The sequence below is a fragment of the Leptodactylus fuscus genome, chromosome 6, assembly GCF_031893055.1.
Source record: "Leptodactylus fuscus isolate aLepFus1 chromosome 6, aLepFus1.hap2, whole genome shotgun sequence".
Taxonomy (NCBI): domain Eukaryota; kingdom Metazoa; phylum Chordata; class Amphibia; order Anura; family Leptodactylidae; genus Leptodactylus; species Leptodactylus fuscus.
In genome coordinates, this window is record NC_134270.1 from 166,060,099 (window position 1) to 166,204,277 (window position 144,179).

A 144,179-nucleotide genomic window follows, 5' to 3' on the forward strand; every position below is an offset into this window, starting at 1 on the left:
GTCCCTTGCACACAGTATGTCACATAGTGGCCCCTGCACACAGTATTATGCCCCATAGTGGTCCCTGCACACAGTATTATGCCCCATAGTGGCCCCTGCACACAGTATTATGCCTCATAGTGGCCCCTGCACACAGTATGTCACATAGTGGCCCCTGCACATAGTATAATGCCCCATAGGGTCCCTTGCACACAGTATGTCACATAGTGGCCCCTGCACACAGTATTATGTCCTATAGAGTCCTTACTATGAGATCCAGGGCCTACTACCCAGTATCTCCACAAGACTTGTCTCTTCTACTTTACCTTTTGTAAGTCTCGTGGCATCACATCAGTCACACCTTATTCTGAGAATATTCATCTTGATTCATTCCATGATGGCATTTGCTTTGCCAGGAGCTGCCTGGCACTGGTTGTGAAACTTACTGTCCTCCAATATCCCCAGGTCATTCTCTTCAGTATTCTTACCCCGTGTTCTATTATTTAATCCATTGTTGTGACACTTGTTTCCACTGTTCAGGTGCAGAACATTAAAACTTCCATTAAAAGTCTTTCCTGATGTGTCATATTGATTTTTCTCAAGGGAGATCTAATCCCGGACTTCCACTGAAAGAATTCCTAACTCACAACCCATACCAGGCACTGACTTAGTATATACCCGGGGTATAGGCACTGAATCACGTGCCTAAATATATACGCAAAATGAATCTCGCAAGGTTCGCCCATCTCTACCCACTAGAAATTTGGGCAATGTCCCCATAGGTAATAATGGCTGCTCTAGTTTCCTGTCTTGATTAGAATATTTTTTTCTTTGTTTTTGTATATTAATGAAATTTTTTCAATAAATCCAATTTTTTGACCCGGAATATTTCATCACTGACTGTTAGAGGTCTGAACTCAGGCCAGAAACCCTTCTTGGTCAGAAAGGACATAAAAGTCGACAACGGTGACGTCACGCTGCTCCAACTCAATTTCTTGCAAAAGATTTAGTCTAGGTTTATAGAGGGGTTGTCCAGGGCCCAGACATTATCTAATTACTGCTCCAATGACATATAAGTACGGGCCAGCTGAAACAAATGTGTAATATATTGCAAATAGCCAATATATTCGATAATGGTCCCCTTTGTCCCGTTCCCAATGTCATGTGATCACCGGCAGTGGTTTCGTGTAGACCTTCTCACATCCTGGCATGGCTTCAATGTTTCCTACTTTGGGTTGTCCTAGCTGTGCTTTCCCTTACCAGTCTTCTGTAAGCTCCATTGTGCATTGTGCATGTACCCAATCTCTGTTCTCCATATAAGGGTGTTCAGTGACGTAACTAGGAATGGCGGGGCCCCAAGGCGAACATTTGACATCCCCCCATTCTGCACGCACGGATGCACAAACCACATACCTGCAAAAAGTATTGAGCTCCATAGTAGCCCCTACAGACACTATTATGCCCCATAGTGGCCCCTGCACACAGTATTATCCCCCATAGTGGCCCCTGCACACAGTATAATGTCCCATAGTGGCCCCTGCACACAGTATTATGTCCCATAGTGGCCCCTGCACACAGTATTATGTCCCATAGTGGCCCCTGCACACAGTATAATGTCCCATAGTGGCCCCTGCACACAGTATTATGTCCCATAGTGGCCCCTGCACACAGTATTATGCCCCATAGTGGCCCCTGCACACAGTATTATGCCCCATAGTGGCCCCTGCACACAGTATTATCCCCCATAGTGGCCCCTGCACACAGTATAATGTCCCATAGTGGCCCCTGCACACAGTATTATCCCCCATAGTGGCCCCTGAACACAGTATAATGTACCATAGTGGCTCCTGCACACAGTATTATGCCCCATAGTGGCCCCTGTACACAGTATTATCCCCCATAGTGGCCCCTGCACACAGTATTATGCCCCATAGTGGTCCCTACAGACACTATTATACCCCATAGTGTCCCCTGCACACAGTATTATCCCCCATAGTGGCCCCTGCACACAGTATTATACCCTATAGTGGCCCCAGCACACAGTATTATGCCCCATAGTGGCCCCTCCACACCGTATTATCCCCCATAGTGGCCCTTACACACAGTATTATCCCCCATAGTGGCCCCTGCACACAGTATTATGTCCCATAGTGGCCCCTGCACACAGTATTATGCCCCATAGTGGCCCCAGCACACAGTATTGTACCCCATAGTGGCCCCAGTACACAGTATTATCCCCCATAGTGGCCCCTGCACACAGTATTATGCCCCATAGTGGTCCCTACAGACACTATTATGCCCCATAGTGGCCCCTGTACACAGTATTATCCCCCATAGTGGCCACTGCACACAGTATTATGCCCCATAGTGGCCCCTGCACAAAGTTTTATGCCCCATAATGGCCCCTGCATACAGTATTATGTCCCATTGTGGACCACCCTTGAACAATTATTATACTCTGGGGTCTTTTCAGGGGAGGATTCAAACATAAAAAAGAATGTTACTTACCTCTCCTGGGCTCTGGCACACTTCCCGCTGATGTTGTCCATCTTCAATTATGGACCAGATGTCTCCTGACCCAGGCTGGCGTCGCGACACATAAGGACGCAAGCCCAGCCCACATGACGTCTGGAACGTCACAAAATAGGCCCGAAGCCTTCTGGAGCCAGGAGAGGTAAGTAACAGTGTTTTTTATGTTCCTTTACCTCTCCTAACCCTCCGATCATTATATTCCTGAGCATAATGATAGCAGTGTTTGTAGGGTTCACGGGCCCGCGGCCTTACTTACCGATCCTGGTAAGTAAGTGCTGGCGGCCACGAGCAGGAGCATGGATTGGTAAGTAAATAGGGCCCATTACCTGCTGGGGTATTAAAAAACAAACAAACCCATTAGAAGCCCGCTGAGCCCCCTAATGTCCTGGGCCCTGTGGCAACTACTGCCCCAACAGTTACACCCCTGAAGGTGTTCTTACAGTCCTATGAAAAAGTTTGGGCACCCCTATTAATCTTAATCATTTTTAGTTCTAAATATTTTGGTGTTTGTAACAGCCATTTCAGTTTGATATATCTAATAACTGATGGACACAGTAATATTTCAGGATTGAAATGAGGTTTATTGTACTAACAGAAAATGTGCAATATGCATTAAACCAAAATTTGACCGGTGCAAAAGTATGGGCACCTCAACAGAAAAGTGACATTAATATTTAGTACATCCTCCTTTTGCAAAGATAACAGCCTCTAGTCGCTTCCTGTAGCTTTTAATCAGTTCCTGGATCCTGGATGAAGGTATTTTGGACCATTTCTTTCTACAAAACAATTCAAGTTCAGTTCAGTTTGATGGTCGCCGAGCATGGACAGCCCGCTCTCAAATGATCTGAAAACAAAGATTGTTCAACATAGTTGATCAGGGGAAGGATACAAAACGTTGTCTCAGAGATTTAACCTGTCAGTTTCCACTGTGAGGAACATAGTAAGGAAATGGAAGACCACAGGGACAGTTCTTGTTAAGCCCAGAAGTGGCAGGCCAAGAAAAATATCAGAAAGGCAGAGAAGAAGAATGGTGAGAAGAGTCAAGGACAATCCACAGACACCTCCAAAGAGCTGCAGCATCATCTTGCTGCAGATGGTGTCACTGTGCATCAGTCAGCTATACAGCGCACTTTGCACAAATAGAAGCTGTATGGGAGAGTGATGAGAAAGAAGCTGTTTCTGCACGTACGCCACAAATAGAATTGCCTGAGGTATGAAAAAGCACATTTGGACAAGGCAGCTTCATTTTGGAAACAAAAATTGAGTTGTTTGGTTATAAAAAAAGGCGTTATGCATGGCGTCCAAAAAGAAACAGCATTCCAAGAAAAACACATGCTACCCACTGTAAAATTTGGTGGAGGTTCCATCATGCTTTGAGGCTGTGTGGCCAATGCCGGCACCGGGAATCTTGTTAAAGTTGAGAGTCGCATGGATTCCACTCAGTATCAGCAGATTCTTGAGAATAATGTTCAAGAATCAGTGACGAAGTTGAAGTTACGCCGGGGATGGAGACAATGATCCAAAACACCGCTCCAAATCCTCAGGCATTCATGCAGAGGAACAATTACAATGTTCTGGAATGGCCATCCCAGTCCCCAGACCTGAATATCATTGAACATCTGTGGGATGATTTGAAGCGGGCTGTCCATGCTCGGCAACCATCTAACTTAACTGAACTTGAATTGTTTGTCCAAAATACCTTCATCCAGGATCCAGGAACTGATTAAAAGCTACAGGAAGCGACTAGAGGCTGTTATCTTTGCAAAAGGAGGATGTACTAAATATTAATGTCACTTTTCTGTTGAGGTACCCATACTTTTGCACCGGTCAAATTTTGGTTTAATGCATATTGCACATTTTCTGTTAGTACAATAAACCTCATTTCAATCCTGAAATATTACTGTGTCCATCAGTTATTAGATATATCAAACTGAAATGGCTGTTATAAACACCAAAATATTTAGAACTAAAAATGATTAAGATTAATAGGGGTGCCCAAACTTTTTCATAGGACTGTAGATTCCAAATGTATCCTAATAGTAGCTGCAGTGCCTGCAAACCACAAACAGAATACAGGCACAGGTGTGAACCAAGCCTAACATAAAACACGGTCAGATCATGCCGCAGTTGTGGTCTCCTCGGATCCAGACTAGCCCATATAAACAGGATATGGAAAACGTATCAGGACATCCTTTAATGTGAAATATCAAGAGCAAGTCTTTGTTCTGCAAATAAGATCACAATTAAGGACACTTGTAAGAGGATTATGAAGAAAAATGACCCTGGCCATCTGTAGAGAAATGTCTGGTTTCCCTGAAACTAAACGCCAGGATCTGGGATTAAAGCCAAACCAATTACTTGCATATACTTACAGGTCTGGCTTAGAAAATGTGTAAGAAATCCGACAGATCCGTTTTAGACAGATTTGCAGGTCACTTGGTTAGAAATGAAGTCGCTGATCTCCAATAATCTAGTCATAAAGATATGCTAAAGCCCAAATGTATGCAATAAAGTAAATCTAATCCGAAGCGATCGAATGCAAAAGGTAAAAAAGGCAAAGCCATATAGATAAGTTATATAATTATACTAGCTGCTACCCGCGACTTCATCTGTGGTGATTGTAGAAGTGTGTAAATGCGCACCGTAAATAACGCGCCGTAACGCACCAAGTGAGCGCCGTGTTACGGCGTGTGAATGGACCCTTACACGTGTATTTGTAGATGTGTATTTTCAGCAAATACATGGGCGTTTAGTGGGTGTGAAGGAGAGCATTGGGTGAGCTGAATAATGCATTGCCTAATAGTGTGAGTGTATGTAGGCGTAATGTTTAGTTCAGTTAGTAGAGTGGGGGATTTCGGAGGCGGGGATAGGTAATGAGTGCGTTTCACAGTATTGTTTTTTTATTTTTTTATTTTATTTTTATTTTTTATTTTAATGCTAATGAGGTTGGCAGGCTGCATCCAGCAGCTTGCAAAACAATACCGTTGTACACCAGCAGGGGGTGTCGTGAACAATGCAATTCATTGCAATCGTAATGTATTGCTATGTATTGCATAATCGCGTGCCAATGCTATTGCAGGCTACGTAGCATAGCCTGCAGCAGCCTGGACACACTGAGCTGTGTGGGAGGCATGGGAGATCTAGCGGCTGCTGTAGCAACCCTCGCGGCGGCAGCCTAGCCCAGTGTAGGCGGCGGAGATGAGCAGGAGGATGCCTCCGCACAGCGAGGGACAGACGGGAGCCAAGGGACAGGTAAGAGAAGGCGGCGGAGGATGCAAAGTTGGCAGGAACCGGAGACATGAAGGGGGTAGCGCAGTGTATGAGCGATTGTGTACGGGAAGGGCTATGGCGTGCGTACGGCTACCGGCCACCTGGCAGATGGAAAGTTCCGGCATGCGCCGTAGTACAAGGGGGTATGGCGGCCGAGAGCAGAGGCAGTGTGAGCGGTGGTGTGCAAGGAAGCGTCGGCTATGGCGGCCGGTTGCAATAGGAATATCAGTGGCATGGACTGTAGCAAGGGGGGGTGAAGTGAGGTGCAAGTGACTGTGAGGTGTGTTTGGGGAGGAGAAGTGGAAGGACAGGGCACTGAGGGAGAGGGGTAAGGTTATTATGGAGCGTAAGGCGTTGGCACAGCGGAATAGAGAGGGCAGAGGTCCTGGCAGTGTTAGAGTGGTACGTGAACTTACCAGTGTCGGGCTGGTGGATGGATCGTGCAGAGGAAACAGCAGGGAGGTGATAGCGGCGTCGGGTACTGTTGCGGGCTGGAGGCAGGGTTTCGTGTGCTGCGGCCTAAGGTGGAGGCGCAAAATGGTGGCGTGCTAGTAACACATTGTTTATGTGTGCAAAGTGCGCATGCTCCTGTGAAGCTAGTGGAGTAGTGTGGTGGGCGGTGGCGCGGATCCTCCCAGCGGTGGGGGTCGGCAAACATGGCTGATCCGGAAAGTGACAGAGGTCGGCTCCTGCAGTATGGTGACGGTGAGGGTGAAAGTAGTAAAGTATATGTGAGTGTGATTGTGTGTGGGGTTAGGGGCTAGGCTGTAGGGGGTAATGTAAAGTTTAGGGGCTTGCTATGGTCCAAAGTGTGTGAGATTGCAGAGATGGTGGTGTCAGTTTGTTTTTTGTGGGGTTCGTGTGGAAAACATATGTGGGTTATTGTGTTCAAAAGTAGCCTATTGCGCAATCGGGTGTATTAACTATGTTTGTGGAAAATTTCAGCCAAATCGGTGGAGCGGGTTTTGCGTGATTGACCGCCAAACATCCGAACATCCAAAGTCACAAACCCACAAACATTTCACATTTATAATATTAATAGGAAGGAGGGGATATCATTTACGATCTTTAATAACTAGTATCACAAATCATAAAACTTGTAGGACAACGCACATACTGTTCAACCAGAACCAGATTCCATAGATGCATTGCTAGAAACAACGGGACAGGTTTATTAAGACTGGTGTTTTGTATGCCAGTGTTATTGAAGACCCCAGTTGGTGCATGGTACGCCTGACTTATCAAGAGTCTCCGACCTCAGGTGCGTGACCATGTGGCAAAATGGAAATCTACGGCAGGTGGGAACTGGCATAGAACTCCTGTATAACTCCAAAATATAACAAAAAACTGAAAAAAAAAAACATGCAGGGTTGAGGCATCCCCGTCCCGTCCCACTCCACCTACCTTCATAGAAAGTGGTGAGTGAGGCACAGAATGGGGGCATGTGACGCATCTTTGAAAAGGTTTTGCACCAAATATATGGGGCTGAGGTCAATGATTAAGAGCTGGGACCGGTACTATCTGTACATGAGTATTAGGGGACGCTGGATTTATAGATTTATTGTACTGGTGACATGTCATGGCGCTGATATGAGGAGGTAGCAATGCCGCAAGCCGAGAGGATTTATAGTAACAGATACAATCCACTGCTCCGTGAGCGTTTACTGTATCTCATGGCTGAGCTGGTCTACAACACATCGTGCAAGGCAATTATCTGGAGCAATTGATCCTGGGAATGTTTGCTCTCGATGTTTGCCCTAATTCTCAGATCACCTGCAAGTTGTCTTAGCATCTGCTGTTTATTACAATACTCTGGGTTGAACTCATCACTAGAGATGAGCGAACACTAAAATGTCCGAAGTTCGAAATCCGATTCGAACAGCCGCTCACTGTTCGACTGTTCGAACGGATTTCGAACCCCATTATAGTCTATGGGGGGAAATGCTCGTTTCAGGGGTACGCAAAATTCGATAGAATTATACTTACTAAGTCCATGAGTGACAGTCGGTCTGGATTCTCCTTGAAGTCTTCTCCCGGCGCAGCGCCCCCGTGGCGTCTTCCGGCTGGAATTCACTCTGCCTAGGCATTGGGGCCTAGGCAGAGCCGATTGCGCATGCGAGGGCATGCCCGCGCATGCGCAGTCGGCTCTGCCTAGGCCGGATGCCTAGGCCGAGTGAATTCCAGGTGGAAGACGCCACGGGGACGCTGCACGGAGAAGACTTCTAAAGGTAAGAGAAGAACCAGCGCTGATTGGCAGAATGTATAGCATTCTGCCAATCAACGCTGGTTCTGCATCAAACCTTAAACTTCGAACAGCTAGTAGTATTTGATCGAGTACGAGTATCTCGAATACCGTAGTATTCGATCGAACACCTACTCGATCGAACACTACTCACTTATCTCTACTCATCACACCTAAGGGAGCCTTCACACGGAGTAAACGCGTGTGTATTTTTGCAAAATACACGTGTAAAAATACGCCTGTACAATGTCATTGAAGTCAATGGAAGTCTTATTTTTACGCATGTATTTTGCAAAAATACATGCGCGTTTACTCCATGTGAAGGCTCCCTAATTCTCTGGTGGGAAACCTTCTCTTAACCGAATCATTCCCAACCACAAATCTGTCACCCATGTCCAACCTCCCCATAACGTGTATCACTCCTATCGATGACTGGTGTCTAGCACCCTTGCGCCCCCATGCTAGTGTGAATAAGGAATCCAGTCTCCTCTGGCCCTTGACCTTCTATCGCTTTGTCCACCTGAACATTGGCCCATATTTTAGCACCTTCCAAGTCTCAGGGCTGCAGATGTGAGTAGCAGAGAATTAAATAGGTGGAGACCAGATCACCAGATTTACGGCTCTACCTCCTGTCAGGGTTACTGTCGGGCACACACCCAAACGAAAAAAAAAGAGAAATATTGCGGAGGAAGTATGAGATCAGCCAGTGCTTCCGTGCGAGAGTCTTTGACTTCTCTACACATCTGCAGCTTTACATGATGTGATGAAGATGATGATGATTTTTTTTACAGTCTTACATTACTCACGTCTTTATTGAGCGCACACGTGGCATTGACATGTAAATAGAAATAATTTAAGTTTTTGTATGAGTAACAACAAGAAAATGGGGGGGGGGGGGCTGCAAGAAAGTGCAATAGTTCATATGTGGTCTGGGGAAAGTGTGCACAGAAAATACAAGGTAGCTTGCTGATTGTTATAGTTATTACGAATCACCAAGGAGGTGGCAGGATGTGGTTGAGAGGATTGGAGGTAGAACAAGTGATCGGGCTGAGATCTTTATCTAGGGGGAATTTCTATTAGATTCTTCTAGTCTGTTGCAAAATGTCCAAACCCTGGATTCCAGATATGTGTGAATGTGAGTGCGAGCATCCTGATGGGTTAACCTGAGCACTGGGGCGTAACTAGTGAGGTAGCAGCTGCCACAGGGCCCGGGACATTAGGGGGCCCTGCAGCAGCCGCTACCGCTGCAGACTTTCTTTTTTTTTTTAATAGGCCGTTACCTTCTGGCCCTATTTACTTACCGATCCTGGCTGCCGGTGCTTCCCTTCCTGCACAGGCTGTGAGCAGGAGCTCTGATCGGTAAGTGAGACCGCGGGCCCATGAACCCCACAAATACCATTATTATACTTGAGTGTAAAGATTGGAGGCCCAGGGGAGGTGAGGGAACATAAAAACACTGTTACTTACCTCTCCTTGCTCAAGGAGGATTCAGGACTACTTGTGTGATATCCCAAACATCTCGTGAGCTGGGGCTCTTTATGCATCGCGATGCAAGCCCCGGCTCAAGTGACGTCTCTTTCATCATTAAAGATGGCCAACATCAGCAGGGAGTGAGCCAGAGCCAGGGAGAGGTAAGTAACAGTGTTTTTTATGTTTGTATCCTCCCCTGGGTCTCCGATTATTAAACGCTGGGGCCTGAAAAGTAGAATATAATAATTGTTCATGGGTGCTCCACTATGGGGCATAATACTGTGTGCAGGGGCCACTATGGGGCATAATACTGAGCGCAGGGTTCACAATGGGGCATATTAGTGTGTGCAGGGGCCACTATGGGGCATAATACTGAGCGCAGGGTTCACAATGGGGCATATTAGTGTGTGCAGGGGCCACTATGGGGCATAATACTGAGCGCAGGGTTCACAATGGGGCATATTAGTGTGTGCAGGGGCCACTATGGGGCATAATACTGTGTGCAGGGGCCACTATGGGGCATAATACTGTGTCCAGGGACCACTATGGGGCATAATACTGAGCGCAGGGTTCACAATGGGGCATATTAGTGTGTGCAGGGGCCACTATGGGGCATAATACTGTGTCCAGGGACCACTATGGGGCATAATACTGAGCGCAGGGTTCACAATGGGGCATATTAGTGTGTGCAGGGGCCACTATGGGACATAATACTGTTTGCAGGGGCCACTATGGGGGATAATACTGTGTGCAGGGGCCACTATGGGGGATAATACTGTGTGCAGGGGCCACTATGGGACATAATACTGTGCGCAGGGTTTACAATGGGGCATATTAGTGTGTGCAGGGGCCACTATGGGGGATAATACTGTATACAGGGGAAACATACTGTGTGCAGGAGCTTCTATGGGGCATAATAATGCATGCAGGAATGCGGGGGGAGAGGCGGAATTGATCAGTCAGTCAGGGTTCTTAGAGGGGTGAAGCGGTCGGGGTGGGCAATGTCAAAAGTTGGCCACAGGGCCCCGCCATTCCTAGTTACACTTGCACTTGTTAGCAACAGAGGGGAACAGAAATGAGAGAATCAATTCAGAACAAACTGAGTTTGGTCCAAATCTGCCAAAAATTTGATACTTTTGTGACTGCACAGATTCTGTGCATGGGGAAGCCCGTCTGGCCATTGGCCCATTTGATTTCAGTATCCAGCACCAAAATGCTGATTGGCTGCTGTGTTTTTGCCTAACCTACCTCTATTGAACTCAATGACCAAGAGGTCTTCTACACGTTTAGAAGAGGCACAATGTGGCTTTGGCATCAAACCTTCACCTTGTAGTTGTGTAAGTAATGGAACAATTTTCACTGCTTTTCGAAGCATCAGGGAGTCTCTGACAGAATGTAAGCCTATCCTCGATTTGAGCAAATGTCACCAAAATGAATTTCGGGAGAGTCAATCATAGGGAACCTTAGAGGAAAGAGTTGTCTAGTAGATGGGGATCAAGGGTGTAACTATCAGTGTAGCAGGCATAATGGCTGATATGGGGCCCAGCACGGCAGATTAAGGTCAAAGATCCATTTTCCCCAATCAGCTATAAAGAGCAGAGGTTTGGTATATTGGTGAAGATACGGAGCCATCTGATTTTGTCTATAACTCTTCAATAAGGTGGTAAGGGAAACTTTTGTTGATCTCATCAGAAGTTCCCTGACTTGAGAAGATCTGGGGGGGAATTCCACCTCTCCTGCAGGATCTTACAAGAATCATCCACAGGCAAGAGAAGTTGAAGTTGAGTGAAAGAGGAACCAGACAATGAGATATGGAGAGTCTGTAGGTCACATGATATTTTTGGAAGGATTATTGATTTAAGTAGGGTCCTCCAAACAAAACCAAGAAGCCAATGGGTCTCCCATTCCAGGAGAGTTTTAATGGATTCAGGGAAATGGAGCCTTCAACTAGAAACGCTGAGTCTTGGCTCCAGATCATGAGCAGAAGATCACTGGCAAAGGCTTAAAGGGGATGAGGTTTCGGTAATGCCTTCCAATTTGATGTTCTATCACAGGGCGTGGACGAGTGTTTTAGATTTCAAGATAAGTAGTAATGCCTTGTTTTCCCAATTTCCTGGGACAAGGTGCTGACTAAAGCAAATTGTTTTTGTCTGTAAGCCAATATTCATGCAAATAAGTTTAATAAATTCTTATTTAGCAGGGAGATTGGGCAATAACTTCAAGCTTTGCCTTTGTTAGGAATGAAGGTAATTGTGACAGGTAGAGACAGACTGCAGCCGTGATGTAAAATCATCCAGCACCTGTGGAGTTAAAGCTCTAACAAAAGACACAGGAAGTGGTCACTGACACAGCAGGGTGTGCTGGGAGGGAGACAGTGATCCAGGAGAGTAAAAGGAAAAGGGAAGAGACACCATGTTGGTCCTGAAGCAAAGCTAGAAACCTGGGACTGTAGAACAGAACAGTGAGAACAGAAGGGAGTTTAGCTGAGCAGCTGAAAGCCAGAACTGATTGAGACATCCATCTTTTCCCAGTGATAAGTACAACTGCCAGTATACAGTGATATCTGTTATGTAAGACTCATGTACTGTATGTGATAGCTGTGGAGACTGTGTGAAGAAAAGCGGGAGAAGTAAAACCTTAACAACAACTGCTGTCTGTGATTGTCCCTTCGTCTAAGCTCTCTAATATCCAAGAACTCATATACACTATGTCCTACCTCGCCCCGCTGTGAGACGGACATACGACATTGGTGGCCCGTACGGGGATATTTAGAGACAAGATCAGACTGCCAGTGGTGGGATTCTGGGTAAAGACTGCCACAACAATTAAAGACACAGTAACAGACAGCTATGGATGTTGAGACACGGCTGAACCGCATCAGTACGTTGCTCCTTCAATTGACTTATGAGGAACTGGGTGCTGTAGCTGCACATGTGAAGGTGTCAGAAGAACAGGTCTCTAAGACATGCAACCACAGACAGCTCTTAACAGCCATCAACAAGCAGATGGATGAGCTAGGGGATAGTGAGGAGGAGGAGGATGTCTTGTGCACATTCCTTAATGATTTAATGAAGTTCATCACCAGTTTGAGACCGGGGAGTAAAGAGACAGTGCGAGACACTGAGAGGGAGAAATCCCTTCCACAGACTGAGCTGCAGGAATTGAAAGAGCAATTGGTAGCATTGAAGAGAGCTGTGCAAGAATCGACAAAAACCCCTGAACAAGCAGCAGAACCCAGGTTAGGGAAGTCAAGACAACAGACCTCTCTAGCATCACAAATCACCATCAGGAAAGATTTCAAGATCCTGGGACAGATTGGAGAACGTGAACAAAAAGAGAAACTGTCTTACACAAACCTGATGCACCAGATAGAGGCAGGATTGCAGAAAGGCTATCTGCCGGAAGAAATTATCGAGGCAGTGGTAAAAGCTATCAGCCCAGGACTGAATCTGCGGAACATGCTAGAAATGAAAAGTCACTTGACCTTACCACAACTAAAGATGATCTTAAAGGGGCACTACAAAGAAGAAAACACCTCAGAGCTGTTCCATAGACTCATCAACATCTCTCAAGATACCAAGGAATCTCCTCAAAGCTTCTTGTTCAGAGCCATAGAACTCAAAGACAAACTGTTGTTTGCATCCAGCGAAGTAGATGCAGAAGAAAGGTTTGATGCAGGACTAGTACAGAAGAAGTTTTTGAGATCTTTAGGAACCGGGTTAATAAGTAAAGACATAAAGTTGCAAATGAAGCAGTACCTGGAAGATCCTAACATTCCAGATGAAACCTTAATTGAGAAGATGAACGAGGCAGCTAGATTGGAGTCTGAGAGTGAACAAAAATTAAAGAAGGGCTCCATAACTAAAATGACCAAGCTGGGCCAGCTGAAAATGAATATGCCTAACGATCAGCTGGAAGGTAGGCGAGAAGATTCTCCTACACATGCGGTGCACACCAAATCATCTTTGACAGAGAGAACAGCCGACACTAATTGGGAGAAAGCATTTGGGGAACTCCGAGCTGAATTAGCGGAAGTGAAAAAGTTGATTCGCGCTAAACCAGAGCCAAGACCAATCAGATCTGGAGGTGGTTTTCAGAACAGAAGACGACCTACTTGTGAAGCATGTCGAGTGTCAAATCGAAGTGCCACCTGTGTCCGTTGTTGGGGGTGTGGTGAAGAAGGGCATTATGCCAGTGGATGTCCAAAGTCACGATCTCAGAGTTTAAAAGACAAAAGGTTGCTGGTGCGGGGCGGCTGGTAACCTCTAAGCAGATGAAGTCCCAAACACAAACACCACCCCTCCCCAGAACAGCTTCAGATATACAGAAGTTGTATCAGTCTTAACCCCAGGTGTGTGATCGTCTTCAACAGTTACAGCAAGGCGGACAGGGACATCAACCACTCGGCGATCAGTGTGATAGTCTGATCAGGCATACCCAGGACCAAGGACAGTTCTCAGGTAGTGAAGACAGACTCATTAGCCTAATTGGTGAGAAGTGCTTGATTCAATGTAAGCTAAATGGACTCCTAGTGAAAGCTTTGTGGGACACAGGAGCTCAAGCCAGCATTATAAATGAAGATTGGAGAAGGAGTCATTTGCCGCAAACTTGTCTTCATCCAGTTGCAGAACTCATGGGTCCGGTAGAACTCTGTGGTCGAGCCATGAACCAAACTGAAATCCCTTTTCTAGGTTGGGTGGAAGTGATGTTTCAGCTGAAAGCTCAGAGGAACAACGCTATTGAGTTACTCGTACCCTTTCTAGTCACAAGTGATCCAAAGGTGGCTGAAGAACCGATCCTTGGGTACAATGTGATCAATGAGGTCATTCAGCGAACTAATTCCTTGACACCGTTAATAGATGCTATAGCCACCTCATTTACCATATCTAGCAGAGAAGCGGAGAAGGTGGTCAGCAGGATAAAGGAAGCACAGAACACAGTGAGGTTGAAGGAAGTCAAACTCGGCTCGCGTCCAACCATCATTCCTGCAAATAGAACGGTGAGAGTGAAGTGTGGTGTACGAATGGAACCAGGAAGAAAACCACAAGAGAGACTGTTCGTACCGAAAGACTCTTCAGATCTTCCTGAGGGCATTATCCAAGGTGAGACCATATTGACTATACCTACTGGTGGTTTTGCTCGGGTGGCTGTGTTAGTGAGAAATGCGACAAAGCATGAAGTGAGGCTGAACCCCAAGACTGTGTTAGGTCATCTAGAAACCATTAAGACTGTGTATCCTGCCAATGTGAGACCAGCGCAGTTCTCTTCCATGAATTCGGTGGTACAACCCAGTAACAATGGTTGTCCAGTCGAAAGACCCGTACAAACTACACCAGAACTGTGGGATCCCCCAGTACCTCTGGAACAGCTGAGTGCTGAAGAACTGCCGGTAGTGAAACAGATGCTGAGGGAAGAATGCCATGCATTCTCTAAAGATGACTCTGACATAGGCTGTATACCCTCATTGAACCTGAAGATCAATTTGAGAGACACTACCCCAGTAACTAAAAGTTATATGTCTGTACCTAAACCATTACACCAAGAAGTGAAAGAATACCTGCAGGATCTAATCAACGGGGATGGATCCAAAAGTCTAAATCATCGTATTCCTCCCCGATCGTATGTGTCAGGAAGAAAGATGGTACATTGAGACTCTGTTGTGACTACAGGGAACTTAATAGGAAGTCAATCCCTGACCAGCACCCAATCCCTAAAATTCAAGACATGCTGGATAACTTGTCAGGAAGTACCTGGTTCTCTGTTCTTGACCAAGGGAAGGCCTATCACCAAGGTTTTGTGGAAGAGTCCAGCCGACATTTAACAGCCTTCATCACACCATGGGGACTGTACGAGTGGATCCGTATACCGTTTGGACTTAGTTCTGCTCCTGCAGTGATCCAGGGGAGTAATAGGAAAAGGGAAGAGACACCATGTTGGTCCTGAAGCAAAGCTAGAAACTCTGGACTGTAGAGCAGAACAGTGATAACAGAAGGGAGTTTAGCTGAGCAGCTGAAGGCCAGAACTGATTGAGACATCCATCTTTCCCAGTGATAAGTACAACTGCCAGTATACAGTGATATCTGTTATGTAAGACTCATGTACTGTATGTGATAGCTGTGGAGACTGTGTGAAGAGAAGAAGTAAAACCTTAACAACTGCTGTCTGGGATTGTCCCTTCGTCTAAGCTCTCTAATATCCAAGAACTCATATACACTATGTCCTACCTTGCCCCGCTGTGAGACGGACATACGACATAATTCTTTCTTCTAACAATTGTTTTGCGAATAGGGTTTAGCGATCGGGATCGGATTCTGATCGGCGATCAAGCAAATTTCATGATTGCGATCAGGATCGGGATCGGCTGGAAAATGATTGAAAATCGGAGTTTAAAAACGATCCTGGAATCTCAAGATCGGCTCAACCCTATTTACGAAGCTATGGCGTTGCAGCATCTAGTTACAAATGTCGTAGTAGTAATAGTAGTAGTAGTGCAACATCCTGAAGCTAACGTGGAAATGGGGCAGGTAGAGGAGTCCCAGATGGTGCCTACTCATTTCTTCTCAGGTGTCTGTGTCCTTCCCTTGGGTGGGAATACTTGATTATAGTTTATTGACTTTGGCCTACTTTTTGACTATGTTTCTGTTGTGCTTACTACTAGAGATGAGCGAACAGTAAAATGTTCGAGGTTCAATATTCGTTTCGAGTAGCCCCACAATATTCGACTACTCGAATCGAATATTGAACCCTATTATAGTCTATGGGGGAAAATGCTCGTTTCAGGGGTAGGCAACGTTCAATCAAATTATACTTACCAAGTCCACGAGTGAGGGTCGACTGGATCCTCCGTGCAGTCTTCTCCTTGCAGCGTCCCCGCGGCGTCTTCCGGCTCTGAATTCACTCTGCCAGGCATCGGGCCTGGGCAGAGCCGACTGCGCATTCCCGTACTACAAGCCGACATGCGCAGTCGGCTCTGCCCAGGCCCGATGCCTGGCAGAGTGAATTCAGAGCCGGAAGACGCCGCGGGGAAGCTGCACGGAGAAGACTTCTAAAGGTAGGAGAAGAACCAGCGTTGATTGGCCGACTGTATAGCATTCGGCCAATCAATGCTGGTTCTGCATTGAACTTTTCCATTCGAATAGCGAGTGGTACTCGATCGAGTATTTCGAATACCAAAGTATTCGAAATACTCGTACTCAATCGAATACTACTCGCTCATCTCTACTTACTACCCGTGTATGACCTCTTCCTGCCCTGACCTCGTGTGATGTCTTGGACCTTTCTTACCTGCTGTCTTCCACTGACCCTTGGCTTGTATCTGACTATCCTTTGCCTGTATCCCATGGTACTTTGCTCTAGTGTATGGCCAGCAGCCACCTATACCATTACCACTCTGAGACGTAGCTGTGACAGTCACATAGAGACCCAATTAAATTACAATAAGTTCTATCAACATTTTTGGGTCCTCTACAAAAATGGACAGAATAGCAGAGGGCATCTGCTCTTCACTCCATCCACTAGTCCCCTGACCCTTTCCACCATGGTAAATCTGTTGCAATCCCTGGGACATAACTGGGTCTGTTCAATGTGTCACTAACTGGCCCTACAACACCAAGTGGTTTTGAAGCAATATTGGTGGTGATAAACCCCCTTTAATGTTGGTGGTGCACCCTACATGTACACGTGTCTGATCAGCGCATCACTAGAAGAAACTCAAGTAGGAGCTGCTTGGCAGGAATGGGCACAAAAATAATGTGGGCCGTATATGCTGTATTAGGTGTTTTAGATCTCTGGCAACAGAAAGACATTTCAAGGGGTTGTCTAAGACTTGATAAGACAGTGATAGCATATCCTTAGGACAGGTCAGTAGTGTAAGATCTTGTGGGTCTGGTCAATCAGATGGGGGCCGAGTGAAGCAGGGCATAGTCTAGATTCGGAGGACGGAGGGCACCATCTTGCAAAGCCCATTGAGTTGAAATAAAGGCAGAAAAAAAGCAGAACAAGAGTGGGTGTGCACATACCCTTAGTGTAGCAGGCAGACATAGAGATTAATCATTTGTAACAGCACCGGGCTCCTGCAACCTAATCTGATAAAAATAACACTCTGGTTTTGGGAGCGTGTACCATGTGTGCACCAATCTGACTTCACTCCAGTGATCTTTGCCCTTGTAAACGCTTTACATCCATTCTCTTGCACTTGCAGCTTCCTCTTCACTCCTTTGAGACCTTCTCTCTGTATGAATTACTGTAGATTTTTGCTAAATTTTCAGTTTCTCTGATTTTTTCTCTTAATTGGTATATTTTTGAGTAAAATGCACATTGTTCTTTTATTCTATAAACTACTGACAATGTCTCCGAAATGCAAAGCAAAAAATTTTGCATTTATTTGCAGCAAATGAGAAATCGTAAAATTAATAATAAAGAAGCCGCGCTGTCAGACCTCAAATAATACAAAGAAAACAAGATCATAGTCATTTAGAAACAACAATACTAAGGTTTTATCTCAGGAAGATCAGAAATCAGGGGAATAACCAGGATTTGTAATCCCAGTTTACATGCGTCTTGGCTTTCCACCAGTCGTTCACACTGCTTTTGGGTGACCTTATGCCCCTCCTGGCACAGAAATGTAAGCAGTTCTTCTTAGTTTGATGGCTTGTGACTATCCATCTTCCTCTTCATTCCATTCCAGAGGTTTTCAATGGGGTTCAGGTCTGGAAATTGGGCCGACCATGACAGGGTCTTCTGCTGCTTCATCCATACATCGATTGACCTAGCTGTGTGGCATGGCGCATTGTCCTGCTGGAAAAAAAACAGTCCTCAGAGTTGGGAAACATCTCGGCAGCTCTCAAGTTGGCCTGCTGCTAAACTTGTTCCTTGTGCCGTGCCCGTGATTGTTCCGGCATCTCAGCAGCTCACTGGGACGCCATATAATGAGCATGTTGTTGGTGTCGATGATCCATTTGCTCCAGTATTTTAGCTGCTCTAAGAGACACTTGGCGCCTAGTTTTCTGAATCCTCCACAGCTCTGCTTGAGCAGAAGTCTGTTGACTTCTGGCTACTTTCATAGCTGTGTTTTTTTTGGGGGAAATTTCCATCAAATTCGATTTTTGTTGGAAAGGTCCTCTTCAAAGTCTTAGTGACAACTATGTCATCTAAGTATTGGGTAAAGTTTGGGGGTGATGATGGAGGTGTGATAGTTGGGACTCAAGTAGTCGAGGGCATGGGTTATACTTGCCATAAGGGAAGCAAATTGGGGGTGACCAATAACAATAAAGATGCCCATATCAAAAGGCGATCCATTATATCAACAAAGGATGGGAAAGAACATGGCAACCAGAATTGCAAATAGCCAAGAAAATTATATACTGGAGGGTAATAAGAAAAATCACTTGGATGAATAGTAATATATCAGACCAAGCTAAGGTCATGTGAAGTTGAAGGTCAAATAGAAGTTGAAGGTCAATTTTTCCAGTTGAAGTCATGAATCCACCCTTTTCATTACATGGGGTGGAGGGCTGGAAAAAAGAAGGACAAAGAACAAGAGGGAATAGAAGATGGCAACAACAAAAAAACCATATTGTATAGCTAATAATATGAAGAACAGATAAGACGTCTTCCTTTCGAAGCACTTTTAGGAGGAATTTTATGAAGCCAATGTCATGCTCTCTTAGCTTTAGGAATGTGCACAATTTTCCTTGGCAGGGGTCAAGGAGGGGACTGTCAGTAAAGATTGGCAAATCCCAGAAGAATTATTTAGTCCTGTGTTTGTACTTGTATGGATAGAACCAGATGGGAAATTATTATATTCTCTTCATACTCCAGAGTATAATAGGTGGAGGACCACCAGTGGAGGTGACAAAAACAAAAACATTTATACTCACTTTCCTTTATCTCTTCTGGTCCTCCTTGAAGCATGCGGCGTTCTGTTTCTCTCCTTGCGGAGTAATTGTATAACGTTCTAAGGTCCATAAAGGAAAAACATAAACTGTTGTAATAATCTTACCCACAAGTTCCTTACAAATTGGAGAAGCCATCTCCGTGAACAAGACAAAAATGCGAAGGAAAAAAATTGACGTAGGAGGCTCTTCAGCATCATCTATCCTCCCTGCTATGGTGACATCTTCTATCTCTGTGATTTGAGAAGTACTTGCTGGTGTCTAGGGTGATATCTCACGTAAAAGAGCAATTTTTTGGATTAATTGGGCTTGGTTCCAACTTGAGCCTTCAAGATTATCTATTCCTAATCCATGTCGTACGGTCATCATGTGCTCAGATGGTTAGACATTGCCCTGTGGAATTTATTGGTCATCCAAATGTGCAAATCCAACTGTAAGTGATGTGTTCTTAGGACATCTAGTAGTGGCTTTAAGAATTATCAGGGATAAATCTTGGAACATGGATTTACTTGCTTCTTCCTACGTGTGGGATGTAGAGACGCTTAAGTCTTAAGAGCTGTTCTTTGGTTTGGAAGGTTCCCAGTCTACTTACTACGATTTGCAGTGATTTGTTGGTTTTAGGTGAAAGTCGGAGTGAAAGAGTAAGGTTGTGTTACATCTGGGCTCAACGGGGCAGCAAAAATTACTTTATTTCCACTGACCCGGGGAAGCCTTTATGGTGTAATTGTCTCATCTTGTTCTTGTGCTGTTGACCTTCAATGAATAAGTAAAAGAGGTTGACACGAGCTTGAGTGTGGTCCAGCTTGTAAGTTATCAGCCAAGAGCACTTGATAATATTCAAGGCATTCAACGCTGACTCACATCTTTCTTTTATTTCTTATAAGTTGTGTAACAAGGGTTTTTGTACTTCAGTCAATATTTGTTTAAAAAAAACTTGGAAACTAGCCGATCCTATCACAGTGATCTTTCTTCAAAGTTTATTTTCTTTCAATTATAGTTGTTAGGACATAGAGCAAGCTGTTTTTTTGATACTCCTTTTATGTCCATCATGGCTAAGAGTTGGTTAAGATAAGATAAGATAATCCTTTAATAATCCCACAGTGGGGTAATTTCAGTATGTTACAGCAGCATAGTAATACAGATACGGGATAATACACAGTAATATATTACAGGACACACATATGCTGAGAAGAGAAGATGTACTAGGAGTCCATAGCAGCTAAGGAATAGAAGAAAGAAAGAAGGAAAACTTCAGGATCACTTAGTTTTCTGTGAGGAGTGTCTTCGCTTGATCTGATGTAGATTATACAGACTGGTCGCGGTTGGAAGGAAGGACTTGCGATAGCTCCTTCTCACACTTGGGGTGAAGCAGACGGTCACTTACAGTGCTGCCAAGTCCCATCAAGGTCCCATACATGGGGTAGGATTTGTTCTCCCGCATGGAGGTCACCACAGACAGTATCCTTCTGTCACCCACCACCTGTACTGGGTCCAGGGGGCTCCCCAGGACAGAGCTGGCTCTTCTGATCAGCCTGTCAAATCTATTTCTGTCCCTGGTTGATATACTGCTCCCCCAGCAGGCCAATCTGAATAAGATGGCTGAAGCAACCACAGAGTTGAAAAAGGCCCTAAGAAGTGTCCCCTGGACTCCAAAGGCCCTTCCCAATGACTTTAGCTCTCTCCCCTTGATATTCATAGGGTGTATCTTGGCAGTTTTGACCATTTTCTCCTTCACAGTTCTAGTAGAGTTCCTGCTACGGGTTGGGTATAGGCATCACGACTAACCAGACATCCTGTCCTACCAAGGGGTTTCAAAATTGAGTGAAACTTTTTGGGCTGGTAGTTGAGGCCGTGTCTTAAGTAGACTTGATGCAGGCAGTGCAATACAGTGACATCATCGTGTCCGTTCACATCCTCTGCATGCTCCTTGGTAGGCCAAAGCTCTAAAACAGTAGATGAAGACAAAGTCTACAGAATTGAGTGGCTGTTTTTTCCCGATCCCGATTGCTCAACCCTAGCGGTTGCACATACCATCTATTTTCATGGTTCCATCAATGGGTATCCATGAAAAAAACTCTCTGTTTGTGTCTGTTTTTGGCAGATCCTTTGGCTTTTCCCTTTTATCTTAATTCTGAGCATGGGCAGAGAAGAACCAAGAGGGAAAACGGATCGAAAAATGGATAGAAATAACAAGTGCTATAAATCTGACTTTTGTCTCCATCCAAAAGAGCAGATACGTGATGGAAATGCTCCAAACACACACCAGTGGATGGTCTTATAAATCCATTAAAATAGTTTTATTGTTATTCTAAGCAGTTTTTATGATCTTTCGACAGATCACTGAAACTGATTAGATATAGAGATTCCAACGCTGATGTGAACCGAGGCTAAGGACATGTTGTTTTAAGTGTAGATCATTTGGACAGAGGCTCGAAGCAAATGCTGAGGAGGAAGAACAATCTAAAACAACACGGATATAGAACAGTGAACATGAAGATTGTATAGATGGTGAGGGGAGAGACAACAACCGTGTTTTCAATTCTCTAGAATTTGACCAAAGAGGTTGGGATAGAGTTGGATGTCGGAGTAGACCATGGGAAGAATATACAAATCTGTCTTCCATGATGTAATTAAGACGTCAGGTGCCTCAGTGTTGCAAACCAATAGAGGGCGCTCACTGGAATGTGCAAGCCTGTCTTCCCTGATGTAATTAGGAAGACAGAATCTCAGTGATATAGCCCAATAAAGGCTGCTCCCTTTAACATCATGCTCAACCTTCCAAGAGGCCTTTGTTTTGCAATGATGCTGTGATTATTACCAGGTATAGTCTCTCAACCGAGGACGGCCGTTTCGATGTTATTGCATCTCATCAGCCCGGTGTAGAGAAGATTAAACTGGTAGAGGTGAGAGGCTTAGACAGGGTTAGGTGGATATCGTCACTCCTTAGTGCTTAGGGAGAGACCACCATATAGGTATGAGTAGACCATGGTGAGGGTATCCTGGCAATAAGGGAAAGATAGTTTGCAGATGTGCAGAATCATTGTCAAGGTTTCCAAAATGCTTGGAATTTGTGGGGTAATCTGGTAGCTATGGCTGCTGTTTCCTCTATCAAGTATAGTTCATCTATTTTGCTTATTTATTATCCCATGGGTGACCTATTGGGGGTACCACCCATTGAGAAAGTTTTGCTGCTATAAACAATAGCATTTTTATGGGTCTGGGTATATCATCTAATGAGATTAAGGATGTCCCTTATTGGAATTACATCTCCAGAATCAGCACAAAGTCAAGTTTGCCAACATGATCCCCAATAGCAGAGATACTGGTGATGTTATTTTCCGTACCAATATCACCGCCACCAGCTTATTGGCTGGACTGTGATTGATGTCCAACTGGACAGTATAAGGCTATGGGAGGATACTGTGAGCTGTAAGGCTGAATCCTGATACATGTGCCCATCTGTAGTGCCATTGTGTGGGTGACAATCTTCTTCATCAAGGCTCTCATGATTGGGAGAGTTCCAGAGTCCTCACCTCCACTGTGATTGTCCCAGTGAGAATCTCTACTTGGTGGTAGACTGCTTTGGGTTGGTTTTAATTAGTTGTTTCTTCACGTATTTGCCCAGATCAGGTTGCACACTTTGACCAGCCTGTTGCATTGTGTTGCTATATTTTCCGACCTTGACCATTGCTGTGTGTGGTTGTGGTTGAAATCCAGGGTGACCTTAATCTCGCCTCCAAAAATTGTGACCTCCTTCTGTAAAAAGCGGGTTTTCAAAGACAGGTCAACCATTGAGCTTTTCCTTTTTTAGGGGCATATACAATACTAAATGTCTCTGTCTTCTTAAAGAACAGAAGCCTCCTTTAGTGGATCGATATGTTGGCTACTCTTGTAGCAGAACGAGAATTCAGGGATAGGTTGGGATCTCAGGGATGGATCTTGGAAGAGAACTACTAGCGCCGTCATATGTGTGGGATGTAGACAGCCTGAGGAATCTTAAGAACTTTTCTTAGGTTTGGAAGTTTGCCAGTCTTCATATTACATTTCATAGTGGTTTGTTGGTTTGTAGCGAGAGTCTGATGGACCTCTGATCTCTATCTAAGTTGAGGTCATGATGTAAGTGGACTCAGCACGGTAGTAACAATTCTTTAACCACAGTTACTAAAACTACCAAAACCAATGACCCGGGGAAGCAATCTGTAGTCTATCATCGAGCTGCTCACACAGGCCGACATGATGAATCTAGTATCGATACATTTGCTTGGTTGTGAATATTGGTCTCATCAGATTTATTGTATAGACTGATCTTCTGTTCTGCTTTACTTTCAGAGCTGGGGAAAATATGGACAAGGAAAAACTGAGCTTTCCAGTGCAAGAAACCGGGTAAAGAGACCTCTGTGATACAATAGAGTCATAGATGATAGAAAGTTCCATCTGTAATAGCTCTGCAGCTTTGTTGGGGCCCCTAGATAACAATAGGTATGCATTAGCATTTGCTTGAGTGGAAGGTTAGATAGTCGAGATTTGGGTTCCCTGATGGCGCCATCTTGGCCTCTTCAGACCCCAGAGTATTATAAGCGGAGGCCCACCCAGAGGAGGTTCAAAAACATACTAAACACTTATACTCATCTTGCCTCGCGTCTCTTATGTTCCCCAGGGTGTTCTTTGGTAGTGGTCCAGCCCCCCGGGTGACGTCATGGGTGTCCCAATCACAGGACAGTGGCCATTTGTGGCACAATAAAGTCATGATGCTTACAACTAAACATTATGATGTCAGGGCTCCCCCCACCCGTGATTGGGCCTCAGTGGTCTCCTAGTCCATGACATCAACCAGATAAGAAGAAGAGGTAAGAAGACCACCAAAAAGGAGCCCAGAAGAGGAGTGTTTATTATGTCTGCACTTCCCATGGGTCTCTGTTTATTATACTCTTTGATCTAAAGAGACCACGGAGTAAATTGTTGGTGAGGAACCACAAAAATTTCAGGTTTTTCATCTCAGGTCCCATCATATTAGGACCATTCGTGTTGACAATGGGTGCAGCAATGTCATTGCCCTTCCTAATGTTTTTGCATAGACCATGCCAACCACAAGGCAGATGGTCCCTGTGACCTGCCTGTCTTGCACCGAGAAACGAGCAAGAGGGGCAAGGACAGGTAAGTAAAATGGATAACTCTGGCGCACTGTGACATCTATATGGACACCATTTGGCACTATTTATCTTGGCATGCCACTACTTGTAGTGATACTATGTGCACCCACATTTAAGACCTTCGAACACAGTGCAAACTTAACCTAAACACACAAAACACTCAAATTGCACCACTTTTATCACAGAGTCTAATGCTGAATAATAAATCTTGGAGTGTCTCATCTAACTCTGCACAACCTATTGTTTCCAAACAAGGCACACCCCTTTTACAAAAAGCTCCACCCCCTCCAATAGTAGATCTGCAACAATGTTTCAGTAATTTATGTAATGTTTCTATTCACTTTGATATTCGACTTAGGATGCATTTTATGTGTAAGAATGATGGAGCCCTGCAGATAGATAGGTTACTGTCACCAGAACCAGCATATCACCCCAGCCCTGCAGATAGATAGGTTAGTGTCACCAGAACCAGCATATCACCCCAGCCCTGCAGATAGACAGGTTAGTGTCACCAGAACCAGCATATCACCCCAGCCCCGCAGATAGACAGGTTAGTGTCACCAGAACCAGCATATCACCCCAGCCCCGCAGATAGACAGGTTAGTGTCACCAGAACCAGCATATCACCCCAGCCCTGCAGATAGATAGGTTAGTGTCACCAGAACCAGCATATCACCCCAGCCCTGCAGATAAATAGGTTAGTGTCACCAGAACCAGCATATCACCCCAGTCCTGCAGATAGATAGGTTAGTGTCACCAGAACCAGCATATCACCCAGCCCTGCAGATAGATAGGTTACTGTCACCAGAACCAGCATATCACCCCAGCCCTGCAGATGGATAGGTTACTGTCACCAGAACCAGCATATCACCCCAGCCCTGCAGATAGACAGGTTAGTGTCACCAGAACCAGCATATCACCCCAGCCCTGCAGATAGACAGGTTAGTGTCACCAGAACCAGCATATCACCCCAGCCCTGCAGATAGATAGGTTACTGTCACCAGAACCAGCATATCACCCCAGCCCTGCAGATAGATAGGTTAGTGTCACCAGAACCAGCATATCACCCCAGCCCTGCAGATAGATAGGTTAGTGTCACCAGAACCAGCATATCACCCCAGTCCTGCAGATAGATAGGTTAGTGTCACCAGAACCAGCATATCACCCAGCCCTGCAGATAGATAGGTTACTGTCACCAGAACCAGCATATCACCCCAGCCCTGCAGATAGATAGGTTACTGTCACCAGAACCAGCATATCACCCCAGCCCTGCAGATAGATAGGTTAGTGTCACCAGAACCAGCATATCACCCCAGCCCTGCAGATAGATAGGTTAGTGTCACCAGAACCAGCATATCACCCCAGTCCTGCAGATAGATAGGTTAGTGTCACCAGAACCAGCATATCACCCAGCCCTGCAGATAGATAGGTTACTGTCACCAGAACCAGCATATCAACCCAGCCCTGCAGATAGATAGGTTAGTGTCACCAGACCCAGCATATAAGCTCAGCCCTGCAGATAGATAGGTTACTGTCACCAGAACCAGCATATCACCCCAGCCCTGCAGATAGATAGGTTACTGTCACCAGAACCAGCATATCACCCCAGCCCTGCAGATAGATAGGTTACTGTCACCAGAACCAGAATATCACCCCAGCCCTGCAGATAGATAGGTTACTGTCACCAGACCCCAGCATATCACCCCAGCCCTGCAGATAGATAGGTTAGTGTCACCAAAACCAGCATATCAACCGAGTCCACAGATAAATAGATTATGGTCACCAGAACCAGCATATCACCCCAGCCCTGCAGATAGATAGGTTACTGTCACCAGACCCAGAATATCACCCCAGCCCTGCAGATAGATAGGTTAGTGTCACCAAAACCAGCATATCAACCGAGTCCACAGATAAATAGATTATGGTCACCAGAACCAGCATATCACCCCAGCCCTGCAGATAGATAGGTTAGTGTCACCAGAACCAGCATATCACCCCAGTCCTGCAGATAGATAGGTTAGAGTTATCAGTACTCAGTATATCACCCCAGTTCCACAGTTACACAGTTTAAGATCACCAAAACTCAGCATATGAACTCAGCCAGCAGATAGATAGGTTATGGTCACCAGAATCCAACAGTATTTTATCCTTGTGATTTGTTGCCTCCCAGCTGTTCTGTCAATATGCAAATGAGCTGTTTGGAGGAACAAGGGGACTGCCATGGCTTCAAAGAGGTAACGGCCAACAGCCTCATTGATCCAAAGAGCTCATTTGTCACATACTGCCCGGGGTCAGGCTCCCTTTAAGGAAATGAAATGGATAGGAATGATGTTGCTTCTGTCCAGCAGGCATGGTGTGTCCAGTGTGAGGCAGTAGGTGAGTGTCCATGGCATGCGTTCTTGGGTGACCAGGATGTTTGTTTAGGGGTGGACGTTACCTACAGATGGACATTAGTGGCTAGATGTTCCAGGTAATATATTTTGGAGTGTTCTATGGTATTTTAAGCTGCAGCATGAAGTTCACATGACACTACTGTTTATGATAATGACCTTTGTGGTTATTTTCTGGCCCTATTATCACTAAATTAGGTACCGCTGAGGTCAGAGGGATCCACCTACTAACTTTAGGGATGAAATACATGGTGCAGCTTGAATCTGATCTGGTCCATTTAACTCAACCTCAAGGCCAGTCAAGTTCCTCCTTTGTCATATTACTTATAAGTCCCTTATGGCACCGCCCGGGGCCTGTGAAACAGTAAAATTCATCATTTCTTCAGCTCTAGTGCTGGGGATACCTCTGTTCCAGGTAAGTCGACCTATCTGCATTCATATAACATAGAATAACATTATGTTATATGGACAAACAATAACAATCTAAGTCTTTCCGCCTGGGGCGATGAGTCAGTTTCATTGCTGCTTTTGGACTTCCAGCAATGACAGCTGCTCATTGGCACCCCCTTCGAACCTAGGGCTATGCCTATAGCCAAATTCTCCCCCTAGCTTCGCCCCTGTAATGTAGATCTTGATTTCTGTTGTCACTAAATCCATTAATATTGTAAATCGACAAATTTTCTGTTTTATTAGTTAACTAAATTAATCAAAGGGTTAATATCAGCAATAAAATATGTTAAAAAAAAAAGTAATATTCTCCTTTTTCCACTTGTTATCGATAAATTAACCCTTTTCTTTTCTCCTTCATTTTAATGGCATCACTACAAAATTTGATCTTCTCCAACTTGGTCATATGGACATTTCGGGGGATTTACTATTGGATCTATGCCAGAAATTCGGCGTAGATTGGAGTAAAAGTGGCCCATCTTTATCGCATGAGCATTTTTTGCACCGAAGATGAGCCAGTTTGGTCTGTCTGCACCCTGCCCACCACTTTTTTGGAAGAGGATGGAGCAGGGTAGAGACAATGAGAGGTCCAGGCATGGACTTCTTGGCCCAAGAAATTTATTATAATTCGAAATTACAGTCTTAAAAGATTCCCTCGATTGTGCTGATTCAATCAACGAACCCCTTGATGGAGATAAATACTTTGTGACAAGGTTGGACAAGGTCAGGGCACTTGAAGGGATTGGGCTTTTACATTTTAATGGGCGACCGATTCTTTTCTCTGGTTTCTCATTCCAGAGGTGAACCTTGGGCGGCTGACAAAGAGACGCAGACTGATGATGACGATAATATTGTAGAAGTAAATGTGCGGGTATGGCAAAATAATGTGGAAGAAAAAACCTCTGATCCTCCAATAGATGACTGGGAAGATTTACAACGTTCAGTACGTCTAGGTAAGTGTCCAACCATCAATGGATGTCTTTGACCTGGACACTGTAACTTTCCTTATTTTTGTACATATTCACCACCATTGGAAGATCAATGAAGTCCACACTTGTCCAGTCCAAATCGGTCAATGTCAGATCTTGAGATGTTTACATTTTTCATTTCTTAAACCCAGTACCTGACAATTGGTAATAAGAAAGTTTTTGGCTCCAAAACTGAGAGATAACGTGGTCTACATGTAGACCACTGGTGGTGATCTAGGTTTGATCTTTTACTTAACAGATTACTCCAATGGAAGGGAAAACGCAACACCTTCAACCATGGAAACTCCAAACTCGCCATCCATTACCAATATGTAAGTAATCTTATCCTAATATTTAGAAGCTTAAATGTCAGAGAGACCTACAAGGAGCCATTATACATGTGGAGCCTTACTTAGGTCAGCTCAGTCAATGACCCGTATTCACAGATACCATGTTCTTACAGTGACTGTACACATTTGAGAAGTATCACCTGAGTTTGGTAGGACTGGACAGCTATCAAGCAAGTATGTGGTTGTCCCATCTCTTCCTTCATAGATGTCGGGGGAAAAGGATTGGACATGCTACATTATTTCAACATGACCAATCTACGGGGAACATATCAGTTGGCAGTTGCTTTTCTCTACCTAACCATTGAAAAATGGCGTTAGGTCTACTGTCAGCAGAGTATGGCTCAATTCAAGCAAACCAAAGGAATGAGAAACTGGTATCAGGGTCACAACACCACTCTATCCTCATACACAAAACGGTTGGTGCTCTGCCATCTTTGTTGCTGATTGCAAAAATGTCTTGTTTTTTCACAGGACTCCTCAAAATCTTGAAGTTCAAGCAACTGGTCACTCTTCCAATCCTTGCCACGGTGCTACCGATAATGTGAATGTCTCCAGGGTGATGGAATACCGAGGAGACCCCTTCTGGTTGCTTGTTCAGGACAGAATGAATCGCCTTCCTCAAGAGAGAAGAACAGCATGCGAGAAGGAAATTTTAGATGTTGTCTTTAAGCATGCCGCAGATGAAGTGCCAACTCCTCCTAGGAACAACCCTTAAATCCACTAAAAAAATACTTGAATTGCACTATTAGTAGGTGGAAAGCACATGGTTCCTGTCCCAACTGGCAACTTATCTTTGGATGGACACTTCTTTCAATTTAGTAGTACCCATAAAGGTCACTGGTAGGGTTGAGCGATCGAGATTAGAAAAGATCGGATCCCGATCATCGAGTAAATTTCACGATCGAGATCGGGTTTTTAAAATCCGATTTTTGATCATTAAAAAATCCAATTGACTTGCATTAGGATCGGAAATGGGATCGGGTTTGGATGGAAAATGATCAGAAATCGGATTTTAAAAACAATCCTCAAATCTCAAGATCGGCTCAACCCTAGTCACTAGAGATGAGCGAACACTAAAATGTTCGAGGTTCGAAATCCGATTCGAACAGCCGCACACTGTTCGACTGTTCGAACGGGTTTCGAACCCCATTATCGTCTATGGGGGAAATCTTTGTTTCAGGGGTACGCAACATTCGATCAAATTTTACTTACCAAGTCCATGAGTGACGGTCAGGCTGGATTCTTCTCCCTGGTTCTTCTCTTACCTTTAGAAGTCTTTTCCCTGTGCAGCGTCCCCGCGTCCTCTTCCAGCCTTGAATTCACTCTGCTAGGCATCGGGCCTAGGCAGAGCCGACTGCGCATGCCCGCGGACATGCGCAGTCGGCTCTACCCAGGCCCAATGCCTAAGCAGAGTGAATTCAAGGCTGGAAGAGGACGCAGGGACGCTGCATGGAGAAGACTTCTAAAGGTAAGAGGTTCTGCATCGAATCTTAACTTCGAACAGCTAGTAGTGTTCGATCGAGTATGAGTATTTCGAATACCGTAGTATTTGATCGAACACTCGAGTACTACTCGCTCATCTCTACTAGTCACTGGTTAGCAGTGGGCGATGTTATATTGCGCCAACATATTCAGCATTCAAGGTTATATTCAGCTTCAAGTACAGTCAAAAAGATACAATGCAGAGTAAAAGCCAATTCACACAATGGGATTGATAGCTATATATATATATATATATATATATATATATACAGTCCTATGAAAAAGTTTGGGCACCCCTATTAATCTTAATCATTTTTAGTTCTAAATATTTTGGTATTTGCAACAGCCATTTCAGTTTGATATATCTAATAACTGATGGACACAGTAATATTTCAGGATTGAAATGAGGTTTATTGTACTAACAGAAAATGTGCAATATGCATTAAACCAAAATTTGACCGGTGCAAAAGTATGGGCACCTCAACAGAAAAGTGACATTAATATTTAGTAGATCCTCCTTTTGCAAAGATAACAGCCTCTAGTCGCTTCCTGTAGCTTTTAATCAGTTCCTGGATCCTGGATAAAGGTATTTTGGACAAACAATTCAAGTTCAGTTAAGTTAGATGGTCGCCGAGCATGGACAGCCCGCTTCAAATCATCCCACAGATGTTCAATGATATTCAGGTCTGGGGACTGGGATGGCCATTCCAGAACATTGTAATTGTTCCTCTGCATGAAGGCCTGAGGATTTGGAGCAGTGTTTTGGATCATTGTCTTGCTGAAATATCCATCCCCGGCGTAACTTCAACTTCGTCACTGATTCTTGAACATTATTCTCAAGAATCTGCTGATACTGAGTGGAATCCATGCGACCCTCAACTTTAACAAGATTCCCGATGCCGGCATTGGCCACACAGCCCCAAAGCATGATGGAACCTCCACCAAATTTTACAGTGGGTAGCAAGTGTTTTTCTTGGAATGCTGTTTCTTTTTGGACGCCATGCATAACACCTTTTTTTATAACCAAACAACTCAATCTTTGTTTCCAAAATGAAGTTGGCTTGTCCAAATGTGCTTTTGCATACCTCAGGCAACTCTATTTGTGGCGTACGTGCAGAAACGGCTTCTTTCTCATCACTCTCCCATACAGCTTCTCCTTGTGCAAAGTGCGCTGTATAGTTGACCGATGCACAGTGACACCATCTGCAGCAAGATGATGCTGCAGCTCTTTGGAGGTGGTCTGTGGATTGTCCTTGACTGTTCTCACCATTCTTCTTCTCTGCCTTTCTGATATTTTTCTTGGCCTGCCACTTCTGGGCTTAACAAGAACTGTCCCTGTGGTCTTCCATTTCCTTACTATGTTCCTCACAGTGGAAACTGACAGGTTAAATCTCTGAGACAACTTTTTGTATCCTTCGACTGAACAACTATGTTGAACAATCTTTGTTTTCAGATCATTTGAGAGTTGTTTTGAGTAGCCCATGATGCCACTCTTCAGAGGAGATTCAAATAGGAGATCAACTTGCAATTGGCCACCTTAAATACCTTTTCTTATGATTGGATACATCTGGCTATGAAGTTCAAAGCTCACTGAGGTTACAAAACCAATTTTGTGCTTCAGTAAGTCAGTAAAAAGTAGTTAGGGGAATTCAAATCAATAAAATGATAAGGGTGCCCATACTTTTGCACCGGTCAAATTTTGGTTTAATGCATATTGCACATTTTCTGTTAGTACAATAAACCTCATTTCAATCCTGAAATATTACTGTGTCCATCAGTTATTAGATATATCAAACTGAAATGGCTGTTGCAAACACCAAAATATTTAGAACAAAAAATGATTAAGATTAATAGGGGTGCCCAAACTTTTTCATAGGACTGTATATATATATATATATATGTATAATATGTGCCTTCCAAATTAAGTTGTACAGTATGTATTTGTATCATTTTACATAAATTTATCTATGTAGTTCCCTGCAATCCACAATGTGATAAGGATCGCGGTCACCGATGGTGGTTTAGATAACCATAACCTCATTCATTTCCTTCCTTCTCACATTCCAATATTATGTCTGCAGGCAAGTGTAATATACAAGGTCTGGCCTTGGCTCCATCTATACAGTGCTTATACAAAATATTTATAACCCCGTTAGTGTAGCCACATGAGGGCTTATTTTTTGCAGGACCAGTTGTTTTTAGAGAATTTATTATTTAGCTTTTAATTTTTATTCATTCGTTTATGCTTTTTTGCATGACGTTAACACAATAATATCAGTGATTTTATTGTTGTTGTTTAGTTTTTTTTGTTGTTGTTGTTGTGCACCGTTCACTTTAAGTTGGGGTTTTTTTTCGATCCCAGCAATAAGAATCGTTTACAGATTTTTTTCCATTTTCTTGCACAACAAAAAGTGTTTTATAGGAAAAAAAAAGGGTCCATTCACTTTTCCTTTGAAGTAGATATACAAAGGTAGAGGTACGAAGGTAGATGTATGAAGATGGATGTGTGAAGGTAGATGTATGAAGGTAGATGTATGAAGGTAGATGTATGAAGATAGATGTATGAAGGTAGATGTACGAAGATAGATGTATGAACATAGATGTATGAAGATAGATGTATGAAGATGGATGTACGAAACTAGATGTACGAAGATAGATGTATGAACATAGATGTATGAAGGTGGATGTATGAAGATGGATGTATGAAGGTAGATGTATGAAGATGTATGAAGGTAGATATATTAAGATGTATGAAAGTAGATGTATGAAGGTAGATGTATGAAGATAGATGTATGAAGATAGATGTACGAAGGTAGATGTATGAACCTAGTTGTATGAAGGTAGATGTATGAAGGTAGATGTATGAAGGTAGATGTTTGAAGGTAGTTGTATAAAGGTAGCTGTATGAAGGTAGCTGTATGAAGGTAGATGTATGAACGTAGATGTATGAAGGTAGATGTATGAAGGTAGATGTATGAAGGTAGATGTTTGAAGGTAGTTGTATAAAGGTAGTTGTATGAAGGTAGCTGTATGAAGGTAGATGTATGAACGTGGATGTATGAACGTAGATGTATGAAGGTAGATGTATGAAGGTAGATGTATGAACGTAGATGTATGAAGGTAGATGTATAAAGGTAGCTGTATGAAGGTAGATGTATGAACGTAGATGTATGAAGGTAGATGTATGAAGGTAGATGTATGAAGATGTATGAAGGTAGATGTATGAAGATGTATATATTTAAAATAATTTTACCTTATTATTTGTATGTGTTGGTGTGTGTTTCATTTGGGGATTTGATCTGGGCTCCTGTGTTCTGCTAGTGGTTGCTTTGCCACTGGACCATCTGGTTTGGTATTGGTGCCAGTCCCCTTAGCATACTTGAGGTTCCAGGAATCGAACCTCAGGTGTTTATTTTTGCCATCAACCTATGGGGAGGATTCTGGGGCCTTTATAAGGAAGAGGGCTGGCTCCACTAATTGCTGGTTTTTGTGGTCCCAACCTAAAATTCGTGGCCCTGGGAGGTGGAGTGTTTTGCTTGTGCTGCAACTGTCTAGGAAGGAGTTTGAGTGTTGTTTGTGTGTGAGTTTGGTTTGTCCCTCCACACTTCTACTCTGCCCTGTCCTTCACTTCGGTTTGCTTGGCACTATCTGGTTGTTTGAGGTGGGTTCCAGTTTATTTTTGCCTCAGTCCTGTGTTTACCCTTTCCTCACCTCTCCATTGTCCCTCTCCTCATTCCGTTGTCCAACACATCCCATCCTGTTTGTTTGTTAGCCTGCAGCTGCACCTTGGTTTCTGTAGGGGTCACCACTTTAGAAACCCCAATCCCTAGCTCTCCTATAGCTCTCGCCCTATCTGTCGCCTAGGTCTTCGTGCTAGAGAGCCAGGAGTTGTCGGGGCCAAGGCTAGCTTGGGGGCAGCTGACCACCACCCGTAGGCAGGGCCTAGCTAGCCACCGTAGTGTCAGGGATAGTCTCCTTCCCCTGTTTCCTTAGTGGTGCAATCTGCGGTCCGGAATCTGGGTCAGGACTCAGACTCGAACATGAAGGTAGATGTATGAAGGTAGATGTACAAAGGTAGCTGTATGAAGGTAGATGTATGAAGATGTATATATTTCAAATAATTTATTAAATTGAAGGTAGGAGTATGAAGGTAGATGTATGAAGATGTATGAAGATAGATGTACGAAGGTAGATGTATGAACCTAGTTGTATGAAGGTAGATGTTCGAAGGTAGATGTATGAAGGGAGCTGTATGAAGATGTATATATTTAAAATAATTTATTAAATTGAAGGTGGATGTATGAAGGTGGATGTATGAAGGTGGATGTATGAAGGTGGATGTATTAAGATGTAGGAAGGTACTGTAGATGTATGAAGATGTATAAAGGTAGCTGTATAAAGGTAGCTGTACGAAGGGAGCTGTACGAAGGTAGATGTATAAAGATGTATATACTTAAAATAATTTATTAAATTATAACTGACCAGTGGCAGATCTGGAAGTCTTTATTGGGGCCCTGCAAATTTATAACACTATATCAGTGGCCAAACAGAGGGAGCCTCTACCTTGCAGTTAAACACTTTAGGTTGTGCGGTGATAAACTGCAGCATCTAAGGGGTTAAACTGCCACGATCAAATTTCCGATCTGAGAATTTGCTGCTATGTAGCACAGCCACGTCCTGCCAGAATCTCTTTGATACGCTGGGCATTACAAACAAGATTATCTGTACGGGTATATCCATCTCAATGTGGATTAGCAGCCACTCATGATAGATTTAGCAACGGGTTAAGGTTCTTCGTGAACTAACGTGAAAGGTTGAATATTTTTTGTAACCACTGTACTTAAGGGGCCTTGTGGGTTATTGTGATAATATCCAGTGATGAAGTCACTGGCCTGAACAAAGTGACATGTGACCACGGAGGCCAGGAATTGGGTGTAGCAGTCATGCGAATGGTTATTGTGACATCATCGGTGCAGGATGAGTTATGTCTTTTATACTATTCCCACTTGTATGTAAATTTCAGAAAATTTGAGACTAATCTTTTATAATTCCGTTAGCCTAGAATACCATCAGTAATATTTCAGGTGACACTCCTACATTCCCGCAAGCTTGGTGGTCATAAGCCCCCACTGACAATGGTGGAGCATCAGATGACCATGGTATGACTGTATAGACTGGCCCTATCTTCAGATTATTGGTTCACAAATGTTGTCAGTATTTTACTGTAATCGGTGACCTTTTCGATACAGAATGCCAAATCTCAAGCCTTGTCCGAGAATGTCTTTTGATACGTCAAACAAACAATAAACTGGTGGCTTTCTATACTTGGTGTCACTCATGGTTTATTTAGACTGGACAATGATGGGGGCAACGTGACTATATTCTAATGCCGGTGTCCAGGAGCAGAGCTATAGGGGATGCAGAGGTAACAATGGAGTCAGCGGGGACCCAATGGATTCTTTACAATAAAAGTGGACAACAGTGTTATATAATGCACATGGTAAGTGAAGGCTCCATTACAGATTTTGCACTGGGGCCCAGGAGCTTTGGGTTATGCCTCTGTCTATATCAGCCCTGCCATTAAATAATGCACCCCTTCACAGATATTCCTTGTTACTCTTTAAATCCTTATAGTACGGTCGCTATAACGCAGTGCATCAGGTTCATTGTCCTTTAAAAGCTAAAAATATTGATGATCTATTCTAAATATAAGTCAGTAATATCAGATCAGTGTGGGTAAGACACCCGGCACCCCTATCAATTATACAGGGATCACAGCAGGAAGCAGACAGCTCCGTTCTCAGTGCAGTGGCTGAACCATGTCATTGCAGCTTAGCTCCGGCTCAAGTGAATGGTACATGATGTGCAGTACCAGGTCTGGCCACTACACAGAGAACAGCGCTGTCTGTTTCCTGCTCTATTCTCTAACTGATGGGGGTCCTGGGTCTTAGACCCCCATGGGTTCTAATATTAGTGGCCTATTCTTAGGACAGAGCAACAACATTTTTATCCTAAAAAATTCCTTTAAATTAATATTTTCCTTTTTTTTCTTAATTTTGTCTATCCGACATATATACCATGCACAGAAATGTCTCCTATAGTGTCTCACATGGGAATATATATATTTTATGTTACGTGTAGCCTATGGGCACAGTACAGTTTGACCTAGTGGCCCTCTAGAAAAAGTTGTGTACCCTGAACATACTTCCCATGCTGCTGCCCCTCCATACAGTGTGATTTTGTGCCCGACGCTGGCACGGACATAGCTGAATCACTCCGTAGAGTCAGTATTTGGCAGGCACGTTCTGACTTATGACCCATAAAGGAAGATTATATAACTGTAACAAAGATATGATCAAGGATCCTGCCAGCTGGATAAACCTGAGGTTCAGCTTTTGTCAATGTAATCTAGAAACAATACACAGCCGTGCACATAAACACTACTGTATGAACTCTCCCATTGTTTTGCAATGTATTTATAGGCCTCGCAATTTTTGGAAACGTTCCTTCTTGTCAGCGGATGAAACATTTTATTTGCATTCATAGGCTGAAAAAGTTTTATTTTTTAATTCAACGTTTTTATTGAGTCATTTTACAAATTTTTTCACATAATACAAAGGAGGGGTGGGGGGTGGGTTAAGGGACAAGGGGAGGGTACATACAGGAAAGGAGTGGGGGGAAGGGGGGGAGAACAACAAATATACGGGACATGCATCCAACAAACAGTAAACAGCGTTGTATATGGAACATAAGTCGATATAATATTAATGATAAGTCGAACAACTAATCAACATCCTAAAACAATAACAAATACCTGTGGGTACGCCGCCCTCACTCAGGATGGGAGGGAAGTAAGTAAGAAAGAGAAAGGGGGTAAAGGAGTCAGAAGTGGGGGGGGGGGGTGGATAAGAAATGGATAAGAGACAATGTCGGATACCCCAAGAACAAAGCGATACAGATGTCATTTACATGGGATGTGTCCTCCTCCAGTACGCATGCCATGGGCCCCAGATCTTGTCATACTTTTCGTGTGTTCGGGAGGTCCAACTTAGAAGTTCTTCCAGTCTGGCTATCTCGTGGACTGTGTTTTCCCATAGGGCTATGGGGGGGGGGGGTGGAGGTTTGTAGCCAATACCGCGGCACCAATAGCTTGGCAGCTGCCAGAAGGTGAGTGATCAGCAAATTCTTCTTCGGATCATAGGTCGGGTTTGGTTGAGACAGGAATAACACTTCTGGCATCAAGTGAATGGAGAAGCCCGAGATCCTTTCAATTTTCTCCGTAATGCTTTCCCAAAATTTTGTTATTAATGGACAGGTCCACCAGATGTGAAGATAGGAGCCCAAGTGTGTCAAGCATCTCCAGCACATCGGATTGTTACTGAGGCCTCTCCTGACCAATCCCTCCGGGGATCTGTACCATCTTGATAAGATTTTGTAGTTGTTTTCCCTCAGCCGAATGCAGGTAGAAAAACCTTGAGAATACCTTAGGGCTCGGTCCTCTTCCTCCTGAGTCATTGTAATGTTCAGGTCTTTCTCCCAGGTGGATATGTAAGCCGGTTTGTAGCTTGAAGGAGGAGAGACAAATCTGTGTAAGAGAGAGGATATCTTCCGCAACATTTTCGTCTGAGATAGCAGCATCTTCTCAAAGAGTGTCAGCTGAATTCTTAAATCCGGGGAGTCATTCAATCTGGCAAGAGTGAATCTGACGTGTTCTTTGTGGAGGAAAGAGCACTCTGTCAACTGTGGTATGTTCAGTGGGTCCGTAATGAGCCGGTTCTGCTCATCGTCCCAAAGATCCCTGATGCTGAGTGTGCGAAGACGGTTCCACACAGAGGTGCATTGATGGTGTTGATCTCCCAAGTAAGTTGTTAGTAGAGTCGCTGGAAGGAGGGGGGACGGTTCCGGAGCTAGGGTTGGACCTAACATCTTCCACACCTCAAAAGCACCTCGAAATAGCGAGCTCTTAGTGTCCGGATGAAGAGTCTTCCTACAAGGAAGCCATAAGTCTCGAAGTAGTGCAGGAGAAAGATGGGCTGTAGATACTGCAATCGGGAACAAGAGATGGGTCCACCACCGATGTTGAATCGCCTGATAGTAGCGCTGAGCATCAGGGAGTCCAATCCCTCCTTGAGATCTTGGTTTGACCAATAGGGACCACACTAGTCTCGGAGGCTTGTGTCGCCATATGAACTTCGTGAAGATGCCGCGTAGAGATGTAAAGAATTCTTTGGGTAGGTGAATGGGGAGCATGTTGAGTTTGTATATGAGTTTGGGGAATATATTGGATGAGTGCTTTTCGCCCAAACCAAGATAGAGGTAAGTGTTGATAGGAGTCTAGATCCTTCTTGAGTTGGCCGAGCATGGTTTGAAAGTTCTTGGCGTAGAGGTCTTCAAGTTTCTGGGTGAGATGTATGCCCAGGTACTTGATGGAGGAGGCTGCCCATTGGAACGGCGTGTCAGCTTTCAGAACGGCGACCCTTTTCGGAGGAAGGGAGATGTTCAGGATTTCAGACTTCTCCAAATTCATCTTGTATCCGGATACGTTTCCGTATTCCTCTAAGACCTCAGTGATGCGAGGGAGGGCAGTCTCAGGATTGGTGATCACGAAGAGGACATAATCCGCGAACGCCGTGGCCGATGTACAGACACCTCTGGATCTCATGCCCTGGATATCTGGGTCCAACCGGACCTTTAGCAGAAGTGTCTCTAACACTAGTACGAATAGTGTCGGGGATAGTGGGCAGCCTTGTCTGGTCCCATTTAGTATTTGAAAGGCCTCCGACAGTGTCCCATTCACTTTCAGTCTGGCGTATGGGTTGGTGTATAATGTGAAAACAGCTTCAACAAAGGGAGCGGGGAAATTGAATCTCAATAGCGTCGCCCTCATGAAGTCCCAGGAGACCCTATCAAAGGCCTTTTCTGCGTCTACTCCTAGTAGGAGCAGAGGCAGATTCTCTTTCCGGGCTTTATAGATCAGTGGGAGCAAGCGTGCGGTATTATCTTTGCCTTCACGACCGGTGATGAAGCCGGACTGTTCGGGGTCTACAAGGTCAGGGATCAGTGGTCACATCCTCAGTGCGAGAACCTTGGTCCATATTTTTAAATCCAAATTTAGGAGGGAGATGGGTCTGAAGTTGCCACAAGAAGTGAGGTCTCTTCCCTCTTTAGGTATTAAAGTGACGTGTTCTTCCAAGGTTCGGGTCGCTAGGGGCATTCCGGCTAGAAGGGCATTGCACATTTTTGCCAGATGGGGGATCAGAGTAGATCGGAGCTTCATATAATAAAGTAGAGGTAGGCCATCTGGTCCAGGACTCCTCATGCGAAACAGGATCCATCAGTGGCTCTGTTTGATGTTACAATGTTACGGAGAATGGTATCCAGTGCTTCCTGTTTGGCCCTCTTCGCTTTCGCCGCCATAGAAATCAGAACTCCCCTAATATACGCCTTGTGCGCTTCCCATATTATCAGAGGAGATACATCGGGAGTGGTATTGGTGGTAAAGTAATCTTTCAGGTGTTGTTCAAGAAAATCTAGGTTCTCCTGAGAGTCCAATAGCGATTCGTTAAGTCGCCACGTCCACTGGTTTTTCGGAACATGCTGAAGGCGGATGGAAAGAAAGACTGGTGAATGATCGGACACGGTGATGGAGCCAATTCTCGCATCCGAAGAGAGGGGCATTAGATCTGTTAGATCTGTGGAGATGAACAAGTAGTCTATACGATGATAGGATCTCGCTGTAGAGGAGTAGAAGGTGTAGTCTCAATCTTTCGGATGATGTGAGCGCCAGGCGTCTATGAGATTCAGGTTTTGAAGAGCCCGATGTATCGCACCAAGTGACCTTTGAGAAAGTAGGGCTTTAGAGGTTGAAAAGTCCAGGAGGCAATTTAGAGCTACATTGAAATCACCACCAAGTATCAAGTGCCCTTCAGTGAATAAACCAAGGGATTGTAGCGTTTTCACTAGCCAAGACGTTTGGTTTTTGTTAGGGGCGTATAGGGAAGCGAAAGTATACGGTATTGTCGCTATCGAGCCTTTGACAAAGAGCGCCCGTCTGTCTGGGTCCGCATAATGCAATTTACATATAAAAGGTTCATTTGCGCCAAACAATATAGATACTCCTTTTGAAGCCGAAGCAGGGTGGGTGCTGTGAAAGCACTGGGAGAAAGATTTCGTAGGTAGCCTGGAGGAAGGCCACATCTGTTTTCCATTTGCGAAGCATGCTTAGAATAGAATGTCTCTTATTCGGGTTGTTGAAGCCGTTAACATTAAGTGTTACGCAGTGGAGTAGAGCGTCCGATGGGGGGGAAGATGCAGTCATTGTTGAAGTCATGTAGCAAGGATCCTCGGGAGCAGCAGATGAGATCTATGGACGAAGGGAGGGATAAGGGAAGGGGAGACAAGGATATAGAGAAAAAGCAGCGGATATCAACCGCACAGGGGTGATCAAAGATAAACAGCAAGACAATTTAAAGCAAATCAGTATTAAACAAAACAGTGAGCTTTGTAGTTTGGAATACAACACTCTGAGGGATAACAGTAAGACGGTGTGGACAAGCATAAGAAGGACGCTAGTTATCCACACCGTAATATAACCAAAGAAATATGCTACATTGATTAATATTATATTCAGGTGTGTCACAGTATATGAGGTGGTGGAGGGTGGTGCTCGAGGTCAGAGCAAATAGGTAAAGCTAACATGACACTTCGGTGCAAATTAGTTATACGCATAATGAGCGATTGAGAGGGCTAGTTAGGGAATATAAACCACGGGGGTGCCCTCGAGACCGCGGACCAACAATGAGAAATAGCAGACCATAGGTAAATAGCAAGTGGTAGCAAATAAACAGCCTTCGAATCTATTAAACTATGAGACTATGAGAGACAGGTCACAGTATGCGCATATTATAAGTCATGAGTTCAACTAAAAGTGTAAAGAGAAACAGTCGCGTAAATTCCACCTCATTGGTCAGAGTCCTGCGGGCGAGCATGGTGCTTTTTTGCCCTTGGGGATCTGTAGCGGCCAGGGGTGCGAGGCAGCTCATTGGGAACAGTCGCCTGGCCCGTGTCAGGGTCTCCAGGAAGTGGTAGCCAGGAGGGAACATGTATGGGTGGAATGTCTAGTACTTCCCAGATCATGTCCAAATCCTTAGGTGTAAAAACGTTATATCTTTATACATTTAGCACCTCCAGTAACGGGAGCATTATGCGACGTTTCTGCAAGGTAACGGGTGATAAATCCTGGAAAATTTGTAGCTGTGCACCATCATGTGATAAATCCTTCCTATCTCTGGCCTTCCTCAATATTTCAGAGGTATGAGCTGAGGAGAGCAAACTACAGATGACATCTCGAGGGGGGTCACCGTCCTCAGGTCTCGGTCTGATTGCTCTATGTACTCTCTCAATGTCAATCTTTCCAGCCCTCTCCTCACCAAGAAGTAATTTGAAAACAGAGCAGACTATCTCCTGTAAGGATTCGGGTGCGTGTTTTTCAGGCAGCCCTCTAATGCGTACATTTTTGCACCTATTCCTATTCTCCAGATCCTCAAGAAGCAGATATGTTTTATTGAAATGTTCAGAGTGAGCCAAGGCAGAGGCAGTTTTTTGCGATTTTGCCTGTTTAGATTCCAAGGTATCAACCCTTTTTCCCAGAGCTTTCATATCAGCACGAAGTTCTGCGATTTCAGACAGGACAGGTACTAGAGGATGTGATAGGGCATCCTTCAAGAAGCCCTGAGTTATAACCGTAGAGTCAGTGTCCAACTCAGGGGTTTCTTCCTCTGAGTCTGGGGCACACGCACCCAGAGTACTGTTATCCGGGGGTTGTGATTTGTGAGGAAGGATGGAGCGAGCAGCGTTCTGTTTTTTCAGAAACTTCTGCATGTCGGCTGGAGGTGGTGGTAGCTTTTGCTGAGGTTTAGGATCTGGTGTCCTATCTCTCCCAATTTTGACCATATCAGAATGTAGCAAGCTAATGAAATGTGGAACAGCGTCCAGTTGCAGAGTTAGAAGCACATGTTACACTATGTCAGAGTGTAGTGAAATAGGGGGGATAATGTCCAGAGAACAAAGTCCTGGTGGATATACAGTGATGAGAGGATGGAGATGCAGGTACAAATGGGGAGAGGTAGAGGAGGAATATCCAGGGATGGGTCCAGGTAGTAAGAGGAGCTTCCCTGATGTTTGTGTAGATGCTCAACACTCCACTACCTGGGCCTAGCAATATGCTGCCACATGGAGGATGCGCGAAGGAGGGAAGATGGAGGATGCAGGAGTATACAGTGAGGGGGGAGGAAGAGGGCTGGTGTACTTAGCTGTAGTTAGTTGGTGTTGTTACCTCCGAGTCAGGTCACCAGAATGCTCCAGAGAGGCTAAAGGAGACTAGGGGGAGTCCCTTGGAGCAGGTCTAATGAAAAGTGGCACCAAAGAGGCAGATGGATAGGGATTTCACACCGAATTTGGCGGAGCTCCGGAGCAGCACGTCTGGTCGTCTCAGTGGTTAGGCCACGCCCCCGCTGAAAAAGTTTTATGACCTGTCACTACTAACACTGTGGGGTTGTTACAATTGTATCCAGTGCAGAGAAGCCTTTGTGAACGACACAACCTGGACTGATACATTGTAGCAAATTATAAAGACAGGTTTATACGGATGGTTATAGGTCACTTACAGAGGATTGTCTAGACTGGATACAATTGTAACCAGAGATGAGTGAACTAGTTTGTAATGAGACAAGATTTTTATGAATCTATTCGTCTCTTACCTTTAGACGTGGTCTCCGCTGCGCTGTTCCTTAGAAATACCGGTTTTTACTGATATGCAAAACAGTTCTCTCGCAGCGATGGGGGCGGGCACCAGCGCTCAAACAGAGATGGGGGCGTCCCCACCGCTGCCAGAGAAGTGTTTCCAAGCTCCGCCTCCTTCTTGGTCCGCAGCGTCATCTTCAATGTCTTCTTCCAACGCAGGCTCGTAACTTCTAGGCGTCGGGCCTTGAGCAGAGCAGACCGCACAGGCCACAGGAAAATGGCCGCTTGGACAGTATTTTTAGCAGCCATTTTCCCGTGGCCTGTGCGCCTGAGCAGTCTGCTCTGCTCAAGGCCCGACGCCTAGAAGTTACGAGCCTGCGCCGGAAGAAGACTTTGAAGCTGACGCAGCGGTGGGATCGCCCTCATCGCTGTTTGAGCGCTGGGGCCCGCCCCCATCGCTGTGAGAGAACTCATTTGCATACCGGTAAAAACCGGTATCTCTAAGGAACGGCGCAGCGGAGACCACATCTAAAGGTAAGAGACGAATAGCCATTCTAAAGGCTATTCCGACATCTTATCCACAAAAAAAGGGTTTTAATGGTAGAATCCCTTTAAGGGTCAACCTCTCAAATTTTCGCAAAACAAATTGCATGAGGTTCAACCATCACCTCCACTGTATTAGGTCAGGAAGGATTTTCATACTTTGGATGCCTATAGACTATAAGAAGGTTTCCATTAATTGAGAACAAGAAGAGACCTTGTAAATAACCCCTCTCCCCTTCCCCCAGTCCCAGGCGCTGCCATGTGGTGGTTGTTAGTCTATCACTAATATCACGTGATTTCTGCTTTGGCAACTTCTGTAACTATGTTTAGTATTGTTTACATTGGACAGTTTCCCGCAGTGGCAGCAGAGCGCAGAGAGTCCATAGTGAGAGCAATCTGCTCCAGCGACAGGAAGGTTTACATCAGTCACTTATTATAAGAGGTCTCCGCTTTGTTCTAGAACGTTGTAATTTTTGATAAAATTGCATCAGTCACAATAAAAGCAATGAAGATAAAAACATTTACAATAATAGACATGGGAGGAAACTGGAAAAATCTTACAACTCATCCTCTAATCCAGTGTTTGCCCCCATACAATGCTGTGCAAAGGTTTTAGGCAAGTGCAGAAAAAATCCAGCAATGTAAGAATTTTTTCAGAAACAGAAATGCCAATATCTAATATTTAAGTGTCTATCCCCTCCATATTATAACCTATAACTTGTTGCAAATAAGATGTACAATAATAATAATAATTCTTTAGTCCCTCCATACTCGGCCCCTCCGTACTCCTCACATATACCAAGAACACTATCAAAGGCACAAAACCTTCTCACACAGAAGAGAATAATGTCCTGAAACATAGGAACTATGACATAATATACAAGAACAATCCCGTTCATTACAATATCTCCAGGCGAAATAGTAATAAAGAGCCAAAAACACATGAAAGCAAATAAGACACAAGTAAGAAATAAAGAATGAATGCGGGAACTGGAAGATAACCAGCGATTCCTATAAGAAGAAGCCAAGTGCCAATATTTCATTGAAGTCTCTGGGCGGGATAGTCTGCAAATAGACTAAAAAAATCGGAGAGCCGTGTTATTACCCTTATGGAACAAGGACATTTTTGTGCTTATGGTTTTGGAGCGGCAGGGTCCATATTTAGCCTCCAATTGGAGCCCGATTTGCAGAATTAGTGGGGCTCACGGTAGACACATCCCCATCGATCATAAAGCGATCCCCCAATGATAGAACTTCCGAACTTGATACAAATCCTTTAACACCTTCGATACATTACAGGCACAGGAGATGTTATAAGAAGTTTATTTTTTTGGAGCGTGTCACGTCTTGTGATTTCCTTCCAGGTACGGCGCCGCCCGCGCACTGCGCAGGCACGTGTCCCTGACATCTGGAGAGGATAAGGGCTTATTTTAGAAGCAGTAGAAGTATTGTTATAAAGCAATGTGAGACATGTTATCTGCGTGAGCAAACATCCGCAAACGGTCACAATCCTGTCCTGATTCCATTGGATTGACACATATATGACAGAATCTTATCATAAATACATAAAGTAACTTATTTAATAGAATGAAAAGATCTATATGAAAGTAAGATGAGATAATCCATTAATAGTCCCACCCTGGGAAAATTCAGTAAATCACCGTGACAAGGGCGAAGGGTCAAGTTAGTACAATGTGGAAAACTACTGGAAAATTTCAAAAATTAAAATGGTCGGAGTTTTTGGGTGCAGTAGTTGCTGGGGGAGGGGAGGGGGTGTTTTGGTTGCCTGTCTGCCCCTTCCCTGAGCTTGAGGACTGAGGTTTTCTTCCCCAGTCTGGCTGAATATAGGGGATCTGCAGTGCTCCTATTAACCCCTTCCCGATGGAACAGGAGCCCTGCAGATCCCCTATATTCAGTAGACCGGGCATTGTCAGACACAGGGATACCTAATGTGTATGTGTGTCACAGTCATTTTCTTTTGTATGTATTCCAGGGAAAGGAGAGATTTACAACTTTTTTTTTAAAGCTTCTTTTTCCCACTATGACATCTGCATTCATGTTTCCTTTCGGGGAGTGTGCATGGGGACCCCCCTGAGCAGAAACCTATACATACAAAAAAGCGGTTACCTAAGGAAACCCGCAGACCCCATAGACTATAATGGGGTCCGTGTGGTTTCCGCACAAAACATGCGGAGAGAAAAGTGCTGCTTGCAAGACTTTTCTCTCCGCATGTTTCGCGCGGAAACTGAGCAAGAACCACACGGACCCCATTATAGCCTATTGGGTCTGCAGGTTTCCTTAGGTAATCGCTTTTTTTATACGTATAGATTTCCATTCAGGGGGGTCCCCATGTGGAGTCCCTGAACGGAAATCTGAATGCAGATGTGCCCCCTTGGGAGTCAGAACAGTCAAGCCTTGGACTTCTTCTCCATATCCAAGGGCAGTCTCTCTATTGTATATGGGAGCTTAGGGATGGGCAAATAGAGTCATTTAGATCCGGATTTGACTCAAAATTTCCAAAAGTTTTGGGTTCATCTGAAACTCTTGAAAGTTTGTCACCCATAAAACACTGTAATACTCTCGGTTCCCCTCAGACCCCAGAGTATAATAAGTGGAGGCCCCAAGGAGGTGAGGGTAAATAAGAAACACCTGTACTCACCTTGGCTGAGGAAGAACAGGAACCGCCGGATCCAGCAAAGAAGCCCAGGAGAGGTGAGTATACAAACACATGATGCAACTAATGTCTCCTAAACTCACAAATGGTTTTATCTACATAGCTCTAGGAACAGGACATGCAGAATGCAGAGAGGTTGTTCCCGCCATCTTGGAGAACTAAGCACAGACCCTCCGTGGCTGTAGGTTTCCTCCAAACCTTCTGTCTCTTCAGGTCATCCCAGACAGACTGGATGATGATGAGATCAGGGCTATATCTGTGGGGGCCGTATCATCACTCCCAGGACTTGTCCTCCATAGGGCAAAGGTCACACCAAATATTGATGGGATTTACATCTCTTTTCTTCCTTCACTATTTCCAAAAAGCATTCTTACCCTAAAACTTTTGCACAGTGTTGTATAAAGAAAGAGAAATGTAGCCATCTTCAACTTGAATATGATTAGTTGCAGGGGATAATTGTACACATTAGGGAGAGTGTGTGCCTACATAGGCAGTACGGAGACTTACAAGTCATTCCTGCTCCGCTAGGGATTATGGGTAAAAAATATGCAAATCTATTCTCCATACACCTAGTCTCCCTACTGCCTATGTAGGCGCACACTCTCCCTGATGTGTATGATTATCCCCTGACCTTGGTCTATAGTCTCTCACTCTGCCAAATCAGTATCCCTGCGCTATGCTGAGGAGGCCCAAAAGACCGAAACAGTTCTGTCCATAGCTAGGAATCTGTTCCTTCTGGAATAGAAATACTAATTTGGCAATTAAATCCGCATCATGATAGTAGGCTTATTAACTGAGTCATGCATGATGTTAAGGAGACTGCCCTCTAGAGGGCGGCGTACAGAGGCACTGTTCTCCTAATTACATCCTGGAGAATAGTTTTGCATATTTTTTTACCTATGATTAATTGCTACACCATGACAGCTCGCAACAAAAGTAGCCCAAACAAGATGTCAAATAACTCAGTATCATGACTCAGTAAATGGGCGGGGGGCTGGCTGGGGGTATGGCGGGGAACTGTGGCATTCCCCAAACTGACATCTTGTTCTATCAGTTTACTCTCCCTGATATAACTCATGATGCAAGAGCGCATACTTCTCATAGTACTCACACATCACTGGCAAGGACTCAACAAGGCTGTGAGCGGGGGAGAGAAGGAGACAGAGCAAGGGGAGTATGTTACTTATTTTGCTTTGTCTGCCTAGCAACAGTGAGGTAGTAATGGCGGAGGAGTTGAGTTTAGGGGGAGGAGTTGTTAGACAGGGAGCCATGATGGAAGCATGGAATAAAGTATTCTAGGCCATGGGGAGGGGGGGGGGGAGCCAAGTCAAAAGTTTGCTGGGGGCCCAGTCTTTGCTAGTTACGCCACTGTGTTCAGTCCAAAATAAATTTTCCTGACAAACCTTGCAAATATTTAAGAAACAAGTCTCATAAGGTTTGTCCATCATTAGTTACAAAGAGCGTCTCTCACTCTGGAGGACCTGTCCTGTCCTACATTATACAGAAAACTCATTGATTTGAATGGACATGGTACTTCTTTTCCCCGGTGGTGGCACTGCAGAAAAATAGAAAACACTCACTGCCAAGTTTCCCCATAGATTACTGCTGATTAGAGATGAGCAAACACTGTTCGGATCAGCCGATCCGAACAGCACGCTCCCATAGAAATGAATGGAAGCAGCTGTGATGCTGACTTTGCCGGTCACAGGTGCTTCCATTCATTTCTATGGGTGCGTGCTGTTCGGATCGGCTGATCCCAACAGTGTTCGCTCATCTCTACTGCTGATCTCTATGGCTTCCAGCAGTGGACACTTTATGATCAGTTTGTCAAGTAGATATTCCCTAAAGTAGATAACCCCTTTAAATGAGCTGCCTGGTTTAGAAAATCCATTTATATCAAGAGATTTCTTTAGCGTTCACAGGGGGAGATCCTGGATCAGAACCATCAACTATTCGCCGGAGTGGAGAGCACATACAAAGAGTGTCTCGGCATGTCCACGCATTACATTGACTTCAATAGTAACTATGTAATACTTCCTTTGTCCTGTGGTGGCGCTGCGGGGGGATTGAATACTTGCTACTAGGTTCACGTACAGATTACAACTGATCTCTAGGAGTTCCGGCAATGATCTAGTTAACTGGCAAAAATAATTGTCCATAGTGAACCCCTTGCATTCTCTATATGGGCAGCAGTACTCTATGATTCCCTACAATGCTGAGAACGGATTTACTAGGTGAGCTGAGGTGAGATCCCGATGATGAACGATTTGGATGTGTGTCTGATCTGCACATGCAGCTACACGTAGAGAAACTGAATGTTGACAAGGGAGTGGCCTGACACCGCTGAATCTGCCGTAAAAGACAGGCTTAGGGCTGTGGGAGTCCTCGCGTTACAGCAGGACAAGCCAAGTAGGCCAGGCATGTCAAACTCAGGGTACCCCGAGGGCCACATGAGTAACAAGAGGTTGTTGCGAGGGCCGCACACAGCAGCTAATGTCACACGTATTTTAACAGCAGTCATGAAAACAAGATATGAAGTAGTAATATGTAACAGCAACTAATATATTTAACAAAAATACAGCAATTAAAGTCTGAGTCTTAAAGTCTAAGCCCTGGAAGCTGCTGAGCGGAACAGCAGCTTTAGCAAATTTAGCTCCGCCTACTTTTATGTTGACTCCGCCTATTCTCATTCATTTTTCACCTGCTCCCACACAGTATAATCCTCCTACAGTCACCTGTAAATTATATGTCCCCCCTCTATCTCTCCCCCAGTTTCATATACACCCTTCATCTGCCCCCAGATTCATGTCCCCCCATCTCTGCCCCCAGTTTCATGTCCCCCCTCCATCTCTGCCCCCAGATTCATGTCCCTCCCATCTCTTCCCCCAGATTTATATCCCATCCATCTCTGCCCTCCAGATTCATATCCCCCCATCTCTGCCCCCAGATTCATGTCCCTCCCATCTCTGCCCCCAGATTTATATCCCATCCATCTCTGCCCCCCAGATTCATATCCCCCCATCTCTGCCCCCCAGATTCATGTCCCCCCCATCTCTGCCCCCATATTCATGCCCCCCCTCCATCTCTGCCCCCAGATTCATGTCCCTCCTATCTCTGCCCCCCAGATTCATATCCCCATCTCTGCCCCCCAGATTCATGTCCCCTCCATCTCTGCCCCCAGATTCATGTCCCCCCTCCATCTCTGCCCCCAGATTCATGTCCCCCCCATCTCTTCCCCCAGATTCATGTCCCTCCATCTCTGCCCCCAGATTCATGTCCTCTCCATCTCTGCCCCCAGATTCATGTCCTCTCCATCTCTGCCCTGAGATTCATGTCCCCCCATCTCTTCCCCCAGATTCATGTCCCTCCATCTCTGCCCCCAGATTCATGTCCCCTCCATCTCTGCCCCCAGATTTATTTCCCCCCTATATCTCTGCCCCCAGATTCATGTCCCCCATCTCTGCCCCCCAGATTCATATCCCCCCATCTCTGCCCCCCAGATTCATGTCCCCCCCCATCTCTGCCCCCATATTCATGCCCCCCCTCCATCTCTGCCCCCAGATTCATGTCCCTCCTATCTCTGCCCCCCAGATTCATATCCCCATCTCTGCCCCCCAGATTCATGTCCCCTCCATCTCTGCCCCCAGATTCATGTTCCCCCCTCCATCTCTGCCCCCAGATTCATGTCCCCCCCATCTCTTCCCCCAGATTCATGTCCCTCCATCTCTGCCCTGAGATTCATGTCCCCCCATCTCTTCCCCCAGATTCATGTCCCTCCATCTCTGCCCCCAGATTCATGTCCCCTCCATCTCTGCCCCCAGATTTATTTCCCCCCTATATCTCTGCCCCCAGATTCATGTCCCCCATCTCTGCCCCCCAGATTCATATCCCCCCATCTCTGCCCCCCAGATTCATGTCCCCCCATCTCTGCCCCCATATTCATGCCCCCCCTCCATCTCTGCCCCCAGATTCATGTCCCTCCTATCTCTGCCCCCCAGATTCATATCCCCATCTCTGCCCCCCAGATTCATGTCCCCTCCATCTCTGCCCCCAGATTCATGTTCCCCCCTCCATCTCTGCCCCCAGATTCATGTCCCCCCCATCTCTTCCCCCAGATTCATGTCCCTCCATCTCTGCCCCCAGATTCATGTCCTCTCCATCTCTGCCCCCAGATTCATGTCCTCTCCATCTCTGCCCTGAGATTCATGTCCCCCCATCTCTTCCCCCAGATTCATGTCCCTCCATCTCTGCCCCCAGATTCATGTCCCCTCCATCTCTGCCCCCAGATTTATTTCCCCCCTATATCTCTGCCCCCAGATTCATGTCCCCCATCTCTGCCCCCAGATTCATGTCCCCCCATCTCTGCCCCCAGATTCATGTCCCCTCCATCTCTGCTCCCAGATTCATCTCCCCCATCTCTGCCCCCAGATTCATGTCCCCCCTCCATCTCTGCCCCCAGATTCATGTCCCCTCCATCTCTGCCCCCAGATTCATGTCCCCTCCATCTCTGCCCCCAGATTCATGTCCCCTCCATCTCTGCCCCCAGATTCATGTCCCTCCATCTCTGCCCCCAGATTCATGTCCTCTCCATCTCTGACCCCAGATTCATGTCCCTCCATCTCTGCCCCCAGATTCATGTCCCCTCCATCTCTGCCCCCAGATTTATTTCCCCCCTATATCTCTGCCCCCAGATTCATGTCCCCCCATCTCTGCCCCCAGATTCATGTCCCCCCATCTCTGCCCCCAGATTCATGTCCCTCCATCTCTGCCCCCAGATTCATGTCCCCTCCATCTCTGCCGCCAGATTCATGTCCCCCCCATCTCTGCCCCCAGATTCATGTCCCTCCATCTCTGCCCCAGATTCATGTCCCCCATCTCTGCCCCCAGTGTCATGCCGTTTCACCTTCGACCTCTGTGTACACACATTAAACTTACCTTCTCCGACGACTCCAAGTTCTCGCTCCCCTAGCCGCACTATCTCTCTCTCGCACGCGCGCTAACAGTTGTAGACGCAATGTGACGTCATCACGTCACATCACATCTACACAGCGAGTAGTAGCGTGAGTTTTGTACGTCTGCGGCCCGTACAAAAGTCTCAAACTTTGTCTCGAAACTTTGGAGACAAAGTTTGAGACTTTTATGCAGGCCGCAGATATGCCTGTGAAGGCATGCAGCCCGCGGGCGGCATGTTTGACATGCCTGAAGTTGACAACATGTTTGACATGCCTTAAGTAGACAACAGAGCGAGCGCCACTGCCCTCAACTTTTTATCATTGTTTATTTATATAGCACCATTAATTCCATGGTGCTTTATATGCAATACACAAAATATACAGGTAGCTATAATACTGACAATGACCAACCGGCACAGTGGGGTAGAGGGCCCTGCCCGCGAGGGCTTACAATCTATGAGCAACTCTTTACCGTCTTTATAGATGGCTAGAAATGGCAAAAATTACACAAAACCAAAGGCGTACAAAGTCAAGCAAGCAAACGGCGCAAATGAAGTGGTGGTGTAAAGCCTGCCATTTACGTGTAGAAAGTTGGGTGTAAAGCTAGCTATATGCATTAGTTGTATCTTTGATGAACCTGCCAATTTCATTGGGACTGGCTTACTATAAGGTGGGGTGGATGAAGTCTCCTGGCAGCAGATTTGGGGGAGAAGGGTGAAGTATGCTGGACCTCAACATGCTTGATCCTTTGATTTTTGGGGAGATAAGCTGGCTTAACAAACTTGCTGGAACTGAATTTACATGTTTATCAGAGGCACATACATAATATTCCAGAATGGGGGGGGGGGGTGCAGTGGAGCTCACAGTGTAATGCCCTAATTGTGCCATCACATGGTATAATGATTTTCTTAGTGCCCCCGAACAGAATATTGTCCCCTAAATGTTCCTACACAATATAATGCCCCTCAGTAGCTCTCATACAAAATCATGCCCCCATCTTCCGCACAGTATAATACCGCCAGGCTCCACACACAGTATAATACTCCCAGCCCCCACACAATATAATGCCACCAAGTCTCACACTGTGTAATGCCCCCTGCCTTACAAAGTTTAATGCCCCAGCCCCTATGTAGTGCAATGCCCCCAGTCACTATACAATGTAATGCTCCCAGCCCCCACACAATATAATGCCTCCAACTCTCACACTGTGTAATGCCCCCTACCCTACACAGTGTAATGCCCTCAACCTCTACAAAGTGTAATACCCTCAGCCCCCACACCTTATAATACCCCAATTCCTATACAGTATAATTCCCCCCGCTCCCATAAACTATCATTCTGCCAATCACAACACAATGTAATGCCCCCATGCTCTACGTAGTGTAATTCCCCTAGTCACCACACAGTATAATGCCCCCAGCCTTCTCCCAGCTCCCAAACAGTAAAATGCCTACAGACCCAAAGAGTGGAATGACACCATCCATACAAAGTATAATGTCCCCAACCCCCAAAGAATGGAATGACACCATCCATACATAGTATAATGTCCCTTGCCTTACACATTGTAATGCCCGCACCCTCTATGCAGTGTAATGTCCCCATTTTCCACACAGTATAATGTCCCCAACCCCCAAAGAGCGGAATGACACCATCCATATAAAGTATAACGTCCCCAACCCCCAAAGAGTGGAATGACCCCATCCCCTACACAGTAGAATGCCCCTTGCCTTACACATTGTAATGCCCGCACCCTCTATGCAGTGTAATGTCCCCATTTTCCACACAGTACATGATTTAGGGCATGAGTGGTGAGTATACTTCTCTGTACTCACTGCTTCTAGGACTTCTCGTCCCTTCTATGTTCCTGACGCCAGAGTACACTATGTCACAACAACACCAGAGCCCTACGAGCAGAGAGTAGTGAGAATCCTGGTCACTGTTTACTCCACGGCCCCGTCAGTCACCAGTGAGCACTTCGTCAGCCCCGTCAGTCACCAGTGAGCACTTCGTCAGCCCCGTCAGTAACCAGTGAGCACTTCCACCAGAAGTTATTACTTATCAAGAATCATCATCATTCAGGAGAGCGGCGGCTGCGCAGGGTCAGCAATAGGCAGATTTAGAATTGAAATTACCTCCTTGTCTGCACCACTGATGTGTATAGTGATCGAAAGCATTCAGTGGACAGATATCTGATGTGTATGGCCAGCTTCATAGGTCATCTTCATATAGCACCACCATCATCTGTGGCGCAGTGTACATGTATAAAGCAAATCTGACATTACAGGACAAAAACCTACTAGAAAGAGGGATTTAGGGTACTGCTTGTGAGAGCTTACAATCTCTAAAGAAATGGAGTATACAGAGGTTTGCTAAGTGTTTAAAGGGGTTGTCCAGGAACGATAAAGCATTGCTGTTTTCTTCATAAAACATTGCCACACCTGTCTACAGGTTGTGCACAGTACTGCAGCTCTGCCCCATTCGCTTCAATAAAGCAAAGCTGCCATACCAGACTCAACCAAAAAGCTGCCATGTTTCTCTAATCCAGGACAACCCCCATACGTTCCAACCTTCCCGGATTCTGCAGGACATTCCCGGATTCAGGGTCATGTCAGGGGCAGAGATGGAGGGGGGACATTATATAGGGGACAGAGATGGAGGGAGAACATTATACTGGGGGCAGAGATGGAGGGGGGGACATTAAACTGGGGGCAGAGATGGAGGGGGGGACATTAAACTGGGGGCAGAGATGGAGGGGGAACATTATATAGGGGACAGAGATGGAGGGAGAACATTATACTGGGGGCAGAGATGGAGGGGGAACATTATACTGGGGGCAGAGATGGAGGGGGGACATTATATAGGGGACAGAGATGGAGGGAGAACATTATACTGGGGGCAGAGATGGAGGGGGAACATTATACTGGGGGCAGAGATGGAGGGGGAACATTATACTGGGGGCAGAGATGGAGGGGGAAAATTATACTGGGGGCAGAGATGGAGGGAGAACATTATACTGGGGGCAGAGATGGAGGGGGGACATTATACTGGGGGCAGAGATGGAGGGGGGACATTAAACTGGGGGCAGAGATGGAGGGGGAACATTATACTGGGGGCAGAGATGGAAGGGGGACATTATATAGGGGACAGAGATGGAGGGAGAACATTATACTGGGGGCAGAGATGGAGGGGGAACATTATACTGGGGGCAGAGATGGAGGGGGAACATTATACTGGGGACAGAGATGGAGGGAGAACATTATACTGGGGGCAGAGATGGAGGGGGAACATTATACTGGGGGCAGAGATGGAGGGGGGGACATTAAACTGGGGGCAGAGATGGAGGGGGAACATTATACTGGGGGCAGAGATGGAGGGGGGACATTATATAGGGGACAGAGATGGAGGGAGAACATTATACTGGGGGCAGAGATGGAGGGGGAACATTATACTGGGGGCAGAGATGGAGGGGGAACATTATACTGGGGGCAGAGATGGAGGGGGAACATTATACTGGGGGCAGAGATGGAGGGAGAACATTATACTGGGGGCAGAGATGGAGGGGGAACATTATACTGGGGGCAGAGATGGAGGGGGGGACATTAAACTGGGGGCAGAGATGGAGGGGGAACATTATACTGGGGGCAGAGATGGAGGGGGGACATTATATAGGGGACAGAGATGGAGGGAGAACATTATACTGGGGGCAGAGATGGAGGGGGAACATTATACTGGGGGCAGAGATGGAGGGGGAACATTATACTGGGGGCAGAGATGGAGGGGGAACATTATACTGGGGGCAGAGATGGAGGGAGAACATTATACTGGGGGCAGAGATGGAGGGGGGACATTATACTGGGGGCAGAGATGGAGGGGGGACATTAAACTGGGGGCAGAGATGGAGGGGGAACATTATACTGGGGGCAGAGATGGAGGGGGAACATTATACTGGGGGAAGATGGAGGGGGAACATTATACTGGGGGCAGAGATGGAGGGGGGGACATTAAACTGGGGGCAGAGATGGAGGGGGGGACATTAAACTGGGGGTAGAGATGGAGGGGGAACATTATACTGGGGGCAGATGTGGAGGGGGAACATTATACTGGGGACAGAGATGGAGGGGGGACATTATACTGGGGGCAGAGATGGAAGGGGGACATTATATAGGGGACAGAGATGGAGGGGGAACATTATACTGGGGACAGAGATGGAGGGGGAACATTATACTGGGGGCAGAGATGGAGGGGGAACATTATACTGGGGACAGAGATGGAGGGGGGACATTATACTGGGGGCAGAGATGGAAGGGGGACATTATATAGGGGACAGAGATGGAGGGGGAACATTATACTGGGGACAGAGATGGAGGGGGAACATTATACTGGGGACAGAGATGGAGGGGGAACATTATACTGGGGGCAGAGATGGAGGGGGAACATTAGACTGGGGATAGAGATGGAGGGGAAACATTATACTGGGGACAGAGATGGAGGGGGAACATTATACTGGGGACAGAGATGGAGGGGGAACATTATACTGGGGGCAGAGATGGAGGGGGAACATTAGACTGGGGGCAGAGATGGAGGGGGAACATTATACTGGGGACAGAGATGGAGGGGGGACATTATACTGGGGGCAGAGATGGAAGGGGGACATTATATAGGGGACAGAGATGGAGGGGGAACATTATACTGGGGACAGAGATGGAGGGGGAACATTAGACTGGGGGCAGAGATGGAGGGGGAACATTATACTGGGGACAGAGATGGAGGGGGGACATTATACTGGGGGCAGAGATGGAAGGGGGACATTATACAGGGGACAGAGATGGAGGGGGAACATTATACTGGGGACAGAGATGGAGGGGGAACATTATACTGGGGACAGAGATGGAGGGGAAACATTATACTGGGGACAGAGATGGAGGGGGAACATTATACTGGGGACAGAGATGGAGGGGGAACATTATACTGGGGACAAAGATGGAGGGGGAACATTATACTGGGGACAGAGATGGAGGGGGAACATTATACTGGGGACAGAGATGGAGGGGGGACATTATATAGGGGACAGAGATGGAGGGGGAACATTATACTGGGGGCAGAGATGGAGGGGGAACATTATATAGGGGACAGAGATTGAGGGGGAACATTAAACTGGGGGCGGATGAAGGGGATATTAAACAGGGGCAGATGAAGGGGATATTAAACAGGGGCAGATGAAGGGATATTAAACGGGCAGATGAAGGGGATATTAAACAGGGGCAGATGAACGGGGAAAATTAAACTGGGGACAGATGAAGGATGGCAATTAAACTGGGGGGGGGATTAAGAGGGTCATTAAAATGGGGACAACTGGAGGGGGATATTAAACAATGGGGGTCACTGGAGGATGACATTAAACCGTGGGAGTAGCTGGAGGGGGATTTGTTTGCCTCTAGTTGCGCCCAGTTTCATGTCCCGCTCCAGCTGCCATTAATTTATTGTCCCCCTCCAACTACCCCCGAGTTTAAACTGGGGCACCAGGAAAGGGACATAATACTGTGGGGCAGTTGGAAGGGAACATTATAATGTGGGGACATATAATGTACGGGTGACTGTAGGAGCTTTATACTGTGTGGGGGCACATACAAAATGAATGAGAATGGTCGCACACAGCGCGCCGCACATTTGTCCCTCTTTCTGTTGTTCAAAAGTTGGGAGGTATGGGTACCAGGTAAATATAAGATTATATAAATACACAATGTGCACACTTAATTTGCTCGTGTTTCCAGAAATCCATGATGAACTTATTATTTGTCAGATAATGCAGATTTAATAAAGATATGCTAAGTCTGTTTTAAAATGTAACCCTTTAGAGTACCTTGCAGTATCCAGAAGGCCTCTGTGCACTACAGCTTATGCTGCCAATCCCCCCCCCCCGGGGGTTCGCTGACGGCTTCAATACCGCAGAATCTGAGTGTTGAAATATCTCCTCTGTGTATCTCATGACAATGTTTCGACACCCCTGAGGTTTTATTGCTCTCAAGATTGACACTGTAGTATAGATGTTCGGATAGACGGACTTTTAGCATTCTTTTAGCATCTGACGTGAGCGTCTGCTTATTTCCTTCCTTTTTTTGGATTGTATTTCTGCTAACAAGTGTACCCGAAGACGTAAGAAGATTGCCAACATGATTGCAAACTTGAATGGAACATGTCACCAAAAATGACCCATTTTTTTTTAAACCCTATTTTTTAAAAGTTTTTGATTTTATTTTTAATTTTCCATTTCACTAATTATATATATATATATATATATATATATATATATATATATATATATTTTTATATTAATTTTTTTTTAAAGTATCAAATCCTGCAATTTTCACTCTGTTCATTAAGCTTAAAGGGATTCTACCATTAAAACCTTTTTTGTGGATAAGACGTCGGAATAGCCTTTAGAAAGGCTATTCGTCTCTTACCTTTAGACGTGGTCTCCGCTGTGCCGTTCCTTAGAAATACCGGTTTTTACCAGTATGAGTAATGAGTTCTCTTGCAGCGATGGGGCGGGCCCAAGTGCTCAAACAGCGATGGGGCCGTACCCATTGCTGTTAGAGAAGTGTCTCCATGCGCCGCCTCCTTCTTCGTCCGCAGCGTCATCTTCAATGTCTTCTTCCGGTGCAGGCTCGTAACTTCTAGCAAAACAGAGCAGACTGCGCAGGCGCACAGGCCACAGGAAAATGGCCGCTAACAATACTGTGCAAGCGGCCATTTCCCCGTGACCTGTGCGCCTGCGCAGTCTGCTCTGCCCAAGGCCCGAGGCCTAGAAGTTACGAGCCTGCGCCGGAAGAAGACATTGAAGATGACGCTGCGGACGAAGAAGGAGGCGGCGCTGGAGACACTTCTCTGGCAGCACTGGGGACGCTGTTTGAGCGCTGGGGCCCGCCTCATCGCTGCAAGAGAATTCATTTGCATATCTGTAAAAACCGGAGACCACGTCTAAAGGTAAGAGACGAATAGCATTTCTAAAGGCTACTCCGACGTCTTATCCACAAAAAAAGGTTTTAATGGTAGAATCCCTTTAATAGTAGCCTGACACTTGCCAATTCTGTAGGGGTTTTCATTCACAGCACTCACCTAATCTACATCACAGACAGGATTACAATAGAAGATAACACCACGGATCCATCATGACATCCACTACTAACAATAGATGATGACCTCTTATCTCCTTCATGTCTAGAAAACTTTCCCTGAGTCGGGTCCGGACTATTGCTGCTTAGGGCCAGGACTATGCTGTAAAGCATATCGCTAAATGCTGTTAACAGAGCGTAGGAGAACAAGATGGCCGCCCCCATAATCATGAACAGAAAATAGAAAAAAAAAATCTATACTCAAAATAAAAATAGACCAATGAGATATCACCGGCATATTGTAGAAATGGGGAGGATCATGCAGGGTTGTCTACTAGGGATTATTGACATTTTAGATCTGTTTACTGTATAGTGGCCGGACACCAGTACTGTAGCTCAGCTTCTATTGATTCCAATGAGAGCTGCAGTACTAGGAGCCGGCTAATATACAGTGTACAGAGCTATCTGCTTCTGGCTCTATGTACTGTATAGTGACTGGGCACCAGTACTGTAGCTCAGCTCCTATTGACTCTAATGAAAACTGCAGTACTAGGAACTGGCTTCTATACAGTGTACAGAGCTATCTGCTTCTGGCTCTATGTACTGTATAGTGACTGAACACAAGTACTGTAGCTCAGCTCCTATTGATTCCAATGAGAACTGCAGTACTAGGAGCCGGCCACTACACAGTGTATAGAGCTATCTGCTTCTGGCTCTATGTACTGTATAGTGACCAGGCACCAGTACTGTAGCTCAGATCTTATTGATTCCAATGAGAGCTGCAGTACTAGGAGCCAGCCACTATGCAGTGTACAGAGCTATCTGCTTCTGGCTCTATGTACTGTATAGTGACCGGGTACCAGTACTGTAGCTCAGCTCCTATTGATTCCAATGAGAGCTGCAGTACTAGGAGCCGGCTAATATACAGTGTACAGAGCTATCTGCTTCTGGCTCTATGTACTGTATAGTGACCGGGCACCAGTACTGTAGCTTAGCTCCTATTGACTCTAATGAAAACTGCAGTACTAGGAACTGGCTAGTATACAGTGTACAGAGCGATCTGCTTCTGGCTCTATGTACTGTATACTGACCGGACACCAGTACTGTAGCTCAGCTCCTATTGACTCCAATGAAAACTGCAGTACTAGGAGCTGGCTACTATACAGTGTACAGAGCTATCTGCTTCTGGCTCTATGTACTGTATAGTGACCGGACACCAGTACTGTAGCTCAGCTCCTATTGACTCCAATGAAAACTGCAGTACTAGGAGCCGGCTAATATACAGTGTACAGAGCTATCTGCTTCTGCTCTATGCACTGTATAGTACAGGGATCGGACACAACCCCAAACCCCCTGAGGATAGGCCATAAAAAAATAAGGCCGGACAATCCCTTTATCTCCCAGCGGATTGTTTAGATGGATACAATGTATTCGGTCAGGATGGATTCTTTTCCTCTCTATGTAAACACTGTAAAAATATTCCACTGTAAGCATGCAGATGACCCCCTCCCCCCTCCCCAATCGCGACTACTGTTATTTCCTCAACTCAAAGGGAGCAGTACGTCACATTGTGTGATTCAACAAGTGTGTGTTTACATTAGTCACGTGTCAGTATTCCTATAACAGCTTGCATTGTGTTCCAGGGTTTGGTCATAAATCAGTTTATTCTCTGCTCGGAATTCAGAGAAAGGAATATGCAAATAAGCTTATCTGCATGGAAAAAGGTTTGACATCAATAAGATAAGATAATCCTTTAATAGTCCCACAGTGAGGAAATTTCAGTAGTAATCCTAGACAATGTCTCTAGATTTCATAGAAAACCAGGCACTGATCTATAGAAAGCTACCTGCCAGAAGGTGGCGCAATAGTGAGTCTCCTTTTTCCACCCTTGGAAAAAAAAAAGTACTACATCCTGCAATTTGCACTCTGGCCACTAAGCCTAAAACAGACAGTAGGGAAGATGAGATAAGATGGCGCCCCCCCCCCCCCCCCATAGTCATGTACAGGAAATAGAAACTTACATTAGAAAAGAAAATGAATTTCACAGGCAATTCTCCAGCATATTGAAGACAAGTGGCAGACATTGCAGGGGTTGTCTATTAGGACACCGTACACCGCTGTCTATAATATTATTACCACTCCTGTAGGTAGTATGAAAACTTCATTAGGGGCAAAAACCTAAAGAAAAAAAATTTGCTTGATTTTTTTTTTTTTTTTTTAATATACAGTGTAGTGCCAGACTTAAAGGGGTTGTCCATGATTTTTTTTTTTTTCTGTAAATAAATATCTGATTGTTGGGAGGTAGATAGAAAGCTGTGCTATACAGTGCATGGAGGGCCCGGTACATACAGGGCCCGAGACATTAGGGGCCCGGTGACAGCCGCTACTGCTGCTATCATTATACTCGGGGGGGTCTTTTCGGACCCCCCAGTCTAATGATCGGCGGACTGGGAGAGGTAAGAAACAAAAAACACTGTTACTTACCTCTCCACAATCCGGGCAGGCTTTGGCCTAGTTGTCTGACGTCACATGAACCCGGCCTGCGTGACCCGGGTCATGTGATGGCCGACGTCATTGAAGATCGACTACTTCGGAAGCCAACAGGGTAGGAGACAGGAGATAGGTGAGTAATAGAGTTTTTTTTATGTTTTTCTCCCCCTGGGTCTCCGATTATTATACTCTGGAGTCTGAAAAGACCCCAGAATATAATAATTGTTTATGGGTGTTCATCATGGGGCATAATACTGTGTGCAGGGGCCACTATCGGGTATAATAGAGCGCGCAGGAATGCGTAAGAGGGGGTCGGGGCCCCATGTCAAAAGTTCGCCACGTGGCCCCATCATTCCTAGTTACGCCACTGTGTTCACAGCTGCTTTAATGGCATACACTACCCTGACCGTGACATTTTCACAACAGACAGTAGAACATTTGGCAAGTGACTCATGAGAAACAATGACAGAACTGTAATAATATACATGTTGCATAAGCATTGGAACCTGCACTAAAATGCTGCATCAGTGTTTGCCAATCTAGCCACTACACATAACAATGAGCTGCGGAAATGGCCACGTTTTTGCCACGGTGGCTCAGTGGTTAGCATTACAGCCTTGCATCGCTGGAGTCCTGGGTTCGAATCCTGCCAGGAATAACATTTGCAAGGAGTTTGTGTGGATTTCCTCGCTCTCTACAAAGACATACTGATAGGAGAAAAAAAAAAAAGTGCACTGTGATCCCTATATGGGGCTCACAATCTACATTAAAAAAAAAAAAAATTAAATGCATATTTATTACAAGATATAAGCCTGGTCAATCCCTTTAACCTCTATGGCATTGTCTAGACTAGATACTGTAAAAATATTCCCATTCACTGCAAGCGGAGATAACCCCTCCCCCACCCCACGTGTGACTGTCATTTCCTCAAGTAGCAGATTGTTCTCATGTTGTGTGACATGTGTGTTTACATTAGTCATATGTCAGTTGTAGTAACACACGTTCAGGCTAGTGTGACAGCTGTATTAGTAAATGGCATTTTGCAATCTGTAGGGTTGTGTCCATAAAGGTTGTGGGGAAGGTAGCATAGTAGTGAAGATCCAATATCTTGTGCAAACAGGTTTATTTGGAAAAACAGCAAAATAAATAAATCTTCACTTTAGGTACAAAATAAAACAGTCTTAACTGAAGGCAAAAAAAACATCAAACAAAACCCTGCCCGTCCGAGCACTAACTAAACACTATAAAACTAACTATACATGTGGCTTACTACCAACCACACACACAAACAAAATTACACAGTACGGTCTCACCAGACTTTGTGTTGCAGGACAGACCCAGGCGCCTCCTCTCACTCCCAGGATCTGCCCTGAACTGCAAGCTCTGCAGCCTTTTATGGCTCAGTAACAATCCCAGGCCCCAGTATCTGGGGCTGAGAACTAAACAAGACCCACACTGCACCACACATAGGGTTCAAACAAAACAAAATAGCAAAAATGCTTTTGCTACCCTTTAAAAAATGTTGCTTTTTTATTTATTTTATTTTTTTAAAGTACTAAATCCTCCAATTATCACTCTGGTCACTAAACCTAATAATAGACTTGCCAACTGTGCAGAGGAGAAGCTTAGACAAGAATTTGGCCTCCATAATTATATACAGACAATAAAAGAATACAAATAAATTACTTTAAGCTTCCACTAGGCCGCAATATCCTAGTATGTCAGTCACTAAGTAGGGATGAGCAAACTGGTTTGTAAGGAGCCGGGTCACAAATTCTCCAAAAATTTGGGGTTTTGCTGAACTCAGAATTTTTTGGAATTGTCATCTATTATTATACTCTGGGGTCTCTTCAGACTGTAGAGCACAATAATAGCCGTTCCGGTTCAGATTGACCAACTTCATGACACGTATCTCATGAGGTTCGCCCAAGACTGTTACTATGGCATGGCGTGGGAAAATGTAAAAAGTCTTATCTGAGGAAGATACTAAAATTATACTAAGAGCAAGAATAAGGAAAAGAATAATAATAATAATAATGATCATGCCTCAGTAGTGCAGCCTCAGGCTTAGGTCCTGTAACCTCATGTCATACTATTGGACTATATAAGATCATGTCCATTAACTGAAACACTGTTTGGGTTATGATGAAATGACACAGCACATTTCTCCCAACTCCCCCGCAATATAATTTAGGAAGAGGGTGTGTGAGGGTGGAGGAAGCGTCATCTAGTGTAAAGATGCAGAGCCGTAAGCGGCTGGAAACTTGGCTGCGTTCACATACTATGTGCAGATTGCTTCATCAAGGTTCCTGCACGGCATAACTTTTATATGAGCTTGCATTGTCTGATAACAGAGAAATGTATATGTAACTGTATATAAATGAAATGAACTGTATATATATATATATACACTGCTCAAAAAAATAAAGGGAACCCTCCAATAACACCTCCTAGATCTGAGTGAATGAATGACATATTCTCATTGTTTGTTCTGTACAAAGTTGAATGTGATGACAACAAAATCACACAAAAATCATCAATGGAAATCACATTTATTAACCAATGGAGGCCTGGATTTGGAGTCACCCCCAAAATTAAAGTGGAAAAACCCACTACAGGCTGATCCAACTTTGATGTAATGTCCTTACATCATGTCAGTATGAGGCTGAGTAGTGTGTGTGGCCGCCACGTGCCTGTATGACCTCCCTACAAGGCCTGGGCAGCTCCTGATGAGGTTGTGGATGGTCTCCTGAGGGATCTCCTCCCAGACCTGGACTAAAGCGTCTGCCAACTCCTGGACAGTCTGTGGTGCAATGTGACACGCTGGAGGCGCTACCAGGACACAGGCCAGTACACCAGGAGACATGGAGGGGGCCATAGGAGGTCAACAACCCAGTAGCAGGACCGCTACTTCCGCCTTTGTGCAAGGAGGAACAGGAGGAGCACTGTCAGAGCCCTGCAAAATGACCTCCAGCAGGCCACAAATGTGCATGTGTCTGCACAAATGGTTAGAAACCAACTCCATAAGTTTGATATGAGGGCCTGACATCTTCAGATGGGGGTTGTGCTCACAGCCCAACAACGTGCAGGACACTTGGCATTTGCCACAGAACACCAGGATTGGCAACTTCGCTACTGGCGCCCTGTGCTCTCCACAGATGAAAGCAGGTTCACACTGAGCAGTGACAGAATCTGGAGACGCCGTGGAGAGCGATCTGCTGGCTGCAACATCCTTCAGTATGACAGGTTTGGCAGTGGATCAGTAATAGTGTAGGGCGGAATTTCTTTGGATGGCCGCACAGCCCTCCATGTGCTCGCCAGATATAGCCTGACTGCCATTAGGTGCCAAGATGAGATCTTCAGACCCCTTGTGAGACCATATGCTGGTGCAGTTGGTTCTGGGTTCCTCCTAATGCAGGACAATGCCAGACCTCATGTGGGTGGAGTGTGTCAGCAGTTCCTGTAAGATGAAGGCATTGAAGCTATGGACTGGCCTGTCCATTCCCCAGACCTGATTGAGCACATCTGGGACATCATGTCTCGCTCCATCCACCAACGTCACGTTGCACCACAGACTGTCCAGGAGTTGGCAGATACTTTAGTCCAGGTCTGGGAGGAGATCCCTCAGGAGACCATCCACAACCTCATCAGGAGCTGCCCAGGTGTTGTAGGGAGGTCATACAGGCACGTGGCGGCCACACACACTACTCAGCCTCATACTGACATGATGTAAGGACATTACATCACAGTTGGATCAGCCTGGAGTGGGTTTTTCCACTTTAATTTTGGGGGTGACTCCAAATCCAGTCCTCCACTGGTTAATAAACGTGATTTCCATTGATGATTTTTGTGTGATTTTGTTGTCATCACATTCAACTTTGTACAGAACAAACAATGAGAATATGTCATTCATTCACTCAGATCTAGGAGGTGTTATTGGAGGGTTCCCTTTATTTTTTTGAACAGTGTATATAAATGTATGTAAATGTATATACCTCCTGAGGCTTCATGAATGGCTGAGATGAGGATACCCCTTTAAATGGGTTATATGAAGGGACTGTAGCACTCGGGCAAGCAACATGAGCTGCCTCTGAGGAGCGCCCTGTACATCTCTGACATGGCATTTCAGTAACAATTGTATATTGGTGCTTGGTTATAGAGGTTCCCTGAATACAACCAGCAGTGTAAAGAATGGAGGTTTTATTCAGGTTGTGTCTAAACTTTATACAGAGAATGTAGTATATGTACATTAATATACCTGGTACAAACCAAAGGAGAAAGTGCATGTACATGTATGTATATATAGCTTCAAGACACCTCCTAGTGATCGGCATTGAGTGCACGGGATAAGTTGGATCTGATCCCACTGAACAAGTGTTACAGCATTCGTAGTGTTAACCACTGAATCAATCATAAGAGATAATAGATATCAAAGAGGCCAACATGCAGACATTGACCGGACATGATACTATGATGTACTACTACATGATACTATATATATACTACGCACTGCCCGCCGTCACTCGGCTGTGGACACACCGGTTTCTCTACAGGTAAGGTCATGTGGTCAGACTGGAACAGCCTAGAGATTGTGCAATTAACTCTTTAGGGAAGTTGCTTTGAGGTAGATAGACGTCTATAGCAGCAAACACGATGAGACAGGTTTAAGGCTGAGGCCCCACGTTGGGGAAACGCAGCTTTTTTTGTTGTAGATTTTGCTGTGGTTTTTTGAGCCGAAGCCAAGAGTGGATTTAGTAAGAGGTAGAAGTATAAGAAGCTTCCTATATATTTCCCATTCCTTTTGTAGTCATTCCTGATTTTGGCTCAAGAAACTGCAGCAAAATCTGCAACAAAAGAAACGGCATTTCTGCAACTTAATCTGAGTCTACCACCTCCTAACGCATATTCAGCTGTCACCACCGTGTTACGGAGCGCACTACAGTGATACATATCCTATCCCTGTTATGTATGCCACTTGTAGATTTAGAGAAAAACAACGTTGAAGAATTATGCAAATAAGGCCGCAGGTGCACTGGGGGCGGGCCTATAGCTCCCTGCGGCACTGCTCTTGCCACTTGAAGCCCTACCATCTCCTGCCAGTGCCACCCTGTGCAGTGACAGTCGATCCTCCCACTGCTATGACATCATCCATCCTACTTAAGTAAGCTACAGGGAGCTGAAGCCCCGCCCTCAGTGCACCAGCTGTCTTATTTGCGTAATACTTCAAATTAGTTTTCTCCAAATCTATAAAAGTGACATACAGAGCTAGGATGTGTGTTACCATACTATGGTCTGTCATGCAGTTGTGGCACTTGAATATATTTGGGGTAGGGGGTGACAGACTTCCTTTAACCCCTATAGAGAGATCTGGTTTTCATTGCTGCAACTCTCCAAGTTGTGTCTGTCGAGTAGTCGCTGACCAATCCGGTGAAGATTAACACCCCAGGGATGTACAAACTCAGCGTCAGGGGCTGGTAGAAGGTCAAAACTTGAATTTGAATTGGTTGACAAAGAATAGTGAGGACAGAAGCTAAGACTGGGTGTTAGGACTGAGCGGCAGCCGCAGCCGAGGGGTCGCGTCGCAGCCTGTCCCTCTGTGGTAGCGTCTTGCCGCCTGTCACTCCTCCCTTGTTGCCGGCAGTCTGGCTTAGCAAGGGTTAAAAAGGCTATTCAGGCACCATAAATGTTATATTACACTACCCCCCCCCCCCCCCCGTTTTAAAATAAAACCCTAAAAAAGAATGTGCTCTACTTACGCATCGTGCACGCTGGGCGGGCATTCAGGGTGTGTCTTCATCTCCATCCCCGCCTCTTCTTCCTCCGATGTCCTCCGGTCCCGTCCTCCTCCGGCACTCGCTCGCGGACACTGATTAAAAAAAAAATGGCCTGGGCGCATGCACAGTAGCCGTAGTAGAAGCCGCATGCTACTGCGCATGCGCCCAGGCTATTTTTTTATATAAGTGTCCGCTCGCGAGCGCCGGAGAAGGACGGGACCGGAGGACGTTCGAAGAAGAAGAGGTGTGGACGAAGATGAAGACACACCCTGAATGCCCGCCCAGCGTGCACGATGCGTAAGTAGAGCACATTCTTTTTTAGGGTATTATTTTAAAACAGGGGGGGGGGGGGGGGTAGTGTAATATAACAATTACGGTGCCTGAATAGCCTTTTTAAAAGCTACTCACACATATGTGGGGCTCTATCAGCATGATTTTGCTGATAGAGCCCCTTTAAGCCCTTTTGCAGCCGGAGGGTATGTGGTCAGGCTGTGACTGACACTCCTGTCAACCTTGGGCAGCTGGGCTGTTTGCTTGAGACCGCGCGTTTCCCCTTTTTAAGGAGGGAGGATTCCCAGCCCGCTGCCCTAGTATCATTTCACTAATGCACCATGTGTGCTCAGGTTAGCTACCTTTGTTAGAATGTGGTTAGACAGAATTCTTAGATTAAGTTAGGAATTTATTACTGAAACTTTACTTGTTAGCTATCTGTGGTGTGCCTCAGGCAGTCACTATCTCTTTACTTGCAGTCTAGTACAGGAGTGCTATCTAGACTGGTGTCCTTTGAGTAGCTGCTCTGAGCTGCACAGGTCTCTGTGATTATACAGAGCAAACCCGGTTGGCGTATTGGGCTGGCAGTGACGCTATCTGCCAGACCTTATTCACACCAGGGTGTTCCTGTGGTTCAGAGCCCAGTGGGCTCCACAGGGGTTTTGTTTGTTAGTTTTTTTTAATAAACCCAGCTGACTGTAACACTGGGTTGGGTCATATGTTCTTACTGGTCCATTCACCATGCCCTCTGACTGGCCAAGCGGCCATGCCCCCGGCCTAACCAGATAGTTGTGCATAGTTTGCATGTGTTGCCCAGCATCACTACCATTCTCTATTCCATATATCAGCCAGACTTCCCGACCCAAACTCCATCCAGAGACTGGGACTCCTTGTAGTAGAGCTACGGTGATGCAGAGAGTCCTAGTATCGTAGATCACTACAATGCAAGAAGTCCCGATCTCTGGTTGGAGCTCGGGCCAGGAAATCAGGCCAATGTATGGGTACAGATTTCGGTGTGTGCATGGGGGTCATAGGATGAAGCAGACAGGAAGAAGATCACATGCTCTATGACCCAAGTGGGCTTTTGCCATCATCATCCTCACAGCCAATCATGAAGAGATGATTGATGATGTCATAGACCCGATCTGAGATTATACACAGAGAGGATCCAGTGGCAGGGAGACAACGATACAGATAGATATAGGAGTTCAGGATAGACGATCAATTTAGACAGACGGATTTAGGACATCATAGGCCAATTTTTGTGCAATCACATGACAGTGGTGCATTGTTTTTTTTTGTTTTTCTTACATAGAGTCTGCAACTGCCACCCTTTGAGTGCCAAATATTTTTTCGTTAACAGTTTTCTGCATTATTTCCTGTATTATTCTGCTAATTTTCATTACCATATTTTCCATACTATGCACAGCAATGTTTTATGCCGTACTACTACAGTCTGTCACCCTTTCTGTGCCAAATCAATTTTTTTAGATTATTTCCTGCATTTCCAGACCATTTGTTTGTAGGTCACATTTCCCAGCAAATCTGTCCTTTGTCAAAATGAATCGGGCATGGATCCATCAGGATATAAAGCTCTCAGCTACCTGCTATGTCCTGAGAGCTTTATAGCTGCTGTGACCCTTTGAGCATCAATATCAATAATCTAGGGACATTGTAGATGCTATATCCTCTGATATCATTAGGATCTTGGTATTTTCTCTAAGTAACCCTTTAGTGTGACTGGATTAGTGAGTTAATAGACTGAAAGGGTGGGGGAATGTATTTCCACCAGCTCTGCAACCTGATATGGTAGCGAGGACCCTCCCCACCACACTCACATCTCAGCTCCTATGCTAGTGAGCTAAATTGTGGCTCAATCCAGTTTATAACTAATGCTCAAATAGTTTTAACTATTTCACAAGCCAAACTGATGCATGCACTAGTGACATCTACTGGCCTAGTGATGCATACTGTTGGACTATACCAAAATGTGGAGGTGTGAGGGAAGTACACTACTACAAATGTGATATCGCACTTCCTGTAGTTACTCTGAGGGTCCCTTCCTTGTCCTGGTGCCCCTGGTGGTGGTCATATTTCAGATTCTTTCTGTATTGTTCCAATAATGTTACAAAGTTTAATATATCAAATGACCCCGCTCCCTAGACCCTCCCTGTACTGGAAAATCTATATATAGTTAGTCACACCTCTTCTGACTATAAAAAGCAAGACATTCGTGAGGGAGCTCCACTTTGTTAGGACGTCTCGCACCTGCAGTATCCTCCAGCTACAACGTGAAGAAGAAGGCAGAGAAGCGACAGGTGAATATTAGATATATTTTATATAGGACGAGAGAGAGGGCGATCCTGCCCGATATGGAGATTTGCACAGAGCCACAAAGTTTCAGATCATGAGTGAAGACGTCTTCTCGCTAGGAGGATTCTTCTAGATTGGAAGTTTTTTTTCAAACTTTTTTTTTCCTATATAAACTCGTTACTTTTGTAATAGGATTGATACATTGTTGCAGGTTTCATCCACAGGTTGCTATATTTGTATATTTATAATAAGATATCGCTGCAGAATGTTGGAGCGGCAGATAATCCGCCTGTGAGATTGGCAATGTGGTGTGATAGGATGTGACACCATGGTATGGCACAAGAGCTGTAGCCCGGCAGTAAGACTTCTCCCGGGGCTGCCAGCAAGTGAAGGAGGAGGAAATGTGCGGCCATTGTCTTATCAACTAAGGTCAGCCCTGCTTCACTTCTTGTGCAAGATGCAAGACGCTGGCTCCGATTTACTAATACTTTATAGGAGTTAGACCGAAGAGTCTTATACTGCATCAGATTTATCAAAGTGTCTAACGCTGTGTGATAAATGTATTTTATGTAGAAGTGTCATATATATACAGCATGTCATCTATAGGTGAGAGGCAGCTGAGTTGTGTATTATGATGTTCTGCAGCAGCTGGGGTGTATATTATGATGTTCTGCAGCAGCTGAGGTGTGTATTATGAGGTTCTGCAGCAGCTGAGGTGTGTATTATGAGGTTCTGCAGCAGCTGAGGTGTGTATTATGATGTTATGCAGCAGATGAAGTCAGAAGAGAATCCTGCCAGGCCCTCTTTTGCACCGCTTCAGTTAGACAGAGACCCACAGTTACCCAAACCTGAGTAACCAGTCCAGAGAAGAGTGAGTAACCTTCTGCCCCCTACTAGTCGGGATTCTCTTCAAAGGTGACTAATAAAGACTCCGCATAGTAACGATTAAAATCCATTGATTGCCAAGCAAGAGCGGCTGCTTCACTGTTCAAGCTGCAAATAGTTAAGTGACTATATTATTTATAACGTGCCCCGACATCTGCAGCAACGGGGCCCATATACAGACTGCGGTATCATATATATACTCCATGCATGTACAGTGTATATTAGTAATATTGTAGTACTAACAGTCTCTACAATTGTTACTATTACATCTATCCAGCTATTATTCTTGAGGCTAAGGCCCCACATAGTGAGGGCGATGTGGGAAAAACCGTGACAGTAACGCATTGCGATTCTTTCCGCAGAAGGTTTGCAGAGGTTTCTTCTCCTTCCTTGAGGGTTGTCGCTGTAGAAGCAATTACAAGGGAAGGTTTTGTAATAAGACATTTCTGTAAACTGCGCACCTGGGCGCTTGGCACGTGGTCTAAGATACCGGGAAAGGAGCCACGCCATGACTCTTAATGAGCTGTTTCAGCAAATAGATATCATAGAGGAGATGACAGGTTTCTGTCTTTCTTCCATCGCTCAGGAAAGCTAACACTAGGCATTCACCTGCTCCTCTAAATGGGTGTCCTTAGGTACTGATAGGGGTGCGGGGGGTTGTACTGTAGCTCGTGCTTGTTACATTATGTCATTATACAGATTCTACAGGTATAAAAACAAGTTTGACAGCAGAATAACAAAATTAACAATTAGTCAATGATTGTGGCCCCCGGCAGGATAAACCAGGATTATAGTACTATGAGCCAACAGCGTGTGTGTATACAGTACTGTGCAAAAGTATGGGCAAAGTAAGAACGCTTCCTGAAAGAGAAGGGTTAATTGTTGTCAATTAACAAAATGCAAAGAGAACTGCAAACTTCAATAGTCCTGGAAGTAATGATACGGCCCCATAGATATAGCCCTGATCTCATCATCCTCCAGTCCGTCTGGGATGACCTGAAGACGAGACGGATTGGAGAACTGTGGTTAGTTCTCCAAGATGGCGGGAACAACCTCCCTGCCCAGTTCTGCCAAGAACTCATGGAATGCAAAGGGTAAAGGTCACACCGAATATGGATGGGATTTATATTTCTCTTTTCTTTGTTCACTTCATCGTGTACATTATGGTGAAATAAATGATTAACCCTTCTATTTCTGAAAGCATTCTTACTTTGCAGCATTTTCCCCCACCACCTGCCTAAAAATTGTGCACAGTACAGTATATGTGTATAGTATGTAGAAGTGACATGCATGTCGCACTTATGGCATGTGTTCGGTATATAAGTGCACATATCCTATATGTAGGAGGTTTGTACATGTGCAGTTGTCATACATAAACTATCCTATAGGCGAGTGGCATGTGTATATCCTAAATCCTACAGATAAAGCAACCTTTAACTTGACCATTTCCAAGTCAGCAAATTATTAAAGTTATCAATTTATTTTGTTTTTCCATAAATCCATAGTTCAGTTGAAGATAATAAACTTTGTAATATACTTTATGTAAGAAAAGTGCCTGTTTCTTCACTTATTTGCGTCTGTCACTGATCAGATCTGTACAATAGAAGTCTATGAAGAGGGGAGGGAGAGGAAAAGTGAGTGAGCTCTTGAAACAGAGAGACAGTTTTACTGCACAACACAGCGAGGTTATCAGGGATTATTATCCAGCCTTCTCCTCATAGGAATGACTCCTTTATAGACGACCTCACGTCTCTGCTCTTCTTCCCTCCCTGCCTGCTCCTCCTACCGCTCTCCATAGACTGCTTTGTAAACTGACACTGCTTGTGTATGGAGTATGGGCAGAATAAAATAAGAAGTAAAGACTAGGGTTGAGTGATCGTGTTCGGAAAAGATTGCATTCCGATCGGCGATCGAGAAAATTTCACGATCGTGATCGGAATTCCGAACACGATCTTTTTAGGTGGGATCGAGATCGGTGATTATTTCCCACAATGCTTTGCTACTGGCCAAGCTAACAATGTTAGCCTTCACACTGAGTATATGCTCCGCTCATTCTGAGCGGAGTGTATACTCAGTGTGAAGGCTCCGCTGTGGTTCCATAGGAATGAATGGAAGCAGCCGGCACACAGCCTTAACCCTCTGTGCGCCGGCTGCGTCCATTCATTCTAATGGGAGACTAGCTCTCATCTTTAGTAGCTACTTACCTGCAGAGATGGCTGGTCCGGTGCCCGGTGTTCTCGTTCTTCTTCGCCTCGCTGCCCCCGCCTCCCAGGTTAGTGTTAAAGAGCTAGGAAGAAGGCGGGGCTTGTGGCTTAGGAGAGTGTGGGCAGGTACTGGGAGGGGAGAAGTGATGTCTCCCCTCCCAGTACCCGCCCACACTCTCCTAACCTGGAAGGTGGGGGCAGTGAGGCGAAGAAGAACGAGAACACCGGGCACCAGACCAGCCATCTCTGCAGGTAAGTGGACACCAGGGGGGACTAAGTAGCCAGAGGATTAAAAAAAAAAATCCTCTGGCTACTTAGTGATTAAAAAAAATCACTACACAGCGTGGATTCTAACAATTAAAGCGTTCAGTTCTTAGATTCCATTCTGTATAGTGAATAGGATTGTTTTTAAAATCCGATCTCCGATTAGTAAAAAAAATCCCATTGACTTGCATTGGGATCAGAATTGGGATCGAGATCGGGTTCAAATGAAAAATGATTGGAAATCGGATTTCAAAATCGATCCTGAAAAGTCAAGATCGGCTCAACCCTAGTAAAGACAGATGTAATAAAGACACAGACACTTTTCTTTAGGGAATCATATTGCAAAGTTTGTTCTTCACCTTTACTATAGATTTCTGAAAAAATAAAATTCTACTTTAAAGTTTGCTACATCTGTACATATGAGGGCATTTCTGTCCTGTCCTGTCTGATCAGCTTGTGTGCTGGACATGGCCACGCGAATAGTTTGTATAAAGCATATACTGTATGTTTGTGCATATAATACACATATATTATGTTACATGTTTCTAGATCTAGCTTTGCAGATGACAATGAATCCAGAACCTTTCTATGATCTGGCACTAGGGTTGAGCCGATCTTGACTTTTCAGGATCGATTTTAAAATCCGATTTCCGATCATTTTTCATTCGAACCCGATCTCGATCCCAATTCCGATCCCAATGCAAGTCAATGGGATTTTTTAATTAATCGGAGATCGGATTTTAAAAGCAATCCTATTCACTATACAGCATGGAATCTAACAATTGTTAGAATCCACGCTGTGTAGTGAATCACTAAAGTAGCCAGAGGATTTTTTTTTTAATCCTCTGGCTACTTAGTCCCCCCTGATGTCCACTTACCTCCAGAGATGGCTGCTCCGGTGCCCAGTGCCTTCATCTTTGCTTCGCTGCCGCTCCACGCTGCTCCCTGCCCCCTCCGTGCCAGGTTAGGAGAGTGTGGGCGGGTACTGGGAGGGGAGACGTCACGTCTCTCCTAAGCCACAAGCCCCACCTACCTAGCGCTTTAAACACTAACATGGGAGGTGGCGGCAGCGAGGCAAGAAGAAGGAGGGCACCGGAGCAGCCATCTCTAGAGGTAAGTAGCTGCTACAGATGTTAGTTTAGCCCCCCCTCCCAATGAATGGAGGCAGCCGGCGCGCAGGGGTTAAGGCTGTGTGCCGGCTGCTTCCATTCATTCCTATGGAACTGCAGCGGAGCCTTCACACTGAGTATACAGCGTATACTCAGTGTGAAGGCTAAGCAAAGCATTGTGGGAAAAGATCACCGATCTCAATCCCACATAAAAAGATCGTGTTCGGAATTCCAATGGCAATCGTGAAATTTTCTCGATCGCCGATCGGAATCCGATCTTTTCCGAACACGATCACTCAACCCTATCTGGCACTTCTCCTACATGTAGTGCCCCTGCCTGACCCGACCACACTATGGACGTCATCGCTGCGTTCCTGACAAGTTCCACATTATAGAAAGTTCCTGCAGTCATGGCATTGGTGGTTAGAGAGAACTATTACAACTATGCAAAACTTCTTCATTCCTTATATATGCAACAATGTTTCACTTTCACTGTCTACAAATGTGTATCTTGTTATGTACATGGGACAATCCCTGTGACCCTGAGGTTCTCACTTTGACTATAGGGCCAGCAGATAAGCTGAGTTTGGCTACGCTCATGCAATGAACACTACTAAAAAAAAAAAGTTAACTGTGTTTTTGCACTTTGATACTTGTTTTGTGCTGTTGGATATATTTTAGTGTAATTTAACATGGGGATAAGCTCCTGCCCGCCTATGACCAAGCGACTATTCTGTTACCGGATGTGGTATCACTTTAATATCTGGGGTTTCCTAAATATTCATCAGGTTTCCTGGATGACCCCCTATACACAATGGAAGGCCTAAAACAAAAAGTGGTAGGAAATCATTGGAGGAAGCAAAATAAGCTTAATAGTTTCCTGCCAGGGACTCGGTAGACAAATCTATACATAGTAATGGTACCAGAGGCTTAGATTTATCTTTGGGGATTTTCTATAGTCAACCCCTTTGTCCTCCGAGGGAACATACACATGTAGCAGAGATAGTCCGAACTTCTGCAATAGATTAAACTGCTGTAGTGTTATATCTATGGGAAGAGGTTCCCATCCACAGAAAAGATGTGTAAACTCGAAACGAATATCGAACCTCAAACATTTTACTGTTCGCTCATCTCTAGATAGGAACTTTATTGCTCAGGTGCATTGTGACCAGGGAAGATGCCTACAATAGGTATAGTCAGGAAAGGACTGGCCAGGTCCGAAAGCACGTAACAGACTTCCATTAAAAACTTTTGATGGATTTACTTTTCTGTTTCACTTACAGGTTAAAAATGACGGCAAAGGAAACAAATAGTGTTCCTGTACAAGACACGTCAAGGAAAGCGACAAACGCCGAAATGGATTCATTTGGGTAATTCACGGATGTGTTTTTTTTTCTGTGTTGACAGTCGGCCGATGTCGGTGAGATTGCCTAGGAGAACGTAGGGTGAACTGCCCACTGATATATCTCTTTGATTGAGTCGTACACTGTTTAGTAGACAAGTATAAGCCTTATGGATGCTATATGGGCCCCCTGTTATTTTGGCATTCTAGTTTATGGAGAATTAATACAAGTTATATTTTCGTGTAGAAGAACACAGAATGGATGATACACCTGGCATCTGTGGGCCGTCTATTTTTCAGACCTATGCACAAAATACAAATTGAAAAAACAAATTTTTTGCATTGATTCCTGCAAAAACAATGGGTCAAAATACTTACTGTACGCTCCCAATGAATGAGAAGAAGAAAAGCGGTCTGCAACACTCCAAATTCTATTAAAACTCGATCCTTTAATCCATTAATTTAAAACCGTCCCAACATCCAAAAAAACGTCATGACAGTAGGAAGACGTACAGGTAAGTGATTAAAAATAACGCTAACGCGTTTCAGGGTAGTGCTAAAGACTAGAGATGAGCGAACAGTAAAATGTTCAAGGTTCGATATTCGTTTCGAGTAGCCCCTCAATATTCGACTACTCGAATCGAATATCGAACCCTATTATAGTCTATGGGGGGGAAATGCTCGTTTCAGGGGTAGGCAACGTTTGATCAAATTATACTTACCAAGTCCATGAGTGAGGGTCGGGCTGGATCCTCCGAGAAGTCTTCTCCTTGCAGCGTCCCCGCGGCGTCTTCCGGCTCTGAATTGACTCTGCCAGGCATCGGGCCTGGGCAGAGCCGACTGTGCATGCCCGCACTACAAGCGATGCCTGGCAGAGTGAATGAAGAGCCGGAAGACGCCGCGGGGACGCTGCACGGAGAAGACTTCTAAAGGTAGGAGAAGAACCAGCATTGATTGGTCGACTGTATAGCATTCGGCCAATCAATGCTGGTTCTGCATCGAACTTTTACATTCGAACAGCGAGTGGTACTCGATCGAGTACGAGTATTTCGAATACCTACTCGATCGAGTACTACTCGCTCATCTCTACTAATGACACTATGACTAAGAGGGATCTCTACCCCGAACGCGTTAGATTATTTTTAATCACTTACCTGTACGTCTTCCTACTGTCACGATGTTTTTTGGATGTGTGGACTGTCGTTTTAATGTAAAGTATTGAGTTTTAAAAGAATTTGGAGTGTTGCAGACCGCTTTTCTTCTTCTTATTCCACGGTTGGCTGTCCTCTGCAGTCCGGAGGTTTGGTTTAGCACCTTGAAGATTATTTAAATTACAGTCATTTTTTTTCTATTTTTGATATTTCATGTTGAATTCAGCTCCCAATGAATACCTTAATGGTTCTAGTTCTCTAAATGGGGTCCTTTATGGGTATGTTCTGTTGTATTAGAATCTCAATGCCTCTTCAAGTGTGCAATGGGGCATGAAACATGCCAAGCAAAATGGGGCGCTTCTTCCTTTTGGGCCCTACCATGAAAAAGCAATGGTAGAATTACCTTCTTTTCTCTGAAGAAGTCCCACATGCTAAATTTCCAATTTCTGTCTTGGTCACTATGGGGTTAGAGGGTTAATAATTACAATTTTGGAGGTGACCTATAGTAAATTTCAGCTCAAACTTTTTACGTGGCCTGTGGTTGTGTCTATTTGCCATTACAGAACTACTCACACAATGTATTTCATTTATACTTTCCGGTTCCAGCCATTGGACACATTTACTAATATTCTAGATCACTTGTGTGGTGTAAACCAAATCAGAAACCTCAAACCTTATCCATTCCAATAAACTAATCTCCAGTCTAGATAACTCACCACCAATGTACTTTATAAGACTTACCTTACGTTCTAACAATGTTTTATTTCCTCCGCAATTCCTTTCTAGATATTATGAGACACCTCTGAGCACTCAAGAGAGTGGACAGAAGAGCATAAGAAATGGACGGAAACATGAAGTTTCTGAAGAAAATAACTCAACCTCTGCTGATACCTGGAGGTCTGAAAATGTTTCCAGGAACATGACACAGGAGGCAAACATAGATGTTACATCAGGTGGTGACTGTGCTCCTGAAGATCATGGGCCTCGTCACCAACCATACAATGGACAAGGCCATCTGGACTTCTCATGCAGTAGTCCCAACACCAATGGTTCTGAAGACAAAAGGGAAACCTTTGAGGACACTGGTTCAAAGAACAAGGCTTCCACACAAGTTGGCAATGTCCAAGAGTTCATAAGACTGGATGATAAGACCACCATGTCTTGTGTATCTGAAAACAATACTCCCATAGTCCCTGTGTCAGTAGACGTTGATAAGAACAACTTTGTATCTGAAGTCTCTACATTAAGTAACAGTGCCAATGAGCTCCACGAATCAAGACAGAATAGTGACTTGACTTGTCAACCCAATGATGGTAGACTTTCTCATCATGAGACTAGCAACATGTTTTCAGCGTCCAATGATGCTGGTCAAAATACGCCCAACTTTGATGATGGTCCCTACACCACCACTACATGTGGTGACAAAAATACCACCATTGATCAAAAAAATAAAACTTCTACAGACCATGGAAGAGAGAACAAGTCCCCTTCATATCATGTCAACGAAGTAAAAGAAGACCAAGCGAAAGCCTCTGATAGCATTGGCTTCAAGGAGAATATTTCTGTGGGTCTTCAACAAGACATCGATGTCACAGAAGATATCACACTAGATGAGCCAGAAGAGGACAATATGAAAGCAGGGCCTGAAGAGTCCGACTTTGTACCTCAATTTCAAGGATCAAACCACCATGTCACTGAGCTTTCTGTACCAAGCCACAATACTGAAGTGTGTTGCGAACCCCGTGATCTTAAATCTGCCCATGATGAAGTTAGTACCAGTTCTCTAGCAGCCAATGGTGGTGATCAAAATGCTTCTAAGATCAAAACTGATCATGGTACCAATATATACTCTTATAGTAAATGGGGAGCTACCATGGCCGAAAGCAATGCCGTGGATTCAGAGGACCAGACACCAACCAACCATGAAGGGGGCAACAATGACTCTCCATGTTATGAACCAAACATCAAAGAAACTGATGTCAAAGAAGAAGAAAAAAGTTCCAATGGGAATTCTTCCATGGGTCTCCAAAAGGACAACGACCAAGCAGAAGTCAATAGACTGGATGATCATATCACTATGATTTGGAAGTCAGAGAACAGGATAAGAGCCGGTCTTGAGGAGAACAACCTTGTACAGGAAGTTCATAGATCAAACAACAGTATCACTGAGCCAACTGTATCGAGACACAATAATGATGAGGTCAATAAAAGTTATTCTGCCGCCATTCAAACTGGTCAAGATGCTTCCAACTTAAAAACAGTTGATGGTACCATTATAGATGACTACAATACCAAGGCCTATAGCAAGTTACCAATGGGAGGTAACACCTTGGAAACCAGTAGAAATGAAGTCTTTACAAAGGGTGACCCATCCTCTGATGGTTTTACATCTTACATAGGTCCCAAGGATAAGGCTTCCTCAAGAAGAGACGACACTGACTTTCCGTTCTGTAGACCAAACCCCATTGAAGCTGATGCTAAAGATGAAGAATGCAAAGCCTTTGATGGCACTATTCTAAAGAACAATGTTCCCATGGGTCTTCAACAGGATAGTGATGTCAAAAAAGCCACCAGCACCTTCAAACCTGATAACCGTGCCAATAAAGAGTCTTCTGTTAAAAAAGGGAACAATCTGAGACACCGAGGTAATAATATCTCCAAAGAACTACATCCAGAAGATGACACTTCTTCAGCTCATGGAGGAGATAACAAAGGACTCTCATGCAACAGGCAACCTCAAACGCCAACCATGGAAGGAAGTCCTAAAGCCTTGAACGTCACCTCCTGTCTACAAGATGAGAACGCTTCAGATGTCAGTCAACTCGATGACCGTGTTTCCTTGCCCTCTGGATCTTTAAAGCCCAAAATGGACAAGAGAAATGGCGGTGGAAGATCCTCAAAAGTGTACAAGATCTGCAACTGGAGAAAATATTTAAGGAACATCGTCTGTCTCAGAAACTTTTGCATCTTTACGATAATTCTGCTTAATGTGGCACCAATGGCACAAGGTAAATGTAACTCGTACTAATATTACGAACCTTTCATGGGACGTGAAATGAGAAATATGTTATGTATATATTTTATTGCATAAGTAAATTTTGTAATTTAAAGGGATTCTACCATTAAAACATGTTTTTTTCTAATGACCACGTTGGAATAGCCTTAAGAAAGGCTATTCATCTACTACCTTTTGATGTGCGCCGCGCCGGTCATCTGAAATACCGGTTTTTCCCAGTATGCTAAGGAGTGTCCGGCAGCAATGAGGGCGGGCCCCAGCACTCATACGCCGATGGAGGCGTCCCCACTACTGCTGGAACTGGGCAATCCAGCCACGCCTTCTTCCTGATCTGCCTCCTCCCCTTCTGTGTCCTCTTCTTTCGTCATCATGGGTGATGCGTGCGCACTCGGCTCTAGCAGCGAGACCCTGCTAGAGCCAACTGCGCATGCCGGCCGGCGGCCATATTTGCGAGGCCGCAATTGCGCGCAAGCGCAGTACGCTTTGCAAAGTATTTGCCGAACAGAGTGTACTGCGCATGCTCAGTAAGGTCTGTACAGCCCTCCGAGGTGCGAGTGAACTCATCCAGGCGTCGGAGGGCTGTACGGACCTTACTGAGCATGCGCAGTACACTCTGTTCGGCAAATACTTCGCGGAGCGTACTGCGCATGCGCGCAATTGCGGTCTCACTAATATGGCCGCCGGTCGGCATGCGCAGTCGGCTCTAACAGGGTCTCGCTGCCAAAGCCAACTGTGCATGCGTCATCAATGACGACGAAAGAAGAGGACACAGAAGGGGAGGAGGCAGATCAGGAAGAAGGCGTGGCTGGATTGACCAGTTCCGGCAGCAGTGGGGACGCCTCCATCGGCGTATGAGCACTGGGGCCCGCCGTCATTGCTGCCGGACACTCATTAGCATACTGGGAAAAAACGGTATTTCGGATGACCGGCGAGGCGGAGACCACATCAAAAGGTAGGAGACGAATAGCCTTTCTTAAGGCTATTCCGACGTGGTCATTAGAAAAAACATGTTTTAATGGTAGAATCCCTTTAAGAAGAGGTTCAGTGCCCGGTGACATCATGACTAGAGATGAGCGAACAGTGTTCTATCGAACACATGTTCGATCGGATATCAGGGTGTTCGCCATGTTCGAATCGAATCGAACACCACGTGGTAAAGTGCGCCAAAATTCGATTCCCCTCCCACCTTCCCTGGCGCCTTTTTTGCACCAATAACAGCGCAGGGGAGGTGGGACAGGAACTACGACACCGGGGGCATTGAAAAAAATTGGAAAAAGTCATTGGCTGCCGAAATCAGGTGACCTCCATTTTAGACGAATAGTGGATTTCAAATCCGGGTCATATGAGAATGTGAACTTTGTGACTATGAGACAGGGATAGCTGTACAGGCAGGGATAGCTAGGGATAACCTTTATTTAGGGGGGAATGTTATTAAAAATAACTTTTTGGGGCTCTATCGGGTGTGTAATTGTGATTTTTGTGAGATAAACTTTTTCCCATAGGGATGCATTGGCCAGCGCTGATTGGCCGAATTCCGTACTCTGGCCAATCAGTGCTGGCCAATGCATTCTATTAGCTTGATGAAGCAGAGTGTGCACAAGGGTTCAAGCGCACCCTCGGCTCTGATGTAGCAGAGCCGAGGCTGCACAAGGGTTCAAGCGCACCCTCGGCTCTGATGTAGGAGAGCCGAGGGTGCACTTGAACCCTTGTGCACCCTCAGCTCTGCTACATCAGAGCCGAGGGTGCGCTTGAACCCTTGTGCACACTCTGCTTCATCAAGCTAATAGAATGCATTGGCCAGCGCTGATTGGCCAATGTATTCTATTAGCCTGATGAAGTAGAGCTGAATGTGTGTGCTAAGCACACACATTCAGCTCTACTTCATCGGGCTAATAGAATGCATTGGCCAGCGCTGATTGGCCAGAGTACGGAACTCGACCAATCAGCGCTGGCTCTGCTGGAGGAGGCGGAGTCTAAGATCGCTCCACACCAGTCTCCATTCAGGTCCGACCTTAGACTCCGCCTCCTCCGGCAGAGCCAGCGCTGATTGGCCGAAGGCTGGCCAATGCATTCCTATGCGAATGCAGACTTAGCAGTGCTGAGTCAGTTTTGCTCAACTACACATCTGATGCACACTCGGCACTGCTACATCAGATGTAGCAATCTGATGTAGCAGAGCCGAGGGTGCACTAGAACCCCTGTGCAAACTCAGTTCACGCTAATAGAATGCATTGGCCAGCGCTGATTGGCCAATGCATTCTATTAGCCCGATGAAGTAGAGCTGAATGTGTGTGCTAAGCACACACATTCAGCACTGCTTCATCACGCCAATACAATGCATTAGCCAGTGCTGATTGGCCAGAGTACGGAATTCGGCCAATCAGCGCTGGCTCTGCTGGAGGAGGCGGAGTCTAATGTCGGACCTGAATGGAGACTGGTGTGGAGCGATCTTAGACTCCGCCTCCTCCAGCAGAGCCAGCGCTGATTGGTCGAGTTCCGTACACACACATTCAGCTCTACTTCATCGGGCTAATAGAATGCATTGGCCAGCGCTGATTGGCCAGAGTACGGAACTCGACCAATCAGCGCTGGCTCTGCTGGAGGAGGCGGAGTCTAAGATCGCTCCACACCAGTCTCCATTCAGGTCCGACCTTAGACTCCGCCTCCTCCGGCAGAGCCAGCGCTGATTGGCCGAAGGCCAATCAGCGCTGGCCAATGCATTCTATTAGCCCGATGAAGTAGAGCTGAATGTGTGTGCTTAGCACACACATTCAGCTCTACTTCATCAGGCTAATAGAATACATTGGCCAATCAGCGCTGGCCAATGCATTCTATTAGCTTGATGAAGCAGAGTGTGCACAAGGGTTCAAGCGCACCCTCGGCTCTGATGTAGCAGAGCTGAGGGTGCACAAGGGTTCAAGTGCACCCTCTGCTCTCCTACATCAGAGCCGAGGGTGCGCTTGAACCCTTGTGCAGCCTCAGCTCTGCTACATCAGAGCCGAGGGTGCGCTTGAACCCTTGTGCACACTCTGCTTCATCAAGCTAATAGAATGCATTGGCCAGCGCTGATTGGCCAGAGTACGGAATTCGGCCAATCAGCGCTGGCTCTGCTGGAGGAGGCGGAGTCTAAGATCGCTCCACACCAGTCTCCATTCAGGTCCGACCTTAGACTCCGCCTCCTCCAGCAGAGCCAGCGCTGATTGGCCGAATTCCGTACTCTGGCCAATCAGCACTGGCTAATGCATTGTATTGGCTTGATGAAGCAGTGCTGAATGTGTGTGCTTAGCACACACATTCAGCTCTACTTCATCGGGCTAATAGAATGCATTGGCCAATCAGCGCTGGCCAATGCATTCTATTAGCGTGAACTGAGTTTGCACAGGGGTTCTAGTGCACCCTCGGCTCTGCTACATCAGATTGCTACATCTGATGTAGCAGTGCCGAGTGTGCATCAGATGTGTAGTTGAGCAAAACTGACTCAGCACTGCTAAGTCTGCATTCGCATAGGAATGCATTGGCCAGCCTTCGGCCAATCAGCGCTGGCTCTGCCGGAGGAGGCGGAGTCTAAGGTCGGACCTGAATGGAGACTGGTGTGGAGCTATCTTAGACTCCGCCTCCTCCAGCAGAGCCAGCGCTGATTGGTCGAGTTCCGTACTCTGGCCAATCAGCACTGGCCAATGCATTTCTATGGGGAAAAGTTAGCTTGCGAAAATCGCAAACTGACAGGGATTTCCATGAAATAAAGTGACTTTTATGCCCCCAGACATGCTTCCCCTGCTGTCCCAGTGTCATTCCAGGGTGTTGGTATCATTTCCTGGGGTGTCATAGTGGACTTGGTGACCCTCCAGACACGAATTTGGGTTTCCCCCTTAACGAGTTTATGTTCCCCATAGACTATAATGGGGTTCGAAACCCATTCGAACACTCGAACAGTGAGCGGCTGTTCGAATCGAATTTCGAACCTCGAACATTTTAGTGTTCGCTCATCTCTAATCATGACAACACTTCCTTTTTGTTTTTGTTTTTTTTTTACTATACAGCCCTGTGTCCGTAGGATGACATTGATTGACACGGGGGACAAAATATGGCGCCTCTTATATAGAAGATGACTGTTTATCTAACTTCTTTTCCTTATATAAAGTCATTGAATGCTTCAATAATACCCCCATAGTAGGTGCACAACTACTGCATATACTGCCCACATAATACCGCTCTATAGTGCCAAAATAATATTCCATGTAAAACCCTGTAGTGTTCAAATATTATGCAGTACCCAAATAATATTCTATTAAAAAGATCCCATAACCTTGCCATAGGGTTCCCACATAATACTGCAATTCCTGTTCCAAGTAACACTGACATACCCTCCCGGTAAGACTGAGTGCTTTATCGAATACTCGAGGGTCTACAAATTTATAGTGATAAAAAAAAGGCTGTCGGATTCTTCCAGTTATTTTCCACTCTAGTCTTAGGAACAGAATCCTTAAGAATAACCTTAGAACTAGGGTTGAGAGATCGGGATGGGAAAAGATCGGATCCCGATAGGGAGCAAATTTCACGATCACGATCGGCTGGAAAATGATCGGAAATCGGATTTCAAAATTGATCCTGAAATCTCAAGATCGGCTCCACCCTACTTAGAACTCCTTGAAACTGAGCTGGAAATTAGCCTTGAGGAAGTGATGAAGGCAGAGGAACCTTAGATAAAGCCATGGGCACCAGTGCACTGATTTTCTTATTGCTCATTTGCTTTCTTCACATCTCCGTTTGGGTTACGTACAGTGAGTCCTCTTGGGGATCCCCAAAACGGGAACCTGTAGGCATAAAAAAGCGGTTACCTGTGAAACTCCATAGACTATAATGGGATCCGTGTGGTTTCTGCTCGGGTTTCCGCATGAAAAATGCAGAGAGAAAAGCGTTGCTTGCAAAGAGGGAAACGGAATGGTCCAAATGCAGATGAGAATCGGGCCAAATGCAATTTTTTTTTTTTTTTTATACATATTTTACCTACAATGATACAATGTAACAGTTTTTTTGTTTCCTTTTCATGTATCTGAAGCTTCCTCATCGGAGCCACAATGGAAGAAGATTGTCTTCCATAGCATGAATGACTACCTGGACGACCAATCTCTGGTCATCGCCAGCATGGAGCATTCACAAAGATGTTCTTTCACCTATACGACAGCTCCACATATACATCGTGAATGTCCAGGATTTATCATTTTAGCCCAAAATTCTACTTATATCGAAGTTTTCACCACCCACATTAATGAAACCTGGATCGTGGAACATGGAAAGGGTTGGAATGGAAAATACCTATCAGCAACTCGTGAAGGTAAAAGGGGTTTACCAACAACTTCACTCTGGGTTTTCCATTTCATGCCTGGGAGCAGCACAGAGTATTTCAGCGTGCAATGTAAAAATAAAAGTGGCTAAGTGGGAGATCACAGACTTGGTGGAAAGAGTAGGTTCCCAGAAGCACAGAGTATTTCAGGTGAAAAATGTGCTGGTCACTGACTCAGAGTTACATATGGTAGGCGAAACAACACACCTCACAGCAACACAGAGTATTCCAGGAGTGCTCAACGTATGGTGATCTTGTGGGAAGTCACACACTGAGTTACATAGTGGATCCAGGGGCACTTGTTATTTTAGGAATGGTTTGTGCTCAATGTTGGACTCCCCCCCCCCCCCCCCCCTGAGGATTCTCCGGGGGGTCCAGGCTCTGAATAGTATAATATGGAAAGAGGAACCCCAGAATCATTGTATCTGGTTGGCCAAAGAAATCTCAATTCGACAAGGATTGTGCTCATTTTACGGGAGCTCACAGAATGAGTGTAACACGGTGGGAGTATCCTAGCCCCCGCAGCACAAAGTATTTCAGCATAGGAGTGTGCTTATCCCTATGGCTACTATCACACGCTTAAACAATGTTTTTTTGGGGGATTCTTTTCAGAGATGCTGAATGACACAGCTGTGAGGACCATCATTGCTCAGTACAACAATTCTGCTAACAACTCAATGGAGAGGTCGAATGAAAATAGCAGCGACAATAACGTGAAGATTATTGTAGGTGTTGTAGGTGCGCTCCTTGGACCTGTTGGACTCTTTGTACTCTTTTGGTTACTCTACAAATTCTGCAACACATTTAAGAGGTAAGTTATGCATTTTATATTTAATAGATTTAGGGCCCATTCACACGGAGTAACGGATTAACGTGCCGCATGACCTGTGAGATTTTGAGCACCGTATACGCTCCCATTGATTTCAATGGGAGCCTGGGTCGTATACGCCGTGTTATTTTGCAGCCGTGATATTGCGGCCACAAAATAACGCGGCATATACGGGACTAGCTCCCATTGAACTCAATGGGAGCGTATACAGCACTCAAAATCTCACACGGCGTATACGTGCCAGGTCATGCGGCACGTTACTCCGTGTGAATGCACCCTTAACAGTGAAGCCTTAAGTATCAAAAATATCCGGGGGGAAAATTCCAATAATACAGAATCCATTGGGTCTCTGATGGAGGGGCCAATGGGGTCACCATTTGTGAGGGCTCCATAACACTACTGCTAAGGGTAAGAAGGGGGTATGCATGAGTAGTGGGGAGGAAAGCATTGGGTCATGCATGTATGTTATCGTATGTATGTATATATGTATGTATATCATATACATATATATGTGTATGTATATATGTATATATATATGAGGGGTCAGTGGGAATGAATATATGCATATCGGAAATAGACTTATTTGGGGCAATTCTTCCTACTTGGAACTACTTGGCTTCATAAACTTTTTCCTTACTTTGACAGATGGGTCAACCAAGTCCAAAGTTCTTGTAGAGAATGCTTTGCCAACAATGATAACGGCCCCAACCCCAACCATGAAGACATACCTTTAGCGGAAAATACCAATGGACATCTTCGTAATCAGGAAAATCAGCCAAAAAATGAGGAAACCCTATTGAACGGCTCGCAAGTCTGATGGAAATCCTTCAGAACGACTTAAGCAGAGCACTCAACTCTTCCCTGTTCTTTGTCATCTTCTTCTCTAAGATTTATAGATAGGTTTCCTTAGACTTATTTTGATTTATAGGCACAAGCTTCGCAGCATTGAGTTAGGCCCGGTTCACCTCTGCAAATGGGTTTCCATTCGGGAAGTTGGGTTGGGGACCGATCCCGCGAACTGAAACCTAATCTGGATAAAGTATTGGTTACTTAAAGGGATTCTACCATTAAACTACCTTTTTTTCTAATGAACACGTCGGAATAGCCTTAAGAAAGGCTATTCATCTCCTACCTTTAGATGTGGTCTCCACCGCGCCGTTCCGTAGAAATACCGGTTTTAACCTGTATGCAAATGAGCTCTCCGCAGCAATGAGGGCGGGCCCCAGCACTGAAAGGCCGATGAGCGCATCCCCATTGCTGCCCGAGAGCTCTTTCCTGTGCCGCCTCCTTCTTCTGCAGCAACGCCGCCTCTTCTGGCTTCTCTTACTCTTGTAGTTGTATACAGGAGCATAGAGAGGCCACCCCAAAATGGCCGCCGGCCGACTCCTGTTTTGAACTGCAAGAGCGGCTGCCCAAAAATGGCTACCGGCCGGCGGCCATTTTTGGGTAGCCGCTCTTGCAGTTCAATACAGGAGCCGGCAGCCATTTTGGGGTAGCCGCTCTTGCAGTTCAATACAGGAGCTGGCCGGCGGCCATTTTGGGGTGCCCTCTCTATGCTCCTGTATACCGTAGTCCTATCTTGTAGTCATGTGTCATTCACGACCCCTTGTTCTTGGGATTGGTGTTGCCCCGAGCAGTATAACCCCCAGCGATTATATACTTATCCTGTGGGTAGGTGATGATGATACCTTGTTATGGTGGTACAACCCCTTTAAGGCCATTTGCAACATTGTAGACTTTTTTTTACTTTTAGATACATTGGAACAATAAAAAAAAGTGAAAGTGGGTGTTCACTTAGAGAAGACCCACTCTCACTTAGGCTCAGTATATTGTCTACCAGCTCTACCTTGAACTTTCCAGTGTCAGGACTTGGGTCTCCTAGAAGAAAATATATTGGGGATCTACCACCTGGTGGACAGGTCTACTGTTGACATTATTAAGCTCTTCTGGTGATCGGAAGGGTTTATGGAAGAAAATGTTCCAATTGTTTTGTAAAAATTTGCTGCAATTTGGCAACTCTTGGCTGTATAGTTGAATAATACAGTAGCCAATGGCCATGGACTACTATGGGCCCACAGATCCTTCGCATCCATAATATGTGTGTCTCCATTCGGTGTTGAGCTGTATGGGTTAACTCTATAACAAAATCCACCATGGGACCCATGAACCAGGTGGTCATCTTGCCACTCATTGGAGTTGGCCAGCCTCCTATTGATTTCAATTGGTTCCGTGAGGAAAAAGGAACCCATTGAAGTCAATAAGAGGCTTTTTCCCATGTGGATTCTGGCACGGATTCAACGTCGAAATCAGCGCCAGTGGTCAACAATGGGGTCCTGGGTTCAGATCTGACTAGGGATAACATCTACATGGAGCCTATAGGTTCTCCCAGTGTTTGGGATGTATACAGATTAGAATGCAAGTGTGTTATAATGTCATTCTTTTTGCATTTCTTGCTTTGCTTTTGCTTATATTGTATCAATTTGCTTAAATGTTGTTTTAATAAAAGACATAAAGGATATACGCGTGTCCGGCTGGTGACTACTCCACAATACAGCCATTGCCTAGAGCCGTAAGACTTCAGTGCTGCAGACCGTACTGATGTGTAGGTGATTTAGCCACTACTTCCTGTTTCCATCTCTAAACAGGAAGTGCCAAGAAATGTTGCTCAGCCAATCACTGATTGGGATGGGTCACCGCCTCCTGTCAAGGAGGAAGAGAATACTATCGGGGATGTTACAACTGCCAAAATGGGAGATGTGGCATAATGGCGAGTATTGCCTCTTTATTGTACTCACTTTCGGACCTGCCAATGACTATCCGTCTGGCCAGTCCAGCTTAACCCTGCAGGGACATACTGATACACCGACGCAGAGTTAAAGGGCCTCTATCATTAGATTTTCCGTTTTTTAGATAATCATATGCCTGAGTAGCCTTTAAAAAGGCTATTCAGGTGCTGCTAATCATTTTTTAACCCCCCCCCCCTTGTTTTTCTGAATTACCATTAAAATGTATATGCAAATTACTCCTACAGTGCACGGTGGGCGTTCCGTGCACCCCCTGCATCATAGCTTGTTCACGTCCTCCTCTCTTCTTTGACTTCCTCCTCCTTGCGATTCACCGCCTCCAGCGACAGCGGTTTTGATTGAAATCTTGCGCATGCGCAGTAGCGCTCACGCTCCCGTGCCATTTTTGTGTAGAGAACTGTTAAGTTCCCCTGAGAATTACGCGAGCGTGCTACTGCACACGCTCCAGTGCCATTTTCCTGTAGAGAACATCACGACCGTACTGCGCAGCACGCTCGCATAGTTCGCCACGGGGCCCCGCCATGCCTAGTTACACCACTGGCTCCACCTATGTAAAAATTGGGGTAAGCAAAAGGCAAAAATGTGAAAAAAAAAACATTAAAAACATTTTTTTTTTTTTTTCAATGATTTTTCCTTGGTTTTTGTAATCTCTAGGAATGTCCCGCATGTTGTACTTGTTGTATTTCGGGTCGGTGCGCTTTCTTGAGAGGTTTATTTCCCACATCATTGAGTTCGAGCACACACTTATCACTTAACCGTAAAGTGTTAATGTGGCCAATCAAGCTTTATTTACACATCATTAACTCTGACATTTGTCATCACTGTGGGCTGCCTCCGGCCTGCCAAATTTTCTTTGCCTTTCGCTTGGCTTTGTGAGACGACACTAGGGGCAGCGTACAGGGATCATAGTAAAAATCTCTACCAATCCCACTAACAATATGGCAGCCATGATTGGCGCAAATGATAAGAATGAGGCCTCATGCCGTAAAAAACAGATGTGTAAGAGATGTCTTTTAATATCCGTCACAGGTCTATCAGGGACCTTAGGCCTCCTTCATACAACCATGTTCTTTGTAAACGGCATGGAAGACACATGGTTGGGCAAACACCATTGTTGTGTGTGTGGGCCCAGGTGTCCGTACAGTCATATAAGCAGAAATTACAGATAACTCTCCATATATGCTCAGTCACCAATATACATAGTCCAGAACTAACACCACAGACTATAGTCTCCCCATAGCTTGTAACGCAGAGTCCATGAAGAAGCTTAAATTCACTAGATTTTGTCAAAATGGAGTCCCGCAGTAGTGCAAGTGTGGTCTGCATGGCCGGAATGGGGGCAATGTCCAGTTCACTTGTGGGGGTTTAATATGTTTTAACAGTCACATGACGCAGCCATGTGATATGTGTCTTACAGTGTCACACAATAGTTGATGTTTTATGAATCTTCTTAAATTTGCTGTGCAGTTTTGCTTTAGTTTAATTTGCTTTGGTGTTTCATGAATTTGAAAAAATAAAAAAAAAAAAAAAATTAAAAAATGTTTTAGATTTTTAAAAAAAATAATATATATATATATATATATATATATATATATACTGTATGTGTGTATATATATATATATATATATATATAAATAATGTTAATCTCTATTTCTCTAATCTCTATCTCTTTTAATCTCTATTGCTCTAATCTCATGCATTGAGATAGTCAGGATCTATAAGTACCTGGGTGTGCTCCTCAATAATAAACTAGAATGGGCTGACCACCTGGAGGCGCTGCACAGAAAGGGCCACAGCAGACTCTACCTGCTCAGGAGGTTGAGGGTCTTCGGAGTCCAGGGGACACTTCTTAGGGCCTTCTTCAACTCTGTGGTTGCCTCAGCCATCTTTTTCGGTATGGCCTGCTGGGGGAGCAGTATATCAACCAGGGACAGAAATAGACTTGACAGGCTGATCAGAAGGGCCAGCTCTGTCCTGGGGAGCCTCCTGGACCCAGTACAGGTGGTGGGTGACAGAAGGATACTGTCCAATGGTGACCTCCATGCGGGAGAACAAATCCCACCCCATGTATGGGACCTTGATGGGACTTGGCAGCACTGTAATTGACCGTCTGCTTCACCCCAAGTGTGAGAAGGAGCTATCGCAGGTCCTTCCTCCCAACCGCGACCAGGCTGTATAATCTACATCAGACCAAGCGAAGATCACTCCGCACAGAGAACTAATGACTATGACTATGAAGTCTTCCTTCTTTCTTCTTCCGTTCCTTAGCTGCTATGGACTCCTAGTATATCTTCTCTTCTCAGCATGTGTGTCTATGTCTGTAATATATTACTGTGTATTATCCTGTATCTGTATTACTATGCTGCTGTAACATGCTGAAATGTCCCCACTGTGGGACTATTAAAGGATTATCTTATCTCTATTGCTCTAAGGGCCCCTTCACACGGCATAAACGCGCTGCTCATTTAGACACGTATACATGTGTCCAAGCGCGGCGCTTCAAAACAGAACCCGTTGATTTCAATGGGAAGTGCGCGTATATGTCGATATACGCACGCTTCCCATTGAAATCAATGGGAACGGCGCTCAATCAATCAAGCTTTATTTACACATCACCAACCCAAGCACACAATAAAGAGCTTCTCTGGGAAAGCTGCCAAACTACTACATTTGTGGAGACTGGAAGCATTAGGCCGCATTTACGTGGTGCTTATTAAATTACGGTACGTGTCAGAGTCAGCGCTTCAAAACAGAATCCCATTGACGTCAATGGGTTCCGTCTTATGCGCGCTACACATTGAAATCAATGGGATTCTGTTTTGAAGCGCTGACTCTGACACGTGTTTACTCGTCAGAATGAGCGCCGCGTTACATCGTGGGAACAGGACCTCATTGCATTGGTCACTAATAGGCCTTATTCCGCAACAATTGACTCTCTATACCAGGTGTGGTTGAATCATGAGGGGTCTCCGACACCGTCACATTACATGGTTTGTGACCAGATACATTTACTGTTTTGAAGGCTATAATGGGTTTTTTTTTAGGTTTTTGTCAAAAAAAAAAAATATTTTTATTTTATTTTTGTGTGATACATAGGGTTTATTTATATGTCATTTTTACCTTTCTGCCTGAGGAAGGGCCTGGATGTATTTTGGGAGCGTAATGATTATTCATGACGAGTGAACTAGTTCTTAATGAGACGAGTGTTGTTACAAATTTTGCTAAAATTTCGGGTTAGGCCTACTTTTTTAGGATATTTAGGGTTCACCAGCCAAGAATCATTATTATAATCTGCAGTCTCTTCAGACCGGATAGTATAATAAGCGGAGGGCCAGAGAAGGTGTGGAAAAATTTAGAAAAAAAACACTAGTACTCCTCTCTGCTGGGCATCTGGTCTTCATCCAGGGCTCCGGCCTCTTCTGAATTTTCCTCTGATGTCAATCTGTATAGGGTCACTGAGGCCTAGGATTGGTCCTCCTTGGCAGTCACTTCGGGCATAGTGACAAGATGGCGCTGGGTGAAACAGTACTGAATTCGGCGTGCCCCACATGAACACTGAGGCCTTAGCAGTGTCCTCGGGGCATACGATGTCAAACAAGATGCCAGAAGAGGCCACAAGAGCCCAGAGACGGTAGGAAAGAAGACCAGACACTCAGTAGTGATGAGTATTAGGCTAAGACCCCGCGTAGTGTCCCGCATCAAGTGTTTCCATAGATTTAATTGACACGCTGCGATTTCCAAAACCGTGCCAGTTTTGGAAATCGCGTGACTGCAGATTTTCCCGCTTCCCGCACCCAGATTTTTATAAGTCGGTTACTTTTAATGGAGCCAAAAGTCCTGCACCCCACCGTATTATCTCCGCCTAAATAATGGACATGTGACGGATTCAATGAAATTGCACGCTAATGGACACCAGAATAAATCCCATTAGGATCAATGGAATTTTTAACAAATTGTTGATGGATCTTTTAACGTTCATTAACATGGTCCTAACACACACCCTTCTATCTTTCATTGAATTGGAGTTCAGTCGCGGCGAGCACGCAGTCGGTCGTGTGTAACTAGCCGTAAAGTGTTTTGGCAGTGGTTTTGACTGATCTGTAACATTCTACTTAAGTAGTTGCAAAAAGATTAAGTAGATTTACTGACGCGTAGAACAGGAATTTCTTGCCGTTGTCAGGATTTGACACACACTTGGAATCTTTCCAAACCAAACTTTATTTGCAGAACTCACGAGTCTAGAGACATGGCAGGGGGATGTATTGAATCCTGTAATATCAGTGGATAAGAGATCCGGTCAGTGGTGAACCTAGCCTCTCTGCTGCCTGAGGCGGATGATCAAAAGACGCCCCTCCCCCCTCCCCCCCCCGTGCTAGCAGTAACAGCCTGTTACCATACAGGCCCAAAGCCTATGCTAGCAGTAACAGGCTATTACTACTAGCACAGGCTTCGGGCCTATATAGTACTGCTAGCACAGGCTTCGGACCTATATGGTAATATCCCAGACCACGTGACATCTGACACATTACCATATAGGCCCGAAGCCTGCTAGGAGTAACATCAGATTCCGGAGAGGTGAGTAACAGTGTTTATTATGTTTCTCACCTCCCCATGGGCTCCGATTATTATACTCGGGGGTCTGAAAAGACCCCCGAGTATAATATCAGCGGCAGTGGGATCGCGGCCTGGCCCGGGCCTATTCACGACCGCCCACCGCGACCTAAAGTACAAGGGGAAGCAGGGGCGGCAGTGAGCAGGTCCGGGTTGGTAAATAGGCCGCTGCCTGCTGGTAGATACTCCAGCAGGCAGCGGCCTACTATAAAACAAAAAAAGAGTTGTTATTCTTACCGCCCGACTGCGCGCTGCTGCTCCAGCTGCTGGTGCCGCATCCTCTTCTCTCACAGGACGTCTTTGTATCAGCGTAGGCTGCATGATGACTCTGCCTATGCTGATACGTAGATGTCTGAACCAGCGCAAGGAGAGCGGCAGCTCTCCTTGCGCTGGTTCTAAAGGAAAAAAAAAATCGCCCGGGCTGACGCCCCTCCCCCGGACCACCGCCCAAAGCGGGCGCCTCATGTCGCCTCATTAGAGGTGCGGCGTTGGTGTCAGTGAGTGTTTTATGCTCTCCGTGTTGAAAGCGTTTTTTTCTTAAACTGGACACAAAGTCCTGCATGCCCGATTCTGTGTCTGGTTAAAAAAAAATACGTTTTCACCGCAGAGAGCATAAAACGCTCACCGGTGCTCACGGCTGGACACTTTTCAAACCCATTCAACGGTGGCCGGGGGCGCAGATGTGAACGATCCCTAAGGTGTATGGCTTATTGTATAGTGGCGTGGCTTCTTATGTGCCGAAATTCCGGCTCACATTTTTGGCTTAAAGTAGACCGACTAATAGATGGCATAAACCGCATCTAGACAATGTAAAGATACGCCCTCGTCAGGTACTGTAGTAAATCTGGCACATTGTAAGGCTGATGACTAATTTAGAGAGGATTAGTAAGTATATCTGTTCCAATGTGTCAAAAGTACAAGTTACATTGTTTACTACATACCTGACTCAGCCTTCTAAATGGTTTTGTTAGGGGCTCCCCCGAGCACTCGTGGTTTGTTCTTCTATATAGCATTTCTTAGGGCGGGTTCACATCTGCGCCCTGGCCTCCGCTTTGCAAGAAACTGGACAGGAGACGGAAACCGGCAGCACTTTTCATACCTATTCATTTGAAGGGGTTTGCAAAGTGTCCGCCTGTGAGCGTCCGTGAGTGTTTTCTGGTCTCCGTTTTTTTTTTAACCGGACACAAAGTCGGATATGTAGGACTTTGTGTCCGGTTAAAAAAAAACAGTTTCGCTGCAGAGCCTACAAAACGCTCATGGGGTAGACACTGCCTCCCGGGTTTCCATCTCCTGTCGGCAGAAGACGGAAACCTGAAAGCGAAGACCGGGGCGCAGATGTGAACCCGCCCTTAGTATGCAGAAAAAGGTTTTGTGTGTTAACCCTGCTATATATATATATATATATATATATATATATATATATATATATATACAATATATATATATATTTATTTTATTTTTTTTTCCCCTGGTCTCCATTTTTGTATTAAGCTGCCCTAGAGCAGTTCTGGAAATATTAGGAGGGAATATCAATGTGCATCGAGGCGAGTCTTACCGCTGACATCCTGTTCATTGCTCCTCGTTTCCTGCCATGCTGATAGAAATGATAGATTGTGCGCGCTACTTGGGACAGGAGCGACAATACCGCTGTAACGGGTTGCAGAATATACAATATGATATTTATAGTTACAGTCTGTATCGCACATATTACTGGATAAGAGGAAGTTGAAGTGGAAAGAACAAGTGAGAGGCAAAGTCGGTGAGGGCGAAGTGGAAAGAAAACAAGAAACAGGCAGTGAGGATCAGGGAGGGGTCCGAGCTCTGACAGACACAGCGTGCGCCATGCTAGGACATGACTATATGACTGTAGCACAATGAGGATAATGCAGGGCTCGTCTACTAGACATTATGAAAGTCACGGGCAGTGGCGTAACTAGGAATGGCGGGGCCCGTGGTGAACTTTTGACATGGGACCCCCTCCCCCCGAAACGACACCGAAGACCTCAACCGACCCCCTCCTACGCGTTCTATTATGCCCCATAGTGGCCCCTGCACACAATATTATCCCCCATAGTGGCCCCTGCACATGGTATAATCCCCCATAGTGGCCCCTGCACACAGTATTATGCCCCATAGTGGCCCCTGCACACAGTATTATCCCCCATAGTGGCCCCTGCACACAGTACTATGCCCCATAGTGGCCCCTGCACACAGTATTATCCCCATAGTGGCCCCTGCACACAGTATTATGCCACATAGTGGCCCCTGCACACAGTATTATCCCCCATAGTGGCCCCTGCACACAGTATTGTACCCCATAGTGGCCCCTGCACACAGTATTATGCCCCATAGTGGCCCCTGCACACAGTATTATCCCCCATAGTGGCCCCTGCACACAGTATTATGTCCCATAGTGGCCCCCTGCACACAGTATTATGTCCCATAGTGACCCCTGCACACAGTATTATGTCCCATAGTGACCCCTGCACACAGTATTATGTCCCATAGTGGCCCCTGCACACAGTATTACACCCCATAGTGGCCCCTGCACACAGTATTATGTCCCATAGTGACCCCTGTATACACTATTATGCCCCATAGTGGCCCCTGCACACAGTATTATGTCCCATAGTGACCCCTGTATACACTATTATGCCCCATAGTGGGCCCAGTACACAGTATTATATGCCCCAAGTGGTAGCAGAAAAAGGAAACCTTTGAATTCAACGGGAGGCTTTTTTTTTTCAGCGCTGAAATTCCATACCAAATTCCTCACCATTTTCCTCCGTTACAAGTGCAGTGGTGACATTCTCCGTCATCCTGACCTGGCACTACCCACTCGTTGATTCTTCTATTGCAAAAATTCTGCAATCGCCTCTGCCCGTCAATGGCCGCTAGTACAACCATGTATTTCTAGCTGTGAGTCCTTTCAGAGCCTGGACGCCATTCTTGAACGGAAAAATATTACAGGTTATGGGTTTTAGACCTTTGGCAAAGACAAGTTGATTCAGGGTTGCCGGATTTGGGGTAAGGATTTTTTTTCTTCCCCCTGACATGGGGCAAATGACATCATCCTCATGGGGGGTATTCTTTGCCTTCTTCTGGATCAACACTGTAGGTTGGACTTTATGGACCTGGATCTTCATCCAACCTCAACTGTCTGCTCCTTATTTACGCTGGGTTCACACTAGCGTTCATCTCTCTGTCGTTCTGGTCCACATGAGGACCCAAAAGATAGAAAGCCTGACGGGGAAAGAAAATATGAAAAAAAACAATAATTGCCAGGCATTAAAGGGATCCTATCATTAAAAAGCAATTTTGTCTGACTAACATGTAGGAATAGCCTTAAGAAAGGCTCTTCTTCTCCTACCTTTAGATGTCTTCTCCGCGCCGCCGTTCAGTAAATCCAGTTTTTTTTCGATATGCAAATGAGTTTTCTTGCAGCACTGGGGGCATCCAGTCATAATTGACTCATAATTGAGTCGTTGAATACACTTTCCTCATTAGATTGCTACTTGAGGACAAGTTTAGGCCAAGCCTTAGACATGAACTTCGTGATGCTGTTGACAGAAAGCCTCAGGCTTAATGTGAATTATTCGGCTTTCTAATTGCCCTTTCTTGTTCCTTTGAGTGACGGCGTGTGCAATCCTTCAATCCAACAAACTTTCCCGGAAAGTATTATCATCAAATTCTCACAACCAGATAGTGCCAGGGAAATTCAGAAGCGAGCGAATTCTTCTGCAGGACAAATCACCCTTAATAAGAGCTTTGTCTGCGGGCTTCGCTATGCAAAAGTTAAATGGGGTTGTCCAGGCAAAAATGGACAACCCATTTAATTTTTTTGTAGATTGTGAGCCCTATATAGAGATCACAATGTACATTTTTCCCTATCAGTATGTCTTTGTAGAATGGGAGGAAATCCAAGCAAACAGAACATACAAACTCCTTGCAGATGTTGTTCCTGGCGGGATTCGAACCCAGGACTCCAGCGCTGCAAGGCTGCAGTGCTAACCACTGAGGCACCGTGTTGTCCTCCCATTTAATTTTTAAATCAGCCGGGGACAGTGAAAAATAAAGTAAAAAAATTCATACTCACCTTTCCCGGGTGCTCTGGTGTCTCCGGGCGCAGTCCAATCTTCTCGGTCCAGTGTTGACGCCTGACGGAAGTCCCAGCCACCCGTGAGGCGAAAGGCATGTGATGTCACTACCTGTGACATCACGGGTCTCTTCCTGAAGTCACTGATTGGCCATAGCAGTCATATGACCGCTGAAAGGCATGTGATGTCACTACCTGTGACATCACGGGTCTCTTCCTGAAGCCACTGATTGGCCATAGCAGTCATATGACCGCTGAAAGGCATGTGATGTCACTACCTGTGACATCACAGGTCTCTTCCTGAAGCGACTGATTGGCCCCAGCAATCATATGACTGCTGAGGCCAATGAGGAACTCAGGAAGAGAACCGTGAGAAGACCCCGGAGCAAAAGGAGCAGACCACACTGGGAGCACACGGAGCATCGGAGACAGGGGAGTATAATTTTATTTTTTTTACCCCCACAGGATATTAAAAAAAATAAATGCTTGGACAACCTCTTTGAGGAAAAGCAGATTTTTTAATGTTTGTTCAGTTTTTTTTGAGCCAGGAGTGAATTGAGCAAAAGGGAGAAGTATAAGGGCTAGTTCACACGGGGCACAGAACTGCGTATTTTGGTCCTGATTTTGGTCAGAATCAAATGTGCGCTTCCGCTCCGGAGTAGGCCCAAATGAATGGGCCTAGTCCGGAGGGTGCTGCCGTGAGGCGTAGCCGGGGCTGAATCAGCCGCGGAATCTGCCTGAAGAAAGGGCAGCTCGCTTCTTCAGGAATACCACTCACGGAACAAAGGACGCTAGCGGTCACATAGACCTCCATTGTGAGGGGGCGGTTTCTGAGGTGGATTCGGTGTCAAAATCCCTAAGAACTAAGGGAGCCCTAAGAACTTCCTATACAGTTCCCATTCCTTTTGTTGCCATTCTTGGCTCATAGGCTCATTCTTGGCTTTAGCTGCAATTCCGTGAAGTCTCACCCTAAAAGTCAGGGGTGAAACCTGCCTCCGCCAATATGGTGCTACTGTAGATCACAATGGGTCAGTGGCCAGGGCGTTGCTGGCCGTTAACCTGTTGTGATCACTCACCATGGGGTCCCCAATTTAGGTTTCCATCAGAAAAAGGGGCATTTATCAGCTCTCCAATACCAGTTTTGGTGTAAAAAAGTTGCAATTAATGGTGTGCACCAGTTTGAGACTGTTACACTGGGTTCACACCAGCGTTGGGTCTCCGTACTCTGTCTTTCCGTCTTTTTTTTTTGTCACATGATGGCTTATTGTTTATGGGACAGACTGTACTTTGTTATGACAACATTCAATATCCTGTACAATGTATTGCTTGTGTATTTGGTGACACAAGCATAAAAGAGTCAAGGAAGTGACAAACGACACCACAACAATTGTTACTTTATTATTATTTTAAAGCTTTTGCGTAACAACTAGGCCGACGTGTACCGAGACCTCGCGCCAATCCCTCGATGGCAGATGCCAACATGAAGGTTCATACACTCCGTCGTCAGTAAATCTGGTTTATATACAATTCATGGCTCCTTTCTCTAACAAATCGGTTCACATGACATGAGATGGATGATTTGTTACCATCCAGATTTGACCCAAATTGTAACGAAATTCAATATTTTGTGATTTGTCTCTAACAAACCTAAAATGGCCACCCCACATGCATCGCTCACTGACAATACAGAGGAGACGAGCGTATGTGACATCCTGGCATCACCTCACCTGGCATACTCTCTGCCAATATCAGCCCCTGCCATGTTTGATGCGCCTTTAGTGGTACACGCTACACCTGAGGACTGGGGTATAGCTGCCAAAATTAAAACTAGTTTCCAGAGAGGTGACATTATTGCCCTCAGCTCTCCAGCTGCTGTGAAACTACAACTCCCAGCATGCTCCATTCACTTCCATGGGAGTTCTCAGAGCAGCTGAGTGAGTAGGCATGCTGGGAGTTGTAGTTTCACCAGGCTGGAGTGCTGAAGGTTGCTGGCTACACTCCTATAGCGCCCCCAGCAGTATAATGCATCACTGTGACGTCATATGTCACCCCTTTACCCCCCTCATGGATAGCCACACTCCAGGAAGTGAATGGTGGGAATGCTGCCTGCCGTGACTGCCCCCTGGCGCTGTGCTCGGAGCTGTGCGTCCGGAGTGGGTGCAGGGGGCAGCGGTGCAGAGGCGACTCACCGACCGAAGGGGCCGCTCTACCCGACCGAGCTCCTGACGAGTCACTGAGTCACTGCATGGGACAGGCGGAGCTCCAGGTGACGTCAGGTGCAGGTTTGTGCAGGAGCGTGTGCCAGCCGGGGATTACAGTGATCACTAGCGAGCACCGAGGGAGACCAAGCCCGAGCGCTGTGCGGGGAGGAGGTGACAGCAGACATGGGTGAGGACCGGACCCGCACTCATGTAGGGGATATATAGGGCTAAACACTATGATTATATATATATATATATATATATATATATATATATATATATATATATATATATATATATATATATATATATATATGCACCTTATGTTAGAATATGCATGAGTTAATAGAATTAATTTTAGTTAATATATATGCACTTTACTTTAGAATATAAATATATGTATATAGCAACATATAATACACATATATAAAATAAAATACCGTAAGTACATGTACAGTATATGTATCAGTAACAAGTCTATATAAAGTAACACAGTAAAGAAAGTATATACATAATAATATACAGTAATACAAGTATATATACCTACAAATATACAGCAACATACATAAATTGTGTACACGTATGCATATATATAACTATATGTTCATTTATACACTGTTACAATATGCAAACACTGTTACTGTATATGCTGTTTTAAACGCTCACACACATATAGATAGATAGATAGATAGATAGATAGATAAGAGATAGATAGATAGGAGATAGATAGATAGGAGAGAGATAGATAGGAGATAGAGAGAGAGAGATAGAAGATAGATAGATAAGAGATACATAGATAATAATAATAATAATAATAATAATAATAATAATAATAATTAATAAATTTTATATATATAGCACCAACATATTCCGCAGCACTGTACAATTTGTAGGGTTCAGATACAGACTGATACAAAACAAAGAACGTCATTTCACACAATGGGACTGAGGGCCCTGCTCACAAGAGCTTACAATCTATGAGGTAGAGGGGGTGACACAATAGATAGATAGATAGATAGATAGATAGATAGATAGATAGATAGGAGATTGATAGATAGATAGATAGATAGATAGATAGATAGATAGATAGATAGGAGATAGATAGATAGGAGATGGATAGATAGATAGATAGATAGATAGATAGATAGATAGATAGGAGATGGATAGATAGATAGATAGATAGATAGATAGGAGATGGATAGATAGATAGATAGATAGATAGATAGATAGATAGATAGGAGATAGATAGATAGATAGGAGATAGATAGATAGATAGATAGATAGATAGATAGATAGATAGATAGGAGATAGATAGATAGATAGATAGATAGATAGATAGATAGATAGGAGATAGATAGATAGATAGATAGATAGATAGGAGATAGATAGATAGATAGATAGATAGATAGATAGATAGATAGGAGAGAGATAGATAGATAGATAGATAGATAGATAGATAGATAGGAGATAGATAGATAGATAGATAGATAGATAGATAGATAGATAGATAGATAGATAGGAGATAGATACATAGATAGATAGTAGATAGATAGGAGAGAGATAGATAGATAGATAGATAGATAGATAGATAGATAGATAGATAGATAGGAGATAGATAGATAGATAGATAGATAGGAGATAGATAGATAGATAATAGATAGATAGATAGATAGATAGATAGATAGATAGATAGATAGGAGATAGATAGATAGATAGATAGATAGATAGATAGATAGATAGATAGATAGATTGCACTTTTGGTCTTTGGTTCGGAGGATTTCTAGTTCAGATAGACTCCGGTGATTTTCCTATCAGCTCATTGATTGTTACATTTAGGCTAGGACTACACGGTGAGATGTGTCACAAGGTTAGGGGCAGTGTGACTATAAGGGTAAGTTCACACAGGGTTTTCTGGACCAGAACCTGAGGTCCAAAGTACGGGTAGCTGCGACTGGATGCTGATGCTGTAGTACTGTATACGGGCATCCAGTCATGCACTCCAATCCGGATTAGTCGGGAGGGAGTGTCTGCAGGTGGATGCCATGAGGCGATTCCACCTGAAGAATGAGAACCTCACATTCTTTGGGTGGGGAGGGTCACAGGAATTCCCTGTTGCTTGTCACCTGATTTTATTGCTCAGCAGACATTTCTCATACTGTATCTCGCAGGTGTTTCTCAGGTTACAAAACAAGCGGATCTGAAAGCTAGATCAAGGGCAGGGTGATGTAAGGGAAAGAATGCAAGACACGGACAATGCCTGTATGTTATTCCACAGAAGTGTAAGAGATCCTATATATCAGGGGTAGGGAACTTTCGGCTCTCCAGCTGCTGTGAAACTACAACTCCCAACATGCTCCATTCACTTCCATGGGATTTCCCAGAACAGCAGAGCAAGCATGCATGCTGGGAGTTGTAGTTTTGCAACAGCCGGAGAGCCGTACGTTCCCTACCCCTGCTATAAATCCTACCTGCATGCTCTGGAACAGATCTGCAATGTATTGAAGATGCCGTATTTCAGGGCTCGTATACCAAAGATTATAGGGTTGTCTGTCATGAGGTCCCACTAGACCCTGGTCCTGTCCTCAATCGCAGGGGTGTAGAGGGTGCAATCCCATCAGGGCCCATAAGCACTGACATCAGTACTGAGATTGCAGCTTCCATCTGGCCCATAAGACAAGGAGACCCACAGATTACCCCGACCACACTAAGGGGGATTAAACTCCTCAGCACCCGTAACCATCACTATCAAGAATTCTCTGTAGGGATGAGGTAGAGGGCCCTGGACAAAAGATTACACCGGGGCCCACAAGACTTTAGTTACATCACTGCCCATTGCATTCATGTAGTTACATCACTTAGTCTGGATACAATGTTACTCTGCTCCCTATGAGGATGTCTTATGAGAGCCCGGCCGCGAAGACGTCTCCTCATCTCAGGAAATGCCTCATATCCTGTATTTCTGCCAATACACTTGTTCACATAGGCCGCCACTCTTCAATACAGGATCCTGATACATAGCAGCACATTATTTGCCAAAAATCCACACACTTTTTACGTACATTTGCCTATTAAAGTCTCTGGGCATATCCTTATATATAGTATACAATATATAGGGTGTGAATGTGGGACATGATGCTGGGATCGACCCCTTTTTATGAGCCTGTTTTCTACATTATGATGGATCCTAGTAAATGCTGATCAGCCGTAATACAATTCTAAGTTGCAGTAATATTTCTGCTGCCATTATTAGTATTATTCATCTTTTTTTAATTTATGTAATTTATTTTATGGTTTTATCTTAGTTTTAAGCTCTGACATCAATAAGTCCTATGAGCAGGATCAGAAGAGTAATTGTCCAAGGACCTCGACCAGCAACAACTTTGACCACACTGTTTCCTTAGGCAGTATATTAGATTTAGCTTTACACAGTGATTTCCTATATATGGCTCAGTGCTGCCACCCAGTGCTGTGTTGTGAATCGCAGCCTGTTGGAATATGAAAAAGATTTTTTTTATTTTCCTTAACCAAATGAATTCAGCTCACTGCTGGCAACCATACTGTGTGTAGGGGGCACTGAGGGGCAGTATACAGTGTGTGGGGGGGGAGTAAAGGGCTATTATACTGTGTGAATGGTATAATAGGATATTGTACTGTGTAGGGCAGGGGTGGACAATTAATTTTCCCATGGGGCCACATAAGAAGTTGAAACTATGCTAGAGGGCCGCGCCACGGCAAATTTAGCTCCACCCACTTCTACATTGACTCCGCCCATTCCCAATCATCTTTCCATGTGCCCCCACACAGTATAATCCTCCTACAGTCACCTGTACATTATATGCCCCCACATTGTAATGTTCCCTTCCAACTGCCCCACAGTATTAAGCCCCTCTCCTGGTGCCCCAGTATAAACTGGGGGAAACTAGAGGGGACATGAAACTGGAGCAGCTGGAGGGGGACATTAAACAGTGGGGGTAGTTGGAGGGGGGCATGAAACTGGGGGCAACTAGAGGGGGACATTAAAATCGGGATGCTGGAAGCAGACATTAAACCGTAGGGGTAGCTGGAGGGTGACATTAAACTGGGGGCAACTAGAGGCAGACAGGTCCCCCTACAGCTTCCTCCACAGTTTAATATCCCCCCCAGTCTGTTCTCTCTTCATCTACCCCCAGTTTCATGTCCCCCCCCCCCTCCATTTCTCCCTCAGTTTCATATCCCCCTTTATTTGTCCCATTTCATGTCCCCCCCCTCCATCTCTCCCCCAGTTTCATGTCCTCCCTCCATCTGCCATCTCTGCCCTAGTATAACCATCAATAATGGAACGTCACACAATGGAATGTGCTTCAAAATCATGCAGTGTTTTATTAAGTGCTTCAAGTAGAGTTTAAGGTGAAACGTTTTTCGGTGCATACAAGCACCTTCATCAGACTCCACATATAAGGAAAGGAAATATATACAGTGAGACAAAATTGCACATGATATACAATATATACAAAATATGTACAATACAAGGCCCAGATGTAAAAGGGCAGGGAATACAATGGTAGATTTCCAAATGCTGATATGGTGGATCAGGACATATCCAAATATTGGGAGATAGACACACGACTAGTGACGGGTAGTGAGGTATACTGAACTAAAGCTAAAAAAAGCAATAATAGACTGTGTAGACAGAGGTGATGTCGAATTCCTTAAGAACTGATAGTCCGGTTAAGGTAAACATAAAACAATCTGTGGTAATAAACAAGCATATAAGCAGTACCTTTCACTGAGGGGTAAAGTAATATACACGGTTTTTCAACAGATGACCCCTGGGACAACTTGGATTCTGTCAATAAACAAGGTGGCATGTCAAAATTGTAGAGTCATTGGTGGCAGAGGAGAAAGAAGGGGGCTATTAGCCGTACTAGTGGTTCTAGAACAAGGTAGTGCATACATGATGGTAAATGGCATAATGCTCGTTGCCTAGGTAACTTACCTCCGCTTGTTAGCCTGCAGGGTCCGCTTTTAATGATATAATTGGTGGTCAGTAGCAATACTATTGATAGGACGCGGCACAGAAATAACAGCTGTAGCGCTGTAGAGAAAGGCGCGTACAGTCTGTGCCGGAGGTCCGGTATAAAACGGCCAGACGGCCAATCAGATGGGTGCCCCGGCGCACGCTCAGAGCGTGCGGATGATGCGGCCGTGTTCACGGGAAACCGCGCATGCCCAGTGCGCCGCAATATAGAGGAGCGATAGCCGGCACTGCGGCGCATGCGTGGAAGAACCAAACTCAGTGTAGAACGTCAGGAGGTGATGATCTTGTGCAGAATAGGACGAATAATGTGGAGTTGGTGGCCCCTAGTGGTCGGAGGCTAAGAGGACAGGTAATAAACCCAGCTACTGAATAAATGACCAGCTGTGGAAGAAATGAGAAGTAATGGACGGATAGAAAAGGCAGAGTAAGTAGAGTAGTGGAATGTAAACAAAACGAGAAAAGTAAAGAGATAGGGAAGTACATAATGATAAAAAATGAAGAAAAATAAAATTAATAGAGAATGAAAAAGATAAGAGATTTGAAAAAAGAAGAGAAATAGAAAAAATAAAGATTTAGGTAAAAAATGAAAATAAGGAAAAAAAATAAAAATAATAAATAATAATTAAAAAATGAAAATTAAAAAATAAAAAATAAAAAATAAAAATGTGGAAGTTCTACTAAGACCGGGATATGCCAATTAAAATAAAAATAAAGATAAAAAGGATACTTTATTATGGTTGCGGACCCTGGAGGGTGGTTGCGGAGTGTCAGCGAGCCTGTGTGAAGGAGACAAGAACAATATCATGAGGCAAGTGAGAAATATGCAATGAACGGACATATAACTTGAATCAAATGAAGGCATTAAGATCGTAGTCGCGGTTAAGACCCTTAGGTTCCAACGTCTGTAACCTGTGGATCCAAAAGGCTTCCTTTCTTTTGAGTAGGGTGATGCGATTGCCGCCCCTTCTAGGAGCTTCTACATGCTCCAAAACTTGGAAACGTAATTGTGAGATACTATGTTTCATAGTCTCAAAATGGGCTGGGATTGGAAGCAACAAGTTTCGACATCGAATGTTCGATTTGTGTTGCTTGATGCGGTCTCGCACACGTTGGGTAGTCTCCCCAACGTATGCGAGACCGCATGGACACTTTATCAAATACACAACAAAATTAGAATCACAAGTGAAGAAATCTTTCACCGGGATTGCTTGTCCGCTATGAGGATGATATACTTTATCGCCCTTCAATACGTTGGAACATTGGTGGCAATGGAGACATGGGAATGTACCCTTTCTTTGTGTACTGAGAAATGTCTGTCGTGGAACTCTTACGTCAGAGCCTAGGTCTGCCTTAATAAGTCTATCACGAAGATTGCAGGGGCGTTTGAAACATGGCATAAAGGGTTGTGTGAATTCCTTGATATTTGGATAGGCACGTCCCAGTAGTGACCAGTGTCTCCTGATAATATTATGCACCTTATAGGAGAAAGGGTGGTATTTATGAATGAAGGGGATTCTGTGATCCATGCTTCTAGGAGGCCTATTTTGAGTGGGAGCTCTAGTGTCCTGTAGAGTTTTGTTAAGTAGTTTGCTGGGATAACCACGTTTGGTAAATTTGTCCGTCATTTCGTAGTATCGTGCATCCCTAACATTGGGGTTGTCAACGATACGTTTAACCCTAAGAAGTTGGGATTTTGGAAGGGCTTGTTTTACTGCTGGTGGATGGCAGCTAGAGTAGTGGAGTAGACTATTGCGGTCAGTTGGTTTAACGTAAATGTCAGATTCAAGTGTGCCGTTCTCACGGAGGGTTATCAGAGTATCAAGGAAATTAATAGATCTGGCACTGAAGTTAACAGTGAATTGGAGTTCAGGCCAAATATTATTCAGGTAATGTGTGAATTCCTCAAGTGCGGAGGGTGGTCCACTCCAAATACAGAATATATCATCGATATATCTTTTCCACTCCAGAGAGAAGTTTTTGAAATGGCTATTGGTATAAATGAATTTTTCTTCAAAGAAGGCCATGTACGCGTTAGCGTAAGGTGGGGCCACATTGGACCCCATGGCCGTACCACGCCCCTGCACATAGTATTTGTCCTGAAACATGAAGAAATTCTCTTCAAGGATAATGTGTAATAAGTCAAGCACTAGATCAATCACACCCTGATTCACCTGGGCTGTCTCTAATAGGATCTTTGTGGCCAAGATACCCTTGGGATGTTCAATAGAGGTATAAAGACTTGCTATACCGGACCTCCGGCACAGACTGTACGCGCCTTTCTCTACAGCGCTACAGCTGTTATTTCTGTGCCGCGTCCTATCAATAGTATTGCTACTGACCACCAATTATATCATTAAAAGCGGACCCTGCAGGCTAACAAGCGGAGGTAAGTTACCTAGGCAACGAGCATTATGCCATTTACCATCATGTATGCACTACCTTGTTCTAGAACCACTAGTACGGCTAATAGCCCCCTTCTTTCTCCTCTGCCACCAATGACTCTACAATTTTGACATGCCACCTTGTTTATTGACAGAATCCAAGTTGTCCCAGGGGTCATCTGTTGAAAAACCGTGTATATTACTTTACCCCTCAGTGAAAGGTACTGCTTATATGCTTGTTTATTACCACAGATTGTTTTATGTTTACCTTAACCGGACTATCAGTTCTTAAGGAATTCGACATCACTTCTGTCTACACAGTCTATTATTGCTTTTTTTAGCTTTAGTTCAGTATACCTCACTACCCGTCACTAGTCGTGTGTCTATCTCCCAATATTTGGATATGTCCTGATCCACCATATCAGCATTTGGAAATCTACCATTGTATTCCCTGCCCTTTTACATCTGGGCCTTGTATTGTACATATTTTGTATATATTGTATATCATGTGCAATTTTGTCTCACTGTATATATTTCCTTTCCTTATATGTGGAGTCTGATGAAGGTGCTTGTATGCACCGAAAAACGTTTCACCTTAAACTCTACTTGAAGCACTTAATAAAACACTGCATGATTTTGAAGCACATTCCATTGTGTGACGTTCCATTATTGATGATCTGACTGGGTTGGGACCCTACGTCTACACTACTACTGCATCTCCTACTGCAGCTCTCTTACTACTGCCCTAGTATAACATTCCCCTTTCATCTCTGCCCCTAGGTTACTGAGACACACACACACACACACACACACACATATATAGACAGACAGACAGACATAGACAGACACACATATAGACACAAACACATATAGACAGGCACACATATATATACACACACACTCTCTCTCTGTCCACCCTGCAGCTCACCTTACATCTCTCAGTACTTTATGACACGCTCCACATCTCCATCTTCGGCCGGCACTAAGACACGCCCCCTAGACACGCCTCCCTAGTCAAAGCTGTGCGGGCCGGACTGAATCAGTCAGAGGGCCGGATATGGCCCGGGGGCCGGACTTTGCCCAGGTCTAGTGTAGGGGAACCAAGGAGGGCACTATACTGTGTGTTCAGTTAAATGCAGAATAAGAGAGAATAATAAAAATAATAATTAATAATAATAAATAACGTATAATAAATAATAATAATGAATAATAAATGCAGAATCATAGAGAAATGAGAGGAATAAGGGGCCATTATACTGTGTGTTGTATAGGAGACATAAAGGGGTCAATATACTGTGTGGCGAGCATAAAGAAGCATTATACTGTGTGGGGAGCATTATACTGTGTGGGGAGCATAAGGGAGCATTATACTGTGTGGGGAGCAATATACTGTGTAGGGAGCATTATACTGTGTGGGGAGCATAAGGGAGCATTATACTGTGTGGGGAGCAATATACTGTGTAGGAAGCATAAGGGAGCATTATACTGTGTGGGGAGCATAAGGGAGCATTATACTGTGTGGGGAGCAATATACTGTGTAGGGAGCATAAGGGAGCATTATACTGTGTGGGGAGCATAAAGGAGCATTATACTGTGTGGGGAGCAATATACTGTGTAGGGAGCATAAGGGAGCATTATACTGTGTGGGGAGCAATATACTGTGTAGGGAGCATAAGGGAGCAATATACTGTATGGGAAGCATAAGGGAGCATTATACTGTGCGGGGAGCAATATACTGTGTAGGGAGCATAAGGGAGCATTATACTGTGTGGGGAGCATTATACTGTGTGGGGAGCATAAGGGAGCATTATACTGTGTGGGGAGCAATATACTGTGTAGGGAGCATAAGGGAGCATTATACTGTGTGGGGAGCATAAGGGAGCATTATACTGTGTGGGGAGCAATATACTGTGTAGGGAACATAAGGGAGCATTACACTGTGCGGGGAGCAATATACTGTGTAGGGAGCATAAGGGAGCATTATACTGTGTGGGGAGCAATATACTGTGTAGGGAGCATAAGGGAGCAATATACTGTGTGGGGAGCATAAGGGAGCATTATACTGTGTGGGGAGCATAAGGGAGCAATATACTGTGTGGGGAGCATAAGGGAGCATTATACTGTGTGGGGAGCAATATACTGTGTGGGGAGCATAAGGGAGCAATATACTGTGTGGGGAGCATAAAGAAGCATTACACTGTGTGGGGAGCAATATACTGTATGGAAAGCATAAGGGAGCATTATACTGTGTGGGGAGCAATATACTGTGTAGGGAGCATAAGGGAGCATTATACTGTGTGGGGAGCAATATACTGTGTAGGGAGCATAAGGGAGCATTATACTGTGTGGGGAGCATAAGGGAGCAATATACTGTGTGGGGAGCATAAGGGAGCATTATACTGTGTGTGGAGCAATATACTGTGTGGGGAGCATAAGGGAGTATTATACTGTGTGGGGAGCAATATACTGTGTGGGGAGCATAAGGGAACATTATGCTGTGTGGGGAGCAATATACTGTGTGAAGCATTATACTGTGTGGGGAGCATTATACTGTGTGGGGAGAATAAGGGAGAATTATACTGTGTGGGGAGCATTAGGGAGCATTATACTGTGTGTGGAGCAATATACTGTGTGGGGAGCATAAGGGAGTATTATACTGTGTGGGGAGCATAAAGGAGCATTATACTGTGTGGGGAGCATAAGGGAGCATTATACTGCGTGGGGAGCATTATACTGTGTGGAGAGCCATATACTGTGTGGTGAGCATAAGGGATCATTATACTATGTGACTGTGGAGGAGACATTATTCTATATGGGGAGAACTAAAAGGGAGCTGTTCTGTGTGTTTTGGGAAAGGCATAAAGGAACCATTATACAATGTGAGGGATAATATGAGAGAATTGTAATGTGTGGAAGGCATAAAGGGAGCATTCTGTGTGTGGAATGTATAAGGGGCAATATACTGTGTAGGGGGGATAAATGGGCAGAATTAAGGGAGCACTTTCCTGTGTGTTGTGTGGGGCATATGAGGGGTATAAGGGGTCATTATACTGTGTGGGGCATAAAGGGAGGAGTAAAAAGCGGCCTGAAAGGGTGTAATATTGTAGTCTGAAGAGAACATGACATGGAAATGGGGGTGCATGGCCAGTAACCAGAAGGGTGACCTGCAAAAAAAGAAAAATTAAATTCTGATGTGTAAAGTGCACCAATTTTTCTTTCCTCCAAATTTTACAAAAGTTTACAAGTCTGCCTCCCTTTGATGGGACCTTGTCCATTTTCCTAACCAGTTCGAGACTTAGAGGGAATGCTGAGTTTTGCAGCCGGTGGCCGTGTACATGTGCAGAAAAGAAGCAGGACACTGATGAAAAATAGGCTTGTGTGTATGACGCCTAAGGGTAAATGCACACACCGCAGATTTGTTGTATAACACCGTCTGCTTATTTTTACAGGGGACTTTGTGATATTTCCGGTATTGATGATCTTGATCGCTTTACAAGTAGTACAAGGTAAATACAAACATTCCCACTTTCTCACCACAGAATATGGAGGCCCCTGCTGGGCAATGTTCTGTTATATATCATACGAAAATTGCAAATTTTTGGGGACAGTCCAAAAAAAAGGGGGCATGTCCTGATAAGTCTGAGGGGCCGGGCTTAAAAGTTCCCATTTTACCAATTTGGTAAGAATGTACCATCACTGGAGTCCTTCAATTGTCCCAAGTAAATCCAACGTTTTTGGACTTACCCTTATAATGGGGCAATAAGATGTCGGGTTTTTTCTGTTGCATATAATACTGCAGTATAGTGCGGGATTTTCACCATCAAAGATCAACTGAAGCCTGTTGGTAAATCTTTGTCTACAGTTTCCCTGGAGAATCCACAATGGCAGCAGATCTGGTTCTGCATACCAGAAGGATCCCTTATCAATGAGGTCATGACTCTACGAAACATGGATGATCGAAAAACAGATCCTCGTACGTTCCAGGTCACGGAGGTTCCTTTCTACAAGAACCATCCAGATTATTTGATTTTTGTAAAAAACGAGACCTGCGTGGAATTGTTGACTAAAGATACAGCGGACTGGATAATGGAGTATGGAGGAAAGACGAACGGGGATGGTCTGCAGGGTCTACCTGGAGGTAAGAAGGGTTAGCCTAGAGCCATGTGACCAAAATCATCAGTCTATTCCCAATCCCAGAATAAGAGCAGCACAGAGTATTTAACCACTTCTGTACCGGGCCAGTTTCACTGGAACAGGACCAGGCACATTTTTGTGGTTTTGAGGGCTAGAACATTTTTTTCATTTGGGTTATTCAACTTTCTTATTAGGCGTCTTTTTTTCGGTGACACCTAGAGCTTTATTTTATGTTATTTTTATTTTGTCATTTTTTATTAAATGTAAACATAGGAGGAAAAACAGGTCACATTTCACTTTTATTCACAAAATTGCTCAGCCGTTGGCCACTCGAGGTAGGCAGGGCTAAGTGTCTTATATTTGTGTAACTTTCACCTTCTGATATGTGATCTATATTCTATTGTGTAACTTTCACCTTCTGATATGTGATCTATGTTCTATTGTGTAGCTTTCACCTTCTGATATGTGATCTATGTTCTATTGTGTAGCTTTCACCTTCTGATATGTGATCTATGTTCTATTGTGTAGCTTTCACCTTCTGATATGTGATCTATGTTCTATTGTGTAACTTTCACCTTCTGATATGTGATCTATGTTCTATTGTGTAGCTTTCACCTTCTGATATGTGATCTATGTTCTATTGTGTAACTTTCATCTTCTGATATGTGTTCTATGTTCTATTGTGTAACTTTCACCTTCTGATATGTGATCTATGTTCTATTGTGTAACTTTCATCTTCTGATATGTGATCTATGTTCTATTGTGTAACTTTCACCTTCTGATATGTGATCTATGTTGTATTCTGTAACTTTCACCTTCTGATATGTGATCCATATTCTATTGTGTAACTTTCACCTTCTGATATGTGTTCTATATTCTATTGTGTAGCTTTCACCTTCTGACATGTGATCTATATTCTATTGTGTAACTTTCACCTTCTTATATGTGATCTATGTTCTATTGTGTAACTTTCTGATGTGTGATCTATGTTCTATTGTGTGACTTTCACCCTCTGATATAAGCTCTTTATTCTACTGTATCTATATTCTAATGTGAATAAAATATGGTTATGTCAGATTTCCAAATCATTGTGTTCTTGTTTTTTGTTTTTTACCTTTCACACTGTGTCCATCTTTTATGAGTATGGAATTGTATATAAGTCTAGTAACACCGGGTGTTTCCGCTGATGCTGAGGTCATATACTGAGAGGTATGTAGTGAAAGGAGCAGGGTCCTGGGAACAGAGTATATAAGAAAAGACTCCTACTGATCTGAAAGGTGCACAGTGGGAGGAGCATGGTGTCATCAGCACAGAGTATTTCAGCAGTAGCCCTTGATGATAGAGTCACCTCTACGTTCATGTAATGATATTAGTGAGGACTCGCCTGTACTATCACTAGACTAAACACTAGTTTTCTTTTCCTAGACTGGCTGAATGAGATGTCCGTGAGGGCCAAGATCGCTGAATACAAGAGACTTTCTGAGGGCACCGACCAGCCCGCGAAATCCCACAGCCGCAACGTGAAGATGGTTACAGGACTTGTCGCTGGGGCTGCACTTTTTGTACTTATCCTCATCTTGTAGAGATAAAAGTCATTTCTACATTTTATAATTTATATAATTTATACTGAGCCCAATAAAATATAAGTTTATATCAACCAATCCGAGCTCAGCTTTATCTGTCCTATCTGAACAATGAGACTTCTGGCCCCCCCTGCTGTGCGCTTACTATACTGCAAGCTTCTTTATACAGTGGCCTGAATTTACTGCAACTTTTTGTCCGACATCAGGGAAAAAATTACCGACCCCATTATAGTCAATAAGGACCATTGGTGTATGTTGTTGTCTGTCATTAGATGGACCTTTATTTTCATTCTTCTGGTTCTGTGGTGGTCAGAAGAATGGACAGAATGGTGGAGACCTAAGTCATGACATTTGGCCGCTCTTGGCCCATGACTTTGACATCTGCCAATGGTATCTATAGAGAGGTTCCATATCATCCATGGGTTTTTGATGATTTTCTTCCACATTGTAGCTCACTTAGTACATTTGGGCTGCTGTGCAGATATATATATATATATATATATATATATATATATATATATATATATATATATATATATATATATGTAGGGGTGAATTGACGAAATTTCCCTGGAGGCAACGATCAATGGGATAATATATTAGGGAACAGACTCACCAGGCAATTCAAATATGGAGTCTCTTCGACCATTTTTCTCCACTTTGACCTCTGGGGCAAACCCTTTAGGGTTCCTTTCCAAGAATTTCCCCAAAATTAGCAGCAATGGTAACTCCGATCCTACTGCCACACCTTTACCACTTTTCCTACTACAACGTGGGAACGGACATCGAAACAATGGGATGGTGGACTTACAGGACTCTGCTCTGTTAGGCTAAGGCCCCACAGGACAATTCGCAGCTCCAAAGTCCTGCAGGAAAAACCGTGCCGCGAAGTGGCCATGGGATTCGCATGAATCCCATCCACTTTGCAGTTACTGTTTAACGTTGCGATTTTTCCCGTGACGTTTCCGGCCCGTGAATCGAAGATTAATCATGTTTTTTTTGGGAACAAATTTTATACCTGTGATTGTAGGAGGATCCGTCAACCCATCTTCTAGTAGAGCAGAGTTGTCAGGTTATGCTCTAGTGAATGCTGGTGCTTATTGATCTCAAGTGATATAGACAACGTGCAAAGAAGAGCAAATTTGGAGAAAAAAAAAATACTTTGAATTTTTTTGGAACTTTCCTTGGTCATTTGGCGTTGTACATTTGCTTGTATCACAGTTGTGTTCACATGAGCATCCTTAGAAGAGAGAAAATATGGAATCAGATATTGGACATGCCAATATTTATACAATAGCATTATAATCACACAGATATCTTAAAGGGGTTTTCCAGGAAAAAGTTTTTACCCTGGAGGTCGGGAAAAGTGATATAAAATATATTTACCCGTCCTCGCACACCTGTGTCCCAGGCCATTGTCCAGTCCCGCGGTGCCCTGGGGCTTGTCCTGGCGGAAGTCCATGCTGCATGTGACGGTAAGGAAAGGACCCCGAATGTCACCCCAATGTGTCACCTGTGAGGTCCGTGTCCTTTCCTTAGGTTGAACAAATAACAACCTGGGACACCAGAGCGCCAAGGACAGAGGAATATGGTCTTTATTTTTATTTTTCACCTTCCCTTACCTCCAGAGGAAAAATAATGTTTTTCCTGAACAACCCCGTTAAGAAATAAGTATACATATAAAGAATTCAGGGGATTGTCCAGTTTCAGACCAATATTGAATATTGAATTGTCAAATATTATTGTCTGTATGGTTTAAAGTTCTACAATTTTCCAATATACTTTCTGTATCAATAACTCATGGTTTCCTAAATCCCTGCTTACTCCCAGTGGTTAAAAATCAGTCCAGGGCCATGTGATGTATAGGGTTGAGCGATCATGTTCGGAAAAGATCGGATTCCGATCGGCGATCGAGAAAATATCGCGATCAGAATTCCAAACACGATCTTTTTAGGTGGGATCGAGATCGGTGATTATTTCCCACAATGCTTTGCTACTGTCCAAGCATTGTGGGAAAAGCTAACAATGTTAGGCTTCACACTGAGTATATGCTCCGCTTATTCTGAGCGGAGTGTATACTCAGTGTGAAGGCTCTGTTGCAGTTCCATAGGAATGAATGGAAGCAGCCGGCACACAGCCTTAACCCCCTGCGCGCCGGCTGCCTCCATTCATTCTAATGGGAGACTAGCTAACATCTCTAGTAGCTACTTACCTGCAGAGATGGCTGGTCCGGTGCCCGTTGTTCTCGTTCTTCTTTGCCTCGCTGCCCCAGCCACCCAGGTTAGTGTTAAAGAGCTAGGAAGAAGGCGGGGCTTGTGGCTTAGGAGAGTGTGGGCGGGTACAGGGCGGGGAGATGTGACGTCTCTCCTCCCAGTACCCGCCCACACTCTCCTAACCTGGGAGGCAGGGGGCAGTGAGGCAAAGAAGAACGAGAACACCGGGCACCGGACCAGCCATCTCTGCAGGTAAGTGGACACCAAGGGGGACTAAGTAGCCAGAGGATTAAAAAAACTCACTACACAGCGTGGATTCTAACAATTAAAGCGTCCAGTTGTTAGATTCCATGCTGTATAGTGAATAGGATTGTTTTTAAAATCTGATCTCCGATTAGTAAAAAAATCCCATTGACTTGCATTGAGATCGAGATTGGGTTCGAATGAAAAATGATCGGAAATCGGATTTCAAAATCGATCCTGAAAAGTCAAGATCGGCTCAACCCCAGTGATGTACAGTCCCTGGTCATGTGATATATAGTCCCTGGTCATGTGATATATAGTCCATGGTCATGTGATATATACAGTCCCTGGTCATGTGATGTACATATTGGTGTACAACTCCTTACCAGATGCCTTATTACTGTGCTGTGACTGTAATGAGCCCTGCACCTGTGTGTACATCACATGAACATGGACTGATTTTTATCCACTGGGAGTCAGAAGAATAAATGTGAGCAAGCAGAGAGCTAGAAAACCGTGAAGAATTGATAGACTTCTTATACAAACTATAACATTTGACTCTCAATATTGGTCTGACTGGACAATCCCTCTATGTTCAAGTAATTTCTTAGGACTTTAGTTGTAGTTATGTTTAGAAATGTTGCGGTAGAGATACTGGGCGTTCTGCACATTTGTGGTTTTTAGTGGCCTGTGTTGGCCATGTCATATAACCATCCGTTATGTTGCAGAAACTACGAGACGCTTCTGGCTTATGTCATTTTTTTCCTTCCTTTTTCTTCTGACTAGATCATCACAAGTGCGGCAGATACACTGCGATTTCCCAAACCATTATGTTCTTTTGAAATCGCAGCGTATCAGTTATACCTATGGAAACATTGGCGGTTTTCCTATAATTGAGATAGAAGAACCCTATGTGACCTATACGGACATGTGGATGCTTCATGCGCTGCCATACAATATAGCATATTCTACACTAGAAGAAATCCAGACTAACTCCAGCAATGAATCTCCTTTTCTTCTGGTTACAATTTATTGTTTTTAAGACATCTGAAACCTTAATCTCTTACATTGTTCTTTTAAGGGGATATCGTCACACCATAGGGAGAGACCAACATTAAGGTGTGTGGAGTCTTATTAAGCCATGAGCGCTCCACTGTGCAAAGGAACATGGGAAGAATATGCAAATCTGTAATTAGGATGTCAGTGCCTCAGCCATGCACACCAATAGAGGGCGCTGACTGAGAATGTGCAAGTCTGTCTTCCATGATGTAATTAGGAAGACAGAGTCTCAGTCAAGCAACCAATAGAGGGCGCAAAACCAAAAGGGATTTTGCTGGAATAGTTTTCAGGTGCCATGTTGCATTTGCAGAGCCTCTAGAGGACCAAACCAATGGAAACTACCCCCCATTTTAGAAACTACACCCCTTAAGCAATGTATCAAGGGGTATAGTGAGCATTTTGATCCTACAGCTATTTCACAGATTTTATTAGCATTACTTTTTTCCAATAATTGGTCAATTAAGCCTCAAATTTTCCATATTCACAAAAGGATAAAGAAGAAAAAGCTCCATATAATTCATTACACAACTTCTGAACAGGGCAATAACCTATAGGTGGTTGTCATCTGCTGTATGGGAACATGGCAGGGATCAGAATGGAAAGAGTGCTATTTGACTTTTGGAGGACAGATTTTGCTGGAATAGTGTCACATTTGCTGAGCCCCTAAAGTACCAGTACTTTGGAATCCCTCAACCCACCCATTTTTGAAAGTACACCCCTCACAGAACATACTATGTTTCCCTGAAAATAAGACCTAGCCTGGGAATAAGCCCTAGCATGATTTTTAAAGGATTTTTGGAGTATGCTTGAAAGATAAGCTCCAAAGATAAGCCCTGGATACATGTAAAAACGTAAATGGAGAGATAGTTCTCCTCAACAATATGGGTTAACTACCGATAGTGCCAGGCCCTTACACACCGATAGTTGCACTTGTATCACTGTGTAGTGGCTCTTTCCAGTCACCAGGGGGAGCCAGCTACCACACTTGGCTGCAGTGGACGGCTGATGCAATGGCTGATGCAATGGTAATGGACCACGAGATGCATTTGCAGTGACTCAGACCTGCGTGCGAAGCCCGTCCACCACTGGCACTTGCAGACTCTAATTATTTTGGATTTAAGGTGTTCTGGTGAGTGGATTGTTATACATGGAAAGAAAAAATAACTCTGTTCATCTTTCGGAGCTAAAAATTATATAAGACCCTGTCTTATTTTCAAGGAAACTCAGGTCTCAAGGGCTATAGTGAGCATTTTGACCCCGCCGTTGTCTCACAGATTAGCACTGGGACGTAAAAAGGAAAACATTTTTTTTTTTTTTTCAATAAACCATCCATTTAGCCAAAAAGCACCCCTCAGTGGGCGTGGCTTGGTTTGCTGGTATCTAGGCATTTCTAATCTGAGCTCCGTACCTGGTTCTATCAAACAAGCGACTTATCTCTTCAATAATGGACAACGTTCATCTTAAGATGACCCCTAAAAGAGCCCTGACTCCTCATTCTGCAGAAGTGGCCATTTCCAATTGTTTTCAGGCTCTCCTGGACCTCCCACACTCTTTGGCTAGTGACTCTGGCTCCCACATCTCTGCCCCACCATCTTCTTCACAGGTGGCTACTTCACCATTGTGCGCTGGATAATCTCCTTCCTCCCCGAGAGATAATACAGCGTTCTGCACAGACCGCTCTATCTCAAGAAGTGGTCTTGATGGTGCACGCTCCTGCAGCTATACCAGCACCATCTTGGCCTGAAGACGTCACCTACTACTGCTCCACATGCCATGGACCTGATGGCTCCTGCTGTCACTATACTGGTGAGCGATGTCACTCAACTCACGCCCATTCCCTCTCCTTGCCAGAAACATCCCTCAGGCCACCAATCTGAGGGTATTAACTCCTCAATCTGTATGAAACATTATTAGGGCACCATCTTAACCCTACCACGGATGATGTTCCCCCTCCTCCCCTCACCTACAAACCTTTTAAGATTCATCCTGCAGGACCCTCTACCAAGCACACCATGGACTCAAGGTTTTCTGCCTCCCCTGAAGAAGCGGGGCATACACTCAAAGCACGTCCTAAACTCCAAGCTTTACTTGCTCTGTTACCGAGCTAATTTATGGATAGGCCGGCCTCCATCCTGAAGAAGGCCTGGAGACAAGGCCTCAGCTGGTAAAACTGAGGTCTAATCTCTACAATCCCACATTGGTGACCTTGGGCTATTCCGTGTGGAAATCGCCTCCTCTGTGCACCTTCTACAACAAACCGCCATGGTACATACATCTCAAAACCGCCAACTACTAGTCCATATTGATGATGTCGACAGGAGAAACAACATCCGAGTCTATGGCTTCCCTGAGCACAATGAAGAAAAATTCAAAAACGGCGGGGCGGACCTTCAAGATAAAGGTAGGAGATGACTAGCCTTTATAAAGACAACTCCGACACGCTTTTAGTTTAAAACATGTTTTTAATGATCGAATCCCTTGAAGTAATTCTTGTATACGTCTCTCAGTGCTAGTGATAGGGGTGTAATATGGCCTGATGGGCTAATTTATACCCTGGAGTATAACCTAGACTAGGCCACTTTAACCCCAGGTATAGTCTGGACAGTTACACCGGTACTGAAGTGGTTAGGGTGTTTTTTTCGTGTTTTTAAATATCACATTGCATAAAGCGCGTGGTGTGGTTTTGTTCTAAGTAAACACCTGGGGTGACATCTTGAGCGTGCCTTTGCTTTGCAAACACAATTGAGTACACACTTCTCACCTCATTGCTACTTGTTGACACGGTTGACTAATTTAGACAAATCATTCTTTGATCTGGCTGAAAGTGAAGTATTCGGCTTTCTCATCACCCGCTATTGTTCTTTCAAGTACTGGGGTGCGGTCTTGTCTATTTTTAACAAAACTTCCCACATAACCATGACTACCAACAGAGAGCTTGATGTTATTCACCATGTCACCAGTGGTATAACTACCGGGGTAGCAGCTGTCACAGGGCCCAGGACATTAGGGGGTCTGGTGGGTCTCCAATGGAGTAACCCCCCCCTCCCCCCTCCCCCCTCCCCTCCTTAACTATAGATGAGTATATAGGAAACACCTGAAAAACACCATGGAGGCAGAACAAATCCAACACAAGTCACAAAAACACCACTCCAATGGTTATTGTATTATTAGTCAAAGTTCTCCATTGCATCACAAAAAGGACAACCATCCATGTAATTTGTATGGAGGCCTCCTGACACTCCCATGGTGGTAGATGACGACACTAAGGTTCATACATTAATGGATATCAGTACTTCAGTAATCCAGTAAATCTGGTTTAGTTACAATCCTGGCTCATTGACTCATCGCACATGACCTCCAGATGTCCAACCGTTTCTATTATCTCCTCACCGTTACAGAGAGGTCCAAATAGTAGAGTGGCTGATCTGTTCCTTATTAACCTATAACATGTCAAGTCAAGAAATGTCAGCCCCTGATATAACATTAGGCAAGTCTTGGTGCCAAGCTTATATCCTACAAGCTGACATACATGTGCTTACTTTTATATTAACTCATTAACTTGCAGTTTTTTTCTGACTTAGACTTTGCTCTTTCTATATCAGTGATCTGTTTAGCTGCATCATAACACAGATTTGCAGATCAGTCCCCCTGGATCTCCAATATTATAGTCATTTGTTTGCTATCTTACAGTTACTCCTGGCAGATATGCATGTTCATATACCTTTAGAAGTAGTAATGTATGGGGGAGGGGCAGACTGCTCCTTATTGTACACACCTACAGCTTGAGAGTGAAATGCAAAATGTGCTGCAGCCGTAATGGGGCTATTAGCAGCAAATAATGGATTGGACACCATGTGTGTAGCCTTATACAGCCAGAGAACAGGCCCCGTGCAAGACCCTGCAGATATTTCAACGTTTGACGAAAACTCAGGTGTCCTATAAGGGTGGCCAAATATAGGACATGCAGATTGTGTCATCTCATGACACATGTATCTGGACTGATGATCATCTTGTGACACACATATCTGGACATCCGGCTGAGAGGGGAAGGTAATGAGAAGGGTGACACATCAGTTTTCACTTGGCACACCTAAAAATGAAGAATAGATCATTGTTTCAGGAAGTGTTGGAGGTTACTTCCTAAATATTCACGAGTTTCTCTACCAGATGTTATGTTTGAGTTTTTCAGGAAGTTCAAACCATTGTTCCTTTTTTCATCCCACTAAACTCTCATCCCACCAAGCTGCCAAGTAGAGTCACCTGCCTTATAAACTTCTATAAGAAGCTACTAGACAAAGGCTGGTGACCCACTGAATCAAAAAGTTCGGGGAGTCAGGTTTAGAATGTAAGAACAACTAAGGAAACATCATAAAGTTAAGATTTATATTTATTTATTTATTTAAAAGAACAAACATGAAAGAGGGGGAACTGAGAATACCCACAAAATACCACGAAAAGTGGCCCTGAGGGATCAGTGGTGTATACTATATAGTCTAGTATAGAGATGAGCGAGTAGGTATTCGAACGTATACTATGGTATTCTAAGTACTCGTACTCTATCGAATACTACTTCTATTCGCAGTAAAGATTCGATTCAGAACCAGCGTTGTTTGGCCGAATGCTATACAGTGTACAGCATTCGGCCAATCAACGCTGGTTCTGCCGGAGGCTCGCCTGTGACGAGGCGGAGTCTAAGATCGGACCACAATGGAGACTGCTGTGGTCTAATGTTAGACTCCGCCTCCTCACAGACAAGCCTCCGGCAGAATCAGCATTGATTGGCTGAATGCTGTACACTGTATAGCATTCGGCCAATCAACGCTGGTGAATGCATTCATATGAGAAAAAGTCAGATCCCGCATTACCAGCTGACTAGCAAAGACGAGCCTGCTGCAGAACCAGCGTTGATTGGCCGAATGCTGTACACTGTATAGCGCATATCGCAAGCTGACAGGGATCCTGACGTACAGTAAGAAAGGGACTTGGGCTTGTTAGATGCCCCCAGACATGCTTCCCCTGCTGTCCCAGTTGCTTTCCAGGGTGTTGGCATCATTTCCTGGGGTGTCTTAGTGGACTTGTTGACTCTCCTGAGACGAATGGTGGGATCCCCTGTAGCGAAGCATTATCTCCCATAGACTATAATGGGGTTCGATATTCGTTCGAATAGTCGAATACTGAGCGGTTATTCGAAAGGGATATCGAATATCGACTATTTTACTGTTCGCTCATCTCTAGTATACAGGTCACCAAACAGCACATTGAATTCATGCAGATTCTCTACAATCTTCTCAGTTTCCCCTGACTCTCAGTTTTGACTTATTTTTTCTTCATGCTCTCGAAGAAATGCATTTGGTGTTTTGTTTCTGTATCTTCTTACAAAGTTTATGTTACCGGCCTCGTACAGAAATGTGAGCGTCTACAAACATAATCTGACTTGTAGCGAGACATTTTGTTTCCCTTGGGTTTTTGCAGTCACTATACACTATGCTCAGTCTACCGTCACAGACTCTCAGTTTCAGGTTATTTTTACTTCATACTCTTTGCTCTCAAACAAACATATTCTGTATTATCTTTCTGAGTCTTCTCCTACAATATTTTAAGTGCTTAGGGCCTGTGTCTTATTCCAACCCTCCATGTAGTTTTTGGTGCAAAAGGTGCCAAAATGCTGGTGCATTTTCTATAGTAATTCTGCCCCACTGTGTTATATTTACAAAAACTTTCATGGAGAAATGTGAGAGTCTACTGGTATACTACTATTGGTATACTACTACTGGTGTACTACTACTGGTATACTACTACTACTGGAATACTACTACTGGTATACTACTACTACTGGAATACTACTACTGGTATACTACTACTGGTATACTACTACTGGAATACTACTACTGGTGTACTACTACTGGTATACTACTACTGGTGTACTACTACTGGTATACTACTACTGGTGTACTACTACTGGTATACTACTACTGGTATACTACTACTGGTATACTACTACTGGTATACTACTACTGGTATACTACTACTACTGGAATACTACTACTGGTATACTACTACTACTGGAATACTACTACTGGTATACTACTACTGGTATACTACTACTGGAATACTACTACTGGTATACTACTACTACTGGAATACTACTACTGGTATACTACTACTACTGGAATACTACTACTGGTATACTACTACTGGTATACTACTACTGGTATACTACTACTGGAATACTACTACTGGTGTACTACTACTGGTATACTACTACTGGTGTACTACTACTGGTATACTACTACTGGTGTACTACTACTGGTATACTACTACTGGTGTACTACTACTGGTATACTACTACTGGTGTACTACTACTGGTATACTACTACTGGTGTACTACTACTGGTGTACTACTACTGGTATACTACTACTGGAATACTACTACTGGTATACTTCTACTACTGGTATACTACTACTGGTATACTACTACTGGTATACTACTACTGGAATACTACTACTGGTGTACTACTACTGGTATACTTCTACTACTGGTATACTACTACTGGTGTACTACTACTGGTATACTTCTACTACTGGTATACTACTACTGGTGTACTACTACTGGTATACTACTACTGGAATACTACTACTGGTGTACTGCTACTGGTATACTACTATTGGTGTACTACTAGAGATGAGCGAACACTAAAATGTTCGAGGTTCGAAATTCGATTCGACAGCCGCTCAATGTTCGTGTGTTCGAACGGGTTTCGAACCCCATTATAGTCTATGGGGAACAGATACTCGTTAAGGGGGAAACCCAAATCCGTGTCTGGAGGGTCACCAAGTCCACTATGACACCCCAGGAAATGATGCCAACACCTCTGGAATGACACTGGGACAGCAGGGGAAGCATGTCTGGGGGCATCTAACACACCAAAGACCCTCTATTACCCCAACATCACAGCCTAACAACTACACACTTTACACACTCAATACCACCTCTCTGACAGTAGGAAAACACCTTGAAACATGTGTATTTGGCACTTGCAGTGAGGAGAGCTTGTCACCAGCAGTGAATTTGGCCCTTGTAGTAAGTTGAGGTTGGCACCAACATTTGTTTTGAAAATCAGGGTGGATTGAGCCTCTAACCAGCAGAGTTTGGGCAAATTCATGGTGGAGGGAGCCTCTAAACACCCCAGTTTGGGCAAATTCATGGTGGAGGGAGCCTCTAAAAACCCCAGTTTGGACCAATTCATGGTGGAGGGAGCCTCTAACCAGCCCAGTTTGGGCAAATTCATGGTGGAGGGAGCCTCTAAACAGCCCAGTTTGGGCAAATTCATGGTGGAGGGAGCCTCTAAAAAACCCAGTTTGGACCAATTCATGGTGGAGGGAGCCTCTAACCAGCCCAGTTTGGGCAAATTCATGGTGGAGGGAGCCTCTAACCAGCCCAGTTTGGACCAATTAATGGTGGAGGGAGCCTCTAACCAGCCCAGTTTGGACCAATTAATGGTGGAGGGAGCCTCTAACCAGCCCAGTTTGGACCAATTCATGGTGGAGGGAGCCTCTAAACAGCCCAGTTTGGGCAAATTCATGGTGGAGGGAGCCTCTAAAAAACCCAGTTTGGACCAATTCATGGTGGAGGGAGCCTCTAACCAGCCCAGTTTGGACCAATTAATGGTGGAGGGAGCCTCTAACCAGCCCAGTTTGGACCAATTCATGGTGGAGGGAGCCTCTAAACAGCCAAGTTTTGGGAAATTCATGGTGGAGGGAGCCTCTAACCAGCCCAGTTTGGACCAATTCATGGTGGAGGGAGCCTCTAAACAGCCAAGTTTTGGGAAATTCATGGTGGAGGGAGCCTCTAACCAGCCCAGTTTGGACCAATTCATGGTGGAGGGAGCCTCTAAAAAACCCAGTTTGGACCAATTCATGGTGGAGGGAGCCTCTAAACAGCCCAGTTTGGGCAAATTCATGGTGGAGGGAGCCTCTAACCAGCCCAGTTTGGACCAATTAATGGTGGAGGGAGCCTCTAAACAGCCCAGTTTGGGCAAATTCATGGTGGAGGGAGCCTCTAACCAGCCCAGTTTGGACCAATTCATGGTGGAGGGAGCCTCTAACCAGCCCAGTTTGGACCAATTAATGGTGGAGGGAGCCTCTAACCAGCCCAGTTTGGACCAATTCATGGTGGAGGGAGCCTCTAAACAGCCCAGTTTGGGCAAATTCATGGTGGAGGGAGCCTCTAACCAGCCCAGTTTGGACCAATTAATGGTGGAGGGAGCCTCTAAACAGCCCAGTTTGGGCAAATTCATGGTGGAGGGAGCCTCTAACCAGCCCAGTTTGGACCAATTCATGGTGGAGGGAGCCTCTAACCAGCCCAGTTTGGACCAATTAATGGTGGAGGGAGCCTCTAACCAGCCCAGTTTGGACCAATTCATGGTGGAGGGAGCCTCTAAACAGCCCAGTTTGGGCAAATTCATGGTGGAGGGAGCCTCTAAAAAACCCAGTTTGGACCAATTCATGGTGGAGGGAGCCTCTAACCAGCCCAGTTTGGACCAATTAATGGTGGAGGGAGCCTCTAACCAGCCCAGTTTGGACCAATTCATGGTGGAGGGAGCCTCTAACCAGCCCAGTTTGGACCAATTCATGGTGGAGGGAGCCTCTAAACAGCCCAGTTTGGGCAAATTCATGGTGGAGGGAGCCTCTAAAAAACCCAGTTTGGACCAATTCATGGTGGAGGGAGCCTCTAAACAGCCCAGTTTGGGCAAATTCATGGTGGAGGAAGCCTCTAACCAGCCCAGTTTGGACCAATTAATGGTGGAGGGAGCCTCTAAACAGCCCAGTTTGGGCAAATTCATGGTGGAGGGAGCCTCTAACCAGCCCAGTTTGGACCAATTCATGGTGGAGGGAGCCTCTAACCAGCCCAGTTTGGGCAAATTCATGGTGGAGGGAGCCTCTAAAAAACCCAGCTTGGACCAATTCATGGTGGAGGGAGCCTCTAACCAGCCCAGTTTGGGCAAAATCATGGTGGAGGGAGCCTCTAACCAGCCCAGTTTGGACCAATTCATGGTGGAGGGAGCCTCTAACCAGCCCAGTTTGGGCAAATTCATGGTGGAGGGAGCCTCTAAAAAACCCAGCTTGGACCAATTCATGGTGGAGGGAGCCTCTAACCAGCCCAGTTTGGGCAAATTCATGGTGGAGGGAGCCTCTAAAAAACCCAGCTTGGACCAATTCATGGTGGAGGGAGCCTCTAACCAGCCCAGTTTGGGCAAATTCATGGTGGAGGGAGCCTCTAAAAAACCCAGTTTGGACCAATTCATGGTGGAGGGAGCCTCTAAACAGCCCAGTTTGGGCAAATTCATGGTGGAGGGAGCCTCTAACCAGCCCAGTTTGGACCAATTAATGGTGGAGGGAGCCTCTAAACAGCCCAGTTTGGGCAAATTCATGGTGGAGGGAGCCTCTAACCAGCCCAGTTTGGACCAATTAATGGTGGAGGGAGCCTCTAACCAGCCCAGTTTGGACCAATTCATGTTGGAGGGAGCCTCTAAACAGCCAAGTTTGGACCAATTCATGGTGGAGGGAGCCTCTAAAAAACCCAGTTTGGACCAATTCATGGTGGAGGGAGCCTCTAACCAGCCCAGTTTGGACCAATTAATGGTGGAGGGAGCCTCTAACCAGCCCAGTTTGGACCAATTAATGGTGGAGGGAGCCTCTAACCAGCCCAGTTTGGACCAATTCATGGTGGAGGGAGCCTCTAAACAGCCCAGTTTGGGCAAATTCATGGTGGAGGGAGCCTCTAACCAGCCCAGTTTGGACCAATTCATGGTGGAGGGAGCCTCTAAAAAACCCAGTTTGGACCAATTCATGGTGGAGGGAGCCTCTAAACAGCCCAGTTTGGGCAAATTCATGGTGGAGGGAGCCTCTAAAAAACCCAGCTTGGACCAATTCATGGTGGAGGGAGCCTCTAACCAGCCCAGTTTGGGCAAAATCATGGTGGAGGGAGCCTCTAACCAGCCCAGTTTGGACCAATTAATGGTGGAGGGAGCCTCTAAACAGCCCAGTTTGGGCAAATTCATGGTGGAGGGAGCCTCTAACCAGCCCAGTTTGGACCAATTCATGGTGGAGGGAGCCTCTAACCAGCCCAGTTTGGACCAATTAATGGTGGAGGGAGCCTCTAACCAGCCCAGTTTGGACCAATTCATGGTGGAGGGAGCCTCTAAACAGCCCAGTTTGGGCAAATTCATGGTGGAGGGAGCCTCTAAAAAACCCAGTTTGGACCAATTCATGGTGGAGGGAGCCTCTAACCAGCCCAGTTTGGACCAATTAATGGTGGAGGGAGCCTCTAACAAGCCCAGTTTGGACCAATTCATGGTGGAGGGAGCCTCTAACCAGCCCAGTTTGGACCAATTCATGGTGGAGGGAGCCTCTAAACAGCCCAGTTTGGGCAAATTCATGGTGGAGGGAGCCTCTAAAAAACCCAGTTTGGACCAATTCATGGTGGAGGGAGCCTCTAAACAGCCCAGTTTGGGCAAATTCATGGTGGAGGAAGCCTCTAACCTGCCCAGTTTGGACCAATTAATGGTGGAGGGAGCCTCTAAACAGCCCAGTTTGGGCAAATTCATGGTGGAGGGAGCCTCTAACCAGCCCAGTTTGGACCAATTCATGGTGGAGGGAGCCTCTAACCAGCCCAGTTTGGGCAAATTCATGGTGGAGGGAGCCTCTAAAAAACCCAGCTTGGACCAATTCATGGTGGAGGGAGCCTCTAACCAGCCCAGTTTGGGCAAAATCATGGTGGAGGGAGCCTCTAACCAGCCCAGTTTGGACCAATTCATGGTGGAGGGAGCCTCTAACCAGCCCAGTTTGGGCAAATTCATGGTGGAGGGAGCCTCTAAAAAACCCAGTTTGGACCAATTCATGGTGGAGGGAGCCTCTAACCAGCCCAGTTTGGACCAATTAATGGTGGAGGGAGCCTCTAAACAGCCAAGTTTGGACCATTTCATGGTGGAGGGAGCCTCTAAAAACCCCAGTTTGGACCAATTCATGGTGGAGGGAGCCTCTAACCAGCCCAGTTTGGGCAAATTCATGGTGGAGGGAGCCTCTAAACAGCCCAGTTTGGACCAATTCATGGTGGAGGGAGCCTCTAACCAGCCCAGTTTGGACCAATTCATGGTGGAGGGAGCCTCTAAACAGCCCAGTTTGGGCAAATTCATGGTGGAGGGAGCCTCTAACCAGCCCAGTTTGGACCAATTCATGGTGGAGGGAGCCTCTAACCAGCCCAGTTTGGGCAAATTCATGGTGGAGGGAGCCTCTAAAAAACCCAGCTTGGACCAATTCATGGTGGAGGGAGCCTCTAACCAGCCCAGTTTGGGCAAAATCATGGTGGAGGGAGCCTCTAACCAGCCCAGTTTGGACCAATTCATGGTGGAGGGAGCCTCTAACCAGCCCAGTTTGGGCAAATTCATGGTGGAGGGAGCCTCTAAAAAACCCAGCTTGGACCAATTCATGGTGGAGGGAGCCTCTAACCAGCCCAGTTTGGGCAAATTCATGGTGGAGGGAGCCTCTAAAAAACCCAGCTTGGACCAATTCATGGTGGAGGGAGCCTCTAACCAGCCCAGTTTGGGCAAATTCATGGTGGAGGGAGCCTCTAAAAAACCCAGTTTGGACCAATTCATGGTGGAGGGAGCCTCTAAACAGCCCAGTTTGGGCAAATTCATGGTGGAGGGAGCCTCTAACCAGCCCAGTTTGGACCAATTAATGGTGGAGGGAGCCTCTAACCAGCCCAGTTTGGACCAATTAATGGTGGAGGGAGCCTCTAACCACCCCAGTTTGGACCAATTAATGGTGGAGGGAGCCTCTAACCAGCCCAGTTTGGACCAATTCATGGTGGAGGGAGCCTCTAAAAAACCCAGTTTGGACCAATTCATGGTGGAGGGAGCCTCTAAACAGCCCAGTTTGGGCAAATTCATGGTGGAGGGAGCCTCTAAACAGCCCAGTTTGGGCAAATTCATGGTGGAGGGAGCCTCTAACCAGCCCAGTTTGGACCAATTAATGGTGGAGGGAGCCTCTAACCAGCCCAGTTTGGACCAATTCATGGTGGAGGGAGCCTCTAAACAGCCAAGTTTGGACCAATTCATGGTGGAGGGAGCCTCTAAAAAACCCAGTTTGGACCAATTCATGGTGGAGGGAGCCTCTAACCAGCCCAGTTTGGACCAATTAATGGTGGAGGGAGCCTCTAACCAGCCCAGTTTGGACCAATTAATGGTGGAGGGAGCCTCTAACCAGCCCAGTTTGGACCAATTCATGGTGGAGGGAGCCTCTAAACAGCCCAGTTTGGGCAAATTCATGGTGGAGGGAGCCTCTAACCAGCCCAGTTTGGACCAATTCATGGTGGAGGGAGCCTCTAAAAAACCCAGTTTGGACCAATTCATGGTGGAGGGAGCCTCTAAACAGCCCAGTTTGGGCAAATTCATGGTGGAGGGAGCCTCTAAACAGCCCAGTTTGGGCAAATTCATGGTGGAGGGAGCCTCTAACCAGCAGAGTTGGTGGAAATCAGGGTGGAGGGAGCCTCTAACCAGCAGAGTTGGGGGAAATCAGGGTGGAGGGAGCCTAGTATTAGCAGAATTGTGCAACGCTTATGGTGGATGAGTATGAGGATGCGGAGGAATTGGAGAGGTTGAGTACAGACATGGAGTTTCATGTTGGGGTGCTTTACACAGGTGGGCACAAAAATGACGGCTCTACCCAGTGGTGGTTCATTTTTATCAAAGTGAGCCGGTCGGCACTCTCAGCTGACAGACGGGTGCGCTTGTCAGTGATGATGCCACCGGCTGCACTGAACACCCTCTCAGATAGGACGCTGGCGGCAGGACAGGACAGCACCTCCAAGGCATATAGGGCAAGTTCAAGCCACAGGTCCAACTTCGACACCCAATACGTGTAGGGCGCAGAGGGGTCGGAGAGGACAGGGCTGTGGTCGGAAAGGTATTCCCGCAACATGCGCCTATACTTCTCACGCCTGGTGACACTAGGACCCTCCGTGGCGGCACTTTGGCGAGGGGGTGCCATCAAGGTGTCCCAGACCTTAGACAGTGTGCCCCTCGTTTGTGTGGACCGGTGAGAACTTGGTTGCCTACTGGAGGAACTGCCCTCCCTGCCGCCAACGTCACATGCTGGAAACATCTCCATCATATTCTGCACCAATTGCCTGTGGCAAGCATTGATGCGATTGGCCCTCCCCTCTACCGGAATAAAAGACGAGATGTTGTTTTTATACCGGGGGTCAAGGATAGCAAAGATCCAGTACTGGTTGTCCTCCATGATTTTGACAATACGCTTGTCGGTTGTAAAGCACCCCAACATGAACTCAGCCATGTCTGCCACAGTGTTAGTTGGCATGACTCCTCTTGCCCCACCGGAAAGTTCAATCTCCATTTCCTCCTCATCCTCCATGTCTACCCATCCGCGCTGCAACAATGGGACGATTCGAAGTTGCCCGGAAGCCTCCTGTATCACCATCACATCATCGGACAACTCTTCTTCCTCCTCCTCCTCCTCCTCCTCCTCCATTAAACGCAGTGAAGCGGACAGATGTGTGGACCTACTCTCCAGCTGTGACGGATCGGATGCTATCCCTAACTCCTCTGTGTGATCTGAGTTATCCCTGATGTCAATCAGGGATTCTCTCAGAACACACAAGAGCGGGATTGTAAGGCTCACCATCGCATCCTCAGAGCTCACCCTCCTTGTGGACTCCTCAAAGACCCGTAGGATGTCACAAAGGTCTCTCATCCATGGCCACTCATGGATGTGAAACTGAGGCAGCTGACTTTGTGGCACCCTAGGGTTTTGTAGCTGGTATTCCATCAAAGGTCTCTGCTGCTCAACCACTCTATTCAACATCTGAAACGTTGAGTTCCAGCGTGTGGGGACGTCGCACAAAAGCCGGTGTTGTGGCACATGCAGGCGTTGCTGGAGAGATTTTAAGCTAGCAGCGGCTACTGTCGACTTGCGAAAGTGGGCGCACATGCGCCGCACTTTCACCAGTAGCTCTGGAACATTGGGGTAGCTCTTTAGGAAACGTTGCACCACTAGGTTGAAGACGTGGGCCAGGCATGGAACATGTTGGAGTCCGGCAAGCTCCAGAGCTGCTACCAGGTTCCGGCCGTTATCACAAACGACCATGCCTGGGCCCAGGTGCAGCGGCTCAAACCATATTGCCGTCTCATCGAGGAGGGCATCCCTCACCTCGGAGGCAGTGTGCTGTCTGTCCCCCAAGCTGATCAGCTTCAGCACAGCCTGCTGACGTCTACCAACGCCAGTGCTGCAACGTTTCCAACTCGTAGCTGGGGTCAATCTAACAGCGGAGGAGGAGGCGGTGGCGGAGGAGGAGGCGGTGGCGGAGGAGGAGGCGGTAGAGGAGGAGGAGGAGGGGGGTGTTCTTCTCGTGTCCCTGCCAGGAATGTTAGGCGGGGAGACGAGGTACACCGGGCCAGTTTGGGAAGCAGTCCCAGCCTCAACTACATTCACCCAGTGTGCCGTCAGTGAAATGTAGCGTCCCTGTCCGCATGCACTTGTCCACGCGTCGGTGGTCAAGTGGACCTTTGTGCAAAGCGCGGAACTAAGGGCCCGCCTGATGTTGAGTGACACGTGCTGGTGCAAGGCGGGGACGGCACACCGGGAGAAGTAGTGACGGCTAGGGACGGCATAGCGAGGTGCCGCAGTTGCCATCAGGTCCAGGAAGGCGGGAGTTTCAACAAGCCGGAACGCCAACATCTCCTGGGCCAGCAGTTTAGCGATGTTGGCGTTCAAGGCTTGCGCGTGTGGGTGGTTAGCAGTGTATTTCTGCCGCCGCTCCAATGTCTGAGAGATGGTGGGTTGTTGTAAAGAAACGCCTGATGGTGCCTTTGATGGTGCAGGAGAAGGAGATAAGACAGGACCAGGGGAGGATGAGGTAGAAGTCAACAAAGTGGCGGAGGCAGATGAAGTGGTGTCCTGGCTCGTCCTCTGGAGTGCATCGCCAGCACAGTCAGCAGTGGCAGTGGCAGAGGCAGTGGCAGAGGCAGTGGCAGTGGCGTGAACGGCAGGCGGCCTTTGTCCTGCCGTTGCTGCCTGCCACTGATTCCAGTGCTTGGATTCCAAATGACGGCGCATTGAAGTGGTGGACAGGTTGCTCTTCTCAGAGCCCCTAATCAATTTCGAGAGGCAAATTGTGCAGACAACACTATATCTGTCCTCGGCGCATTCCTTGAAAAAACTCCACACCTTCGAGAAACGTGCCCTCGAGGTGGGAGTTTTTCGGGGCTGGGTACGAACTGGAACATCTTGGGAGATTCCGGGTGTGGCCTGGCTTCGCCTAAGCTGCTGACCTCTGCCTCTGCCTCTAGCTACCCTTTTTGGTGCTGCACCTGCCTCAACATCCACACTACTTTCCCCGCTTGACATCCCCCCTGTCCAGGTCGGGTCAGTGTCCTCATCATCCACCACTTCCTCTTCCAACTCCTGTCTCATCTCCTCCTCCCGCACAATGCGCCGGTCAACTGGATGCCCTGACGGCAACTGCGTCACATCATCGTCGATGAGGGTGGGTTGCTGGTCATCCACCACCATATCGAACGGAGATGGAGGAGACTCTAGTGTTTGAGCATCTGGACACAGATGCTCCTCTGTTAGGTTCGTGGAATCGTGACGTGGAGAGGCAGGTTGAGGGACAATGAAAGGAGCGGAGAACAGCTCTGGGGAGCAGGGACAGTTTGGGTTATTGTTCTGTAAAGCTTCGGAATTTTGGGAGGAAGGAAGACAAGACTGTTGGGTAATAGGAGGAGAGGAGGCAGAGTCTGACTGGCTGCTGGACAATGTGCTGTAAGCGTTCTCTGACAGCCATTGCAAGACCTGTTCCTGGTTCTCGGGCCTACTAAGGTTTGTACCCTGCAGTTTAGTTAATGTGGCAAGCAACCCTGGCACTGTGGAGTGGCGCAATGCTTGCTGCCCCACAGGAGTAGGCACGGGACGCCCTGTGGCTTCACTGCTACCTTGCTCCCCAGAACCATTCCCCCGACCTCGCCCACGGCCTCGTCCACGTCCCTTTCCGGGAGCCTTACGCATTTTGAATTCCTAGTTAGAAATTGGCACTGTATACCAGTAGTAAAAATTGTGGGTGCACGTAACCCCAATATATTCTTTGAATTCCCAGTCAGACACTGGCACTATATGGCAGTAGCAAGAAATGAGGGTATTTGTATTCCCAATATACTCTTTGAATTCCCAGTCAGACAATGGCACTGTATACCAGTAGTAAAAATTGTGGGTGCACGTAACCCCAATATATTCTTTGAATTCCCAGTCAGACAATGGCACTGTATACCAGTAGTAAAAATTGTGGGTGCACGTAACCCCAATATATTCTTTGAATTCCCAGTCAGAAACTGGCACTATATGGCAGTAGCAAGAAATGAGGGTATTTGTATTCCCAATATACTCTTTGAATTCCCAGTCAGACAATGGCACTGTATACCAGTAGTAAAAATTGTGGGTGCACGTAACCCCAATATATTCTTTGAATTACCAGTCAGAAACTGGCACTATATGGCAGTAGCAAGAAATGAGGGTATTTATAACCCCAATATATTCTTTGAATTACCAGTCAGAAACTGGCACTATATGGCAGTAGCAAGAAATGAGGGTATTTATAACCCCAATATACTCTTTGAATTCCCAGTCAGACAATGGCACTGTATACCAGTAGTAAAAATTGTGGGTGCACGTAACCCCAATATATTCTTTGAATTCCCAGTCAGACAATGGCACTATATGGCAGTAGCAAGAAATGAGGGTATTTATAACCCCAATATATTCTTTGAATTCCCAGTCAGACAATGGCACTGTATACCAGTAGTAAAAATTGTGGGTGCACGTAACCCCAATATATTCTTTGAATTACCAGTCAGAAACTGGCACTATATGGCAGTAGCAAGAAATGAGGGTATTTATAACCCCAATATATTCTTTGAATTCCCAGTCAGACAATGGCACTGTATACCAGTAGTAAAAATTGTGGGTGCACGTAACCCCAATATATTCTTTGAATTACCAGTCAGAAACTGGCACTATATGGCAGTAGCAAGAAATGAGGGTATTTGTATTCCCAATATATTCTTTGAATTCCCAGTCAGACAATGGCACTGTATACCAGTAGTAAAAATTGTGGGTGTATATAGCCCCAATTCTATTGCTAGGGGACTTGCAGGGTATTTCTGGGGTGAAGGTGGGGGGGCACACCGTTGGAACGGGTATCGGGGTATATATCGGGTATACGGGAATACACTGACAGTGTATTCCATTCAGGATCCTGGGAAAGCTGGGTTGCGGCGATTGAGCCCGTCAGTGCCACGTTACACTGACAAGCTTCTCCCTGGAATTTAGCTCTTATAAGAGCTGTTGGTTGTCTTCTCCTTCCTATCCTAGCCTGTCCCTGCCTACCCAGAATCTAAGCCCTAGCTAGCTGGACGGAAACCTCCGTCCTCGGTGAATTGCAAGCTCAGAATGACGCGAAGCTGGGCGTCGCTGTTCTTTTAAATTAGAGGTCACATGTTTTCGGCAGCCAATGGGTTTTGCCTACTTTTTTCAACGTCACCGGTGTCGTAGTTCCTGTCCCACCTACCCTGCACTGTTATTGGAGCAAAAAAGGCGCCAGGGAAGGTGGGAGGGGAATCGAGTAATGGCGCACTTTACCACGCGGTGTTCGATTCGATTCGAACATGCCGAACAGCCTAATATCCGATCGAACATGAGTTCGATAGAACATTGTTCGCTCATCTCTATGTACTACTACTCGTATACTTCTACTACTGGTATACTTCTACTACTGGTATACTACTACTGGTATACTACTACTGGAATACTACTACTGGAGTACTACTACTGGTGTACTACTACTGGTATACTACTACTGGAGTACTACTACTGGTATACTACTACTGGTGTACTACTACTGGTATACTACTACTGGAGTACTACTACTGGTATACTACTACTGGTGTACTACTACTGGTATACTACTACTGGTGTACTACTACTGGTATACTTCTACTACTGGTATACTACTACTGGTTTACTACTACTGGTGTACTACTACTTGTGCACTACTACTGGTATACTACTACTGGTGTACTACTACTGGTGTACTACTACTGGTATACTACTACTGGTGTACTACTACTGGTATACTTCTACTACTGGTATACTACTACTGGTATACTTCTACTACTGGTATACTACTACTGGTGTACTACTACCGGTGTACTACTACTGGTATACTACTACTTGTGCACTACTACTGGTATACTACTACTAGGATGCTACTACTAGTATACCAGTACTGGTGCACTACTACTACTGTACTACTATGGGTATACACCTACTGGTATACTGCTACTGGTGCACTACTACTACTACTGGCATGCTACTACTACTGTACTACTATTGGCACACTAATACTGGTATACTATTACTAGTATACTACTACTGTACTACTATTGGCACACTACTACTGGCACACTAATACTGGCATACTACTACTGGTATACTACTGACGCACTTCTATTGGCACACTACTACTGGTATACTAGTACTGGCATACTACTACTGGTGCACTACTACTGACATACCACTACTGGTATACTACTATTGGCACACTACTATTGGCACACTACTTCTGGCGCACAAATACTGGTACACTACTACTGGTATACTACTATGGGCACACTACTACTGACACACTACTATTGGCACACTACTACTGGCATACCACTACTGGTATACTACTATTGGCACACTACTATTGGCACACTACTTCTGGCGCACAAATACTGGTACACTACTACTGGTATACTACTATGGGCACACTACTACTGACGCATTACAATGGGCACACTACTACTGACGCACTACAATGGGCACACTACTACTGACGCACTACGATTGGCACACTGCTACTGACGCAGTACTACTGGTATACTAGTACTAGCACACTACTATTGTTGCACTTTTACTGGTGGTAGTTTCATTTGTGGTGAGCCATTTTAGTTCCCTTGAGTTTCTGCTCATTCTACCATGACAGACTCTGTTTCGGGGTATTTTGACATCTTCATATCCGCTGTCGAACTACCACATTCAGTGTTTTGCTTCTGTACCTTCTTTCAAAATCCTTTAAGGACTCAGGGCCACTAGAGGTCTTAATGTGGCTCTTGGTGTACACCGGTTTTTACATGCAAATGGAACCAGAATTCTGGGGTATTTTCGATATCATTGTCCCATTGTGAAATCTTTTAAAAAAACTTTCATAGACACATGTGAGAGTCTACGGGATTCATTTCACTTTCACTCTTCAGTATTGGCAGTCACTATACGTTCTGCTCAGTCTACCATGGCAGACTCTCAGTTTTGGCTTATTTGCACTTCACACTTATTTTACACATTTGGTGTTTTGTTTCCGTATCTTCTTTCACCTCTGAATAGCTGACATGACACATGGCTGACACCTCTCTTTTCTGAATGCACCAGTTATGTTTTTACACTTACGATGACGGTGGGATTTACTGCTGTTCTTAACCATTGACTTCAAGGTGGTTGGGGTAATCCTTAGGGTACGTTTACAGGAGGATTTGGGAGTGGATTCTTGTCCAGTATCCATGATAGATTCCACCCCAAATTGAAAACAATGTGAGGCAGAGATCCCAGCAGAACGCAGAAAAAATCCGGGTCCTGCTCGATCTTACCAGAGGATTCCGCAGTTGATTTAATCGGAGGTTACTCGGCTCAGGTAGGGTCTGCCAATTGAGCCCATTCATCCGGACCGAATCCGCAGTGGAAAGCTGTGACGGAGTACATTGCGGCAATTCTACGGCCAAGTACAGCAGCAGAAAATGAAAATGAATTTCTCTTCGTTTGACACCATGTGAACCCAGTCAGTAAGTGGTATGGTGGGGTAATAAGCAATATTGTAACGGAACAATTTTTTGCAACCACCACTTGTTTTGCAAATATTAACAAGTTTCATCTTCAACTTTTGACCCAGCATTGTGACGTAAGAAGCCCCACGTGACCACTGAGACGCAATCAGAGACCCTGGGACTCAAGACATTACAGAAGATGCTGGAAGAGGCCATAAGATCCCGTGGGTGAAGATCAGACATCAGGAAAGAAGACTGGTTGCCCAGGAGAGGTGAAGATCTGCGCTTTTATTTTGTCTGCACGACCCAAGGGTCTCTTCTTCTTAAACTATGGGGACTGAAGACATCCCATAGTAGAAAAACGGTTCATGGATGTCGAACCCCATAAATTTGGCAAATTTGGAAAAATTTGAAATTAACCCAGCTCGATACCACAATGTGATTCATTCATAAATGGGAAGATCCTGTAACATCCTGAAAAAATGCAATTGACTATATTCTAGAAATCCAATGTTGCTGTTCAATACATAGAATTTCCCTCCCTTGAATAAAAACAAGGGGGAGGCTGAGACTTCTAATATTCTGAGGGTCTCCAAAAACCTTGATCTGACCATGGAGGTCGATCGATTGAAAAATGGATCAACTGCAGAAAAGAAGAAGAGGAAAACTTTGAAGAACAGCGAATAATACACAGTGAGTGTACGGTGAAGACATAAGGGTAAGGAATAGAGATGAGCGAACACTAAAATGTTCGAGGTTCGAAATTCGAATCGAACAGCCGCTCAATGTTCGTGTGTTCGAACGGGTTTCGAACCCCATTATAGTCTATGGGGAACAGATACTCGTTAAGGGGGAAACCCAAATCCGTGTCTGGAGGGTCACCAAGTCCACTATGACACCCCAGGAAATGATGCCAACACCTCTGGAATGACACTGGGACAGCAGGGGAAGCATGTCTGGGGGCATCTAACACACCAAAGACCCTCTATTACCCCAACATCACAGCCTAACAACTACACACTTTACACACTCAATACCACCTCTCTGACAGTAGGAAAACACCTTGAAACATGTGTATTTGGCACTTGCAGTGAGGAGAGCTTGTCACCAGCAGTGAATTTGGCCCTTGTAAGTTGAGGTTGGCACCAACATTTGTTTTGAAAATCAGGGTGGATTGAGCCTCTAACCAGCAGAGTTTGGGCAAATTCATGGTGGAGGGAGCCTCTAAAAACCCCAGTTTGGGCAAATTCATGGTGGAGGGAGCCTCTAAAAACCCCAGTTTGGACCAATTCATGGTGGAGGGAGCCTCTAAAAACCCCAGTTTGGACCAATTCATGGTGGAGGGAGCCTTTAACCAGCCCAGTTTGGGCAAATTCATGGTGGAGGGAGCCTCTAAAAACCCCAGTTTGGACCAATTCATGGTGGAGGGAGCCTCTAAAAAACCCAGTTTGGACCAATTCATGGTGGAGGGAGCCTCTAAAAACCCCAGTTTGGACCAATTCATGGTGGAGGGAGCCTCTAACCAGCCCAGTTTGGGCAAATTCATGGTGGAGGGAGCCTCTAAAAACCCCAGTTTGGACCAATTCATGGTGGAGGGAGCCTCTAAAAACCCCAGTTTGGACCAATTCATGGTGGAGGGAGCCTCTAAAAACCCCAGTTTGGACCAATTCATGGTGGAGGGAGCCTCTAAAAACCCCAGTTTGGACCAATTCATGGTGGAGGGAGCCTCTAAAAAACCCAGTTTGGACCAATTCATGGTGGAGGGAGCCTCTAAAAACCCCAGTTTGGACCAATTCATGGTGGAGGGAGCCTCTAAAAACCCCAGTTTGGGCAAATTCATGGTGGAGGGAGCCTCTAAAAACCCAAGTTTGGACCAATTCATGGTGGAGGGAGCCTCTAAAAAACCCAGTTTGGGCAAATTCATGGTGGAGGGAGCCGCTAAAAACCCCAGTTTGGACCAATTCATGGTGGAGGGAGCCTCTAAAAACCCCAGTTTGGACCAATTCATGGTGGAGGGAGCCTCTAACCAGCCCAGTTTGGGCAAATTCATGGTGGAGGGAGCCTCTAAAAACCCCAGTTTGGACCAATTCATGGTGGAGGGAGCCTCTAAAAACCCCAGTTTGGACCAATTCATGGTGGAGGGAGCCTCTAAAAACCCCAGTTTGGACCAATTCATGGTGGAGGGAGCCTCTAACCAGCCCAGTTTGGGCAAATTCATGGTGGAGGGAGCCTCTAAAAACCCCAGTTTGGACCAATTCATGGTGGAGGGAGCCTCTAAAAACCCCAGTTTGGACCAATTCATGGTGGAGGGAGCCTCTAAAAACCCCAGTTTGGACCAATTCATGGTGGAGGGAGCCTCTAACCAGCCCAGTTTGGGCAAATTCATGGTGGAGGGAGCCTCTAAAACCCCCAGTTTGGACCAATTCATGGTGGAGGGAGCCTCTAAAAACCCCAGTTTGGACCAATTCATGGTGGAGGGAGCCTCTAAAAACCCCAGTTTGGACCAATTCATGGTGGAGGGAGCATCTAAAAAACCCAGTTTGGACCAATTCATGGTGGAGAGAGCCTCTAAAAACCCCAGTTTGGACCAATTCATGGTGGAGGGAGCCTCTAACCAGCCCAGTTTGCGCAAATTCATGGTGGAGGGAGCCTCTAAAAACCCCAGTTTGGGCAAATTCATGGTGGAGGGAGCCTCTAAAAACCCCAGTTTGGACCAATTCATGGTGGAGGGAGCCTCTAACCAGCCCAGTTTGGGCAAATTCATGGTGGAGGGAGCCTTTAAAAACCCCAGTTTGGACCAATTCATGGTGGAGGGAGTCTCTAAAAAACCCAGTTTGGACCAATTCATGGTGGAGGGAGCCTCTAAAAACCCCAGTTGGGACCAATTCATGGTGGAGGGAGCCTCTAACCAGCCCAGTTTGGGCAAATTCATGGTGGAGGGAGCCTCTAAAAACCCCAGTTTGGACCAATTCATGGTGGAGGGAGCCTCTAAAAAACCCAGTTTGGACCAATTCATGGTGGAGGGAGCCTCTAAAAACCCCAGTTTGGACCAATTCATGGTGGAGGGAGCCTCTAACCAGCCCAGTTTGGGCAAATTCATGGTGGAGGGAGCCTCTAAAAACCCCAGTTTGGACCAATTCATGGTGGAGGGAGCCTCTAAAAACCACAGTTTAGACCAATTCATGGTGGAGGGAGCCTCTAAAAACCCCAGTTTGGGCAAATTCATGGTGGAGGGAGCCTCTAAAAACCCCAGTTTGGACCAATTCATGGTGGAGGGAGCCTCTAAAAAACCCAGTTTGGACCAATTCATGGTGGAGGGAGCCTCTAACCAGCCCAGTTTGGGCAAATTCATGGTGGAGGGAGCCTCTAAAAACCCCAGTTTGGACCAATTCATGGTGGAGGGAGCCTCTAAAAACCCCAGTTTGGACCAATTCATGGTGGAGGGAGCCTCTAAAAACCCCAGTTTGGACCAATTCATGGTGGAGGGAGCCTCTAAAACCCCCAGTTTGGACCAATTCATGGTGGAGGGAGCCTCTAAAAAACCCAGTTTGGACTAATTCATGGTGGAGGGAGCCTCTAAAAACCCCAGTTTGGACCAATTCATGGTGGAGGGAGCCTCTAAAAACCCCAGTTTGGGCAAATTCATGGTGGAGGGAGCCTCTAAAAACCCCAGTTTGGACCAATTCATGGAGGAGGGAGCCTCTAAAAACCCCAGTTTGGACCAATTCATGGTGGAGGGAGCCTCTAAAAACCCCAGTTTGGGAAAATTCATGGTGGAGGGAGCCTCTAAAAACCCCAGTTTGGACCAATTCATGGTGGAGGGAGCCTCTAAAAAACCCAGTTTGGACCAATTCATGGTGGAGGGAGCCTCTAAAAACCCCAGTTTGGGCAAATTCATGGTGGAGGGAGCCTCTAAAAACCCCAGTTTGGACCAATTCATGGTGGAGGGAGCCTCTAAAAACCCCAGTTTGGACCAATTCATGGTGGAAAGAGCCTCTAACCAGCCCAGTTTGGGCAAATTCATGGTGGAGGGAGCCTCTAAAAACCCCAGTTTGGACCAATTCATGGTGGAGGGAGCCTCTAAAAAACCCAGTTTGGACCAATTCATGGTGGAGGGAGCCTCTAAAACCCCAGTTTGGACCAATTCATGTCGGAGGGAGCCTCTAAAACCCTAGTTTGGACCAATTCATGGTGGAGGGAGCCTCTAAAAACCACAGTTTGGACCAATTCATGGTGGAGGGAGCCTCTAAAAACCCCAGTTTGGACCAATTCATGGTGGAGGGAGCCTCTAAAAAACCCAGTTTGGACCAATTCATGGTGGAGGGAGCCTCTAAAAACCCCAGTTTGGACCAATTCATGGTGGAGGGAGCCTCTAACCAGCCCAGTTTGGGCAAATTCATGGTGGAGGGAGCCTCTAAAAACCCCAGTTTGGGCAAATTCATGGTGGAGGGAGCCTCTAAAAACCCCAGTTTGGACCAATTCATGGTGGAGGGAGCCTCTAAAAACCCCAGTTTGGACCAATTCATGGTGGAGGGAGCCTCTAACCAGCCCAGTTTGGGCAAATTCATGGTGGAGGGAGCCTCTAAAAACCCCAGTTTGGACCAATTCATGGTGGAGGGAGCCTCTAAAAACCCCAGTTTGGACCAATTCATGGTGGAGGGAGCCTCTAAAAACCCCAGTTTGGACCAATTCATGCTGGAGGGAGCCTCTAAACAGCCCAGTTTGGGCAAATTCATGGTGGAGGGAGCCTCTAAAAACCCCAGTTTGGACCAATTCATGGTGGAGGGAGCCTCTAAAAACCCCAGTTTGGACCAATTCATGGTGGAGGGAGCCTCTAAACAGCCCAGTTTGGGCAAATTCATGGTGGAGGGAGCCGCTAAAAACCCCAGTTTGGACCAATTCATGGTGGAGGGAGCCTCTAAAAACCCCAGTTTGGACCAGTTCATGGTGGAGGGAGCCTCTAAAAAACCCAGTTTGGACCAATTCATGGTGGAGGGAGCCTCTAAAAACCCGTTTGGACCAATTCATGGTGGAGGGAGCCTCTAACCAGCCCAGTTTGGGCAAATTCATGGTGGAGGGAGCCGCTAAAAACCCCAGTTTGGACCAATTCATGGTGGAGGGAGCCTCTAAAAAACCCAGTTTGGACCAATTCATGGTGGAGGGAGCCTCTAAAAAAACCCAGTTTGGACCAATTCATGGTGGAGGGAGCCTCTAAAAACCCCAGTTTGGACCAATTCATGGTGGAGGGAGCCTCTAAAAACCCCAGTTTGGGCAAATTCATGGTGGAGGGAGCCTCTAAAAACCCAAGTTTGGACCAATTCATGGTGGAGGGAGCCTCTAAACAGCCCAGTTTGGGCAAATTCATGGTGGAGGGAGCCTCTAAAAACCCCAGTTTGGGCAAATTCATGGTGGAGGGAGCCTCTAAAAACCCCAGTTTGGACCAATTCATGGTGGAGGGAGCCTCTAAAAACCCCAGTTTGGACCAATTCATGGTGGAGGGAGCCTCTAACCAGCCCAGTTTGGGCAAATTCATGGTGGAGGGAGCCTCTAAAAACCCCAGTTTGGACCAATTCATGGTGGAGGGAGCCTCTAAAAACCCCAGTTTGGACCAATTCATGGTGGAGGGAGCCTCTAACCAGCCCAGTTTGGGCAAATTCATGGTGGAGGGAGCCTCTAAAAACCCCAGTTTGGACCAATTCATGGTGGAGGGAGCCTCTAAAAACCCCAGTTTGGACCAATTCATGGTGGAGGGAGCCTCTAAAAACCCCAGTTTGGACCAATTCATGGTGGAGGGAGCCTCTAAACAGCCCAGTTTGGGCAAATTCATGGTGGAGGGAGCCGCTAAAAACCCCAGTTTGGACCAATTCATGGTGGAGGGAGCCTCTAAAAACCCCAGTTTGGACCAATTCATGGTGGAGGGAGCCTCTAAAAAACCCAGTTTGGACCAATTCATGGTGGAGGGAGCCTCTAAAAACCCCAGTTTGGACCAATTCATGGTGGAGGGAGCCTCTAAAAACCCCAGTTTGGGCAAATTCATGGTGGAGGGAGCCTCTAAAAACCCAAGTTTGGACCAATTCATGGTGGAGGGAGCCTCTAAAAAACCCAGTTTGGACCAATTCATGGTGGAGGGAGCCTCTAAACAGCCCAGTTTGGGCAAATTCATGGTGGAGGGAGCCGCTAAAAACCCCAGTTTGGACCAATTCATGGTGGAGGGAGCCTCTAAAAACCCCAGTTTGGACCAATTCATGGTGGAGGGAGCCTCTAACCAGCCCAGTTTGGGCAAATTCATGGTGGAGAGAGCCTCTAAAAACCCCAGTTTGGGCAAATTCATGGTGGAGGGAGCCTCTAAAAACCCCAGTTTGGACCAATTCATGGTGGAGGGAGCCTCTAAAAACCCCAGTTTGGACCAATTCATTGTGGAGGGAGCCTCTAACCAGCCCAGTTTGGGCAAATTCATGGTGGAGGGAGCCTCTAAAAACCCCAGTTTGGACCAATTCATAGTGGAGGGAGCCTCTAAAAACCCCAGTTTGGACCAATTCATGGTGGAGGGAGCCTCTAAAAACCCCAGTTTGGGCAAATTCATGGTGGAGGGAGCCTCTAAAAACCCCAGTTTGGACCAATTCATGGTGGAGGGAGCCTCTAAAAACCCCAGTTTGGACCAATTCATGGTGGAGGGAGCCTCTAAACAGCCCAGTTTGGGCAAATTCATGGTGGAGGGAGCCGCTAAAAACCCCAGTTTGGACCAATTCATGGTGGAGGGAGCCTCTAAAAACCACAGTTTGGACCAATTCATGGTGGAGGGAGCCTCTAAAAAACCCAGTTTGGACCAATTCATGGTGGAGGGAGCCTCTAAAAACCCCAGTTTGGACCAATTCATGGTGGAGGGAGCCTCTAAAAACCCCAGTTTGGGCAAATTCATGGTGGAGGGAGCCTCTAAAAACCCAAGTTTAGACCAATTCATGGTGGAGGGAGCCTCTAAAAAACACAGTTTGGACCAATTCATGGTGGAGGGAGCCTCTAAACAGCCCAGTTTGGGCAAATTCATGGTGAAGGGAGCCGCTAAAACCCCAGTTTGGACCAATTCATGGTGGAGGGAGCCTCTAAAAACCCCAGTTTGGACCAATTCATGGTGGAGGGAGCCTCTAACCAGCCCAGTTTGGGCAAATTCATGGTGGAGGGAGCCTCTAAAAACCCCAGTTTGGGCAAATTCATGGTGGAGGGAGCCTCTAAAAACCCCAGTTTGGACCAATTCATGGTGGAGGGAGCCTCTAAAAACCCCAGTTTGGACCAATTCATGGTGGAGGGAGCCTCTAACCAGCCCAGTTTGGGCAAATTCATGGTGGAGGGAGCCTCTAAAAACCCCAGTTTGGACCAATTCATGGTAGAGGGAGCCTCTAAAAACCCCAGTTTGGACCAATTCATGGTGGAGGGAGCCTCTATAAACCCCAGTTTGGGCAAATTCATGGTGGAGGGAGCCTCTAAAAACCCCAGTTTGGACCAATTCATGGTGGAGGGAGCCTCTAAAAACCCCAGTTTGGACCAATTCATGGTGGAGGGAGCCTCTAACCAGCCCAGTTTGGGCAAATTCATGGTGGAGGGAGCCTCTAAAAACCCCAGTTTGGACCAATTCATGGTGGAGGGAGCCTCTAAAAACCCCAGTTTGGACCAATTCATGGTGGAGGGAGCCTCTAACCAGCCCAGTTTGGGCAAATTCATGGTGGAGGGAGCCTCTAAAAACCCCAGTTTGGACCAATTCATGGTGGAGGGAGTCTCTAAAAAACCCAGTTTGGACCAATTCATGGTGGAGGGAGCCTCTAAAAACCCCAGTTTGGACCAATTCATGGTGGAGGGAGCCTCTAACCAGCCCAGTTTGGGCAAATTCATGGTGGAGGGAGCCTCTAAAAACCCCAGTTTGGACCAATTCATGGTGGAGGGAGCCTCTAAAAAACCCAGTTTGGACCAATTCATGGTGGAGGGAGCCTCTAAAAACCCCAGTTTGGACCAATTCATGGTGGAGGGAGCCTCTAACCAGCCCAGTTTGGGCAAATTCATGGTGGAGGAAGCCTCTAAAAACCCCAGTTTGGACCAATTCATGGTGGAGGGAGCCTCTAAAAACCCCAGTTTGGACCAATTCATGGTGGAGGGAGCCTCTAAAAACCCCAGTTTGGGCAAATTCATGGTGGAGGGAGCCTCTAAAAACCCCAGTTTGGACCAATTCATGGTGGAGGGAGCCTCTAAAAAACCCAGTTTGGACCAATTCATGGTGGAGGGAGCCTCTAACCAGCCCAGTTTGGGCAAATTCATGGTGGAGGGAGCCTCTAAAAACCCCAGTTTGGACCAATTCATGGTGGAGGGAGCCTCTAAAAACCCCAGTTTGGACCAATTCATGGTGGAGGGAGCCTCTAAAAACCCCAGTTTGGACCAATTCATGGTGGAGGGAGCCTCTAAAACCCCCAGTTTGGACCAATTCATGGTGGAGGGAGCCTCTAAAAAACCCAGTTTGGACCAATTCATGGTGGAGGGAGCCTCTAAAAACCCCAGTTTGGACCAATTCATGGTGGAGGGAGCCTCTAAAAACCCCAGTTTGGGCAAATTCATGGTGGAGGGAGCCTCTAAAAACCCCAGTTTGGACCAATTCATGGAGGAGGGAGCCTCTAAAAACCCCAGTTTGGACCAATTCATGGTGGAGGGAGCCTCTAAAAACCCCACTTTGGGAAAAT

At 45.5% G+C, this 144,179-nt stretch overlaps 1 protein-coding gene across 1 annotated transcript; it reads left to right on the forward strand.

Annotated features, from left to right (window-relative positions):
- The first annotated feature begins 84,105 nt into the window (after positions 1-84,105).
- LOC142209823 (uncharacterized) lies at positions 84,106-86,499 on the forward strand. Its single transcript, XM_075278869.1, has 3 exons — positions 84,106-84,348; positions 84,970-85,168; positions 85,832-86,499. Exons 1-3 carry the CDS (start codon positions 84,117-84,119, stop codon positions 86,001-86,003), a joined length of 603 nt encoding a protein of 200 aa, XP_075134970.1. The 5' UTR covers positions 84,106-84,116; the 3' UTR covers positions 86,004-86,499.
- The last annotated feature ends 57,680 nt before the right edge of the window (positions 86,500-144,179 follow it).

What these genes read in the sequence shown, in the direction of transcription:
- LOC142209823 (XM_075278869.1), top strand. Translation starts at nt 84,117, where the DNA reads ATGAATGACTACCTGGACGACCAATCTCTGGTCATCGCCAGCATGGAG. An exon ending in CCTATCAGCAACTCGTGAAG is followed by an intron (nt 84,349 to 84,969) that starts GTAAAAGGGGTT and finishes GATTCTTTTCAG; the next exon opens with AGATGCTGAATGACACAGCT. An exon ending in TTCTGCAACACATTTAAGAG is followed by an intron (nt 85,169 to 85,831) that starts GTAAGTTATGCA and finishes TTACTTTGACAG; the next exon opens with ATGGGTCAACCAAGTCCAAA.